Source organism: Emiliania huxleyi (genome assembly GCF_000372725.1).
Source record: "Emiliania huxleyi CCMP1516 unplaced genomic scaffold EMIHUscaffold_1, whole genome shotgun sequence".
In the NCBI taxonomy this organism is placed as follows: Eukaryota; Haptophyta; order Isochrysidales; family Noelaerhabdaceae; genus Emiliania; species Emiliania huxleyi.
In genome coordinates this window covers 932,567-1,060,084 of record NW_005202428.1, presented here as the reverse complement: position 1 = coordinate 1,060,084, position 127,518 = coordinate 932,567, and the positions used below count along the sequence as shown (strand labels likewise).

The following is a 127,518-nucleotide window of genomic DNA, read 5'->3' as shown; positions in this document are numbered from 1 at the left end:
GACTCGCGCCACTTCGGTGTGCGGCCGTAGCCGAGATCAGCCGAGATCAGCCGAGATCAGCCGAGATCAGGCGCCGGACGGAGGTGGTGCGCGTCGGGCGAGCTGCCGGCAAGAGTGAAAGGCAGAGGTCTCTGCTCGAGTGCACTGCATCGCACCTCCAGCCTCCCCGGCGACAGGCCTCTGGCTCGAGGACAGCCTGGACACGGGCCGCGCGGAGGAGACCTGCTCCACGTACGACCTATCGCACAGCCTCGCCTCCTCGGCCGGCTTCGCCGTCGACCACGTCGAGGTGTGGGCCGTCTGCGAGGGCGCGCGCAACCCGTGGCTGGCGGCCGGCGGGGAGGAGGAGGGCGGCGGCGCCACTTCCGACGCGCACAAGGTGACGCGCCGCCAGAGAGCGCGCGGGCAGGTCTCCCCGGGCGGTGCCGGTGAGACGTCCACTGCTCGCCACCGTAGGAGACACGCGAGTTCCTGGCGCTCGCGGGGCGCGAGGTGAACCGCGCTCAGGCGCTCGAGCCATTCCGCGAGGAGGAGGAGGAGGGGCGGCCAAGGGCGCCGGAGAAGTGGATCTCGCCGGACCAGTGACCGCGCGGCAAACGGCAGCGGGCTGCGCGATACACACTTTGATTGATACTCTTTAGGTGCCAGCAGATTACACTATACTCTACTTTTTTGGGATTGGCAGAGACCAGAGTATGAGTAAATTGACCCGCCGCCCGCGGCTCGGGCGCCTCGGAGCTCTCGTCTGAAAGTTGTTTTAATGGATAATGGTTAATGCGCACACTTTTCACACATCTAACCAATACCATGCATCTGACGGATTATAAGACCAAACTCTCCAAAAAGGGGCTCTCACCTCGCTATACGCTAAGCCTAAGTGGGTTGCGCATGCGGTCGTGTTCAGTACTCCTGCGCAACGAGCGTGTGCAGTCCCAGCAAGAACTCGTCCACGGTGTCATGCTCGGCGCAGAGCTGCTCGACCTGGGCGGGAGTAAAGACGTTTGGGGTGAACATCATGCCCAGTTTCAAACGCTGCGACTCGCTCATGTCGCCAAAGTAGTGCTCCACCATCTTCTCCGCCTCGGGCAGCAGCAGGTAGCCGAGCAGCATCTTCTTGTTGATGCGGCCGGGCCGGATGAGCGCCGGGTCGAGCTTTTCCGGATGGTTGGTCGTCATGATGACGATGCGGTTGGGGCTGTCCACCACGCCGTCGAGCACGTTAAGCAGCCCGGCGAGGTCGAGCCTGGCAGGCGAGGGCGGCTGGTCAGGGCGGTGGAGCGCGCGTTTCACCGCGCCTGCAGACCCCACGCGGCCGCGCATCCGAAGCCCCGCGAGTGTGGATACCGTGGCCATGCTTCCGCGTGTTCGCGCACGGCGGTCTGAAGGGCGTGATGAGCGACGCGTTCTCTGTCTAGGAAGGTCGCGCGCCGGTCCTCCTCCTCCAGCAGCGACTTGAGTCGGTCCTCCTTCTTGGGCGGCCCCTCCTCCATCACCGTCACCACCTCCTCCACCTCCTCCACCGCGCCGGTCTCCGCGCTCTCCACGGCCTCGGCGCCGTCCGCGCCGTCCGCCTCCTTCTCCGCCTCCTTCTCCGCCTCCCTCCTCCCGCTCGGCTGCCTCGACAGCCCGCGCGCGGGGAGCAGCGGCGCGAGCCACTGCGGGGCCCCCGCCTCCAACGGCGAGGCCGCTCCAGGCGACGCCACCGCCGTCGCCTGCCTGCTCGGCATCGTCCCCGCCGCGGTTGATGCGTTGGTCGCATTGCGCACGACCGTCCGGGTGACCGTCCGAGTGGCCGCTGCGGCAGGCGCCCGCCGGTGCACCACCTTGCTCGCGGCGTCCACGTCCTCCATCACAAAGATCACCTTTGCAAACTCGAGCGATTGCGGAAAGTCGGCCGAGTCGTCGTCGCCGCTCTTTGCGGTGTTGACGACGTTGGCGGCTTGGTCAAACATGATGTCGGTCAGCTCTTGGTTCGTCTTGATCTTGGAGAGCGGCACGCTCACAATGTGCCGCCCTGAGGATGGGGCGAGAGGAGAGTGGCGAGGAGCGGAGAGGGGAGTGGGCGACAGGCGAGGAGGGGGCGAGGAGAGAGGAGCGGAGGGTGCGCCGCGAGGGGCGCACCCGTGTAGTGCGCGATCGCTTTGATGAGCGAGGTCTTGCCCGTGCCGGGCGGGCCGTACAGGAGCAGGCCGAGCTTGTGCGGGAAGCCGGGAACGGCGAACTTGCCCGTCTTCTTCATGAAGTGGTCGAGCAGATCTTGCGGCGGCCGGACAAGGCGCGCGGTGAGCGTGATGGCGGCGGCGGCTGTGATGGTGGCAGTGGCGGCGGCTGTGATGGTGGCAGTGGCGGCGGCTGTGATGGTGGCAGTGGCGGCGGCTGTGATGGTGGCAGTGGCGGCGGCTGTGATGGTGGCGGTGGGGGTGGCTGTGATGGTTGGGTGGCGGTGGCTGTAGGCGTCGGTGGCGGTGTCAGTGGCGGTGGCGGCGGTATCCCGTCGGGCACGCGCACAGAGAAGGTTCGGCTTCTCCGGGAAGAACAGACTTGAGAACGTCTTTTCGTCCGAGAGGGCGTAGCGCTTGTACAGACGCTTCGTGGCGCCGGGCGGAGGTTCGCCGTCGCCGCCGGCAGCCTTAGGGCGCACCATGATGAAGAAGTACCGCGTCTCGTCCTTTTTCTGCTCCACGTTGACGCGGTACCACTCAAAAGCGCGGCTAATAAATGCGTTGATCGCCTCCTCCGCCCGAGGGCCCGAGGCGGAGAGGATGATGGTGGACGTCTCCGTCGTGCAGCTCTTCTCGCCGCCGCCGTCCACCTGCAGCTGCTTGAGCAGCTTGACTCCACCACCGACCTCGACCTCGACGTCCTCGGGCGGCAGCGTGGACGGCTCGAGCCGCTTGAGGCTCTCGCCGCCGTAGTCGGAGCAGTCCGAGTCGTCGTCCGAGTCGCCGGCGCGCCTCCCGCCCGTCTCCTTGAGGTTGGCCAGCGTGACGATCGCCTTCTTGTGCTTTCCCGGGTCGTGCTTGGACAGGTAGAGCATTATCGCCTTCTGGAGGAGGTGATCGCTCGTCTGCGCGCCAAAGCTGTAGCCCCAGTTGTTGACGCGGCGCTTGTGCTCGATGACGCGCTCGACCCGATCGCGGTGACGCCAGTCGTGCTGCAGCCTGCGACCGAGCGGAGGACGTCACGCCAAGAGAGCGCGGCGTGAGCGGGCAGTAGAGGGAAGGCTGCGCCTGCGGACGAGCGGGAGCGTCTCGCGAAACACACTTCCAATGCCACCGAATATAATAGGCACGATCATGCAGAGAATCATGTCGAGGACAATGTTGCCCGTTCGGAGAGCATTCATAAAGCCAACTTGCGTCGTCATCGCGTCAAGAGGTCCGTCGTCCGCCATACCTCCAGCAGCGAGGGGGGTCCGGTCCCGGACACACGCGGTTTTTCTTTTCCACTAAGAGCGAGGAAACTTCCTGTTGTCTGTTGTTTGTTGTGCCCTTGTTTGTTCTTCTGGTGCCTTGGAGTGCTGGGGGGGGCGACAGGGAGGATGTGGCCCTGAGTTATGTGTACGCCTACTCAGGGTGTGTGGCAGCCAGCTGGCTGTGTGTCTTGTGAGCCTGTTTGTGTCTGTGTGTCGCTCGTGCGTGTCGTCATCATCTGTCTAGCGTCCACCCATACCGCGTTGGTGTCCAGTCCGAGCCTGGCTGTTCTTCACCTTTCTACCTACCTACCTACGAGGAAAGAGAGAGAGAGAGAGAGAGAGAGAGAGAGAGAGAGAGACAGCGACAGAGAGAGAGAGAGAGAGAGAGATGAGAGAGAGCCGCGTGCGCGTGCCGCGATCGAGGCCCAGGCTGCCCCAGGCGCCAGAGCCCAGAGAGAGCGCAGCTGAGGGTTGAGAGACAGAGAGAGAGTTGTGGCTGGTGCGGCTTTTTGTGGGCACGGACTGTATTAGTATGCACGCGGGTGTTAGAATAGTAGTGTCAATCCCCGGGAGGCTGGCGGGAGGCTGGGGCTAACCTCCTCCCCCCCGCTGCTCTCTCCTCTGTGCGCGAGTAGCCCGCGCCAGCCGTCGCGCACTATCAACGACAAGCTCCGCCCGGGCTTGCCGCTCTTGCCAGATCCGCATCCGCTCGCCCTGCCGCATTTGCCGACCCAGCGCCCCATGCCGTCGCGCGAACTCGCCTGCGACGTCGCGCTTGGCGAGCCTCGCCCCCCGCTGCGCCCGCTCCTCTCTTATGCGCTCCCACCGCCGCCGAGTCTCCTCCTCCTCCTCCTGGCGCTGCACCGCGCACGCAAGAGCGAGGTGGCGTCGCTCCGACCTGCGCTGAACCATCAACTCCTCGCGCACGGCCAGGGCATCCTCACCACGCCTCTCCAGGGCCCGCCTTTCGGCCGCACGCGTCTCCGCCGTCCGCTGCCTCTGCTGCTCAAGGTGATCGTTGCGCACGATTTGCAGCGCCACAGCCTGCGCCTCTGAGGGCTGAATCTGCGCTGGCTTACGCTGGAGCGCACGCAGCGCATGAACCACTGCTCGGTTCGCCGCGGCGTCGCGAGCCCTAGCGTTGTGCGCGCTCCGCAGAGCCTGCTCCTCGTCTGCCCGCTGCTGCGCCGCCGCGCGCTGTGCCCAGAGGATCTCCTCCCGCTGCTGCTGCGCTTGCATCGTCTTTTGATGACACGCATCGGGCACCTCTATGCTCACTGCCGGGGGCAAGCCGCAGACGCCGAGCGCCTGCTCCTGCATCAGCATCGCCAACGCCATCTGCTCGACGGCGAGGTTCAGCGGCGGCTGCTGCGGCGGGGCAGAAGGCAGCAACAGCGCCGCCGTGGGCACCATCGTAGACGCGTCGCGAGCCCTGCCGATGGCGAGCTGCAACGCCTGCAAGTGGCTATTCGGCTCTTCGCCCCTCGCGTCGGCTGTTCTTCGCTTCTCGCGTAGTGCGAGCCTGTTGCGCCATCCGGCTGCGATAAGTGATGCGGCCATGTCCCATGCGCGCTCTGTGGCCAGCCCATCGTCTGGAGGCGTGAGCACAGGCGCAAGCATGGGCTCTGCTCTCTCGATGCATGCATCGCTGGCCAGTGCCATCGCCATACCCAGCGGGACTGGCGACACCGGAGCTTCAACCTCCTCGCGCCGTCCTCGCGTGTCCTCGCCTCCGCATGCCGCTCTCTTGGCGGAGCGCAGAGGGTGGACCAGAGCGATGGCAGTGCGGCGGCGGACGTGGCCCTGAACAGTGAGCACCGGCGATGAGCGTGCGTGAGAGCCCGCTAGACTGGCGAGCTCGGCGATGAGAGCCCTCTCGAAAACCGCCACCAGTTCCTCCGACTGCACTTGGGGCTCCTCCATGACCGGAAAGTGAAGCCTGGGCGAGCCTCGCCAAAAGCGCGACTCGGGCCCAAAGCTCACGCCCTCGATGATCTCGTCGTCGGCGACGATACGCTCGTCGAGGCAGCGCAGGGCGATCGTATTCACAAGAAAGTGCCGGTACGCCGGGTGCGAGCACAGCGGGTTGTCAAAGAGTGTGAGCCGCTCGATGGCTGGCAGGGCGGCGAGGGCTTGACATGCCTTGAGCGAGGCGAGCTGGTTGCTGTGCAGATAGAGCACGCGGAGGTTGGCGAGCGCAGCCCATTCAGAGCGGCCCGGGAGGACTCTCAGGGCGTTGTGGGAGAGATCGAGCTTCACCAGCCGCGTACAGCCGAGCAGCCCAGGAGGCTCAAGTCGTGAGAGGATGTTTCCACTCAACACCGCGTGCCGCAAGGCTGGGCAGGCGCGGAGGAGACTGACATCCTGCAGCGCCCGCCCGCGTAGGTCAATCGCGCCTGCCGCTGCAAGCTCCTCCCCACCCGTTCCCTCAAGCGCGGTGAAGGTGTCGAGTTCGCGCATTCTCTTGCGAAACGTCGGAGTTGGGGACGTCCGTGTCACAATAACTTGGCGCCGGCACGGAGGCAGCCTCCGAGAGTGGCTCTCACTTCGGCAACTCGATCTCGACCGCCGCCACACTGGGAGCACCCACAGTATGCTACTCATCTGGGCTACGTTCGCTCGACCCGCGCCTCGCGCCGAGCCCACGCAGCACCCGTCCACGCCCGAGGCCCGGCACGCCTCTCACCTGTTTCGGAGGCGGCCACCGTCACCTCCCAGAGTCAAGCGCCTGGTGGTCGACAAGGTGCCTGGCAGTTTCCCTGCCCCCGCCTTTCTGTACACCTTTGGGTCCGCCCAGTACGTGTGCTACTATGACGCCGCGCACTGGTTGACGGTAGCGAAGCGGACTCTCGACACGCAGGTGGATCTACGCTCGAGCCACAGGTGGATCTACGCTCGACTCCCCACACAAATCGCCTGGGACTCGCACAACAGCATCACTCTGGCGGTGGACCGGAACGGCCACGTTCACCTCTCTGGCAATATGCACTGCGTGATGCTGATCTACTTCCGCAGCCGCGAGCCAGGGAACATCAGCACCTTTGAGCGTCTGCCCATGACTGGTAAAGAGGAGAGCGTCGTCAGCTACCCAAACTTCATGAAGGGACGCGATGGGGCGCTCCTGTTCAACTACCGCCATGGGCACCCAGGAAGGGGCATCATCGTCGTAAACAGGTACCACTCGAGGACGCGGACTTGGTCGCGGATGATGGCGCGGCCCTTACTCGATGGTGAAGGCAGACGCAGCGCCTACAATTCACAACCCCGGCGCGGGCCTGACGGTCGCTTCCACATGGTATGGCTGTGGAGGGATCGGGCAAGCTGCGACACCAACCACGACCTCTCGTACGCGCGCAGCCCGGACCTGGTGCACTGGGAGACCGCCACCGGCGAGTCCGTCTCGCTCCCCCTGCGCCTGTCCAACCGCTCGCTCGTCGTCGATCCGGTCCCCACGCGGTCTGGCCTGATCAACGGCGGCACACCGCTCAGTTTCGACACGTACGGTCGGCCTGTGATTGCCTACCACAAGCATGATGCCAACAGGAGCATGCAGATCTACGTTGCCCGCTTGGAGGAAGGGATATGGGTGCGCAGGCAACTCACAGGCTGGGACCAGGAGGTGCTCTTCCGGGGAGTCGGCTCAATGGGGTTTGTCGGCATTGCAATCTCGAAACTTACGAGGGTCGCGCCCGGGGTCCTGGCCTTGAGCTATCGCCACAAGCACTACGGGTCAGGGCGGATCACGCTCGACGAGCGGACGCTCGCGCCCCTCCCAAATGACCGCGTGAGCTTCCCGTGCCTCCCAAGGCAGCTGGACACGATCCGAAGCGACTTTGTAGGGGCAAATCACGCAGCATACAAGGGCATGTCGAAGCGCTGGACGGTGGACCGTGGCGAGCCAAATCCTGCGGCGCGCGTGCAGTACGTCCTACAGCACGAGACGCTCGGCACCAACAAGGACAAGCAGCCCGCGAAGCTGGCGCCAGATAGCGAACTAGAGCTGCTCGAGCTGCGCGGCGTGCCGGTGCAGTTCGATGGCGAAGCCGAGTTTGCCGTATGGGGCCTGCCCGAAAGCGGAAGGATTGACAACTGCACCGTGTGCGGCTCCTGTGACGCTGCCACACCCACGGTGGTCCGGGGCGAGGCCGAGGGAGGGAGAGGCGGAGGACGACGAGGTGGGGTGTTGGCGTTGGGCAGCAAACGTCGTTAGGACTAGCGCCGGCGTCGGAAGTTTTTTGTGGGAGGCATACGTGTTCACTGAGGCCGTTGATTTACCTAAACGATCTGCCGGCGGTTTGGCGCCCGCCGGTCCTCATCTAATCATAGCGCCACCCAGTCTCGTGTGCCCATCACGATGGCAATGGCTGCGCGTCTCCTCGAGCCCAAGAACCTGACCGAGGCCGACATCCACGCCCGGCAGGCCTCCATCCCCTCGACCAAGACGAGGAGCCGCCGCCCCTCATACCTGTCAGCGGAGGACTTGCCGGGAACCGGCGACACGAGCCCAAATCAGGTTTTATACAGCGGGCTCCCGCCAATTCTAGCCACCGCCGACTCACCAGCGCCCGCCGGCTCACCCCGTTGACCTCTTGCCGAGCCCCGTGTCCCCCCTTTCGCAGTACAAGGGCGTGGTCAACATGCTCGCCTCAGAGCACTCAGAGGAGGCGGCGCCAATGCAGGCTCCTTCATCCCTACCACCGTTTCCGCGTCCCCCGCCGCTCCACCGCCCCCCCCCCCCTCCCTATAGGAGCCTCCTGAGCAGCCGCCCCGCCCGCCGAGCGCCGGCGAGGCTGACCCGGACGCGCGCAAGGCCGCATCGGCAAAGGCGAAGCCAATCCGCTGGGAGCCGTACGTCGAGCGCCCCGAGGAGGCGTACCCCGTTTCGGAGCCGGCAACCCCGGCCACCGCGCCAGAGCCGAGGACGGAGGCGGTGGGCGACGCAGTGATCCGCGCAATGCTCGACCAGCTGCGTGAGGAGCGCGAGAGGGTCAAGCGCCTCGAGGCAAAGCTGGCCGACGCCACGGCCAAGGCGCAGGAGATGGAGCTTCGCGCGGTCCGCGCAGAGGCGCGGCTCGAGGCCAATGGCGCCCTCACCCAGTGAGTGACTCGGGAGAGAGTGGCGGGGCGGCATTGACACTCTCAAGCCGGCGCATGAGAGTGCAGCGCTCTAGTTGCACAGCATGAGAAGTGTGGGCCAACTGGCCGACCCCCGCCCGGCCCACGCACAGCATCATGGCACGGCGAACGGGCGCCGGGCCGAGGCTGCCAGCTAGCACCGCATGCCGCCCCTCGCACTGGGTCGTTGGTACTGTTCTTAACTCGCAAACACGGTGTGTGTCGTGGCCCCTTCCTGGTACTACTCTTCGCGCCACCGGGGCGCTCTCTCGATACTCGAATCTCGATTCTCGCTCGAGTTTGTAGTACTTTTCATGGCTTGGCTCAAGCCTCAAGCTTGTACTCAGAGCTTGTAGCCACATGTTCTGGCTACTCCGCTGATCAGCTCGTCTGTGCTGATCTCGTTGTCGTTCGCTCGATCTGCGATTTTTAGTTTTAATATATCTCATTCTCAGCACGTGCCGCACGAGCGCTTCGAACGCACACGTGGATGGGGAGCGGGGAGGCGTGCGGCGGGGGGGCGCTGAAATAAGCGCATACACCCGGCCATCCACTCATAGCTCTCTTCAAGACGAGTCTCCGTCACTTGTGGCGAACCGGCCCGCTCCCCCACGCCGCGTGCCACGGCGGCAGCGCGCAACTCCACGACGACAGCGCGCAAGCGCGAGAATCAGGCCGCCTTCTCCCAGCCTCCCTCGTCCTTGCTCATCGCCTTGCTGAGCGTGTCGACCAGCTGGTCCTCGACGCTCTCGACGGAGCCGTCCGCGCGCGTCTTTGGCGAGAAGGAGAGCTCCCACGCCTTGAGGTCTGGAAACTTCGCAAAAAACTCCTTCCACGCGGCCTCCGCCTCCTTGGGGTTGTACTTTCGGCCGGGGTCGCTGCTCTCGGGCAGCTCCACCTTCTGCACGTGCAGCCGCCGCTCCGCCGTCCGGTACAGCAGGTTGCTCGCCTGCCCTTCCTCGCATGTGTCGGTGCTGATCTCGGAGTCGCCGCGCAGCAAGCAAGGCCACCTGGGCACATCCCCTCAGACGTCAGGGCCGTGGCGAGGCGGTCTCGTGGGGGCTCGTCGTGCCGCGAGTGGCGGCGCGGCGTAGGCGTGCGCGAGCGGAGCCCCCGAGGTGTCACACACAGCGGCGGTGGGTGGGTGCGAGACGGCCTGGCGGGCGACGAGGCGGGGTGTCTCGGACGTGTCTCGGAAGTGTCTCGGAAGTGTCTGCACCACTGTAGCCGGTCGAGCGCGAGCTTCGGCACGCTCACCACGAGGCGGTGGTTATCCTGCAGCTGCCACATCGCCTCGTCGGCGCGCACCCGCGCGTAAAACTCGCCGCTCACCAGCGGCGCCTCGCCGCGCACGCCGCAGCTCACAGTGCCGCTCGTCACGCGGCAGGCGACGTCCCGCTTTGCCGTGCCGGGCGGCAGCTCGAGCGCGAAGGTGAGCTCGCCCAGCTCCTGCGTCCAGCGGTATCGGTCGCACACCGCGCCGTTGCGGATCACCTCCTCCCCCTTTGCCGCCTCCGCCTGCTCTGCCCGCTTGACCGACCGAAGCACGGCGAGCTGCTGCTGCGCTGCGACTATGTGGTGCGCCTCGGCGTCGTCATCGTCAATCTCGACGATCCTCGGCTCCTCCGCCGAGAGCACCTCCTCCTTGTGCCGCCGAAGCGCGTCACGCAGCTTGCCGCGCTCCTCCATGCCCAGGCCCGCCCGCTTCGCAGCCGCCATGGCCGCCGCCTCGCTGCGCACGAGGACGGGCACCGAGAGGGAGGCGTCGAGCAGGCTGCCGAGCGACTCCTGCGTCATGCTGGCGGCGGTGCAGAGCTGACGCAGCTCAAATATCTCGCGCGCATCGAGCATTTCCGGCCCTGCAAAGAGCGCGAGCAGAGAGCTCGCGGATCCGACCACAGAGGCAGCCGACAGGGCAAAAGAATTTAAGCCCAGCCTGCTAGCTCCCGGTCGGCTGCCGGCCGTTGGTGAGTGTGATCTGTGATCTGCGAGGGTCCGCCCCCGCACGACGCATACAAAAAAATGTATCCTGAGGCGGTGCCCGGTGCCGAAAACCTGTCGGACCTTAAGACAGCATTGTAGATCCTGGGCGAGGGTGATGGAGTCTCCGTCGGGTCAGGGCTAGAGGCGGGGGAGACCCAACCCGATCTCTCCGGCGTCCCGGACAGGGGACAGCCACTTCATAACCAGTTCATAACGTACGAGACACCTCACCGTACAGAAAAATCACAATATTCCACGGTCAGCGGAGACTCCTGACTCGCGGAACACAAACAGGGACGTCGACGCGTGTGGGTGTACATTCTCCCCGCGTCACTGACGTCATCGGGGAGCCTGGGGGCACTTCCTCTTGGTGTGGCCCTCCATACGGCAGATGCTGCACTTCCTCTTCTCGGCCGTGCTCGTCCCCGCCGCGCCGCTGCTGCCCCGGCCCGCGCCGCGCCCGCCAGCCCCGCGCCCCTCGCCTCGGCCGCCACGATCCCCCTGCGCCCCGCCTCGCCCCTTGCCACCGCCAGCAGCCGGCCCGCCCCGGCCGCCGCCACCGCCGCCATTCGGCGGAGCGAAGCCCTGGGTGGCCTGCGGACAGTTGCGCGCCCAGTGACCACTCTGCCCGCACCGGAAGCAGTCGCCACCGCCGCCGCCAGAGGGCAACGCGTTGCCACCACCTCCCCCTCCGCCGCCCTTGCCGCCGCCGCCCTTGCCGCCGCCGCCGTGTCCACCGCCGAACCCGCTGCCGTAGCCGCTATTCCCACCACCACCGTAGCCGCCACCGCCACCCCCTCCCCCTCCCCCTCCGCCACCGTAGCCACGGCCATTGCCACCCCCGCCACCGCCACCGCCACCGCCGGCGCCAAAGCCTCGACCGCTGCCGCCGCCGCCGCCGCCCCTTCCCCCGCCGCCTTTCCTCCGCCCGCGGGCGTTATCGACGCCAAGCATCGACTGAAACATCCCCACCGCAGCGGCCGTGTCCGCAGCATCCTCGACGTCGATGCACTGCAAGCTTGCGGGGGCGGTGGAGCTGCCAGCAGAGCCGCCGCCACCGCCACCGCCGCCGCCACCGCCGCCACCGCCACCGCCGCCGCCACCGCCGCCGCCGCCGCCGCCGCCGCCGCCGCCGCCGCCCCGAGGATCACGGGAGCAGAGCAGTGCCACCCTGCGCCGCCCGTCCGCCGTGTCGTTGCAGTCTCGCAGGATCTCTGCCAGGTTTGGCTCGGAGCAAAAGCAGCATGCGTCGTACGGGTGCATGCGAAGCCGCGGCTCGAGTGACGCGCGATTGAAGGTGAAGGAGAGGAGCGAGTGGCTGCAGCCGGCGCACGGCTGGGCAGAGAGGCGCTGGAGGGTGGTCCCGCCGGGCAGGTAGAGCTTCATGTCGCAGCCCTCGCCGGAGTTGGAGCACTCGAGCAACGTCCCGTTCATGGCCTTCGGGGCCTTGAAGAGCAGCTCGCCGCGCTGGCAGCTCGGGCAAGGCCGGAGCACCTTCGAGCCTGAGGCGAGCGGGCAGTCGGCGAGGCAGGCGAAGCAGCGGAGGCCGTCCACGGCCTTGCCGCCCGTCGCCTCTGCGGGCGGGTCCTTGAAGCACTTTGGGCAGATCTGGTGCGTCTTGCCCGTCGCGGTGTTGGTCACGCTCAGGACCTGGAACTGGTCGAGCGGGCAGCGGTGGCCATGCGAGGCGAGGTCGCCGCCAGGCACATCATAGTGCTCGCGGCAGCGCGCGCAGTGCAGCACGCGATACGGCTGCCCCCCCCCGCCTCCGCCTCCGCCTCCGCCGCCGCCCTGCGGCCGCACTCGCAGGTCCATCAGGCCTTGGCACTTGCCACATGAAGGGCGCGAGCCGTCCGACAGCCGCTGCGGCGCCCAGCTCGAGGCGTCAGGCCGCGCCAGGATGGCAGCGGCGGCGGCGTGGAGGCAGCGGCTGTTGACGCTGGCGTGCCGGTAGAGCCCTCTCATCATGTCGACCTGTTCACACCGAGCCGCGTGAAGAGACGCCGACCCAGGGCTGGTGCAGCGCCTCGCTCTTGCGCGCCGTCTTGTCGACGCACTCCTGCCTCGTCATCTGCCCGGAGCAGACCTTTCCCTACGGCATGCGCGGGGGCACGTCATACGCCGCACGCGTCGCGGCCGCGCCGCGCGAGCTCCGCCGAGGCGGCGGGCGCCATGTCGCGCTCCATCTCGGCCCTCAGGTGGGGGACGCCGAGGTCGAAGGCTTGCGGCATCCGCGTGTAGCTGTCGAGCAGGATCCTCGAGAGCGGCAGCGGGTGGAAGGTGTTGTTTGGCACGCGCTTCTCGACGTAGCCGCGGTCGAGCGTCTTCTTGATGTGCTGCGCGATCGTCGCGTCCGTGCCGATGCCCTGCTCGTCCATCATGCCAATGAGCTCCGCCTGCCGCCGTGCGGGGCGCGGCCGGTAAGGCGGGACACGAGGCGGCCAAAGCTTCGCTCCGCCTTGGACGGAGCGCGCGCCTCGGAGAGCGGCGAGGGCGGGGAGGTGTGCCCCTCGTGGAGGTGGAGCGCTGTCGGCTCAAACTGCTCCCCGAGGTAGTAGCTCGGGATCTTCCTCGCGCTCCACCGCTCCCACTTCCACACCTGGAGGCCACGTCGCAGACACGTTGCGGACATGTCGCGGACGTGTCGTGCGTGTGCGACGCACACGGCGGTGCGAGGGGAGTGGGTCTAGAGGAAGTGTCTCGGGAGTGTCTCGGAAAGTGTCGGGCGCTCCTTGAGGTAGTTGAGCTCGCGCACCATCAGGCCGCGCGAGCTGAACTGCTCGCCGGCCATCTCGATGTCGACGGTCGTCTCGAAGCCGAGCGCGTCGCACGCGCAGCAGGCGAGGAAGCGGCGCGTCACCAGCTCGTACACCCGCGCCTCGTCGCCTTGCAGCGGCGCGCCAGACTTGAGCGGATGGATCGGCGGGTGCGCCTGTGCCGGCGGCAGGAAGGGGTAGAGGCTCGGCGTCAGCGCTCTAGGCCGCATTCGAAGGATCGGAGGGAGGAGGAGACGGAGAAGCGGGAGGCGCGGCAAGCCGAGGCGGCGGCCGAGGCGGCGGCCGAGGCGGCAGTCAGGAGGGCGGCGAAGGAGGAGAGGGAGGTCGAAGGGGCGGTGGGCGCGCCTGGTCATCGTGCCCGCCGTCGCGCGGCCACTGGAAGCCTCCCGCCTGCAGCTCGCGCGCGAAGCCTCCCCACTCGGGGTGGCCCGCCTGCTCGTTGATGAGGGCCGCGAGGTCGAACCCATCCTGCGGGCGGCGCGGCTGCCGTGGTGGGAGGGTGGGAGACTGTGCGGCGGCGGCCGTGTCGCCGGCGCGTGGCGGGAGGCGTCGCAGCAGACGCCACGGGTGCGCCGTGAGGAGACACGGGCGGGAAGAGCTTGTTGCCCGGTGGGGCGCGAGGCGCGTGCTACGGTGGTGCCGCGCGCCTTGAACTTGTCCGTCTCCGTCCGCGGGTAGGAGAGGAAGCCCTGCTGGTAGAGCTTCTCGGCAATGTCCATCGTGCGGTCGGAGGAGATGCGGAGGAGGTTGGACGACAGCTGGAGGGTGAGAGGCAGCAGGAAGGAGAGGAGAGGCAGGTGGCGGGATCAGAGGCAGCAGGGGGGAGAGAGAGGCAGGTGGCTGGGTGAGAGGCAGCAGGGGGGAGAGAGAGGCAGGTGGCGGGATGAGAGGCAGCAGGGGGGAGAGAGGGGCAGGTGGCGGGGTGGGAGGCAGCAGGAAGGAGAAGAGAGGCAAGTGGCGGGAGGAGAGGCAGCAGGGAGGAGAGAGAGAGGCAAAAGGGCAGCGTCGCAGAGTCGCTGTTCCTTGTGTCGCGTCCTCTTGAGAGTCCCAAGAGTGTCGGAAGTGTCTCGGAAAGTGCCGCTGCGCCTTTTGCAGCTCGACGGTGTGCAGCGGCGTCGGCCGCCACTTCCTCTTCTCGTGGCCGTCCACCTGTGGGCGGGCGGAGGCGAGCCCCGACACGTCGGGCGGCGGCGGCGACAGGGGCGGTGGCAGGGGGCGGTGGCGAGGACCGGGGTTGGGCAGCGTGTGTGTGTGTGTGTGTGTGTGCGCGCGTGTGTGTGTGTGTGCGTGTGTGCGTGTGCGCGCGCGCGTGCGTACGCGCGGAGGGGGGGCGCACCTTTGTCACTGTCGCGAGGCGCCGCTCGACGCAGATCTCGTAGAGCATCACCTGTGAGTGAGAGGAGGGCGGTGCGGCGCTGGGGAAGCATCTCTCTCTGGACCATCCCTCGGCCATCCCTCGGCCATCTCTCAGCCATCTCTTGCCCATCTCTCAGCCATCTCTCGGCCATCTCTTGACCATCTCTCGGCGAGCACCGCCGCTGGCCGGTCAAAGAGCCGGTTCCGCTTCCACTTGAAGACCGCGGTGACCATCTCGTCGCCCGGCGCGCCGCCCGGCGCCCTGCCCGGCGCCGCGGGCGGCTCGGCCTCGCTCCCCAGCGGCGCGCCGAGCGCCTTGCGGTGCTCCACCTCGATCGCGTAGAAGGCCTCGCGCACAAAAGCGTCGATGCGCGCCTACGGCACGAAGGCGAAAGTATTCGAGAGCATCGCACACGGCCGAATGCGGCCGAATGCGCGCGCCCGCTCGAGAGTGCTAGAGAGTGCTAGCCAGAGGACACACGGGTCGGTGTTCCGCATCTGGGGTGACGCGCCGCGCGCTGCACCACGAACCACATCGTCGGGAACTGGCACGGACCGTAGCTGAGCAAGCCGTCGAGCCCCTCGTACTGGTCCTGACCACGCACGTGGTGCGGCGTGAAGGGAGGGGCGCGAGGAGGAGTCCGGTTGCTCGCCGTGCTGCGCTCCTGCAGCGTGAGCGTCTGGAAGCGCGTGAAGGCTGCGCCGAGCCGCAGGTCGATCTCCGACCGCGCGCTCACCGCGTCCGCGAGGCGCTGGTCGGGAGGGACCAGGTTGGCGAGCGCCTGTGTCGAGGGGGGGGAAGGGGGGAAGGGGGGGGGGGAGTCAGGCGGCTTTGTATCGACGGCCTCCGCCCGGCCCTCAGCGGCGCGGCGACGGCGGCGCGGAAACAAGAGGATGCCAGGGCGAGGCGGTGCACACTGGCTCTCTCGGCTGCATCTCGGCTGCATCTCGGCTGCATCTCGGCTGGGTCTCGGCTGGGTCTCGGCTGGGTCTCGGCTGGGGCGGGGCGGCGCGCGTGGAAGATGTCGCGCGGGATGAGCGCCGAGAAGCGCGCCCGCCGGATCTGCAGGACATGTCGCGGACGTGTCGCGGACGTGTCGTGGTGGGCGTGTGTGTGCGCGAGGGGAGTGCGTCGAGAGGCGGCGAGCCGCAAGGCAGCGAGCTGTAGAGCAAAGCAGTGGGTGCCTCCGTGTGGGTGCCTCCGTGTGGGTGCCTCCGTGTGCCCCGTCGCCAACGCGGACGGACGGACGGACAGAAAGTGATGCTCCTCCGCAGCAGCCGCAAGGCTGGGCGGCAAAGGCCGGCTGTGGCTGGTGAAGCTGGTGTGGCCGGGGTGGCGGACCTGCAGGCGCGGGTTTGCCCTCTTGCACACGTCGACCACCTCGAACCCGATCGCCTGAAGGCACCGCACCGGCGCCGAGGCGTGAGCAGGCGGCGCCTCGCCCTCTCCGCGCCGCGCCGCTCTCCGCAGCGCGCCTCGCCCTCCCGGTCGCAGTCGAGCCACAAGTGCAGCTCGTGGCAGCCGCGTGCAGCCTGTGACGGCGGCGGCGGCGGCGGCGGTAAGGATGGCGGCGAGGGCGGTGGCCGTGAGGGCGGCGGCGAAGGCAGCGGCGGCGACGGCGAGGGCGGCGGCGGTGGCTCCGAGGTCGGCGCCGAGGGTGGCGGCGGTGGCTCCGAGGTCGGCGCCGAGGGTGGCGATGGCGGCGGCCGCGAGGGCGGTGGCGGGCCTGCTCCAAGTTGCGCTCGATGTCGCGCTTGTCGTCGGGGACGCGCTGGCGGATCGGTGCGTCGAAGAGCTCGATAAGGTCGCACCGCTTCCACTTTGCGTGCCTCTCGTCGCAAAACTCGAGCTCCATCAGGTGGCCCGTCACCTGAACAGGGAAGGTGGCGCGCCGCGGTCGGAGAGTCTGCTCTTGCGGCGGCTGCCGAACTGAGCAGCCCACCGACGTGACAATCATCTGGCACTGCGAGCCGCGATAGGGCGTGCTGAACTCGAAAAGCCTGTTGTACTGCGACGGGCCCTGCTGGGTGCGGTAGCTCTGCGCGGGCGAGGGAAGGCAACCGGTGGTTAGTGTGTGCGCCGAAGCAGCGCAGCCGCTGCCTCCGCTGCGGCTGGCGTGCCTGCTGCGAAAGAATGTTGGCGATTTCCTTTGCGACTGAGGGCTTCTCCGCGACAGCGAGGACCTTCATGCACTCGAGGGGTCGGTACGACGGGTCGCCCAGGCGGGGCAACAGGGACAAAGAAACCTAGTCGCGCTTCCCTCGGTGGAACTCGTAACGCACGTCCCTGCCCCGCTACATTCCCCCTTCGTTCGGCATGCCTCCCAGGTCCAGGCGCTCGTCCGCCTTCAAGGCCGAACTCAGCCGCCTGCTCTCCCTCAACGCGTCCCTCGCTGGCCCCAACGCCGCTAGCTTGCACCACTTCCACCCCGGCACGACGGTGAGGCTCATGTTTGACAAGGGCTGCAGCAAGTTTGTCGGCAACCGGCTTCACCAGGACTCGAACCCCGCCCACCGTCCGCAGTGGTTCGACACCGGCGCTGACCCCCCACACTCGCGTCGCAGTTTTTAAACAATGCCGTCTTTGCGCTCGCCAACCGGCTGCCTCTCTCGCGGCTGAGCGATGCGCTGCACTATGGCTGCGAGGGCACGCTGCGGCCGACGGCGAGGCCCTCACCGCCATCATCGCCCTCACTCCCACTCTCGCCCACACCCACAGCCCGCGGGTCGGCTTGCACCACCGCCAAATCTTTGATCCCTCGGGCGCTAACATGCCATCGGCCCGCCTATAGGCGTGGCTGCTTGGCATTCCTGCGGTGCCGCAGGCCTCCGTCGCCGAGGCGCTCACACTCGCAAAGAAGCCGAAATCTGCCCTGCCAGACAGGCCCGTCGCCTACCCCGCTTGTCGCCCGCACGAGCGTAAAAACTGCACCACCTTCAACTTTGAGGGTTGCGTCCTCTCAAACCACGAGGGCTCGGGTTGCACCCGGCTCGACGCGCGGGAGAGGGCCGCTCCGCTCGTGCTGGCCAGCTGCGGTGGCGTGCCCCGTTCCGGGCGGTCCTCCGCGTCGTGTGCGCGCTTCCACTCCCAGGAGGCAGCGGCGATGCGCTTCTCGCCGTCCGCCGACCCGGGGCTCTTTCGTCGCGGTGTCCACTTCCTCTACGGCAAGCTCTTTCGCGCCATGTTTGAGTTTCGCGCACCACGCCACGGGAAGGCGCTGCACCTGCAAAGCTGTGAGTGGGGGAGCGCCGCGCAGGCGCAGGGCGTGCGGGTCTCCGTGCACTTGCGCCACCAGTCGACGGCGATGCTCGGGTCGGAGTACCTCCCCGCGGTCCTGGCCGCTGTGCAGGCGCTCGTGCGCGGGAGAAGGTGCACGGTGCTGCTAGCATCGGATCGGAGGGCCTCTTACGGCGTCTACTCCGCGGCACTGGTCCGGATCGGGTGCGAGACGATGGGCAACCCGAGGCCGTCCGAGCGGCGGGTCCGCACGTACTTTGCGGAGCACGGGCCTGACGACGGCCCCACGGCGTTGAGCGACCTCGAGCTCCTCTCACACGGCCACCACCTTGTCGGACACTTTGGCGCTCCCTCTCACGGCCGGTGGCGGGCTCCGCTCCGCGCGCGACACGCCCCACCGTGCGACCCGTAGGCTCAACTTACTCGCTGATGGTTGGCGCCCTCATCGCCGCGCGCGCCAGCGAGGGCGCCGAGCCGCCCCTCGCGATCTTCTACCTTCCGACACACGCGCCGACACGCGACGCCATCACCGCTCCTCTGCCGCTTGTGACGGGACCGGACAAGGCGTGGCACATGTCAATGCAGCGGTACCCGGTCGCGCGGCTCATCGGCGGGCGGCGGGGCGGCTCGGTGGAGGTGCTGGCAGAGAGCGACGTCGAGAGCTGGCGGACGGGCGCGGAGGTGGAGAGGCAGGTGAGGGCGCAAGGGGGGACCATCTACGACCCGCGAGTGGACAATATGAGCGTGTGCGGTTATTAGGGTGTGGAGGGTGTGGTACTGTGGAGAGTGGACGTACTCCTACGCGCTTGACAACGAATTTCCCGTAAGGCACATGAAGGTTGAAGGGCAAAAGCTGCAGAAAAGAGCCAGAAGTGTCACCTGCGTCATAGTACCGCGGAGCGTCCGGCGCTACCCGGAAACAGTGGTGCGGCAGAAAAATAAATAAGCGTACTAAGGCACTGCGCGTGCGTCCCATCGTATGGACCGTCGCTTGAGCTGCTCGTTGGGCATGCGCTGGGTGGCGCGCGTGGATGAGACTGGCGAAGTGTGCAATCGTCTTGAGGCGGAAACCAAGCAGGCAGTGCACTCGCTGGAATCCCGCGTCCAGGCTTCCATGGATGCGGCGGAAGCCACTGTGCAGGCGCCCAGCAACGCATGTCGGACCTGTCAAAGAGCTCGAGACGCAGAATTCCGAGCTGGTAAATCTGGTGCGACAGCTACAGCTACAGGTGCAGCAGCTGCAGGCGCAGCCCGCAGTCGTCTCCTGTGGTCAGGCTCGTAAGCAAGGCCATCCGTCCTTGAAAGAGATGCGGGCAATGGGGGTCACAATTGCTGAGGCTAAGTGCGGCGGATACGAAAGTGCAGAGGCTGGTGCGGCAGGCTACACAGCGCTGAAGCTGAGCGGTATGACATGCGTAGATGCAAAGGCTGCGGGCTATGTGGATGGGCTCAAGGCTGCGGGGTACTCGCTGCACGAGGCGAGAGTGGCAGGCTATTCGCCAACTGAGCTGCGGCGCGCTGGATATACCTGTGCTGAGTTCAAGGCGGCTGATTTGACGTGCCATGAGGCGGAAGCAGCGGGCTTCTCGTCGCGCGAGGGGGCGGATGCGGGCTATTGTTGCTGCGGCAGTGGAGGTTGCTACTTCCACGAATGGCATAGCACCTTCACTCGCCGTTGTAGAAAAGCGCTGCAGCAGAGCACTGATCCAGCCCCGGCACCGGCCGGAGGCTTTCTCGCGCCGGCAGCTGCAACGCCCGCCTCGGTGAAAGACTCCATCGCGGAGGAGGGGCGCGTGGCGTTCGAGAAGTTATTTAAGAGTGCGAACTTGCACGAGACCGCGACTACTCCTTCGCCGTCTCACCGAGGAAGGCACTGCAGTTGCGAGACAGGTTTGGTGTGCCTGGCCAGAGCCCTAACAATCACCCCTCACCGCTCGGTCCGCCGCCCCATAGCTCACACCCTACTCGACCTGACCCGCTCCCCACAGGCTATAAGCGGCGGCACCTCGCTGAGCAACAACACTGTTAACCAGATGGCCTCAGTGGCTAAGGAGGCCATCAAGGCCAACACCGCGGTGGCTACCTCGTTTTTTAGGGAGGTGGCCTCGGTGACTAAGGTGGCGATCGACGCCAACCGCGAGATCGCATGGAATACTGGTGGGCTTGTGGGCGGCCCGATTTTGTCGCCTCTCACGGATGGGCCGGCCCGCAGCCCGGATACGTTTTGAAGACAGGCTCACACAACCAAAGGCATCCCGGATGCATCTTACCGGTAACCCGCATATCCCCCCACGCGACCCAAGATCATGCACCCCCCACGACAGCCGGCAGGACTCACTGTGAGAGACCGTTATTGTGTGAGGACGAGGAGGGATACTCTAATCACGCACCAGTCTCGACTGCCAGTCAGCCCGTCGCCCTCTCAGTGGTTACGGTGCACACAGCAGCTCACGCAGAGACGTGTACGGCTTTAAATATTAAAACAAGCTTGCAGTTCCAAGACGCAAGAGCTAGCTGTAAGCTGAGTCCTGACTGAGTGTGCTGATATGTGATACGGATATAAGCTGAACAGACAAAACGCTCAAATCGAATGCCCTCAACCCTCATTCCTCAAACACAACAAGAACAACCGCCGCGCGGTTCACAGCTTCAAGCTCAACAAAATGCTCAAAATGCTCTCACAAAATACACAGAAAAGCTTCAGCGCGGCGCTCCGCGCCTGACTGACTCCTCTCACATCTATTGCAGCTTGGCATGAGCAGAGTCCCCCGCGTGAGCGGCGTCGCCCCACCCCACGTGGTGCCCTTCCCTGCGCGACACAGCGAACACCTCGCGAGTGCGCGTATCCCCACCGACCTCTCGCTCTCTAAGTTGGCGCCGGGCGGACAGCGCGTGGAGAGCAAACCTCAGGGGCTGCCTCCCGCCGCCGCCGCCGCCGCCGCCGCCGCCGCCGCCGCCGCCGCGAGCTTTAAGCGCTCAGAGCCGCAGCCTCGGAGCCGCACGGGCCCCGAGAGGCTCAGACCTCGTCCGCCCCCTCAGGCAAGCCGAGTTCGGTGCAGATGGCGTCGATCCGCTCCTCCAGCTTGGTCCCGGGCCCCTTCTCGGTGCCGAGCGCCTCCTCGACAACCTGAGAGCGCGAGGTTCGCGAGAGTTGATGCGAGATTCGCCGAGATTCGTCGAGCTCTTGCCCCCTCGCAGACACCTGCACGTCTTGGTCGAGCGACTCGGACGCCGCCCACGCGATGCCTGGGGGGGGAGAGAGTCCACGGTGAGAGGGGCACACGCCGCCTCGAGCGACTCGAGCGCGGCTCGACGGGTGCGCCGAGCGAGTACATCGCATGGTCGAGCCGCTCGCGGGGCAGGTAGGCGCCTGGAGCGGGAGATAGGGCGGGGTCGGGCCGAGAGTGCAGCCTCGAGAGAGCCGCTCGCGGGGCAGGTAGGCGCCGTCGTACGCCGAGCCGTCCCCCTTCTCCTCGCCGAGATGCACCTCGGGCGCACGTCACACAGACACGAACGGTGAGCTGAAGGAGAGCGCTGGGCGGCCCTCGCTGCCGCGCGAAGCGCACCTCGAACATCGCCTCGAAGAGCCCATCGACACGCGCGAGCAGGCCGATCTCCTACGCCGAGATCTGGTCGAGGTGCAGCCGAGGTACGGAGATCACCCCCCCTTGCGGAGAGAGAGAGGCGGATCTCTCTCCTTGTCGACGACGAGCTCGGCAGCCTACGACAGAGAGCCGAGTGGTGCCTTTGTCTGTATCAGGAGAGAGTGCACCACAGTGAGAGGGGGGCTCAACGTCGGTGGGACTCGGGAGTAGCGAGCACTGAGCGGCATCTCTCGCGACTCTCGATGCGGGGGCGAGCTCGGGTGCTGCTCGGGTGTGTGCGCCTGCTCGACTGCCTCAACCTTGGCGAAGAGCGGCGTCCCCGCAGGCACCTCCATCTCCAGCGCGACGAGCATCCGGTCCAGCTTCTCGCCTGCTCTCGGTGCAGGAGACTCTCAGCAGACCACGGAGGCGAAGCCGCCGCCAGCATGCGGCGCGGCTGCTCGCCCGCGCTCAGCTCTCTACTTGTGCCTTCGAGCCGGCGCGTCCCGACGACCTGCGGCAGATGCCCGCGACTTGTCAGGGACGTGTCGTGGACACCCCTGCACCCGACGCCGCTCCCCACACCGTCGCAGACTCTCCGAATCCGCCCGACGAGTCGAGCAGTGACGCGCCGGAGTCGAGCGTCGGCGGCGAGGCTGCCCGCATCCTCCCCCCCACGTCCGAGCGCGTGGAGGGCTGCGCCTTCCGACTCGCAGCCGCCAGCTTGCGAAGCAGCGCCGCCTGGCACCGGTGCAGGCACCGGTGAGTGGGGGCTGATCAGCGATCGCCGCGGCTACAGCCCGCTCGCTGCAGCGAGAAAGCGCCGCCTTGGAGAGAGTCCCATCGTGCAGCAAGTGCGCCGGGTTGTCGGAGGTCGCCTAAGGAACGGGTGGGGCCAAACTCATTCCAGTGGAGAGAGTGGCGGTGCGAGCACCGCGTCTTCGGAGAGCTGGCGCTACCCCGTCAGCCCCGAGCAGCCTGCGTCCGGAGACGCGCCTCTGAATGACGACGGACTCTCCTGCGGGGAAAGTTCCGAGAAGGTTCCGAGAAGGTTCCGAGACGGTTCCGAGACGGTTCCGAGACGGGGTTGGTGGCAGAGGGGGGCGCAGAGAGGGGTGGGAGGGGGGGCGTGTGCGGGAGCGGACCGGTACCTGCGTCCGACTCCTCCGCCGCACTCAGCCGGTAGCCGCCGCGGCCGGGCAACTCGGGCGAGGGGGCAATGTGGGCCGCGCTCTTGCGGCGGCAATGCTGGCAGCAGCAGATTAGGAGGAGGCACAGGCAGGCGGCGAGGGCGACGGCCCCCGCGGCGAGGAGCGGGGCGAGGACGACTACCGGACCAACCTGAGGGGGGGAGGAGGGGGCGGGGGGGGCAAGGTGGGCGGTAGAGGGCGGCGGCGGTGGGCCAGAAGGTGGGTCGGAGGTGTGTGACGTGCAGTGGGAGGAGGTTCAGGCAGGAGCGGCGTAGGTGGAGGCACAACGGAGGAGCTTGGAGGCGGAGGCAAGGGTGGCGGGAGTGAGGGCGCGTGGAGGCGAGGAGGCGAGAGAGTGGGCGGCGGTGGGTGGCGATGCTGCGGCCTCGAGCTGGTCCGGAAGGGGGACGCCGGCGCTTCGCTGCAACTTGTCGCGCAACAATTTGTCGACCGTGGCGAGCCAGCTGTCCGTCGACGGCGCTGATGGCGCCGGAGCTACGGGCAGCGGAGGGCCGCCGTGCCAAGGCGGCGCCGGAGGCACCGGCTCCGGGAACGGCGGCAGCGGTGGCGGCAGCGGTGGCGGCGGCGGCAGCGGCGGCGGCAGCGGCGGAAGAGTCGGCGCCGGCGAAGGCGGCAGCGAGGGCTTCGGCGACGCGGGTGGCGGCGGCGAAAGATCCACCGGAGAGCACGCAGAACATTCGCTCACGTACTCCTCCGCACCGATTTTGCGGCAGGCCTCGCGCGCTTCGACGCCGCCGTTGTTGATGAGCCATGTGATGCGGCCGCCGCACGTGCTGCTGGGCGGTGTGTACGCGGAGTATGTGCAGCCCGGCGCGAAGGAGGAGCAGGGGTTCATTTGTTTGATCTCTCGTCCTCAGAGCAGCAGTCCAAGGCGCAGCTGTGAGCGCTGTCAGAGCGGTGTTTCGACACCGATAGACTCCCTTCGTCGAGGAGAACGCTGAGTCAAAATCCGCTGTTCACACTTCACAGGTAAGTGTAAGCGGAGCAGCTGAGTAGATAGATACAGCGAATCCTTTGTGTTCACACCTGACAGGGGTGGTGGGTAAGGGGGGGTTTAGTCTCACCTTCAAGGATGTGAGAGGAGAGGGAGTACCCGGAGAATCCCCGGCTGCGGAAACGTAGTGTCGCTTCTCTACAAGAGGTGCGATACTGCGGGGGAGTGTAAGGTGGCTAGAAGGGCTTCCAGTCGGACCTTCAAGACATGCGCTTTTGGCTCTTCGGACAGTAGGGTTGGGGATTTGTTCTACTCTCTCGACCCTCTTAAAAAAAGAAAGAAAACGGCCAACCCAAGGGAGGAATGGGGAGGGACGGCACGCCGCCACCACACAGGGATTTTAAGGAGAGGGGTGAGGTGCACTAGCCGTCGCCCACCCTTGGGCGTCCGCCTCTTCCTATCTCTCTTCGCAGTCTCTCTCCGATTCTCGCTGCGACCTTCGTGCCACCTCGCGGTCGCCCCCTTCTCGTCGTGCTCTCCCTTGTCGCTTCTTCCTCTGTCGCGTCGCTCTCCTCTGTCTCGTTCTGCGACGCCGCCGCCGCCTGCCGGTCCCTTGTTCTCGCGGCTTCTTTCGCCTTTCGGCGCAGCTCCGCCCTCCTAGCTGCATATCCTGGCCCCTCGAGTCTATCGAGCTCTCCTCGCGCAAGGACGAGTCTTCTGACGCCCACTGCGATCATTTGCCACCCAGTCATATCATTGCTCAGGTCCACTCTCTCTTCGAACACTTGTGCCTTCACGGATGAAGCCGGCGCTGGGGTCCCCTTCGGGTGCATCGTGACGGCTGACAACGGTATTTCCACTGGTTCGTCCTCCTCGGAGTCGTCTTCCCCCGTTTCCCTCCGCTCGGCTCTACGTTCGGTACGTTCGGTGTGGCTCACCCTCCATGCCGTGAACAGGCGCTTTATCCACCCTATATTCTTCTCTCGTTCCTCTGCCCGTGCCTTGGTCTTGTCGTTGTTTCGCATCCATGAGAGAGATTTTTAGCAATACCAAACAACTCTAACACTCACACGTAATTTGGGGCCTGGAGCCCTGTTCACGCGCGCGCGAGACGTGCAGACAGGGTTGCCAGGTGAGAGCGAATGGCGCGGTTTTTTCATCCATGTGAGTATGGCGATCGAGGCTGCCTTCCCCACTACCTGTAGTTCACTCGTCACCTCTCCCGCGAGCTCCCTTCTCTTTCTTTCGGGTATGGGGTCCGTGAGTGCGGGCAGCGTGCATGCAATCACGGGCGCTATTTTGTCGTACTCCTCTTCGGCGAGCGCTCCGAATCTAGACCCCATTGCCTTTAAGGAGGCTGCCCTCGCTCGTCTCAGGAATGTGACGGTGTCTTTTGAGTCCGGCGCCTCCCGTTCAACTCTTGCTGTCGCCCTCGCCGTGTTTACCCGAGGAAAAGAGCTGTTCAGTCTTTCCAGCTGTGCTCAGCGTCTGGCTCGTCCGCACGCCGAGCCAACCTGCAGCTCCTCGAAAATGCTGATCACAGTCTCCACGGCGCTGGCCGGTGCCTGCCTGCTCGTCTGCCTCGCCCTGTGTGTGCGCAGCCGTATGGTTCGGGCAGCGCCCGTCCGACCACAGCTGCACGAGGCCGTGCTTGCGGCCATCTGTAAACTCCGCGAGACCGACGAGGGTCCGTACGCGCAGATGGCCGCCGAGGAGGATGCAACGCGGGCCAAGGCGCGCGCGGCGGCGCTGCGAGTGTGGTGGGCTGCTGAGGCTGTTGGTCTCGTAGTTCATGCCCATCTCATATCGTGTCCGGGGAAAATATCAGTATCAGATTCGTTGCCTCCGTGTGCGCGCACTCCGAGACTGCCCGCTCGCCCCCCAACTGGTTCAGGAGCTCGCAAACGCCTCGGAGGATCTCGAGGCGGCTGCAGCGGCAAGGACGGAGACAGAGGCGGTGGCAGCGGAGGAGGCGTCAGTGGCGCGGCTGTCGCTGGCGCGGCTGTCGCTGCGCGACGCTGTGCTGCAGGCAGAAGCAGTTGCTCCCTTAACGGCCACCGCTCGAATCGCCCCTGACTTGGAGGAGCGCGAGTAGGCGGACGACAATGTCGCCGCAGCCGAGGAGCGACTCGCTCAAGCCAGCCTCGAGGAGGGCCCCGGCTCGTGCCGAGCTCGAGGCGAGATTGCCCGAGATCACTCGAGACCGCACGAGATTAGGCGAGCCGGCGAGCCGGCGAGCTTGAGACGGCCACGGCGGAGCACGAGGCGGAGCAGAAGGCGGCGCTTCGCACTGCGATAGAGCGACGGGCGGCGGTCGGGGCGGCGCTAGCTACCAGGGAGCGTGAGGCGGCGGCGGCAGAGGCGGCGGTTGCCGAGGCGGCGAGGGTGGCGGCGGCGGAGGAGGCGGAGCGGGTTAGGACCGGGACGGTGGCCGAGGCGGTGGCGAGGGCGGTGGCGAGGGCGGCGGCAGTGGAGCAGGCATCGTGCAGTGTTGCGGAGGCGGAGGCGGAGGTGGCGGCGGCAGATGCAGCGCGAGCGGCGGATGCCATGGAGGCGGCGAGGGCAGAAGAGGCGGCGGCGAGGGCGGGGCTCGGCATGGCCGAGGGCGAAGGTGATGTGGCCAAGGCGGAGGCGCGTCTCGCAGAGTCGCAGCAGGCCGCCAGCCGGCTGAAGACGTGGTTTCAACTCGCGAGCCAGCGCAAGGCGGCGGCCGGCGAGGACCTGGAGGCGGCGGCCCGCGCTTGCAGCGAGCTCGAGGCGACGGTTGCGGAGGCGGCAGCTGTCAAGGCGGCTGCCACGGCCAGGGCTGCGACAGCAGTGGCGGCGGAGGAGGCTGCACGGACGGCGGCCGATCTGGCCAGAGCCGAGTTGGCAGCAGCTGCAGCGGAGATGGAGGTGGCAGAGGAGGCGCGGGCTAGCCTTGAGGCGAGGGTGGAGGTTGCGGCGGCGGGTGCGGCGGTGGCGAGGGCGGCGCCGCAGGGCGGCATCGCCTACCGGATGGCGCCTCCAGAGGATATCGCAGCCGGGACGCCGCTTCTCGAGAAAGTGCACGCCGCCGACCGGAGCCTGGCCGACGCACAGCGCGATGTGGCTGCAGCGGAGGCGCGCCTCGCCGAGTCGGAGCAAGCCGCCAAGGAGCTGAAGGCGGCGCTCGCGGTTGCGGAGCGCGAGGCGGCTGAGGTGGCTGCTGCCGCCGCCAAGGCGGAAGCGGCGGCAGCCAAGGCGGAAGCCGAGCGTTTGGCAGCTGAAAAGGCGGCGGCAGTGGAGGCGGCGAGAGTGGCGGCGGAGGAGGCGGCGGCGGAGGAGGCGGCAAGAGCGGCGGCGGAGGAGGCTGAGGCGGCAGAGGCAGAGGCGGCGCGGGTGGCTATGGGCCAACGGATGGCGGCTGCTGCGTTGAAGCAAGCTGCAGCTCGCGCTGCGGCTGCGGTGGCAAAGAAGGAGGCCGAAGAGGCGGCCGAGGCAGAGGCGGCGCGGGTGGCTATGGGCCAACGGATGGCGGCTGCTGCGTCGAGGGCGGCTGCGGCGCGAGTGGCGGCTGCAGCGGCAAGGACGGAGACAGAGGCGGAGGAGGAGGCGGAGGAGGAAGCGGAGGCGGAGGCGGAGGCGGAGGCGGAGACGGCGCGGGTGGCGGAGGCGGCGCGGGTGGCGGCTGCTGCGCGGGTGGCGGCTGCTGCGCGGGTGGCGGCGGCGGCGGCGAAGACTGCGGCGGTGGCGGCGGCGGCGAAGACTGCGGCGGAGGCGGAGGCGGAGGCGGAGGCGGAGGCGGAGGCGGTGGTAGAGCGTCTACGACAGCTCGATGGCGAGGCGCCGCCGACGCGCAGACGGCTGAGCGATGTGCTATTGGGGGTGGGTCCGCGGCTGAAGTCTACTCGCACTTCGCTCGGCGCCGATTTAATTGATGCCGGCTCCGCTGCTGCCGCCTCCGCTGCTGCTGGCGAGGTAGTTGTTACCTCGTCGCCACCGCGCGGGGCCAGTTTCGACGTGGAGGGAGTTGCGGCCGAGTGCTACACCCCGTTTGACGCGAAGTCCGAGGCGGCCGCTGTGACGGGGAACGAGGTGGCGCCCCGGCGACGGAGCGGCCCGCGCTCGACAACGACCGCCCGTCGGACCAGCGACGCGCGATCTGGCGACGGCGCTAACGGCGCGGATGTCTCGAGCTTGCGGGACCTGGTGCGGGACGCCAAAGTTGCTGCCAATGTCGGAGGCCGCAGGGCCAGCGTCGGGAGTACTCCTCCCCCAAAGCGCGATCTGGATATGCTGCGAGAGCTGGGGCTGCTGTAGATAATGCCGAGGTTCATGCGGAGAAAGTTAATTAGAGAGTTTAAAGTCCCGCCTCCCCAGCCTCCCGGGCGCAGTCCACACACCACAGACCGGGAGAGACCGCAGAGTTCCAGAGAACGCCGCAGTGTAACAGAGGCCAACACGTGCGTACACATAGACAGACCGCGTAAATCGATCAGTCCGCAAGGAGGGATCATCATGTGCAAGCAGCTCCGCGACCATCCGTTGGCCAGATCTTGGTGCGCTGTACTCCTTCACACGAGGCGCATTTCGAGCATCAACGTTTAAAGGCTTAGCAGGAACGCCGTGCAGCAGCATGCCGTGCACCCAGCCGACGAATGGGAAACAAGTGCTGAGGAGGCATCCCGCTTTTGCGCATGACACGTCCTCCACGTGCTGGCGCTCCATGACCGGGGCCCGAGGAACGGTGCCGACAACTGCCGACGGGACCTGGTAAGCCTCCTCGCACGAGCGCGATGGCTGCTGCTGTGCAGAGTAGGGGAGCTGGCGCTTGCTCGGCTGGGTGTCCATAGCGTGGTGCGAAACGCTTCAAGGACTTCAAGGCGGTCGGATGTTCCGATTAGACGTCCAGGACGCATTCAGGGACGCTAGCGCTACTTTTCTTTTTCGCACTATGTTTGTTTGTTACAAACATTACACCAAGAGTCTTTGAGAGAGAGAGAGAGAGAGATTTAGCAATAGTTGTTGAGCCTTGCTTGTGTGAGCGGTCTTGCTTGCTTGCTTTGCCAACAACAAACCTACTCCCTTGATATGTGGTAAACCAAGTACCGTATTCGGTACTATGAACTGTGCGATTTCGGGCCCGGGGTTGTGCGCTTACCAACTCTGAGAAAGGACGAAAAAAACCGAAACACCGCTCAGATAGCCTGCGAACTCGTCGACCCGTGGCCAAGGAGGAAACGGCCCGATGGCGGAGCGGCCCAAGTCCAGACCGCCACCCAGGGCGTTCATACAGCAGAAGCGCGCGGAGACTGGCTACCACCCAGGCAGCCCGGTGCCGCAGCTCTACGATCCGATCCCCGCATCGAATGACGGCGAACATTCTGCTGCGCGTGACATCGGCGAACATTCTGCTGCGCGTGGCAGCGTTGACCTCGGCTCCATCGAAATCACCGGCCCATGCACCCTGTTGACATCGTTGCTCTCTAAGCTTGCGCCGCCAGGCAATCTCACATATTCTCTCACCTGAGCGCCGAGTGTGGGGATGTCACCTGACCTCACAAATGTAGGCGTCCCGTTTGGCGGCACACTGACCTTTGCTGGAGGAGTCAAGTATGTCGGAGGCGACATGCACCCTATCACCACACGCATTCCCTTTTCTCCTCGAATACCCTTGCTCCTTTCCATAGGCCTCAAGACGAAGCGCTGTTTTGGCAGCCCTGTGCGTGATGGGCCTGGCGTCATGCTCTTTCCGCCACTCGGCTCTGGCGATAAGCTCGAGGGGGAGTGGGTCGACGGGCAGCCTGGTAGCTTTGCGATGGCGGCCAAACTGACGTGGCTGTGGGCGAAGAACGGGCCATCGCTTGCGACGCGCGACGTGGGTGCCGTCGGCCTCGGAGGGGAGGAAGTGCCAGCTAAAGTAAGGTGATTGGGGCCCCCGGAGATTCCGGTAGCAGGCGGTGCCGCGGGGATGCCGGGGTGAGCCCACTGTCGGCGTCACACCTGTGTACGTTAAAGAAACAGAACCTCGATGTCTTCTCTCATTCGTGTGTCGCTCTTCGACAAAGAGCGACACACGAATCTCCGGGGTCCGCTCTCACACCTCAGAGAACTCACGAAACGCGCAAAAACTCGCAAAAAAGCTCGCTACACACACTTCCACAAAACGCTCAATAATCGGAGTGCGTCTGCAGCGCGTTGAGGCGCGCATAGAGGCCGGCCGCCGCAACCAGAGCCTCGTGTGTCCCCCGCTCGACGACGCGGCCGCGCTCGAGCACAACGATCTCGTCGGCCGCTCGCACCGTCGCGAGACGGTGCGCCACCTACTACTCATTACAAACTGCTTCGAGGCATCCCGAGAAGCTCGCCGTCGGACGGCGGTGCGCCACCGTCAGCACCGCGCGGCCGCGCGCGAGCAGGGCGAGCGCGTCATGCACCTGATCGCGGATAACCTCGGGTATTCTCGGGTCGGTCACAACAACAGGTTGGCGGGCGCGTCGCGCACCGCGCGCTCCGACTCCGCGTCGAGGCTCGCCGTCGCCTGAGCGCGAGGTGTAGATCTCGGACCATCTCGGAGAGTCTCCGACTCTGACTCGAGGCGCGCGGGGGGGGGGGGGGGGTGATTAGTCGAGACTCGCCTCGTCGAGCAGCAGCACCGAGGGCGCGCGGAGGTACGCGCGCGCGAGCGCTATGCGCTGCCGCTGCCCGCCCGATAGGCCGCCGCCCCGCTCGCCGATTGCCGCACCGTAGCCGCCCGCCGTTGAGATGAAGCCGTGCGCGTTGGCGGCGACCGCCGCGCGCCGCACCTAATCTCGAGTCATCTCGGCTCACCCCGGCTCGCCTCTGCTCGGCGCGGCCAGTCGCCGCGCCTCGCGCTCGAGTAGCTCGGCGCTCCACTCGCCCTCGGGCGGCGCCCGCCGCGCGCCAAAGGCAATGTTGTCGTGGAAGGTGCCGCGGAAGAGGGTTGGCTCCTAGTGTGGCTCCTAGTGCGTGAGCTTGGTGCATGAGGGTCGGCTCACGGGTGGAGGAATGCCGTCGTGGCGGGGTGCAGCAGAGGGAGGGCCGGGCTCCGGCTCGGCGCGAGGTGGGTGGAGAGGAGGGGAGAGGAGGACGCGGCGGGAGGCAGGTAGGGGAGTGGGGTCGGCTCCTGCGCGACGACGCGAACGCAAGCTCTAACCTCGGGTCATCTCGGGCCGTCTCGGGCCATCTCGGGCGAGGTACGTCTCGGGTAAGCTCCTGCGCGACGACACCCACGTGCTCGCGGAGCCACCTGCGGAGACATTGAGTCACAATTGTCTCCGCTCAGCACTGCAGTGGCACTGCAGTGGCACTACAGTGGAAGCAAGGGCGGGCGGAGCCACGTGCTCGGGTGTATCTCGGCTGTATCTCGGCGATGGCTCAGATCATTCAAGGGTGGGGCAGAGCCAACCGGTTTGGAAGCCGCTCGAGGCGAACGCCGCCGATGGTGATGCAACCGGCGGTTGGCTGGTAGAAGCGCAGCAGCAAGCTCAGCGCGCTGCTCTTGCCTCCGCCGCTTGGCCCGACCAGCGCCGTCATCTTGTCGGCCGCGAGCGAGAGTGTGAGCGAGTCGAGGGCTGGCTGCTTCGCCGCCTGCGGGACGTCTCCGAGACGGCTCAGGGGCGGCTCCAGCAAGACGCGACGACGCGAGCTGCTTCGCCGCCGGGTAGCAGAAGCCAACCACCTCGAGCTCCACGTGCGACGCAGCGGCGCCCTCCGGCGCGGCGCAGCTGCTCCCCGCCTCGGCCGCTGCCTCTGCCGCAGCGCGCGCCTCGCCCTCGTCCAGCAGCGACAGCGCCTACCCTCGGGGAGATCTCGGCTGACCTCGCGCAAACCTCGGGCGCGCCTCGCCCTCGTCCAGCAGCGAGAGCGCGTGCGAGGCGCTCGCGGCACTCGCCGCCGCGCGAGCCCACCCGTTGGCCGCCTGCACACGCGCTCCTTTTCTAGGCGCGTGTATTTCTTTTTCTAGGATGCACCCCACCCGCCGGCCGCCTGCAGCCGAGGTGCAGCCGAGGTGCTGCCGAGGTGCCGCCGAGATCGAGCCGCCGCCCGGTGTCGTGGGCTGCGTCCGAGGCGGCGTAGCCAGTGGCGACGCCGTACACCGCGAAGGAGGAGACGCTTCCCGCGCTGAGGGCGCCGGAGAGGACCTGCCTCGAGATCAGCTTCGATCAGCTTTGTATCTCGTCTCTCGGCTGCATCTCGTCTCTGCGCTGCATCTCATCTGTCGGCTGCATCTCGCCTCTCGGCTGCATCTCGCCTCTCGGCTGCATCTCATCTGTCGGCTGCATCTCATCTTTCGGCCGCCTGCCGGCCGGCTTCCCGCACCACGCCGAGCGTGGCGACGCCGCCGAGGAGGAGGTTGCCTGGTTCACAGCTGGAGGCGTGAAGAGACGCTGTTCACAGCACGAGCGACGCGTGCCGACGCCGCCGAGGAGGCGGTGGAGTCGGTGCGTTGAAGTTGGTGGAGTCGGTGGCGGGGTGGTGGCGGCGGTGGCGGCGGTGGTGGCGGCGGTGGTGGCGGCGGCGGCGGCGGTGGCGGCGGCGGTGGTGGCGGCGGCGGTGGGTGTGGCGGTGGCGGGTGGTGGCGGTGGCGGTGGCGGTGGCGGTGGCGGTGGCGGCGGCGGCGGCGGGTGGTGGCGGTGGCGGTGGCGATGGCGGCGGCGGCGGCGGCGGCGGCGGCGGCGGTGGCGGCGGCGGCGGCGGCGGTGGCGGTGGCGGTGGCGGTGGCGGTGGCGGTGGCGGTGGGTGGCAGAGACGGAGGTGGCGATGGTGGAAGGAGGAGGTTGCGTCCAAGGTAGTGCAGCGCAATCTCGAACCAGCTAACTCTCATACGAGTAGGGTCCTCCCTCGGCTGCCTCCGTTCCATAGCTTGTGCAACGCCATCTCGCGCATCGAGAGCGTGTAGTACGCCTGCACTCTTGCGCCAGCCTCGGGTCACCTCGGGCCCACCTCGGGCACATCTCGGGTCATCGAGAGCGGTACGCTCCTCCGCCTCCGCGGCGTACTTTGCGCCGACCGCAGCCTCACCACCGAACGCCTTGAGCAGGCGACCCGAGATGACCCGAGATGACCCGAGATGACCCGAGATGACCCGAGATGACCCGAGATTACCAAAGACTGGGCGGGGCTGCGCTGTCTAAGCAGTCTCGCCGCCGAGCGCCTTGATGCAGCGAGCAGCAGAGAGCGCCTCGGCCGCCACCGACGTCGCCGCGCTCGCCTGGCGCTGCTGCTCCTGAGCAAGCGCGCGCACCTGGTGCGGCAGGAGCGAGCGCCTCGAGTGCAGTGGTGGTGGTGTGGCAGGGCTGAAGGCGGGGCACACACGCCCGCGTGCCAACCGCCGCCGCGAGGAGCCCGAGCAGCGGCGCGATGCCGAAGGCGAGGAGGGTCAGCCTACACGCGCCGCCTCCGGACCGTCTCCGACGCGTCCTGCGGAGGAGGACGCCATGTCCTGGCGAGGGAGAGTCTGCCGCGGAGAGATGGAGGCCATGTAGACCGAGGCGACCAGGCACGAGGCGACGCTGCGAGCGACCTGCGGTAGGTGGTGCGTGACGCACAGCCGCACCGCGTCCGACCCCGCCGTCAGCGAGGAGAGGAGGTGACCGGTCGGCTGCTCCTCGAGGCTCTGCACGCTGCAGGTCAGCTGGCAGAGGAAGAGGCGCGACCGCACCTCGACCACCGCTCGCTCGCCGGCGCTCTTGAGCAGGTACTCGCCCGCGTGTTTGCACGCCGACATCCCCGCGATCAGACCCATGAGCCGCAGCAGCGCGCGGTCGACTCTGGAGCCAACCTCATCGCCAGCAGCGTTCGTGTAGATATCCAGCAGAGCGCCAGCGACGGAGGGCACACCAAGCTCGGCCAGCGTGGCGAAGAGGAGGAGAAGGCTGCCAGCGAGGATGGTGGGTAGCTGCGGCGCAACGTAGCTGAGCAGGCGTCGCATTATAACACAAAGAGCGAAAAGACGAGAGGGCCGGCTCGCTCGCTTGCGCCGCACCGGGGTAGTGCCCACGGAAAAAGAATTTCGGAGCGCTCCAAGTGCTCCAAGTGCTCCAACGGTGCATTGCGCACGACACTGGGCACGGGACTCTGGCGTATTAAAATCCCTGTGTGGTGGTGGCGTGCCGTCCTCCCATCCCTCCCTTGGCTTGTCTGTTTTCTTTCTTTTTTTTACGGGACTGGCGCGCACTGGCACTATCACAGGAAAAGAAGAAATCAAGCAGGCTTTCTTTCTTTCATTCTGCCTCACGTCAGGATCAACACTCAGTCCACGACCGCGTCTCGACGGATCTCGACGCGATCCAAGACGCATCACAGCCACAGGTCACGGCCCGCCGGCAGCGCCGTCGCGCCGTCGCACGCTCGCACCGCCTTCTCAGAGAGCCTCTTGAGGCGCCCGCAGCGCAGGCGCACCGCGCCACATCGCGCGCTCTTAGCGCCCGTTCGGGAGGACGCAGCTTAGAATGCCAGACACGAGGTCTGAGATCCCGATGGAATCCCCGAGGAAGTCCCCGATCAGCGCAAGGACGCAAGTCGGCATGCCGACCGAGCAAGAGATGATGGCACCCAAGTCCCCAGCATACACCGCGTCGAGGAGGCTCTCGATCCCAGTCGGCACGATGGGCTCCGTCTCACCATAGGGACACTCGCCAACCGGGGCGCCGGGCGGCAAGATAGGGTCGAGGATCGGGCGGTCCACAATGCACAAGCGCAAGTCGCCGATGAAACCCGGGATACCGACGACCGGGCCGGCCTCGAGGTACTTTTGCACCGCGCGCAGGATGCAGGCTGTGAAGCCTTCTTCGCTTGTGGCACCGTTCACGGCGTAGTAGATGATGCACTTGATGTCGAGCGTCCGGACGGCCTCGAGGATGGCCTCGACGGTATCCTCAATCGTGCCAATGGGATGGGGGCAGAGGTCGCTGATGGGTGGCGAGGGGGAGGGAGACGGAGATGGCGAGGGGGTCGGAATGGGAGCGTCGATGCAGTACGGCTGGGCGTATCCGCTGAAGAGGAAGTTGCGGCCCCAGAAGCCGTCTGAGGAGGGGCCCACCTTGTAGGTGAACTCGAAGCCCTCGCTCGCAACAAAGCTGAAGCAGGCGAACTTGGGGACGGTCCTGCACATTGGGTCGGGCGGTGAATACAGGGCATGTCACTCAACGGGGAAAGGGTATTTGGCTCGGCCCTCACCAACGGTATGGCTGGCCCTGCAGCCTCTCTGGAAACGCGGTGTCGGGGTACACGCCCGCAGCAGGGGCTGTTGAGCCGCCAGCGCAGGTGCTCGTGTCCTGGACTCCGATCGGGGGGCGGTCCTGCTTGTCTGGGGCGGGGGACAGCCCGTTGGCTGGGCATTGGTCGTACAGGGAGCAGTCGATCAATACGCTCGAGATGTTCTTGGGGTTGTCGACCCCCGTGCCCTCCATCTTTGCCTTGATCTCAATACAGTGCCGGTCTGGATTCGTTGGGTCAGCGGCGTCCGATGCGACGTCGAGGTAGTTTTCCGTGTCGATGTTGGGGCACAAGCCCTGCAGCATCGCCCGTCCCTCCAACGCCCGTGGCGACTTGCCGTGGGCGAACCAGTCAACGATGCCGCAAGCGTGGAACTCCTCCTTGAGCGTCTCATCCACTCCATTGTCAAAGTCAAAGACGCATACGTTGCCCTCGCCGCCGAGAGGTTGGGGAGTGTTGGTGCCCAGCCTGTGGAGACAGCACGGCTGTCACGCGCACGCCAATGTCGTGTGGAGGGGACCCGCGGCGAGAATACAGCGTATCCGCGCATGCCAGGCGCTGAGCTGCATATCTACTGCGCCTGGCCTGTACGCGTGCAGCGCAAAGGTTGTCTCTGTGTTTGCAGCCATGCTGACGCTCGCGAAGCCGTGTCCCTGTGGTGAATCACGGAGGGGCTGGCGTCGGTTATAGGGTGTTGATTCTTTTCGCCGAGTCGCTTGCTACTACTACGGGGGACTGGTGAGCGGCAGGGATGACAAAACGAAAGGTGAGGGGCGTGTCCATGCCGTTGGGTCGCGGCCGCGGCCGTTGGAGTCCGAGGCCCACGGCTTGTACGAGGAGGAGTTGGTGAGAGCGACGTCAAAAGGAGTGCCCTGCATTCCTTCGATGGTGCCGTCAAAGAAAAGGCCGCCGCCCTGGAAGCGAATCTCTGGCGACGGTGCTCCGAAGCCGTACGGCCCCGCTGTGTAAGCTGCGGTCTCACGACAATCGCATCCGCAGCCGCAAGGCCTCTCCGCCGCAGAGTTGCCACAAGTCGACGAGGCGGAGTCCGAGTGCGGCCCAACGGTGCACTTCACGTCGGGGCCCCCGGGGTAGCCTCCGAGGTTGTTATAGCCGACGTCTGCGCTTGAAAAGTTGAAGAGCACACCGTAGGGTATCTTACCCGGCGGGCAGTAGGGAGAGCTTGGAGGCGGCGGCGGCTCGACGACCGGGTGCGAAGAAAAACCCTGCGCAGAAACGTGTTGGGAGCGGTTATGCTGTCGCAGAGTGAGCTGCGTCAGGGGCATGCGCGCGGCGCAAGCGATACCAACGCGAGCGCGCCGATCGCGAGCATGATGGGAGTTGGTCCTGGGCCCGTCGCCGGGTCGCAACTTCGGAGTGCCCACGTTTGATCAGAAAACGACGAGTTGGACCAACGGTATTTTGCGCTCAATCTCGGGCGGCCGACCTTTCTTTTCACTCTGCGCACTTCCACTACTCCACACGAAGTATACGGGGGATACCCGATACCCGACGCCACGACACGGCACCACACACGGCACACGGGGGGCACAAAAGGCGGTACCTTAAGGCATATGTACAACATGTGCCACCTTCGTACATACAGACATGTCCGGCGAGCCCAGCAGGCAGGCGCAGGTCAATAGGAGAACAGAAGGGGGGGGGGGGGGGGCATGAGCGCTCAGAGAAGCACCGGCGCCGCGACGAACTTGCTGAGGCGCGGCTCATATGGCCCGCTGAGCCCGCCAAATGGTGGCCGCTGCTCGCCGGGCGACAGCAGCTCGTGCGGCAGCATCTCGCGGCTGACTCGAGACGGGCTGACGGCGGCGGGGCGCGGGAGGAGAGTGAACAGGACCGCGCCGACGACGAGTGCCCCTTCGATCGCCATCACGACCGAGCCGAGGAGGATCCCGTGACCCTGCGGCTTCTCTGGCACAGGCCGCATGTTTCCGGGCTCGACGGTGCTGTCCTTGGCGATGCCAGCCATGTAGTGGTTGATGCGGCCAGCAGAGTCCCAAGCCGCGCCCTGGTCCGGCGGCATCGGGGGCGTCGGGGGCGGCGGCCGTGGCGGCGGCGGCCGGGGTGGCGGCGGATGCGGCGGCGGAGGCGAGGGCGGCGGCGGAGGAGGAGGAGGCGGCGGCGGCGGTGGCGGCGGCGAGGGTGGCGCTGGCGGAGCCGCGGGGTCAAAGTGGGCAAAGGAGGAGAGCGGGTCGACTGCCTGAGACACCAACCCGGTGGTGAAGCCAGTCGTACCCCAGAAGGCACCTCCGGCGACGCCAAAGGCCGAGCCGATGAGTCCCGGCGAGGCGGGCGGCGCGGGTGGTGGCGGCGGAGCCGGTGGCGGCGGCGGCGGAGACGGTGGCGGCGGTCGCGGCGGCGGCGGCGAGGGTGGCGGCGGCGGCGGCGGCGAGGGCGGAGGAGGCGGGGGAGGTGATGGCGGCGGCGGCGGCGGCGGTGGCGGCGGCGGCGGCAAGGGCGGCGTAGGCGGCGATGCCGGGTAGGAGCTGGTGGTGAAGGAGTGGAGCGGGTCGACTGCTCGAGAAACCAACCCGGTGGTGAAGCCGGTCGTGCCCCAGAAGGCTCCGCCGGCGACGCCAAAGGCCGAGCTGATGAGTCCTGGTGCGGCGGGCTCGAGCTGCTGCGGCTCCGCGACCACCTCACGCCCAAGCTTTGTCGAATGGCCAAGGGAGGTGGCCGGGACCGCGGCGACGGTCGGCGCCATGAAGAAAGGAGAGGAAGTAGCGCGGCGCAAGAGCGCGGCAAGGAATATCGTTGGATACGACGCCGATGCAACGCCAAGTGTTTTCTTTTTCTCTTCTTTGTAATGTAGATTGTTTGGGGGGTATGGTCCCATTGGGTTTGTCAGCTGGCGGGGGGTATGGTCTCGAGGTGGGTGGCAACCATACCCCACCCCGCAAAAGTCCGAACCCAGCCACTGGTTGCCAACGCGACAGGTAGGTGGCTACCTGTGCTACACGGACAGCCCGCCAGATCAAGCGACGATGGAGCAGGTCAAGCGGCTGTGTCGCTCGTGGGCGGATTGGGACTGCGAGGAGTCAAAGGAGAACGTGTGCAAACGGCAACGCTCGGATGCGCCAACCAACGACGGAGGGCTTCAGAGTATGAGCGTCTCCCTGCCGGAGCCGCCAGCCGAGGATACGATGGAGGTGCAGCGGCCGCAGGGCTGGCTACCTCCGGCGGTGCGGCATCGATTCGACGCCTGCCTGCGGCAGCTCAGCAGATAGCGGTATGCTCGCGCGCCGTGCGCGTGTTTGATTTATGGCGTTACCTCAGCCTCGTGTGCTGTGCGTCATGCTGCCCGACGCAGCGACGCTGCTTCACCTTTCCCTCCTCCCATTCCGTGCGGATCGGGGTGTATGCGCACAGAATGCTGCCCTGGTGCCGAGGAGATTCCATGCGTGCGCCCAACCGGATCGGGGTGTACTAACTACGTCCTCGAACGTCCCCAGAAGCTCATGTCACCGTATGAGTAAAAAAAAACACGGTATGTACACGGAAGTATTGCTGCGGTTGTGCTGGAGGAGAGAGAGGGGCCGGCCAGCGCGGCCACGCCAGAGGGGTGGGGAATCGCCAGGGGCGCGGCGCGCAGGCCCCCCCCCAGGCTCTGCGGCCCGGCAGGCGCCAGGGGGGTGCGGGTGCGTGGGGTGGCGCTCGAGGCTGAGTCCACGGTCAGGGTGCCGAGCTATTGTGTAAACGCTCCGTAGAGAGCCACCAGCCGGAGAGTGGCTCAGCCGACAGCCCCAGGCCCGGCGGGCCCCAGGTCCCACAACCTCTGAGACCGCCTAAGCACCTAAGCGGCCTAAGCGGGGGGGCGCTTAGGGGGCTTAGGTGCTTAGGTCGCCCTCGCGAGCGTAGCTACGTGCTGACATTATCATACGAGTGATCCTGAGTACCCACATGATGTGCCTGCCTATCGCTAAGCACGGGATTGCGGCCTCACAACGCTCACGATCCGGTTGAGCCCTCGAATATCACACGCATGCACGTGGGGTGCCGGGACGGCTACATTTCAGCGTCGCACGCATCCGCCAGCGCTGCGAACTCCTTGTCCATCTGATTTTTGTACGTTTGCATCGCTGACTTGACCTCCTCCGCATCTACATGGTCCAGGAGATCGCCATCAAAGACCCAAGCTACAGAGTGGAAGCCGCGGTCGTCGGGACCACTGCCAAACCTGCCAGAGACAAGGTACTCCAAGCGCTCGTCGTCTTCATCGACAGGGTTCCTCAGCGCCACCGCAGTCATCTGGCTCGGGTCACAGTAGCGCATGCCGAGCACCTCTTCAATCTCCAGCAAGGCTGCATCCGTTGTGCGTTGACCTGGCAACCTTATCGCTGGCGAGTGGTGGCAGACGGCCGACCGCCCGCATGCACTTGCGTCGATGGCAAGCCTTCTCGGTGTGATCGGAGTTCCAGTTCCACCCGGCAGCACAAGTGGTCTTGCCGCATTTATCGCATCTATCCGCCCGCCGCGGTGCCGGCTTAGAAGGCTGAAGCGAAGCGCGGAACGCCCAAATTTGAGCGTTTCGAGCGGTTGTTCATGGCGCAAGGGGTACGCAAAAAAACTAACTTCTGAGCGTCGAAGTTACTTCGAAAAGTAAGCTGTTACTTCGAGAGAGCTCGCGGAGAGCTTTTACATGGTGTGTTTAACGTCGTGTGGCTCCCAGGGGTTGCCCGTTTACACGGTGGGGGCCCGGGGCTGGCACCCTGACCGTGGACTCAGCCTCGATCACTCGATCGTTTACACATTACACGCCGCCCGCGCGAGCTCTACTCCTCCGCCGCACATCGTGCATACACCAGCAGAAAGTTGTTTGCGGGCATGGCGATCCGCTTGAGCAGCGCGACGCCCGCCTTGTCCGCGAGGGCGCCGAGGTCTCGCTCGATATCCCGGTACCCCCAGGACGGGTCGCGCGCACGCAGCGAGCGGTCAAAGTCGGCGTTGCTCTCGGAGGTGTGCTCGCCTCCGGTGGTGAAGGGCCCGTAGACGCACAAGCGGCCACCGTCTGCCAAGACGCGCGCCGCGCCTACGGGTGTCGTCGATGTGTCAACGCGTCGCGGGCGTGCCCTGAAACCCACCGCGGGCGCCGCGCCAGTAAACAGACCCTCGGTCACCACCCACGGAGAGATGTGGCACATATTGGCGACGATCACCGCATCAAAGCTCTTTGGCTCGAGCTTAGCCCAGTCGCTGACGCTGGCGCAGTCGTGGGCGAACGGCGCCTCCACGTTGTCGAGGCCCTCGGCCCAAGCCGCAACGGAGCCAAACGCATCGGTCGTGAGGTCGGATGGGCAGAAGCGGACGCCGGGCAGCGCCGCGGCGAAGTGGGCGACGTGCTGTCCCGTGCCGCTGGCGACCTCGAGCGCCCGCCCGGAAGAAGGCAGAATCGTCAGATACTCGCTGAGGATCGCGGCCTTGTTTCGATCGCATGAGGGCGACAGCATCTTTGCCGGGTTCTGCGCGTCCACCGCACCCGCGTTTGGGTCCATCGTGCGGCTCGTATAGCCGCCTGGAGGCATGCTCAGCGCGCGAGAAGATCGAGTGAGAGCCAATAAGGTCACGGCCCTCAGCATGCACCCTGTTCCAATAAATAAATAACGCAGAGGCCCTCAGCGGAGCTGGGAAGAGGACCGCCGCAAGCGGCGTGGCATGGAGCGGTTGTGCATCCCTCCGGGGGCCCCTCTGCGCCGGGGAGGCGTTGTTGGAGGCTAGGACGCAAGCGTCCGTCGCCCTTTTCAAACTCGGGGCCCACTCCGGTCTCCGCTACGCTCCGACCCGAATTTGGAGGGCCTGAAAGTTTAAGGTGTTGCTGCGCAAAAGGGGTCGGACACCGGGCGCAGCTCATGCTAAGAGCTAGAAGAGGAGATAGAGAGAACAACCACCCTGTCCCGTTATTGCGTACACCAACACCACAAAACGCTCTCTCTCTCCTGTCCTCACTCAGGGGGGTCACAACTACCAAGTCCCTCGACTAGCTGCCACAGGGCGCCGCTGCCACAGGGCGCAGCTGGAGACGCTCCCCCTCAATCGGCATCCACCCCCACCCGCTCCAGCCCCACTTCTGCTGCCGAGAGAGCTGAATCGAAGCAAGCGAGCCATTGCATCTTGGCGTGCTCCTGGAGCGCGGCTTTCTGCGGCCACGAGCACGGCGGAGTCGGCGTCGTAGCGCGCATCGTTCCCGCTCATCGCCCATTCCTCCCGTGACGTGTGTCGGCCGCGATTCGATGTCGCCACCTTCATCGCCAACGAGGACTCCCTCGACTGCAGGGGGGCTCCGGCGCGGGGAGGGACTCCGCCTGCTGCGCTGGCCGACTGCGCCCTCCTCCTCCATGGGCTCGATCCGATTCCGCAGCGGCGGTGCTGCGCGGGAGGCGGCCGCGGGCACGCTGGGCTCGATCAGCGGCTTTCCCCCCAGGTAGCGCGAAAGCACGGATTTGGCGGATTCTTGGCTTCAATTTTACGAATGTCTTGGCACCAGCTGAAGGCTTGCATCCCACATCGCCCACTTCGTGCACGGTATTCGGATTTCGGCTATTTGCTCGTGTGGGGGTATATTGCAGATTTGTCAATGGTACCGCGTCTGCGACGCGGGCGCCTTGCGGGCAGAGCGGTTACTGGACCGTGTTCAACGACGTTGAACATTGTTCAACGTCGTTGAACACTACTTAGGATTGGCCGTAGCTCCTCTCCACGAGCGATTGAGAAGACGTACCACGTGTCGATTCTGTATAGAATTGCAAGGCGCACACGCTGGTCCAGGCGGGGAGTCGTCGATCCGACTCGTTCCGACGTGAAGTCGCCGTGAAGGATTGGCAAACAGGGCATTTTGCCCAAGATTTGCCCTCCCGCGCGATCTTCTCGCGTCGGCAAGCGCGCGGGCCAGGATGGGCGAGCCGGTCCCGCCACGCTGGGCGGGCCAGCGGCTGGCACGCGCCGGCCACTCCGGCGGCGCGGCGGCCTCATCGCGCTCGTCGTCTGCGAGGCCACCGCTCGGCGTCGCCGCGTCCGACGGCGATGGCGCTTGGCTGTGAGGTGGGATGGCGGCATGGTGCGCGCGGACGTGGGGGTGGTGCGGGATGCGCGTGCCAGCAAGCATAGTTTCACCTCCCCAACCCCGCAGGCGCGCCGACGTGCTGCCCGAGCGCGTTTGGAGGCAGCAGCAGCTCCTCGCGAGGCGCCTTCGGAGGGGTGCCACACCCCTTTCCCAGCCGCGCGCGAGTTGAGCTCCGATTTGCGCTCTTTTTCGCACACGCCCGACGCTAGTAGGTGAGGATCGACCATCCTCCGCAAGCAGGGCTTCGTCGGGCGCGTCTTCGTCGAGCGGTGGTGCATCTCCCATGCTCCCACCAGCGCCCTCCTCGCAGCCCGCCCGCGGCCGACACCGACGCCCTCACGGGCTCACCCTAGTCGTAGGTGCGGGTTTTTTGCGTGCCCTCCGTCGATACGGGGCGCTGGGCGATGGCTGGGCTTGTCGCCGGGCGAGCTGGCCCCTCAGTCGGCCGCGGAGCGGAGATGCGAAATCGAGGCGGCGCGGCCCCTGCGCGCAGCCTATCCGGCCGGCGCGCGCATGGTTCCGTAGCCCGTCTAGTGCCTCACTGACCACTCCAGCGCTACGGTCTACGTGGCCGGTGTGGTACTGGGGCTGGGCAGCCTTGGGGCCGGCGGAGACCGCCGTCTAGCGGTCGCACTAGTCGGATATCGTTGTTCAACCTGTTTGTTCAACGGTTGTTCAACCATACTTTGAGCCTTAATTATTAATTCGGGTTTGGGTCTCTGAGGTCGATACTAGCGTCTATAACTTGCCACAAGCATGCTTTACAAAAGTCAAGCGGAGCTGGACTCGCAGAACGGCCGTCCGCGCGCGCTGTGAACAGCGCCGTGGTTGAACACTGTTCAACGTCGTTGAACACGTGACGGTCCAGTAACCGAGAGCCCTTAGGACACCCTTTATATCTTGCGCGGTCAAAAAAACGGCTTTTGGCCCTGGATGTGCGGTTGATGACTGCACTCCAAGTGCTCCAAGTGCTTTCTGGTAAAAAGGGAAAAGGTCCCCGCCCGTGCGATCTTTGTGCTGAGGGAGGGTGTAGAGGATGTAGAGTGTAGAGCGCTGTAGAGCTGTAGAGATGTAGAGCGCTCTGGAGCGCTGTAGAGCTGTAGAGCTCTACATCCGCCGCGTGACGAGGCGCCTGCGTTGTAGAGCGATGTAGAGGCGCTCTACAACGTGAAATCTCTACAACAAACTCTACATCATAAGCGGCGAACGAGGCACGGTCGCTCTCCGACATGAGGCGCGTTGCACTTGCCAGTGCTGCCCTGGCCTTCTGTCTGCCCGCCCAATGGGTGGCAGGTGCCTCTGCTGCTATGGCATGCCTCACGGCTGCGACTGGCCGGCGCCTCGGCGCGTCAGCTCGGCTCGGCGTAGCGATAGTGGCCAGCGCAACTCGCCTGGACTCAACGCTCAGCCAGGAGCTCCCGCACGCGCTGGCGCGAGTCATGGCGCATGCAACGCGTCTGAATGCTCGCCTCGCCTCGCGCAAATGCGACCGTCCTCGCAGCCGACAGTCCACCGCCTGCTAAAGAAGCACAGCGACGAATGCGGCACCGGCGACACATGGCAGGCTGGTCATGACGCAGTTATAGGGTGTTGTGTGCCGTCAGAGGGACTCTCTGTGTGTCAGGGATAGTCAGGGCTGTCCATCAGAGCTTCACTAAGCTCGGAGACACCCCATTAGCGCGGCTCGACCTCTTTGAGTCACTGCCTTCCCGGCGGTTTGGCTGTAGAGCCTCTACAACAAACTCTACAACAAAATCGCGCTCTACATCGCTCTACAACGCAGGCGCCTCGTCACGCGGCGGATGTAGAGCTCTACAGCTCTACAGCGCTCTACATCTCTACAGCTCTACAGCGCTCTACACTCTACATCCTCTACACCCTCCCTCAGTCTTTGTGCAGGGTTCTTTGTGGGTGTGGTCGGCGGCTAGCCGGGGTCGTCCTCCCGATGGGGGACTAAAGCCGTAGCACTAGCCGCGTCTTCCGCATGGTCCCTCGCGCCTCGGGTCCCTGCTGCTCCTAAACCTAATCTCTTCGTACCCTCCTGCTGATCCAGGCGAGTCAAGTCCGTCGTTTTCTTTTTTCGGAAACGTTAACAAAGCTACCGTCCGAAAGCGCCGCGCGGCGGCCGGTGTCAATGTCAGCCAGTCACGCATGTGTGCGCGATACTTTGTTATGGTCCACCCCGGTCAGAGAGAGGGCAGGCGCCCCGCGCCGCCTCTCTATCTATCTTTTTACCACCACCAAACACACACGGGGGCTGGGGACGTGCACGGGCCAAGCGGCGCGCTGCCAGGCGGCCTCCTAATCCGAGCTGCCGTCCGAGTCGTGCCACAAGATCCCTCTACCACAGGATCGGGGCGACGGCGGCAGCAAGCGGTTCGTCTGCTGCCGCCGCCGCTGCTGCGCGTGCGGCGCCGGCGCCGAGGCCCGCTCCCAACAGTGATAGCAAGCGAGCAGGCAGGCGGCGAGGACGGCGCCGGCGGTGAGGTAGTAGGCATCGGTCGCGGTGAGGTTCGGCGCGGTGAGGTACGGCGCGATGCCGATCACGGCGCTGCTGCCGGCCGCCGACTCGACGGTGCCGGGGCTGCTGCAAGGCCGACCCGGCTCCGGGCGGCAGAAGGTCCCGTGCAAGTACTCTGCCACCGCGCCAAGCTCCCAGCGCCGGCCGCCCGCGGTATACCGCGGCCGGCACTGCGGGCAGGCGGCCGGCGTTGGCCTGGCGGGGCGCAGCCAGGGGGTGTGAGGTGGTGTCGGGGCTAGTACGGACGGGAGGGGACTGGGCGCTCTCCTGCGCGACACTGCTGCGAGCAACTGTCTAGAGGGTGTCTAGGGAAGAAAAAAGGGAGGCGCGCCACTGCTGCTTGGGCAGGCCCAGCCGTAGCACCTGGCTCGAGAGATCGTCAGAGATCCTCCAGATCGCCCGAGATCGCCCGAGATCAACAGAGGCCAGCCGAAGTCAGCCGAGAACGTCCGAGGTCGGCCGAGCTAAGCCGAGATCGTCCGAGATCGCCCGAGATCGGCGAAGTTGGCCGCGGCACCTCGCTCGCCGCCGACGCGTTGAGGCGCGCGTTGAGGCGGTTGTGCGCCTAGTGCATGATTTGAGCGGTGGGGTGGGGGTGTGGTCTCGGGCAGTGCATCGGAGCATCGCGTGAACAACAGGGCTGCGAAGACAACTACACGTGTGTTCTGACTGCAAGGAAGACGAGGCTCCGTGCTCCGCATCTAAGCTATGAGCCCTCCACAGCCAGAGCCGTGCCCCGCTCGCCGTGCGCACGCCATCGAGCGGGTCGGCCTAGAGAATGAACGAAACAAGTAAGGCCTGCTCATGCCAACACCCGCTGAGCGAACCGTTGGGGAATGTCTGCGGGACGTCGCCTGCTGCAGGTGTCTGTGGGCAGTTGTGTCGTGGGCTCGCACCTCGAGGTTGCTCATCGCAAGGAAATGGCGCGCGCAGCCCTGGCAGCCGAAGAAGAAGCGGACGTAGCTTCGGATCGCACGCAGCGCGGCGACCCCCTGCGCGTCTGTGCGCGCCTGCAGTTGGAGAGGAGGGCAAGTCTCGGGTGCTCTCGGGTGCTCTCGGGTGCTCTCGGGTGCTCGGTCCCGCCTGCGCGAGGAGGGTGTGGAAGAGCAACCACAATCCGCACGGGTACCCGCGAGCGTCCGCGCTCGCGCCACGACACGCAGCCCACGCAATCCCCCCAGCGGGCCCGCCTAGACTCAGTCCATCCATGAGGGACGACTTCATCACGCCGCCCACGCGGCCGCTACAGGCGCGGCCACGCCTGTCGGCAGCAGCGGCGCCTCGATCTCGCCGAGCAGCTCCTCCCACCGCTCCGGGCTGATTGCCCTCTCGTGTGCGCACATTGCCTCAAGCCTGCGGTCGGGTCGAGGTCGAGCGGTCAATACACCGAGAGCGTGATCTCGTGCACTCTATCCGGAGCATCCCGCGAGTCCACAGCTGCGACTGCAGTGCCGACTTCACGCTGCGACTGCGTGTGGTCTCTAGCTCCACATAGCAGCCAGGTCTTCTACTCCGCATCTAGGGACTCGAGCCTGCCCATCTGCTGCCTGTTGGGCTCCGCCGGCAGCAGAGCGCTCAGAGTCGCTAGCCACTCGCGCAGCGCGCCTTTGGGGAGGCTCCGAGAGACGCTTCGGAAGGGCGTCGCTGCATGAACACTGGAAGAGACGCTCGGGAGGCGACAGCACAGCCGGGAGTCAGCCTTGCTCGTGTGTCTGTGTGCTCCAGTGTGTGTCGCCTGTGTGCTGCCCGCGTCCCATCCCAAACGCGCTCGTGTCCCGACTCTGTGTGCTTCGCCTCTTCCCCATCTGGCTGTCTACCGCACCTCTCCGCGCCTCGTCCTGCTCGCCGATGGCGACGCCGACCACCTCGCGCTGCAGCCCGTACACAACCGCCGATGTCACGTCCTGCAGCGGCACCGGCCGCGAGAACGCCTCTGGCGGCATAGGAAACGGCTCCTGAGAGGGCGAGGGCGGAGGACTGATCAGTAGTGGCGGCGGCCACTCCGCGAGGCGACGGCGGGCTACCGGACACGTCCAGAACGCACAGCTGTGTGTGGACTGTGTGAGGCTGCGGCGCTGTGTATGTCGGCAGAGCGACTCGGCCGGCGACAATGCGCAGCGTGTGTATGCGCGCGCGCGCGTGCGCGCGTGCGTGCGTCCGTCCGTCCTCGGCGCTACGAGGTGTGTGGGACGGACTATGAGGTGTATGCGACGGACTGACAGAACAAACACCGCCGCTCGCGAGTCGGAGCCGCTCGGCAAACGGACGGTGGCGCAACTGCCGCCGCCGCCGCCGCCGCCGCCGCCGCCGCCGCCGCCGCCGCCGCCCAAGGCGGCGAGATCGCGCGACGCCTTGAGGAGCGCTGCTCCCGAGAGGGGCGTGGCCGGAGGCGCCTTGAGAAGCTGCAGAGAGCCTGAGGGTGTGAAGACTGGGGGTGGGGAAACAGAGCATGTGCGGGGATTCGGCGCATCACGGTAATGCGAGGGCGGCTCAAGCGATGCCCAGGGCGTGCATACGGCGGAATGCAGCTGCGCACGTGCTCGAGCGCTGGTTGGAGTACGCGGATCAGTGTTCAGCATCTGAATGGCGGGCCCGAGGCAGCGGCAGCGCGGGCCGCGGCGGCGTTCGCCGCCGCCAACACGTCATCGAGGACCTCGACGGCGGACTCGCAGCCGTGCCCGCAGGTGGCGAGCTCCTCGCCCGTTGGAGGCGCACCAGCCGTGAAGACGCGGACGCTCGGGAAGCCGCTCACACCCATCTCTCTGCAGAGGACGTAGTCGGCGACGCAGTCGACAGCGCCAAAGGTGAGCGCCGGCCGAGCGGCGCACGCGCCCGCCGCCGCGGCCTTCCACACCGGCGCAAACGCCTGGCACAGCAGCGGTAAGTCATGGCTCGGTACTCTGTTGAGGCGGCACGGCGCAGACTCTCCTCCTTCGGCACCTGGCAGTGGCCGCACCATCCGGCAAAGAACTCGATGGCAAAGACCGTGTGCGGCTGCGCCTGCACCTGCGTGAAGTCGCGAACGAGCTGTACGTAGGCGTCGCCGGTATACAGTGCCACGACGCAGGCGGCGAGCGCGAGCATTATTCTGTGACAACCCTCGAGGCGTCGGCCCCCAGGAGTTGTTGGCACGGCCGCTTTACGGACGGTTTTCTCATCCATCCTAGCGAAGGCCCGAGACTGCGCCGGCCTCATGAGGCGCATCGTCGCTGCGGGGCACGAGCTATGCAACCACATGCCGCACGATCCTCGGCGAGCCCGCCTTCGCCGCCGATCTTCGCGCCGCGGAGGAAGCCCTCCCTCGCGCCGTACCAACCGCAACTGCCGCCGCCGTCAGCAAGGACGTGGTTCCGCCCGCCGATGGGCGCCATGTCGTGCGCGATGGCGCGCGTGCTGCAGCGGGAAGGGTACTCACCCCTCCTCGGCGACGTCTTTAGGTTTAGCAACGACGTCTTTGTGGGGGGCGGAAGGCGGGGGACGCAGGCTGGCGCCGCGACGGTGGCGTGGCATGTGGAGTACTGTGCACGGCGCACCAAGCCGGGGTCGGTGGTCATCTTTCACGTGCCGCGGGCGCGTGATCGCCTCAGCGTGGTGCCCATCACGACGGGTTTCCTCGAGTGGTGCGAGAGCCGAGGCCTTTCCTGCGTCACCGCCTCGGAACTGGCGGCGTCGCACGTTGGAGCAAACAACGTGCTGCCGTAGCATGGCAAGGGGAGGGGAACTCTGCCAAGACACATGTTGATGAGGGGTGGCAGAACCTCGAGGGCAGACTCCCAGCCCACGCCGGGGATTTTTTATATTGTTTTGTCCTCGCAAAATTCTTTCCTCGCACGAGTCGCTTAGGCGGCTCCCGTGGTGTACCTGTGTTGGTGGCGCATTGGTGCCAGTTCGCGCCAGTCCCGTGCCCCAGAAAGAAACAAAGAAAGAAAACAGATATCCCATGCCCTGCGAACGCGCACCCCCGGGGCTAGGGCTCTCTTGCCCGCAACCCGATGCCAATCATCCGGCCCGCTGGGTGCGCTTCTGAGCTCCCCGGCCCTGGATGTGCGGTTAATGACTGCACTCCAAGTGCTCCAAGTGCTCCCAAGGGAGGGAGGGGTCCCGTGCCCCGTGTTGTGAGCCCCGCACTTGGAGCACTTTTAGTGCAGTCGGTAGCCGCACGCCCAGGACCGGGGAGCTAAGAAGCTCGCCCAGTTAGCCAGACGATTGGGATCGGGTTACGGGCTAGAAGAAAGAGAAAGCGGATACAAAACAAGAACACAACGCACTCTCTCACATTACAAGGGACATTCTGCAACGTGCAGTGAGGAGTTCAGGCCGGGGCCCGAGCCCCTAGGGCGACAAGACATGCGCATAGGGCGGTGAAGCGCGGTGGGCAAGAAAGAAAACGGAGAACCCAAGGGGGGGATGGGAGGACGGCACGCCGCCACCACACAGGGATTTTAAGCAAGGGAGGGATGGGAGGACGGCACGCCGCCACCACACAGGGATTTTAAACGGGCTAGAGAGCTTCGTCGGCCGAGTTGTTTCTTTTTTCTCCTCAGCGCGAGTTCGCGGAAGTCGTGCCTGGCCGCTGGTGCGACCTCTTCTTCCGCGCAAGTGCGAGGCACGCTCGTGCAGACCTCTTCTTCAAGAAGAGGTGCGAGGACAAGGACCTCGCTCGTGCATGTCGTCGTCGTCCCAAACGCCCGAGCCGTCTTACCGAGTGGCGGCTCGCTTTTTCGTGAGCGGCCTCCCTATCGCCCTAGTCGACGGTGCTAAGCTCACCGTGACGGCGCTGACGGTGATGCAGATCGGGCACGCAGCTTCGTCCGCAACACCTCTCGCCGCTGCGACCCTCGGCGTGCTCACGTTCAACGTGGCTGGCAACATGATCCTCACAGCACCGCTGTCTGCCATGGACACCATCGCGCCGCAGAATTTCGGAGCCGGCAACGCTGTGGGGGTCGGACTCACTGCCCTGCGAGCAGTTATCACCGCGCCTGCCTTCCTCTTGCCGACTGTGCCGCTCTGGATCTTCGCCAGAGAGATTCTCACTGCCCTCGGCCAGCCGCCCGACGTTGCGGCCCTCGCGCAGACCAACATGCTCATGCTGCTTCCCAGCCTTGCCCCCTGGCTCGTCTTTGAGGTATCGCGCAAGTTTGTGTACGCGCAAGACGTGCAGTGGCCACCGCTGCCGGCTGCGGTCATCGGCCTGGCCACCCACCCGGTGTGGCTTGAGATGACGAGAGGATTCGGGCCCTCCGGGCCCATGCTCGCACCGCTTTTCACATTCTCGGTCATGGCTGCTGTCCTCGTTGCCCTCATCCGGTGGCGGGTGCCGCGTGCCGCCGCCGCCTGGCCGCGTGCGGAGGGGCGAGCGGCCCTGTTCGGCGACCGAAAGGCGTGGAGGCACTTCCTGGCCACCTCTGCCGCCTCCCTCTTCTCGCTCACCGAGTGGCTCTTCTGGGAGGCCGTCTGCTTTCGCGTCGGCGCGCTGGGAACGATCCCGCTCTCAGCCTATTCTGTCGGCTACAGCCTCGAGCCGTGCCTCTTCATGCTCGCCATCGGTCTCTCGACGGCGCTGACCAACGCGGTGGGCGGCCACCTCGGCGCCGGCCGTGTCGCGGCGGCGCGGCGCACCACGGCGATTGGCGTCGGCGTCGGGATCGCCACCGTGTGCGGCTACTCGCTCTTCGCCTTTCTCGCCGGCGGCTCGCTGCGGCGTCTCTTCTCCCGCGACGCAGAGGTCCTGGCCGCGGCGGCAGAGATGTGGCCGTCGTGGTCCATGTTTCTGCTGATCAGCGGCACCTTTGCGCTGCTGCTCGGCCTCGCCAAGGGGTTGGGGCAGCAGCGGCAAATGGCCGTCTTCGTCGTGTGCGTGCTCTGGCCGGTGGGGTGTCCTCTGGTGTGGCTCGCCACCTGCCCCGCCCGCGTCTGGCAGATGCTCGCTTTCACCTACATGTTGCTCTCGGTGGCGATGGGACTTTGCGCGGCGTGCACCGACTGGCACAAGCTCTCTGCGACTGCCATAGCGCACAGCCAAGGCAGTGGCGGGGCCGCATCGTGCGCGCCGGCTCACACGCCCACGCGTTGCGAAGGGGGGCTGGCGGCGGTGGACGGAGCCAAGGCAAGCGGCGCCACGCTGGTCGGCCTCGATCTCGAGGACTCTCGGACCCCGGCTCCCATCCCACTGCCACTCCCAGTTGCCGTCGCCGCGGTCTAAATACTCAATCTCAAACCGAACAATCAACCGCTGTTTCGTGTTATAATACTACATGCACTCTCTCTCATCGCTCGTCCAGCCTCGAGCTCATCCAGCTCCAGCAGGCTGCGCCGCCAGTGCGGAAAGCCGATCTCTTTCACTCGTCACAGCTCACATCACACCGGCCTAATGCGTAATGGTATAAATAATGCCGCGTCGTCCGTCGAGTGGGCCGACTCGAATCACCTCGAGGGCGGTCATATCGGTCTCAGGTCTTCAGTCCCGATAAAACTTGGTCGACCGTGTGCAGCCTCGCCGCCGACGCTGCACTGGAGGAGCGGGAACGCAGTGGCCGCCGGTGCGTTGAGCATGGCTCGCAGGCACGGCCGCGACGAGAGGGCGGTGTCGAGCTCGTTGTACGAGCGAGGCTCGAGCGCGAATGTGAGGTTATCGGCCGTCACCTTAGTCAGCCTCGCCGCAGCCAGCTCATGCCCGGGTCGAGGCGCGCCCGCCGCCTGCGCCGGCGGCGGAGGCAGCAAGCCGAGCGCGCGATGCAGCGCCGCCAGTGCTGCGCCAGCGTCGGCCTGGAGGTGCTCGTACAGCAGCACGTGCACGCTGCCCGAAGCGCCCGTCGCGGCGGAGAGGACCTGCTGCGTAACCTGTGCGCGCTTGTAGACCTGGCGGAGCACGCGGCTCGCCGAGAGCCGCAGCGCGGAGAGCGGCGCGCGCGCGGCGCACGCGGCGTTGGCATTCCAACCGCAGCCAGCCCTCCGGAGCGCCGAGCCGTGCAGGACCGACACGGCCCACTTGACGAGGTTTGAGCGAAGGAATGCGACTACAAGCGTGTCAGGCCACGCGCGCAGCACCCTATCGTACGGCAGCGCTGGACGATGATGTGTCGGGTCGACACTGAAGCCGAGGATTGCACGTGGCCACGGGCACGAAGCCGGGCCAGCACCGGCGGAGCAGTTAGCCTGACGTGGGCGGTCGAGCAGCTGCTGCAGGCGTTGCGTCGGCCGCGCGAGGCACGATGAAAGGTGCTGAAGCTTGGCCTCGACAGGCTGTGCTGCTGCGGCCGGTCCGGAGAGCGCCTCCTCCGTGATCCAGGCGTGGTGTGGAGCCGCGTGGACCAAGAGCCGGGTGAACCAGGTGGAGCCGGACCGGTCGGCCTTCATGATGACGAGGCGCTTCATCGCCGTGTGTTGCTCAGCTCGACTCGGTCGTCATGGGCGATTGGCGCCCCACCCGTCGGGCGCGAGTCCCCCACGGCCCCGGGATATCCGACGTGTGTTCCGTCTCGGCGGGCGCTTTGGGCGCCAGGCTCTCCCGCTTCTCATTTTTTATTTTTATTGAGTTCATTGATGAAGGGACGTGCGCCCCGGTCGGATAGGAACAGTATATCATGGAGACCCTTCCCACCAGCGCCGAGGATCTTCATTCCGGCAGCGTCCGTTTGGAGAACCTCCCTGACACCAGCGCCGAGGATCTTCATTCCGGCAGCGTCCGTTTGGAGAACCTCCCCGACACAAGCGCTGATGCTGACCTTCATTCCGGCAGCGTCCATTTATCCGAGAGTCGGAGCAAATGGGTGGAGGTCCGAACCGCCATCAGGAAGCGGGAGTGGGACTCCTTTTGGGAGTTCCCGCTCGACACTCCTCTCGGAACACCGGCCGCCTCAGAGGCGGGCTCACCGCAACCCATACGCAAAGACGGTGTGCCGGCTCCAAGCGCCCCTGAAGAGAAGAATGCTTCAAACAAGCCTGAGCCGAAAAAGGGTACCGCCACAACCCACATCTCTGGCCTTCGCGCACTGCTGTCATACTGGATCGTGGTCGACCACATGACCAGTTCGTGGAGGCCGACACCGACTGAGACTCCCCAGGAGGGCCTTTTCACGCTCATACTTGGCCGTGCCATTGTGCCCGTCCAGTTTTTCATCGTTCTTTCGGGCTTCATCACCCACCATGCGTATCGGAAGGTCAAGTATTACGACGGGCACCAGATTGTTTGGAGCCAGGTCGCGCGCTACAATTTCAAGCGATTCGGTGGCATCATAGGAGCGTACTACCTCACCTACTCTCTCATTCTAATTGTCATCATTATAAGCCAGAAGTGGGCGCTTGAGCAACCGGGAGCGATCGTGTCCGTGGTCCTGAGCGTCTTCCTGCTGCAGTCGTGGTATCCGCTCGAATGCACCGTGCCGAACGGCTCCGCGTGGACGATGTCGACGCTTGCCTTTGCGTGGGTGCTCTTCCCACCCATTCAGCACTTTCTAAAGAAGAGCGGGAGTGGTCGTCGCGCTTTTCTCCTCTTCCTCCTCGCGTCCATCGTCACCGTCGCCCCTTGCGCGCTCTACGTGATCATCGAGGGGCCGGTGGTCAGCCACCACGCCTATGACTTCCTGTACAAATTCCCGCCCATCAGGCTCGCCGATTTCGTCCTTGGCATGACCGCAGCGGAGCTCCTCGCGCAGACAGGCGACGCAGGCTTCGTCAAGAGACACAAGCTCAAGATTGCAGTCGCTGGCGACTTGCTCGCTTTGGCCATCGTCGCTACCGTGGCTCTTGCGTTCGTGCCTCCGGAAGGGCGCTGGCCTGGCTTCGAGCAATGGGCGAGGTACGAGGAGGAAGGTAGCAGGTATGAGGTCTTCTGGATCAGCGCCGCCGGCCCCTTCTTCTCCCTGTTTCTCTGGACCTCGTGCGCTGCCGGCGGCGGCATCGCCCACGCGTGCCGTCACCCGGCCCTCTCCGCCATCGGCGACCTCGGCTTCCAGGTTTACCTCTCGCACAATGGCTTTGTGCTGTCATTCTTTACGATTCTGCATGCTGCGACCGATGCGCTGATGGCAGACGAGGGCATCCCGAGCGACTATGAAGCGTACACGCCGGGCGCCTCCATGGCGGCTCTACTCACCATCTACTTGGTCGCCGCTGTCATTAAGGGGTTCGTCGACGACCCCGTCCGACGCAGGGTGCACGGGTGGGTGGACCGGCGCTTCCCTGCGAAGCGTGCCTCGCCCAAGGTTGCGGCTCTCGAAACTATCGCCACGCCTCCGCCTTCAGCCCCGCCAAAGCCTGCCCGCGGTGGCGACGAGACGAAAAGGAAAACGCGGGTCTCGGCGGACATCGAGAAGTCGAGGAGTGGCGTGTAGCACTTGGAGCACTTGGAGCTATGTTAAGTTATTCAAAACGGCTTGGAACGAAAACACACCGAAAAGGTCACTGCAAAGGTATTCGTACCCTCTTGACTGGCCCTCTACTAGTACACATATCAATCATCCCGCACCGCCGTAGCGTGAGGTGCAGTCACGGACTTCGCGGCGTGAGAAGGCCCGGTCGACGCAGCGTGCGAGTGCCGGGTTGCTCTGGGCCGTGTCGGCAGCCCTCTGCCGGTCGGCGTCGCCACCGCCGAGCGAGCCGCTCCACAGAGAAAACGCAGCCACGAGCACAGCCACTCCGCCAATCACCTGCACGTCACCAGAGTCCCACCAGGCCAGCTCTTCGTCGCCGGAATCCGCAGACACGCGCCGCGCAAACGCAGCGCGGAGATCGCTGTCGTCTTCATCGAGGCGGACGGCTGGGGCCCGCAGCGAGCCGGCGCGGGGTGTCAGCAGCGGAGGCGTAAAGGCGAGGTGGGCGAGGGTGTGGAGACAGAGCATCAGATTAGGTGGCTCGGTGACCGTGCACGGCGAGCGCCTGCTCAGACGCGGTGTTTTATTTGCCTAGAAATCTCCTCCCGGGTGGCACGCCGCCACCACACAGGGATTTTAAGGAGAGGGGTGTGGTGCGCTAGCCGTCGCCCGCCCTTGGGCGTCCGCCTCTTCCTATCTCTCTTCGCAGTCTCTCGCCGATTCTCGCTGCAACCTTCATGCCACCTCGCGGTCTCCCCCTTCTCGTCGTGCTCTCCCTTGTCGCTTCTTCCTCTGTCGCGTCGCTCTCCTCTGCCTCGTTCTGCGACGCCGCCGCCGCCTGCCGTGCCCAGTGTTGTGCACTTGGAGCACTTGGAGTGCAGTCGGCAACCTCACATCCAGGGCCGGTGAGCTGAGAAGCGCATCCAGCGGGCCGGATGATCGGCATCGGGCTACGGGCTAGAGCGAGGGAGTTTTGTTGAAATTCTTTTACTGTGAGGACGGCTTCTATTAGAAGCCGTCGTCCGCGCTTTGCCTGTTGTGTGAATCGTGCAGAAAGAAAGAAAGAAAACAGACTAGAAAACAGACAACCCAAGGGAGGGATGGGAGGACGGCACGCCGCCACCACACAGGGATTTTAAGGAGAGGTGTGTGGTGCGCTAGCCGTCGCCCACCCTAGGGAGTCTGCCTCTTCCTATCTCTCTTGTGAATCGTGCGTGTGCGAGAGTTTGCGCCTGTAATTTCTTTTGAGCTTAGCCTTCGGTGTAATGAAACAACGCAAGGCGGACATGGCATATCGCTCTCGGGCCCACAGACATCCCGCACACTCGCCGCACACCCGCCGCCCCCGCGCGCGCCCCACCCCGGCCGGGAGAGAGGGGAGTGACAGTTTTGGGATAAAGAAAGAAAGAAAACAGACAACCCAAGGGAGGGATGGGGAGGACGGCACGCCGCCACCACACAGGGATTTTAAGGAGAGGTGTGTGGTGCGCTATCCGTCGCCCACCCTAGGGAGTCAGTTTTGGGATGAGCAAGCCCGAGTGACTTGATAATTTCTTTTACGGTGTTTCGGCCAGATTTGCAAAAGCTCGATGGCCACAGTCTCGCCCGCCGAGCGGCGCGCGCTCGAGAGGAAGGAGGACTGGTCGCAGAAAATCATCGACTTATCCTCCGATCTCGCCCGGTGCATCACGGAGGCTGACCTGCCTCCCCTCAACCTCGTCTCGCCGCTCGGACGCAAGGCGTCCGAGGAGGTCGCTGAGCTGGAGGATCTCCACCGAATCCTGCAAGCCGAGGGCATTCCAGGCCTCCGCGCCGCGCTGAAGGCCCGCGAGCTTGAGCGCAAGGGAGCTTGAGCCGCATCGTGATGTTCAGGAGCGTGATCATTGCAAACCGTGCGCTAGTTTCCGCATGCAGTGCCAGCGGTGGAGAGGTGAGTTGGTAGGTCCCCGTGAGATGATTATTTGATGAGGTTGCAAGGAACTTAGTCGTTGCCGGTTGGGCGGCGCGTTCCGGCGTCGGCGTGCGGGGAGGACGCGCCGCGCGCACCGCCGGCAGGCCGGAGATAAAGCCCCGTCCGTATGGGCCTTTTGATGGGGTGCGGGCCCGGGGGGCCCGCGGGCGGCGGCGCGGGGGCGGCCGACCCATTCCCAGCCTGTGGCGAGTTGGGGCACAAACCAGTCTGGCAGGTGTTGAAGACTTGAAGTTGCCTGTGGAGGTTTTCCATTCGCATTCTCCAGTGTTTTTTGGGCAGTGCCGGGGCCTCCCGGCTCCCGCCGCGGCCGGTGGGCGGTGGCAACTAGACTCGCGCGACGCCTCCTACAGGATGCATCACATCGTGGCGCACGCGCAGGCGCAGCCGGTGCGGCTCGCGCCTGAGCTGCTGAGCTGCGCGCTACACGAGCTCGGCCGGCGCACGCGCAGCGAGCGAGGTGCCTCGCAGGAGCTGGCAGTGAGCCGAGCGGGCGCGCGGCAGAGGTGCTGAGAGAGAGAGAGAGAGAGGAGAGAGAGAGAGAGGGAGAGAGAGAGGGAGAGAGAGAGAGAGAGAGAGAGAGAGAGAGAGAGAGAGAGAGAGAGAGAGAGAGAGAGAGAGAGAGAGAGAGAGAGAGAGAGAGAGCTAGTCAATTATGATTGTGTGCAAGAAACAATGGTCCTCGGGTTACCCTCACCGGGCAAAATTCAGTGAGGTCGAACTCGTGCGTCCTCGGCCATGCCTGGTCAGAATCGAGTCGCGCCCAGCTCGACGGATGCGGTCCGACAAGGAGCCCATCAGAAAGCGCGGCCGAGTGGCCGTCGCTCTCGTGTGCGTCGCGCTGCTAGCCGTCGGAATCGCCGTGCCTCTTGGCGTCTTCCTGCGCCCATCCTCCTCATGCGAAGATTATACGGGGCCGCTCGACGAGAACACCATCGCTGTCTTTGGCTCAAGCGTCTCGAATGGCTTCATGTGCAGCGGCAACTGCTCCGGCCGGGCACGCTCCTCGTTGAGCAGCCAGGAGGCGGACCTCGGTGGCTGCTACCAGAGCCGCCTACGCGTGTGGCAGCGCGAGCACAGCGGCCGCTCCGTCTTCAACAACGCCAATAATGGTGACTCGACGGCGAAGCTGCTCAGGCGCTTCTGTCAAGTCCTCTCCTCGCGCGCCCGCTACGTGCTCTTCGGCCTCTCGCTGTCGAACGAGGCCAAGCGCATGGGCGCGTCGGAGGTCACGCGCGAGGTTTTCGATGCGTACCACGACGGGCTGGTCCAGCTCGCCGACCGCACGCGAACAGCCGGAGGCTATCCAGTCATCGGAAGCTGCTACCCGCGCTCTTCCGGCGGCGGCGGAGAGGTCACAGGCATTGCCATGGGCGGCGGCGTTGGCCTCCTCACGGCGGTGGTCATCGCGTTCTTCATGTGGCTTGTCCTGCGGCGGCAGGGCCTCCGCCGCCCCCGGGGCGCCGCCGCGGCCTCCGGGATCGGCGTCGGGATCGGGGTGGGGCTGGCGGTCGGCTTTGCCGCTGCCGCGGCCGCAGCGTACAAGGAGTACACAGCGGATGAGTACGCGCTGATCCGCGAGATGAACGTGCTGACGCAGACGTCGGAGGCGCTCGGCCAGCCGCCGGGCGTCAACTACCTCGGCGCGCTCGACGACGGCCACGGTCGCATTGTGGAAGGCTTCTTTGCCGACGGCGGCCATCCCAACGACGCCGGCTCGACCGAGATGTGGCTCGCCATCGTACCGTCGCTGTTTGATGCCATCAACGCGGGAAAGCCGTCTCGCGTCGCGCGCCAGGATGCGTCGGGCAGCACGGGCTTCGTGAGCGAGGGATCGGAGCGCCGCGTGGCCTTCACGGTGCCTGCGGACCAACCGATGCACTCGTTCACATTCGCCTTTGCGTTTCGGTGCTCCACCGACTGCATTGGCGCCAGCGTCGCTTCGGTCTCACAAGCACCGGTCGCCCCGCAATCGGCGCGGGCGGCCGTGTCGGCGCCACATCCGCTTCCGGTCGCCCCGCCGTCCGATCTGAAGATCGGCATCGACGCGTCGGGTCAATTGTCCACCACAGACGAGCGGAGTGGCATTGTCGCTGCCGCAGGGCCGAGCCTCACCGACGGCGACTGGCACTACGTGGCGGTCTCCCACTACTACGCGAACGCGAGCACCAACTACTACGTCGACGGCCAGATCGTGCTGCAGACGCTTGAGCGGCGCGTGCCATCCGACTTCGTGCTCGCTTGCTCAAGCAGCGCCGCACTCTCGTGCGAGTACCGCGACATGCTCATCTACCGCTCCGCCAGCAACGGCGACGAGGTCGCCTTCCTTGCCGACGACACAAGGCCGACAGTGCTGCAGGCGAGCCTGGAGGTCTACGCGCCGCTCACCAACTCCTCCCACCTCGCGGCCAATCTCGCACAGAGCCTGTCGGAGGTGATTCTGGATGGGTAGCCGCGCGAGGAGCGAGCCGAGGACTGCGGTGCCGGTGTCGCCGCAGATGGAACCACACGCCGCTCGCCGGGGAACCCCGGGAAAAGGTTCTGCTTCTGGGTCTTCTCCCGCTCACATCTGAGCCGCAGTACGCCGTGACGGCCGTACGTTGTCTGTGCATACTGTATGGTAGACTTTTCTGGAGCGTTAACGTTCGTTCTTAGAGATCCACGTTGCGCGCCGCCTCGCACATCGGGTAAGAGTTGTTTATTCTTGAACGGGACCGACACACAACGACAATGCGGCCGGCCGGCATCACAGCCCGTTCATCTCCCGGTCCAGCTGCGCCATGAAGCGCTGATTCTCTCGGATGGTGGCCAGGCGCTGCCGCTCATACTCGGAGAGGAGCAGCCCGTTCTTGTCGCGCAGCGGCAACCCCTCCTCGTCGAGCTCCTGCACGGCTCGCGACGCATCGGCGGCGCGGCCGCCTCCACCTGCGCCTCCGCGCCCGCCGCCGCCGCCTCCTCCGCCTCCGCCTCCGCCTTCCCTGCCCCGAGCGGCTGCCTCGGCGAGCCGCGCCATAGCGGCGGCGTGGCGGGCCTCGGCCCCCGTCCGAGACCGGTCACGCGGCGGCGGTGGGGGCTGCGGCGGCGGTGGGGGCTGTGGCGCGGCGCGGGTTGGCCGCGGTGCGTTCCCCTCCTCGCCCTCGACGTCGGACGACGCCCCGACGCGCGACCGCTTGGGCCGCGGCGAGCGCTCCTCGCGAGCGTACCAAACGTCCCAAGCGAGCGCCGCGTCCTCTGCCCCGGCGGCATCGGCGGCGAGCAAGCCCCGCCGCCGCTTCGCGATTGGCTCGAACTTGCCCGGGGGATGCGCGGGGCGCTCACGATGCGAGGCGCCCTCTGCGAGCCCCGCCCCCGCCCCACCACCCGCCTCCCCCTTCTCCACCGCGCCACTCCCCTCTGCCGCCGCCTCCCCCCCCTTCTCCCCCCCCTCCACCGTCTCCTTGTCATCCTCCGCCACCTCCATCACCTCCCCCCACTCTCCCTCCCCCTCCCCCTCCCCCTCCCCCTCCCCCTCCTCCTCCTCCTCCTCCTTCTCTGCCGCCGCCCGGGTCCGCGCCAGGTCAAGCGCCGCCTCAGCCGCGGTGCGCCACCGTTGCAGCAAACGGCCTCGGAAGCAACCAGCGAAGAAGTCGTCGCCGTCTGCGGACTTACGCTTGACGTTGACATACCCCGTCTGCGATGTGCCCGGCCTCCCACCCGAGCCGCCGAACGCGGTTTTGACGAGCTTGCCGGGGTGCACCAGCGCCGCTTGCGTGCCCGACGCGACCAGCTCGAGGCCTTCGGCGCGCGCGGTCGCCTCCACCTCCTCGCGGCTCGGCGGCGGCGCCTCAATGCCACGCTGCTGCCGCTGCTCGAGCTCCACCTCGCGCGCGCACGTGGCCCTCCCGACGTAGCGCGCAAAGACAAGGGCCGCGTGCTCACGGGTGCGCGTGTATGCCAGGATGCGTTGCGCGCCAAAGACCTTGACGCGCACCTCCCAGCAGCGCACCTGTGGACGTGAGCACAACGGGCCTCTCCTCACCGGCGGCACGCGTGAACAAGGTCTGTGAACCTCGAGGCGCGGCGCGCAGCGAACCTGGCCCAGCGCCGAGTACTGCGGGTAGACGCACCGGAATCCACTCGCCGCCTCGCCGCGCACGAGGGCGAGTCCCTCCGCCTCTGCCGCCGCCAGCGCCTCCTCGGCCGAGAGCGAGCCTTCCCGCTGCAGCTCCAGCAACGGCCGCATGTTGCCCGCCGGCAGCTCCGCCGACTCGTGCTCACCCGCAGAGAGGCGTCGCCGCAGCCGCTGCACCGCCTCGCGCTGCCGCCTCGCCGACCCCGCCACGCGCTCCTTGGCGGCCGCCCCCGCCGCCGCCTCGCCCGCCTGCTCGCACTCGTTGCAGTACCAGTCCTCGTCGGGTGGCGCGGACAGCGCCGGGCGCAGGCAGTAGAGGTGGAAGCCTGCGGCATGAAGACACCAGAGTCAGCGTGAACAGTGTGCCGTACAGCGTGAGAGCCGTGTGAATACGCGGGCCACGAATACAGACGAATACAGACGAATGCAGCCGAATGCAGCCGAATACAGACGAACACGTGTCTAGCTGAATATGGGAAACAGGATTCCGCATCTTAGAGTGGAAACCGCGGTCGCAGCCGTGGCCCGCGCCGTCGCCACAGAGCAGCATCGCGCCCTCGTCGTCTACACGGCCGCAGACCTCGCAGAAAGCCGCGTCGCTCTCGTCGCCGCTGTCGCCGCCGCTCTCGACGTCGCCGTCGGTGGCGCTGTCGCCGCCGCCGCCGTCGGTGGCGCCGGCACTGCCGTCGTCGGTGGCGTCGCCGTCGCTGTTGCTGACATCGCCAGCCACGCCACCGGCGGCAGCGGCAGCGGCGAGCGGCACCGCACGTGGGCGCGCCTTAGCCGCGCGCCACCTCGTCCCCGCGCGCACGAACAGGCGGAGCGAGACGGCGCCATCCGGCCGCGGCCGGAGGCTCGCTCGCACCGGCCGCGCGGCTTTGGCGGCGCGCCTGGCGGCCTCCTTCGCCTCCCTCTCTCGCTCGCGCGCCGCCTCACGCCTCTCCCGCGCCGCTTCGCTCGCCGCCCGCCGCTCGATGCGGCGAACAAGCGACTCGACCACCCGCGCAACCTGAGATCGAGATGCAGCCGAGATATAGCCGAGATACAGCAGAGAGACAGCCGAGAGACCACCCGCGCAGCCTGCCGCCCCTCGCTCCTCTCCGCTCGCAGCTTGGCCGTCTCTGCGCCGCTCGACGAGCAGCCGAGCTGCGCCTCCGAGCGGCGCTCGTGCGAGAGGCCCTTGCTCGTCGCTGCCCCGTCCCGCTTGCACATCGACGCAAAGTGCTGCTGCACCCCGGCGCAGGTGCGGCCGTTGGCAAGCGCCGCCGCAATCTCCGTCCAAGTCCTGTCCTCCCGGACGAGCCGCTGCAGCTGCTTCTCCTCCTCCGAGCTCCAAGGCGTCCACGGCCCCCGCACTGCGCGCTTGGTGCCGCCCTGCACGTCGCACGCCGCCGGCGCGGCGTCCACGCCCGATGTGCTCATCGCGGCCTTCCGCACGCGGCCGCCGGCTTCGCTGTCCGCGCTGCAGGCCTCGTCGCCCTCCCCATCGGCCTCCGACTTGGCCGCCTTGGCGGCCTTGGCGGCCTTTGCCCAGTTGGAGATCAGCGAGGCGCCGCCTGGCTCCTCGTCGGAGGAAGCCTCGAGGTAAGACACGGGCCGCTCGCGCTGCCGCACGGGGCGCTGCAGGGCCGCGGGGAGCTGCGAGTCGGACCGAGGCGGCGGGACAGGAGGAGCCCACACCGCGTCGCCCCCCTGCGCAGGTACACAGACGTGTCCCTTCTTTGGCTGGCCACAGACGCGGCACCGGTAGTCGCGGCAGGGCGGCGGCGGCGGCGGTGGCTCGGAGGACGACCGCCGGCGCCACGCCTCCAGCCTCCATGCCTCGAGCTTGGCTGCGTCGTAGTACTTTCGAGGCTTGCGGCTGCCGGCCGAGATGCTGACGCACGCCTCGGGGTGGCACTCGGCGAAGGATCGGATGGCAGAGGGACTCCGCAGGCAGCTGAGGCGCCTGCGCGCCTCGCTATTGTCAATGTGGCCCTCCGGTGCCAAACCTGGCCCCTCGCCAACGGCACTGCCGCCGCCCGCAGCACTGCCGCTGGCCGCACTGCCGCTGGCCGCACTGCTGCTGGCCGCACTGCTGCTGGCCGCTGCACTGCCTCCGCCCATGCTGCCTCCGCCCGCCACACTGCCGCCGCCGCAGCCGCCGCTGCCGCCAGTCCCGCCGCCGCCGCCGCCGCCAATCCCGCCGCTCCGCCCGCCTCGCTCGGTTCCGTCACCACCCTGCCGGCCGCCGCCTGGACGCTCAAGCTCAGGGGCGCAGCCGGCCACCCCGGCCGCCACCGCCTCCACCACCCGCGGCTGCGCCACCCCGCCGGCTGCGCGGGCGTACGCCACCGCCGCCCCCACCGCCGTGTTGAAAGTGCCCAAGTACACCTGCCTTCCGTCCACCCTTTTCAGCGCTTCGAAGCGGCCAGCCTTCCATGTGCTCTTGCGCACCCCCTTGTAGCCGCTGCTGCCGCTGCTTGACATGTGCAAGCGTAAGCCCTCTGCCTCCACCACAAGAGCCGGAACTGGCGCGGCCTCGTCGCCCGCCGCCGCCGCCGCAAGCGCCGTGTCCCCCTCCCGCAGCTCCTCCCTCGGCTGCTGGACCCGAGGAGGAGGAGGGGCGGCAGCCGCGGGTCCGCCCGACCCCTCTTGAGCCGCGGGTCCGCCCGACCCCTCTTGAGCCGCGGGTCCGCCCGACCCCTCTTGAGCCGCGGGTCCGCCCGACCCCTCTTGAGCCGCGGGTCCGCCCGACCCCTCTTGAGCCGCGGGTCCGCCCGACCCCTCTTGAGCCGCGGGTCCGCCCGACCCCTCCTCCGCCGCGGGCCCGTCTGGAGCCACCCCGGCCGCCACCGCCTCCACCACCCGCGGCTGCGCCACCCCGCCGGCTGCGCGCGCGTACGCCACCGCCGCCCCCACCGCCGTGTTGAAAGTGCCCAAGAACACCTGCCTTCCGTCCACCCTTTTCTGCGCTTCGAAGCGGCCAGCCTTGCTCTTGCGCACCCCCTTGTAGCCGCTGCTGCCGCTGCTTGACATGTGCAAGCGTAAGCCCTCTGCCTCCACCACAAGAGCCGGAACTGGCGCGGCCTCGTCGCCCGCCGCCGCCGCCGCAAGCGCCGTGTCCCCCTCCCGCAGCTCCTCCCTCGGCTGCTGGACCCGAGGAGGAGGAGAGGCGGCAGCCGCGGGTCCGCCCGACCCCTCCTGAGCCGCGGGTCCGCCCGACCCCTCCTCCGCCTCGGGGCCGTCTGGAGCCTGCCCCCCCTGCGGCTGCGCCTCGCGCCGACCGCTCGCGGCGGCCTCCGAACCAACGTGGCGGCGCGTGCTCGTGGCCGCTGTTGACTGCCGGGCCGGCTGGCGGCCCTGCGCCACTGCGTCAGCCGATGCGCCACCAGGCTTTGGCGGCGGCGGGAGTGGCGGCGGCGCCGGCGGCTGCGGCAGAACAGGCGGCGGCGCCGCCGCCTCCATCAACGGTTGAGACTGCGCCTGCCTCCTGAGGCGTCGCTCATGCCCTGCCGAGAGATGCTCGGTCGGCACTTCCGCCGTGCTCTCGGCGGCAGTCGCCTGCCCGACGGCGGCGCACGGGGGTTCGGGCAGTGACGACGGCGGACTCGCCGCTGTCGCAGCGAGAGCGCCGCCGTCAGCGTCCCTCTTGCGCCTCTTTTGGCACGGGACCTGCGCTCTCGGAGGCTTGCGCTCCCGCGCCTGCGGCGCCGGGCATGTCTCTGCAGGCGCTGGGCACGGCACCGGCGGCGCGACTGTGGTAGCTGGCGCTGGAGTTTTCCTCGCCTTTCGCCACGCGCGGAGAATGAGAGGGCACGATGCCAGAGTCTGCTCGAGCTCCCACGTGCAGTCCTCCTCGGGCCAGCCCTTCCACTTGACGAGGTACTCGGTGGTCGGGAGCTTCCCGCGGCGCTCGCGCTCGTCGCGGATGGCCTCCACGACGTAGTCAACCTCCTCCATCTCCGCGACATGGCAGGCGCCCCGGTGGCCAGCAGCCAGGACGCACCCGTCCGTGCGAGCGCAGCAGCCGACGAACGCCCGACGCTTCGCCATGGAACTCGAGACAAGGGCTCGAGCTGATGAGCGCCTGCGAGGCTCGCGAGGCCAACCTGCCTTCGGGTGGCCAGGACCTGGCGAAGAGGGGTAAGAATTCGACGGGACAACTGGGAGACTACAACACGGCGAGGCGCGCCCGGGGTTTCCTTTTGTGAAAATTCTCTTCACTCTTGTTCGGCGGGCGACGGGCGCGCGGCTGGCGTCGTGGGTGCGCATGGGGGGAGGCGGCGCAGGCGGCAGGCGCACGCGCGGGTGAGGGTCGGGCGGGGGGCGGAGCCGGGTGCGGCTTCAGGGTTTGTCCGGTGAGGGGGGCGGGGCAGGGCGGAGCGGGGTGGTTTGGGTCGGGTCGGGGTGGGGCCGGGTTTGCTCGGGTCGGGGTGGGGCGCGAGCTTCGAGGTGGGCGGCCCCTGGCGCGGGGCGGGGGCCGCCCATCGCGAAAGGGGCGGCGCCAAGGCGCGCACACCTTTTGAACGCGGCTCGATGGGGAGAACGACACACGCCGCACCACACAGGGATTGCCAGTCCCCCCCCCCCCCCCCTGCTTGAGCACTTGAGCACTGGATAGGGTCGATTCCGCGTGGTACGGGACCCCTCGATCGTCTCGCCCTCCCTCGCTGGTGTGCTCATTGGGGGGGGTCATAACGCAAACACGGTACAGGATCGAGGTGCACGCTGCCGAAGCAGTGTCGTCCCCCCTCTCCCCGACGGTGATGGCGGTGTGACCGATCGAGCTACAAGAGGAGCTTGTTCAGCAGGATCCGGGTTGCCTGTGCACTGCCTCACTGGGCCTGAGATCACTCGACGCTTCCCGTCACCGTCTCGGCTGGAGACTTGTTCTATTATCTCTCCTACTCCGTTGATTTAATCACCACAGAGGTCCGCTGCTCTTGCCACCTGGAGGATGCTTAGAGCTCGCGCTCGAGTGCATTGCAGAGCCCGTCTTGGACTCGTCTGATAAAAAGAAATCTCGGCGCCGACTGCCGGCCGTTGGTGAGTGTCTCTCGGGGAGCCAGGTCTCGGCGATGCGCCCCGCGAGCGCGCGGCCTGCCCTCACCACCTATTCGCAACAACACCGCGTCACAGGGCTCAGAAAAGAAAAAAAACAGACACGCCAAACGAGGGATGGGACGAGGACAGGGTCCCCACAGGGCTCATACGCAGCCCCGGGCGACTTTCGTTTTTCTCCGAGGCGCTCGGCGGGCACTCCCACCGTCGCACCCTCTACATGTCGGTCCCATTCCTCGTATTACTGTGCTCCGGCCTCGTAGCGGCAAAGCCGCAGCCCTTTGTCCCCGCCGGTTGCCAGCACTGGTGCGGCACTCGCGCTCCCCTCCGCTCCGATTGCAACAAGGGCGAGTGCGCCGGGTGTGCCGCCTGCACCGTCATGGATGCTCCCACTTGCACCTCAGACATCCCGGGTGACTTTGGTAACGCGCGCTGTCTGACGTGGTGCGCCGTTCAGTGGGGCGTCTCCTCGCCCGATTGCAGCCGCTGCGCGTGCCGTGGCTGCGAGCGGTGCGCCGGCTGGTCGGCGGCTGCTGACGCCGGCCCGCCGGCATGCACGCCAAAAATCAAGGGTGATAGCGACACGCCACAGTGCAAATCGAACTGCGCGGCGTGGCGCGCATACGAGGACTGCCAGCTCTGTCGCTGCTCAACGTGCAAGTTCTGCCCCCCGCCGCCACCACCCACGCCTTGGCTACCACCCGGGCCGAGCCCGCCGCCCTCTCCCTCGCCGCCTCCAGAGCCGCCTCCTCCGCCGCCGCCGCCTCGGCCGCCACCGTCTCCTGGCCCTTCGACGCCGCCGCCGCCGCCGCTACCGCCGCCGCAAATGCCTCCGCCCGTGCCGCCCCCACCGCCCTTTCCGCCGGCCCTGTCTGCCGCTGAGCTTCGGTGCTACATCCTCCGCTACCCGGACCTCCTCGGGGGCTTCTGTAAGGCGAGGGCCGCTCCCACCGAGCCAAGCGCCACCGCCACAGCCCTGCCTTCCCAACACCACCCCATTTTCAACCCTCGCCCTGTCCTCTCGGCGTCCAGGGGGCCCTTTCGCTCTGCGACTGGCCGCGCGTCCAGCGGCACTACGACCACGCCGGGCGGAGGGAGGGCCGCAACGCCGAGTGCCTCTCGCAAGCTAGCCCGCAGCCTCTCGCCGCCACGGCCGCCGCGCTGCCGCCGCCTCCGCCGCAGTTGTGGCGCCCGCCCGCACCGCCGACCATGCTGGCGGGCGTGGCTTGGACGGACGCAGCGGCGGTCCTCGCTATGGTGGCCATGGCCTGCTGGATCGTCGCCCTCCGGTGTCCACCGTCGGCACCGCCGCGTAGCAGCGTCTATTCCGACGACGAGAGCAGCAGCGGCAGCAGCGACGGCGAAGAGGAGGACGACCAGGCGGAGGGGCCCCATCGCAGGGTGGCAGCCGACGGCGTGCTCGCGGCGGCCAAGGAGCCGCCCGCGGGGCGCACGGCATCTGCGTTTGACTCGCCAGCCTTCAACTACACGATGGACGCAGAGGACGACATCACATGACAGACTTGACGCCACAAGAGACTTTCTTAGCCGTGGACCGCGGTGATCGGGCTAGCCCCCGTATAGGCGGCCCTGTAAGCTGTATGGTGACTGGTCCTATATAAAGAAAACTGAAAAAAGCGCGTGTGTGGAGTGTGGCGGGTTTCCGCGTTGCCGTTGGAGCGTTCGGTTGGACAAGCGGTCTGAAGGTACGAGTAAAAGGGTGGGTTTAAACCGTTAGTATACACGTGTGCGCAGTTCAGAGTTCTTGTGTGATTACAATGCGCCCCCCGGCCCCCGCGCCCGCGGGCGCGCGACGCACCGCGACGACCGCGAACTCCGCTCCGCTCTGGGTTGTGGGGGTACGGCCCCCTCTGCGCTCTGTCCAAGAGAAATAAATAATCTTTGAAGCGTTCAAACTTACTGAACAGTCACGGACAAGCTGAGGCTGGCAGGGGAACGGGAATTGCACGGGGTCACAGCGGCTGGGGCCTGGGGGTCCGCGGTGCAGACGGTGCGTGTGTGGAGAGTTTTTTATGCATGTGGTACCGCAGCGGCTCGCCCGGCGAGCCGGGCATGGCATTGTGCGGTTGCAGGAGAAGAACGGAGCGCCGCGCACCCATGGCTTCGCTCACGGGCGGAGGATGGTGGCGCCCTTCTGCTGCGGCGGCGGCTGCTGCCCATGCTGTGCGTACGGCTGCTGCGCGTACTCCTGCTGCGAGGTGCGTGCCGGCGCCGCCGGCTTGGAGCAGCAGCAGAGGTAGCAGCAGCCAAGGAAGGTGAGCCTACGTCGTGCACACGAGGGCTGTGAATACAGTGAACGCAGCCGAATGAAGCCGAGTACAGTTGACTACGAGGGTTCGAGTCGGGGGGTCCGTATCTAGCATCTGGGGCGGCGAGCCCGAAGAAAACTGCAAAGCCAAAGGAGACCCACTTGCCGACGAAGAAGTAGGCGTCGACAAAGTCAGCGAACTCCTCGTAGCACGCGCAGAAGACGCCCTTGGGCGTGTTGAGCTTGCCGAGCGTGCTGCTGCGCGCCTCGGGCGCCCACCACGAGGAGGAGGTGTAGCACTCGAGGAAGTCTGCGGGACGTGTCAGCGGACGTGTCAGCGGACCAGCGGACGTGTCAGCGAACGTGTCGGTGGACGTGTCGCGATAGCGGCGGTGGCGCGAGCAGTGTGGAGGCAGATGCAGGTAATGGTGGGGAAGGGCGGCGAGGAAGGAAGTGTCTGAAGTGTGTCTCAGACCTGTGTTGTCCTCGTCAAAGTTCTCGTCGTTGAAGGCCGCCTCGAGGCACTGGTCGTTGATGGACTCGGCGACGTCGTCGAAGTCGCTGTTGGTGCAGCGCAGCTCGTATGGCGGCTTGTCAGCATCGACTTGAGATTCATCTGTGTATGTCACGCTGTCGCTGTTGTAGACGGAAGCACCACACTCTTCCCAGATCTCCTCGACGCCCTCCTTCAGCGACTCGGACGCCTCGCGCTGCCAGTCCGTCACATTGACGAATTTGGACTCCTTGGCGAGGTGCAGCGCGTCCGAGTACCGGAAGAGGACGACCGTGCTCGCGACGGTGGTGCAGCAGAGAAGGAGGCAAAACAGCATGTAAATCGAGATCGAGCACTTGTTCTTCTTCCTGCAGAAGGCCAGGTAGCCGAAGAGCGCGACGAAGAGGATGAGGGCGCCGACGCCAATCGTGACTCCCGCATACCAATCGGGCACAATAATCTTTGCCCAGGGGAGGGTGAGCGCGAGGACGCCGAGCGTGACGATTCCGGCGCCAAGGAGGGTGTAGAAGAGGGCAGAGATGAGTAGCAGGCTTAGGCTGGAGCAGCGAAAGAGGTCAGCGCAGCAGCCCATATGAGCTAAAGGCGGAGCAGCCGAGGAAGGCGAGGCGAGGAAGGCGAGCGGGTGCAAGCTAAGGAGGGCTCGGCGGCCGCGTCCTCAAATAAAAAAATGGCGAGCTGGTGCACGACACTAGGCAAATAAAAGAATGTTTATTGCTTACTATCCCGCAGCACTACCGCGAGGTGGTAATGCAGTACTAGGGTTAAGGTTCTTCGGGCCAGTTTGGGGGGGCAAACCCTGCCCGCCCCCTAGCGCCCCAGGTAAGGCCCAGGTGTGGCCTAGGGCATCAGAAGGGACCAAGAGGAGTCCAGTCTGAGCCATAGAGCCCATTTCTTTGCCCCCGAAGGTCGCGTTCAAATGCCCGGAACGGACGTTACAGTGGTGTCCGGCCGGCGCGATCACCGAGCTGTGACGCTCAGGGAAGCCTGATGAGGTGCTGGTTTCTTTGCCCAGGCCTGGCCTTCCCCCCAGGCTGGATCAGCTGAGCAAGGTTTGGGGAGAATCCTATAGAAGGATCTTCAGATATTTTGACCGATGACCAAAAGTCCCCACAGTCGCGGTCGTGGGATCACTTACTTGTCCTTGGAGCACTTGGAGTGCAGTCATTAACCTCACATCCAGGGCCGGGGAGCTAAGAAGCGCACCCAGCGGGCCGGATGATCGATATCGGGTTGCGGGCAAGAGAGCCCTAGCCCTGCGGGGTGCGCGTTCGCAGGGAAAGGGCCGTAGAGAGAAAGAAAAGAAAACAGAGAACACGTGTTTGTTAGGACCCCCCCCGATGAACACACCAGTGAGGGAGGGCAGACGATCGAGGGGTCCCGTACCATGCGGAATCGACCCTATCCAGTGCTCAAGTGCTCAAGAGAACACAAGGGAGGGATGGGAGGACGACGGCACGCCGCCACCACACAGGGATTTTAAGGAGAGGAGTGTGGTGCTAGCGCTCTCCCTCCTGTCGCTTCCTCCTCTGTCGCGTCGCTCTCCTCTGCCTCATCCTGCGACGGCGCCGCCTGAGGGAGGGAGGGTGTAGAGGATGTAGAGTGTAGAGCGCTGTAGAGCTGTAGAGATGTAGAGCGCTGGAGAGCGCTGTAGAGCTGTAGAGCTCTACATCCGCCGCGGGACGAAGCGCCTCCGTTGTAGAGCGATGTAGAGGCGCTCTACAACGTGAAATCTCTACAACAAACTCTACATCATAAGCGGCGAACGAGGCACGGTCGCTCTCCGACATGAGGCGCGTTGCACTTGCCAGTGCTGCCCTGGCCTTCTGTCTGCCCGCCCAATGGGTAGGAGGTGCCTCTGCTGCTGTGGCATGCCTCACGGCTGCGACTGGCCGGCGCCTCGGCGCGTCAGCTCGGCTCGGCGTAGCGATAGTGGCCAGCGCAACTCGCCTGGACTCAACGCTCAGCCAGGAGCTCCAGCACGCGCTGGCGCGAGTCATGGCGCATGCAACGCGTCTGAATGCTCGCCTCTCCTCGCGCAAATGCGACCGTCCTCGCAGCCGACAGTCCACCGCCTGCTAAAGAAGCACAGCGACGAATGCGGCACCGGCGACACATGGCAGGCTGGTCATGACGCAGTTATAGGGTGTTGTGTGCCGTCGGAGTGACTCTCTGTGTGTCAGGGATAGTCAGGGCTGTCCATCAGAGCTCCAGTAAGCTCGGAGACACCCCATTAGCGCGGCTCGACCTCTTTGAGTCACTGCCTTCCCGGTGGTTTGGCTGTAGAGCCTCTACAACAAACTCTACAGCAAAATCGCGCTCTACATCGCTCTACAACGGAGGCGCTTCGTCCCGCGGCGGATGTAGAGCTCTACAGCTCTACAGCGCTCCAGAGCGCTCTACATCTCTACAGCTCTACAGCGCTCTACACTCTACATCCTCTACACCCTCCCTCAGGGCGCCGCCGCCTGCCGATCCCTCCTGTCCTCTCTCTTCTCTCGCTGCTTCTCTCGCCTTTCGTCGCAACTCTGTGCTCCTCGCGGCATATTTTGGCCCCTCGAGTTTATCGAGCTCTCCTCGCGCAAGGACGACTCTTCTGACGCCCACTGCGATCATTTGCCGCCAAGTCATATCGTTGCTCAGGTCCACTCTCTCTTCGAACACTTGTACCTCCACGGATGATGCTGGCGCTGGGTTCCCCTTCGGGTGCATCGTGACAGCTGTCGCCACCCTAACCCTTGGCCTCGGAAATTTTTTGAGAAGCCATGTTCCTCTTCTTCGAGACACCGCGGCTAGCGCTGCCCGTCGGAGCCCGCCTCGTCTCCAGTCCTGTCGCCGCCGCTGCCGGCCCTCCAGGGTGCCCGAAACCAAAATTCTTGCGATACTCGACTCGCACTTGGCCGACACTCGGCGACGATACACCGCGGCTCGACGACTCGGTCGTCGACGACTCGACGACCGACGACGCGCCCGCGGCGTCCCGACTGCGACACACATGCCGTATCAGCGAGTTCTAATCTTCGCCTGGGGCACGCGCGGGGACGTGCAGCCGCCGCTCGCGCTGGCGCTCAGGCTCAAGCAGCTCGGCAAGGACACCACCATGTTTGTGACACCGCCGAGCGACGGCATGGTGCGTCAGGCGGGCATCGAGTGCGTTGCCGCGAGCGAGGATGTGTCTGGCATGCTCGAGGCCTTGGCCACAGTCGACCTCTCGGATCTCAGCTTTTGGAACCTAATCAAGACGGTCAAGACGTTCAAGGCCTACCAAGCCACGCCCGAGTTCAAAGCCGCCCAAGCCGCCGACACAAAGGCCGGATACGAGCTGGCCGTCTCCTTCAAGCCGGATGTCATCCTGCACGCCGGGTTCGAGTTCGCGTTCTGGGCCTCGGTCGGCGAGGCGCTCGGTGTCCCGGTTTTGCGTTATGACCTGCAGCCAAACCATCCCACGTCGGAGATCAGCTTCTTCAAGAAAGAGGTGAGTCCCGAGACACCATTGACACTTCCGAGACGAGACCTGAAGACACTACCCGGACACTTGTACAACGACCCGGCTGCCCACTCCTCGCCAGGACGGCGCCCTGCCAAAGTGCCTGAACAAGCTGGCGTTCCAGGCCTTCAACAGCCAAGGGATCGCAAAGGCGCAGCGGCCGCGGGCGCTCGAGCTGCGGGCGATCGCCGGGCTCAGCGCCACCGCCCACCGCGACGGCTCGCCCCTGGTGCTGCCTCCCGACCTGCCGCAGATGTGCGCCATGTCGCCCTCTTTTGTGCCTCAGCCGACCGACTGGCCGCCGCTCAAGGAGATGGTCGGCTACTGGATGATGCCGCCCTCCACCGGCTACCAGCCGCCGCAGCAGCTCACCGCCTTCTTGGCGGCGGGCGCACCGCCCGTCTATATTGGCTTTGGGTCGATGAAGGGCAGTCATCTTTTGCAGCAGAGGCGCCCCGTATGGGCACGTGGGTGACCCGTCCCGTGCCCCGCAGGCAACCCCGAGTTTTGCAAGAAGCTCTCGACGATGGCGATCGCCGCGCTCGCGCACGCCAAGATGCGTGGCATCCTGCTGGGCGGCTGGGCGGGGCTCACGGCGGCCGTCCTCGACTCATCCACCGACGACGGTAGCCGGCTCGCCGAATACGCGGCGGCGAACGTGCTCGAGCTCCCCTCCTGCCCGCACGACTGGCTCTTCCCGCGCTGCGCGGCGGTGGTCCACCACGGCGGAGCGGGCACCACGTCCGTGGGGCTGCGCGCAGGCAAGCCCACCATCATCTGCGCGGTGATGAGTGACCAGCCCTGGCACGGCTCTCTCGTCGCCAAAAAGAAGCTCGGGCTGTACGCGGGGATGATGTCCAAGGTGACGGGTAGCTCGCTTGGCGAGCTGCTCACGCAGGTGGTGGCCGACCAGACCATCGCCGAGAACGTCGCCAAGATGGGGAAGGCGCTCGCCGCAGAGGACGGAGCCCTCCACGCGCACGAGTTCATCGAGCGCGCCATCGACACCTTTCAGTACCCGTGGCCATTGAGTCGACCGGGGCCGGCGCCTTAAGCGTAAATAGGCGCAGGAACGCAACATGGAGGCGGGCGACTCGCGCATTCCACCAGAGACCAGTCCATAGTCCACTCTTGAGACGTAAATTCAAAACAATGTGCGCGAGGTGACTGTCGTCACGGCTCTTTCTCTAAATTAGAGTCTCTCTATTCTCAGAGAGAGCTCTCTCGCGCGCAACACGCACACATTCACATACGTGCGGCCCGGCGCACGCCCACGCGGCCGCACGCCGCATGACGCTTCGTCCTTTTCGATCTCGCTTTCGATTGGTGCATGGTGGCTGAACAAGATCTCGGAGATCCGTCAGGGCGTCAAATTTCTTAAGTGATTTGTAGAGAGCATTTTGCGCATCTTTTCTCCGGAATTTAATATGTCCACAAGTTTCCGAGACCTCGCAAGCGGGCAGTTATTCACAGCTGGGCGGTGTGGTCTGGGCCGGGCAGAGCAGTGTGGGTTTCACACCCGGGGCAGGTAGGGGATTGCACACACGCTGTCGGACCTTTTGCGTCTGTGTGCGTCATCCGTCAACTTTCACTTCCAGTACATGAGCCTTGCGTCGCCGAGGCCGATGAGCGGGCAGATGAAGTTCCAGATGTCGAAGGTGAGCTTCATGCCCTGGCCGGCGAGGAAGCCGAGCAGCTGCGACGCAGGAAGGGCGAGGGTGGCGCAGCTGAGGTGGGGGGCAGGAGGGCGCATCCCCCACGTCCTAGTCAGAGACGGCGGCCGCGCCTTGGGAATGCCGAACATGAAGGGAATCTCGACGCCGCCGGGGAGGGTGAACTCTGGGAGGGAGGGGAGCGAGAGCGAGACGCCGAGCAGCTGGCCCACCAGGTACGCGGCCGCGAGCAGGCCCGGTCCGAAGAGTGGCAGCAGATAAGCCTTCTCCCAGATCGCCGCCAGGGCCTGCGGAGGTGCCGAGTGCGGATGTGCCGGTCTCGCTGTTTCTCTCCGATAGCGCTACATCTAGATAGAGACCAGACCTCATTGTCCTCAAAGCCGAACGGGTCAAAAGCAAAGCGCGACTGCGCAGTCTGGCTGGCGCCGAGCGTCATATACGTCTGCTCCTTTCCATAGTCGTTGATACCCTTGATGAAGACCCAGTCTCGGCGCCCCTTTGCCTCCGAGAGCACTGGCGATGGGGCACGGATGGCAGGGGCGGCGCGAAGGCCCGGCTGCACGACGAATGCGGCGCCGAACAGCTGGGAGGCGAAAAGGAGCGACATGGAGAGAGATGCTTCGATGCGCAGCTGGCACCGGATGGGAACCACCCAAAACAAAGGCGAGACCTCCAGGCATCGATGTTCCGAGAAATCTCGTCCGCACTGGTAGAGCTCTACATGTAATACCGTCGTCAGCTGTCACGATAAACCCGAAGGCGGAAGGGAACTAGCTACTAGGTAGGGAACCCACCCCAGTGGCAGTGCCAACACCAACCGTTGAGGTACAAACAAGTGATCGGAACGAGAGTGGATCTGAGCAACGACATGACTTGGAGGCAAATGATCGGAGTGGGAGTCAGAATGTATGTGGTCCTTGGACCTCGCGAGGAAGGCTGGCTCCTGAGTGAGCCCTGCCCCCTGGGCCTGGCCTCGACACCTCGACACCACACCAAACCCTCGACACCAACTCGACAACACTCTCTCTCTCTCTCTCTCTCTCCCAACTCGCGACACCTCGACACCCCATGCCAACTCGACCAACTCGACACCCCTCGTGGCCTCGACATCCCTCGACACCTCTCGACACACGACACCCCTCGACACCGCTCGACACCGCTCGAACCACTCGACACCGCTTGACACCGCTCATATCCAGCCCGGTGGCCTGCCAGCGGCTCTCTTCTGGCTTTCTGACTTGGCACTTGCAAAACTTTATACTCCCCCACTTGGAAGAGGTGCTGCCTCGTGCACGGCTTCGTCGTCGCCTCGCGCAGCTCGGCCATCGTCCGCCGGCTCGCCTCGGCGCTCGCCCTCTCGCTCGCCGCCCGCTGCGCCGCCTCACTCTGCCCGTGCGACGCCCTCTCCCGCGCCGCCTCGTGGCCCGCCGCCCGGCCGGCGGCTCCTGCCGCGTCCTTCATCCCGCCGCCGCCGCCGTCGTACAGCGACATCACCTGCTTGGTCACCAGCCGCCAGTACTGCCTCGCGTCGCCCGGCATCGCCGGCCAGATCTCGCGCCACACGTGGTTCTTCATGTGCTGCAACGCGACATAGACCGTGTTCTCGCCGCGCCCCGTGCGCACCGTCGGCTCCTCGTCCCGCGCGTCGCCCCGCTCGGTCGCGTGCCACCGGCTCGCCCTCGGCGCGGTGATTCGCGTCGTCGCCAGCCACTTGCCGAAGCGGATCGTCCACCGCATCGTCGGGTGCAGACCGAGGGCCGTCCGCTGCATCGGCACGCTCTTCCCCGCCGCGGCCTGCGTCGCGAGGAACTCGCGCAGCCGCAGGCGCACGACCCGAAGCTGCGCCGACAGCGCCGGCCCGTGGGGCGCTAGCATCGGCCGCTCATCGCCACGCGCCGCCGCCTCCTGCTGCTCGTCATCCTCCGCCTCGAGGGCGTCCGCCAGCGCGCTGCGCCGCACGCCCCGGCGCACAGGAGGCGGCGCCGGCCGCACCTCGGCCGCCTCGGCGTCGCCCGCGGCACGGGCGCCATGCTCGCCGTCCACGCGGTCCATCGCCACATCCCCATCCCCATCCCCGCCTGCGCCCGCGCCGGCCTGCTCTGGGACGGCGCGCCACCGCTCGTCGTCCAGCATGTGCCACCACCGCCGATCCGAGTAGCCGTCGTACTCGACCTCGTGCACGATCCGTCCGTCCCTGTCCTCCTCCCGCGCCATGACGGTCGCAGGATACCACCGCTCGCTGTCGCAGAAGATCTCGAGGCGCGATCCGGTGGGCAGGACAGTGTGGCCGTCGAGCGCCGCCCTGGCATCCTCGCGCTGTCGCTTCCGCCGCATCGCCTTCGTCTCCTTGCTGCGCAGCAGGGTGTAGTTCGGGCCCACCTCCGCCACGCTGTCCAGCACGTGGACGGCGCTCGCCATCTCGACCGCGTCGTCCTCCGGCGGACGCTCCGCGTCGCCCGCGGCCGCTTCCCGAGCGCGCTCGTCGCGCATCCGCTCGTGGTGGGCCTGCCGACGCGCCACGCCGGCGCCCGTGTGCCTCGCCGCCGCGTCCGGCGACGGCATCGATGCTGTCCAGTCAAAGCCTGACTGAAAATCGCAGCAACGAGCGTGACTCCACGACCGCCGAAAAGTCGAGCGCCCTGCCCAAATCTCGAACACATCTCGAACCGTCTCACATTGTACATACATAAAAAATCCTAACACCGACTGATATGGACCGGGACATTGATGGCTCGGACACCACCCTAGGCCACGTACTCAAGGTAGCCCCACAGGAAGGCACCAAATGTGAAGGCGAAGACGAAGACGAGCCCGGCCTCCTCCGCCTGCGACACGTGGGGGAGGAGCAGCATGTGGCCTCGGTGGGAGAACGAGGGTGTAAAGCGGAGGTCGCGACGGAGGCGGCGGAGGCGACGGAGGCCAAGGCGGAGGATGCGGAGGAGCGCCGACGGCGATCTCTCACGGTGCAGTCTCCCGTCCGACTAGGCGCCTGCCAGTTTCGAGGGTCGAGCGGAAAGCCGCCAACAGCCGCACGTAAGTCGCCGAGCGAGCCGCCGCGCACGTCTCCGCCGAGCCGAATCGGCAAACCCTCCTTCCCCTTTGTCGCGCCGCTCTGCCCGGGCAGCTTTGGTTCCGGCTTGCGCTGAAACGCGGCGAAGGCCTCCGAGAGCGAGCCCTTCTCATCCTGCACGGCAGAGACGGTGTGATGCGGTCATGAGCGCGGCATACGCGAGCTGGCGCATGCGCGGCGCGGATGGAGAGAGCAAGTGACACAGCGGAGGTGCGCATATGTGGCCTCGGCGAGAGTGATGCGGCGGTGCCGACGGCCGGGCTGCTCGAGCGACATGGGCGAATTGAGCCAGGTCCGCTGCAATGCGGTCGTCGTGCACGACAGCAGGGCTAGCGCCAGCGGCAGCATGACGAGAGAGGTCGCGAGCAGCTGCTGAGTTGCCAGCGCAGGCCAGCGAAAGCGACAGCACCAGCCTGTGCACACCGATAAAAGAATTTTAGCGGGATCGCCGGGGCCAACAATCACGATGGAGACCGCAAACCCCCGCCAAAATCACCCCTCACAACGCACAGACTCCCACGGAGGCGGCCCGTCACATGTACGTCCATCCCGAGGTGGACCCTCGGCAGGCGGCCTTTTTCTGGCTCGCCTCGTACTCTGCCACGAGCTCCTCCGTCATCTCGGACGAGGCGGCGGCCGCCGCCTGCGCCTCCGCGCGCGCGTCCACCTTCGCCTGGATGTTTTTGGCGTGGTTGAAGATGCCTCCCGTCTGCTCGGCGCACACGTAGCAGCGCCGCGTCTGCTTGAAGTGGCCGAGGGCGCACTTCTCGCAAAAGTAGTGCTCGCACTTGGTCACGACGGGGCGCGAGCCCTTGTGCCACGGCTCGCGGCAGAGGAGGCACGCAAAGGGCCTGGCACGCGCGAGTCGGGTCGCGGTGAGCATGGAGGAGGGCCGCTCGCAGCACTGCGGGGGTGTGTGGTGCCGGCGCGGGGCCGGGCGAGGGAGCGCGCGCACAGGCCATCGTCGGCCGCCGGCGCCGCCTCGGCCTCCCCCATCGCCACGAGAGCCTCGTCGTGCGCCTGTTCCAACGGGGAGGCGGTGCAGACACCTCTCAGCCATCTCTCGCCGTGCGCGTGCCGGGAGAGAGGGCAGGGCCGCGGGTCACGGGCCGCGTCCCGCGGGCCATGGGGTGGGAGGGCGGCGGCGTGGCGGAGCGTGGGGAGGGAGGGGGGGCGGCTGGCCTTCTTCTTTTGCGACTCCTCCCAGTCCCGCTCGAGCTGCCAGCCAGACTTGTAATCGGAGCGGTCGTGCAAGAACTTGCACGCGTCTCCGTACCCGCAGTAGCCCGTGTCGCGGAAGTCCTTGCAGATGTCCGGCTTGTAGTCCATCACCGCAGTCGCGCGGTAATGCACGGGCGCGCGCGCGGGGCCAGCGCCAGACATCACCTGGCTGGTGAAGTCCTCCGCCTTGTTGGTGTACTGGCGGTACGCCTTCTGCCCGCGGTACACTGCCGCGCCGTCCGCCGTCCGGTCGCCGCCGTCCTCCCACTGCTTTTGCGCCGTCTCGTAGAGCGCCTGCGCGTCGCGGTCGCGCGGGACGTCCTGCTCGCTCGACGCGGTCGCCTTGTTGTCGTACGTAGAGATGCGCGCGTCCGACGGCTGCACGCCCACCGCCAGCAGATCGATAGCCGCCGCCGCCTTGCGCGCGCTCGCCGTGCCCTGCACGAGCGGATTCGCCTTGGCCGCTTTGGCAACGCGGATGACCGCCGAGCCCTCGGGCTCCGGCCCGGCGTCGGCCGAAGACGAGGCGGCGCCACCACCACGCGGGCGGACGTTCTTGTTGCGCTCGCGCTTCTTGAAGACTGGCGCCGCAGCCGGAGCGGCAGGAGCCGGCGGAGGCTCCATGAGGCAAGTCGAGAGCGCGTTCAGAGGAGGCTTCTCGCAGAAAAAAATCCGCCCTGCTGATGGAGTCAGGACAAAAACACCGCAACGTCCAACGAAAAGGCCCATCCCCAGCAGAGTCTCGAGCGAACAGCTGGTGTAGAACGGCAACAAGCTCGAAAACAGCCAAAATCAGCCTGCGAGAGAGGCACTGCGCGCCGCTGACCTCATGTTGGGATGTGTGCCGACACCAATACTGATCTAATACCTGGAAACCCTTGTTCAAAGCCGACCCTAAGCGCCATCCTTCCTGCTCTCACCTGATGCTGCTTCCCCGCGCCGCCCTCCTTGGCCCCCCTGGGCGTGGATTTTCTACTCCCAGTGGGGGGCCTGGGCCCCCGGGCCCCCTCTTATTTTCTGTTTTCTGTTTTTCAAAACGCCCGCCCGCCCGCCACCCCGAGGCGGCTCGGCCCCCCACAGACCCAGAGATCAAAAACGCTACGTTCACCTTGTCGTAGCCGGAGAGGATGTTGACCTTTAGCTATTGGAGAAACCACTCGGCCAACTTGTACCGAATGCCAAAGTTTCATTTTACCACAGCCATGGCTAAGATCTGAACTTAGATCAGTCAAAGTCCATGCACCATGGTAAATAAATAAAACGGTCAAACTCTGAGCGAGATGGGATTTAGGGTCATGTGTCCCCGCCCTGCACAATCTTGGTGTGAGGGATCTTCAATCCGTCCCCCCTCACCCCTCGTCACAACCCGACACAGAAGAGCGGCAAATTGGGGCTGCGGCTGCGGCTGCGGCTACGAGAGGGGCCGGGGTGATACATCTTACATGGTTGCGTTACGCAGCCACTCCACCCCGCCCCTCCCACGTCCCAGTGAGTGTGCATCGTTCTTTGTCATTGTTTGTGCATGTGTGCACATCGGCGTTGCAAAATATCGGCAGCGGAAATGTTGTTGTGTTTGTTAGCGGCCTACAGCCCCACACCGGCCTTTTTAGCGGCAGCAGCGGCGGGGGCCGGGCGCGTCTCTGCTGGGACAGGTCTGGGAGCGGCGTGAGCGCGTGAGCGTCTGAGAGAGACACTCTGGACACTTAGAGAGCCAGCAGCTGTGGCGGCGTCGGCGCCCGCGCCCCGCGGGTGAGGCGGGGTGCTGTAGCCCTAGTGCGGACGGTTTTTTGCGGTATCTTGAAGTATCTCTCCAATATCTCTGACCGTATCTCCCCGTATCTCCTTGCATCTCCTCGCATCTCCCCGTATCTCCCCGTATCTCCCCGTATCTGCCCGTATCCGCCCAGATCTCGTATCTCCTGGTATCTCCCGGTATCTCCCGGTGTCTCCCGGTATCTCCCGGTATCTCCCGCCATATCCCGCCATATCCCGCCATATCCCGCCGCGGATACCGCGAAAAAAACCGTCCACACCAGGGATTGCTGTCAGGGCCTCAGCGCGAATTACACGTGAGTGAGTGTGAGTGAGCGAGCGCCCCCGCCGCGGCCTGCTCGCTGCTAGGCTCGCTGCCGCGGGTGCCGGCGCCCGGCGGGCGCGCTGCCGGCGCGTGCGCGTGTGCCCCGGCACACGCCTCACGCGCCCTCCGGCCGCTGTGGCAAACGCAAAGCGCTCTGGCCGCGCGGGACAACCGTGCGTCCGCGGACTCTCCGGTGTGTCGACCGCCGAGCGCGCGGGAAGGCGGGGTAGACTCTCTACACCGTCTACGCTTGCTCTGCCACATCGGCACATGCTGCGCGGGTGGCGGGGTAGGTGCGCGAGCCGGGATGATCCGCGAAGGCCGAAGAGAGGGCCTTTATCTCTCTCAACGACAACCACACGTGGCTCTCACTCAAGTGTAGTTCGCTCTCTCCAACGCCCGTCTCCACTACACACGCGCAGCCAGCACACAGCTGCAGCACAGTTCACATGGCATGATAGGGTTCCGAAGCAGTCGTTGACAGACTCCAAGTTGCCTGTTCGACACGCGCACACGGCGCATGCACCTCCATACTGTGATCCTAGCCGTCGCCCACCAGCGACGACGCCGCTTGCAACACGTCGGCGATCTCGAGGTCGTGGTCGTGCATGAACTGCTTGAGGAGCGTGGCGGTCGGTGCCCCCTTCTTTTGCGCCTTCACCTGCCGCCAGAGGGGGTGGCAGAGAAGAGTCAGTCGGTGATGGACATGTAGCACAGAGAGAGAGAGGGGGGGGAGGGCTTCGCGGGGCTTCGGCGCGCGCCTTGTCCTTCTTCTTCTTCTTCTTCTTCTTCTTGGAGAGCCCCTCCTCCGCCGCCGCCGCCATGTCCGACGCCTCCGCCCCCGCCGCTTCCGCGTCGTCCTTTGCCCGTCGGACCGCTGCTGCCTTCTCCGCCGCGGCCTTGCGCGCAGCCTCCGCCTCCTCCCTCGCCTCGGCCGCCGCTCGCTCCGCCGCCGCCGCCTCCGCCGCTGCCGCAGCCTCCGCCCGCTCCGCCGCCTGCTCCGCCGCCGCCGCCGCCGCCTCCGCCGCCGCCGCCTTCTCTGCCGCCGCAGCCTCCAGCCGGAATCGGATGTCCTCGGGCTCTTGTTGGACCGGAGCCTCTTGGACAGAAGGCGAGCTCTGCGACCTCCGCTGGCGGCGGCTGTCTGCATTGGCGTCGTCCGCGCTGGCGCCGATGCCCTGCCACCTGCCGCCGCGGTGCAGCGCGGGGCGCGCCGCCTCGTGGATCCCCGCTCCGCTCAGCATCACGTCGAAGGACACCGGCTTTGCCCGCGGCTCGGTCGGGCGGGGCTCGTCGCGTGGGAGAGTGAGCGGCCGCTCGACGGCAGCGGGCGCCGAGCGCACGGTCCCGGTGCTCGCCGACGGGCTAGCCCGTCGGCGCACGGCCCAGCCGCGGCCCCGCGAGGCCTCGGCGTCGCGCGGCCCGCTCCGGAAGCGCTCGCTCGACATGTCCAGTGGCGACATGGAGACGCCGGACGTCTCGAGCGGCGCCGGTGGAGGGCGTCGACGACTGGGCACCTCGGTCTGCGCCGACGGCCGGCGGCGCCGCCTCTCCTCCGCATCCCCATAGGTGTTTTCTGCCAAGATGGCTGGCCGCGCGGCGTCAAAGATATCCGCGCCACAGAGAAAGTCGGTGCTGAGCGAGCGAGCGGGTTCCTGCATGACCGCGATGCGCGGCTGGCGCGGCCGCGGGTGCAGGCGCGGGCTCACTGCCACCGCCATGAGCGGGCTCACTGCGACCGCCATGAGCGCCATCATTTTGGGCGCCGTCCTTCGATTAGGCTCGATCAGCAGAGATCTCGATAAAGAAATGTACGGGAACTCTCAAAGTTCCTGCGGAGAGAGATAGGAAGTGGTAGACGCCCGAGGGTGGGCGACGGCTAGCACCACACTCCTCTCCTTAAAATCCCTGTGTGGTGGCGGCGTGCCGTCCTCCCATCCCTCCCTTGGGAAGTCTGTTTTCTTTCTTTTCTCAAAGTTCCTGCGGTGAACGCCATTTCAAAAGGTTGCTCTTGGCGTCCTCTCTCTCTCTCTCTCTCTCTCTCTCTCTCTCTCTCTCTCTCTCTCTCTCTCTCTCTCTCTCTCTCTCTCTCTCTCTCTCTCTCTCTCTCTCTCTCTCTCTCTCTCTCCCCCCCTTGAGCACTTGAGCACTGGATAGGGCCGATTCCGCGTGGTACGGGACCCCTCGATCGTCTCGCCCTCCCTCACTGGTGTGTTCATCGGGGGGGGGTCATAACAAACACGGTACAGGATCGAGGTGCACGCTGCCGAAGCAGTGTCGTCCCCCCTCTCCCCGACGGCGATGGCGGTGTGACCGATCGAGCTACAAGAGGAGCTTGGTCAGCAGGATCCGGGATAGTCAGATGCACTACCTCACTGGGCCTGAGACCATCGTACGACAGCATCCCGTCACCGTCTCGGATTTATGTGGGGTCGAACCACTCCGGGATGGGCAAGCCCATCAATTTTCGTTTCGTCAACTCGTACAGAGCCGCGCTCTCGAGGCGAGACGAGGTGGCCTCCATCCGAGCCGCGCGCGACGACAACATCTACTACACCTTGCGCGGCGGCAAGATCTCTGAGTTCTACCCCAAGGGCGTCAGCCTCCCCACTTCTGAGTCTCTTCCAACACCGGAGTCAGTCATCGATGGCACTTGCAAATCAGGAAGCCCGTACGCGCGGGCGCTTGCTGCCATCGAGACTATCTGGAACTGGTTCGATCTGCAGAAGGAGTGGCGCGCCCTCGACGACTACACGGCAGCCAACTGGCAGCCAGGCGACACCAAAATTAGGTGCCCTGTAGGCTTGGCTGCAAAGGGGATTTTTGTTGTGCCGACTTCGATCTTCGTGTGTGCTCCGCTTCTGAGAGAGAGATTTTTAGCAATACCAAACAACTCTAACACTCACACGTAATTTGGGGCCTGGAGCCCTGTTCACGCGCGCGCGAGTTTTTGTGTCCGCTTCTGAGAGAGAGATTTTGAGACATGAGAGAGAGAGAGACAGACAGAGAGAGAGAGAGAGAGAGAGAGAGAGAGAGAGAGCCGAGATAGAAAGAGAGAGATTTTGAGTGAGACGGTTTAGAGAGAGAGAGAGAGAGAGAGAGAGAGAGAGAGAGAGAGAGAGAGAGAGAGAGAGAGAGAGAGAGAGAGAGAGAGGGAGGGAGGGAGTACTTGGAGCACTTGGAGTGCAGTCATTAACCTCACATCCAGGGCCGGGGAGTACAATTCTTTCTAATTTTATTTCGCCTCGAGCTGTGCTTAAAAGTTAAATATCTCTCTACAACCTCCAATCCCCGTCCTTGCTTGCGTCCCCCCATCGCATGCCGGTGTGTCCAGTCGCTGGCCAGCCTCTTCTAAACCAACACTCCCGTTTCCCAAGAAAAGAAAAGTCCAAGCCTTCCTCGATTTCCGCGAGCGGCGTCTCACAAAAAGCCTAGCCGTCCCGGCGCAAGAAAAGCCTTGCCGCCGAGCTGTCATTCCTTCTGCAGGCCGCGTGCAGCGACGCGCGAGTCCTGGCGGCGCAGCCGCCCCGCCGTGCGGACCATGGCCAACCAGCCCGTCGACGCGCCCGACGACGTGACCTCAGCCGGTAAGTGTCGAGAGCGCCCCCCGGCCAAAAGTCGACGATCCTCGCTCGCCGCCTCGCCCCTTCCGGCGGCGCGGCGGCGCCCGCGACGGGCGGCTCGCCCCACGGCGCACCCCGCCGCCGTAGGTACTCGAGGTGCTCGCCCTCCAACGACGCCGCGGGGGCGGAGGGCCGCGACCCGCTGGGCCGGCTGCCGCCCCCGCGCCTGCCGCCCCCGCGCCGCCCCCGCGCCGCCGTCGGCGGCGTCCAGCGCAAGCGCCGCCGCCGCGTCGCGCGCCGCGCGGGCAGCCTCGACGGACCAGAAGCCGTGCTCGTCGTACCCGGCGTCCCACACGCCCAGCGAAGGGCTGAGTGCCGTCGCGAGACCTCGGCACGCCTGCGCACGCCTGCGCACGCGGCAGAGCGACAGCAGCACCACCCTCGTCGGGCGCCCACGAAGCGTACTCGCGGGTCGCCGCTCCGTCGACCGAAGGCCGAGACACTTGCTCCGACGCCACCCCGCCCCCGCCCCGCCGGTCCGGCACCGATATCTCGGAGGACGACCTAAGGAAGAGCGTGGCGGCGCGTCGCCGGGGGACGGCGCGCTCGTGCTCTCGCCGCGAGATCGAGGGAGGGGGGGGGGGGGGCTGCGCCGCGGAAGAGCTCCGGGGCGAGGGGTGCGTGTGCACCCCCGGCGGAAGAGCGCGCGGGTGAGGGAGGGGGGGGTGCGCGCGCGCCGTCCTGCAGCGTCGCCGGCCGCAGGCCAAGGAGCTCGGCTCCTCGAGAGCACCGACGGACGACGATCGGCTCCTCAGCAGTGGGACGCCGAGCTGGAGGCTCGGCCCGGAGCTCGCGCGGGCACGTGGAGCTTTCCGCTCGGGCCAGCAGGAAACGGGCGCCCCGCACAGCGACGCCCGCCGTAGAGTGCCGAGAGCTCGGCTCGACGCGAGCGCCGAGGAAAAGCGATCGGCTCCGCAGCAGTGGGAAACCGAGCTGGAGGCTCGGGCGGGAGCTCGCGCGAGCACATAGCGAGGTGCGTGCGCGGCGGCGTGACACAGGTGAGCGGGCAGCTGGCGCACATTTCGACTGTGGGAGCTGCCAGGAGTTTGCTCTCTCCGTTCACACCCCTTTGCAGAATACGTCTACGCGAGTCCATCCGCTACGTCTCAACTGCGCAGCCTTACGCGGGGCGGTGGCTCGACACAAAACTCGACGGCAGCAATGCCACATGCATTCCAGACGACATATTCATCGGCGAGCTTCAGCGCCGAAACGGCCTTCACCTCTCGCAGTGCCGCTCGACTGTCACGCGGGCACTCGAGCTTGGGGACACAGTCGGTGGTGCAAAGGACTACCATGGCGACTGGTTCCTCAACAACGCCGCCCGGCGGCGCCCACACGACGGCGTACTTCGCGCCTGGTACGATTGTGTCCACGCCGTCTCCGTCTCCCGGCCCGTTATGGGAGATGCCGAAAAACCAGAACTCACCAAACAGTTCAACGAGGGCTACAAGACCGACCTGGCTGAACCGGGCGAGGCTCCCGGGGGCAAAGACGAGATCAGTGAGGTCAAACTTTGGACCCCCCTCCGGGGTGGCTTGCCCGTTGGGGTCGGCCGCGCCGACACCGGAGGCAACCCCGGCTCCGTTGGAGACAAGTTCGCCTTCGGCAACACCGAAGAGCGCGCCCGCCTTGCAAACATGGGCTGCAAGCAACGCGGGTTCCGTGGTCAACGGGCGTTCGACCACACCACCGGCCAAGGCTACGTCAAGTCACAGCGTGGCCACTACCATGATGGGATCTTCACCAAACGCAACAAGTTCAACCTGCTTCTCCACGAGACATTCGGCGGCGGCTTCTCGCCGCCAGCAGTTGCAAAGATCAACCGCCTTGCGCGCAAGGCTCAACGCTCGGGCGTTGACCGCACCGCGTACCCTCCCCACTCCCGCCTCTCATTTGTGTCACACCACGCGGAACGCATCTCCATCGCTTCGGTGAAGGGGGTGAACCGTGCCATCCTCGATCGCCGTGCAAAGCTCGCTTCCGAGCTCTCACGCCGCGCGTAGGGCCCTTAGGGGCCTAGAGAACACAACCCCCTCTCTCTTTTCTCCCAGTAAGCTATAAGTACGTACGTACACTGGAAAAAAGCTTGACCAATAACTGGAAAATCGTCGCAACGACGGGGTGTGTTGCGTCCGTCCACTGATTGCTGCTGACTGGGTGGCGTGTGTTGTTCGCCACGCAAGCAAGCGGGCTCGGCGCTGTGCGGAGGGCAGGAAGGGCAGCAAGCGTGGGTGCCCTCGGCGACGCCCCGCCCATGTGCCGCTCGGGCGTGCAGGGGCCCACGGCGGCGGCAGCGGCGGCGGCCGCCGCGTGGGTGGCGTCGGCATGGAGGAGCAGCAGCAAGTGGCCTCTGGAGAGGAAGCGGTTGGTTGCAATGGTGGCGACCGCAGCGGTCCTCCTCGCGTGCACCCAGCGCCTCATTCAGCGAGGCTTTGGCAACGAGGACAACGACTGCAGCCTCGAGCTGAGGGCGAGTCGGCCATAGATGAGCCTCGCGGGAGATATGTACGCACCGGCCGGCCATACGCTGAGAGACACCGCCGCCCACCGCGCGTCCCCGCATCGCAGGAAATTCTCGAGCTGCGCCGCGCTCTGGACTGGTACCGAAGCGCCTTTCTCAACCTCCTTCTGCTGTTCGCGGGGATGTGCATCTGCGCTACGTGGTGGCTGCTGAACGGAAGCCAGCGGGCCGCGACGCAGCGGCCCGAGGCCCAGGCCAGCCCAACCGAAGCCGACGTGCAGCGAGAAAAGACCCTGGCCCTCTTTGGCATCTCGCCGCCCCAAAAGCGAAGTAGGCCAGGGTAAGACGATTGTGCATGGAGATGATGCCGTGTGCGGCTTTGCGCCACAACCTGCTCACCTTCGCGCGGGCGTGTGCTGTGGGTGCGCACGGCTGAACGACCCGGAGCGGACACGACATAGCTCGAGGCTGGCTCAGACCACATCCCGAACGCTGCTGCCAGTGGCCACGAGAGCGGCGCCAGCCACACACGCGTCCAAGCAACTCTAGCCCCGCCGCGCTTTCACTCATCGTCTCTCGCGCAGTCGCTGCTCATCATCCATTCGCCGCCGACAGTGCAAGGAACATGAACGGATTACGAATGATACGACGACGAGGGAGAGATGAGCACAGCTGCGCCTCGCGGACCCGGAAGGGCACGCCATTTGTGTTTGTGTCCAACCCAGGGGAGACTGTGTCTGACCGCTCAAGTGCTCAAGTGTGTTAAAATGCCGAGCCGCAGCGGCTGGGCATCGCGCGTTCACCTTTTTTAGTTGTTTTTGTTGCGTTTCTTCTACGCGAAGAATTGGCAAGGCCTAGGGCAACCAGCAACGTATCTCAGTCGTTCTTCTTCCGGCCTCCGCAACGTGAATTTGAGTTTTGAGAGCTTGTAGCCTGTGCGGCGAGGGCGGTCGCTCGAGTGCACGGAGCTAAGTGCCTCGCCGCCCTCGCAGGAGTCGCTCAGGCGGCTCCCGTGGTGTGTGTTGGTGCAGTCCGCGGCGGGCCGCACTTGGAGCACTTGGAGTGCCGCGTTTCTCGTCTTTTTGGCAAGTGTGTCACTCGCTTGCGTGACTCGGGGCGCAGCAGCAGCAGCATGTCCATAGTGTTACCGCTAGAGCACCACCACAGCTCTCATCCGCGGCAGCTGCGAGAGGCGCGCCTACGATTAGACCGACGGGCTGCCGCTTTGCACAACGCGACCGAGGGCAGCGAGCAGCGCCGGCTGTCTGACTCCAGCACGGACACGTTGCCTAATAACGCCGTGCTGCCGCTCTCCGGCGACCTCGTGGGCTCGGGCTACTACGCCGTCGTCCTGCACATTGGGACGCCGCCGCGGCCCTTCTCGCTGATAGTCGACACCGGCTCCTCCGTCACAGCGATCGTGTGCGCCGGGTGCGACCGTTGCGGCAGGCATGCCAACGCACGGTTCGACCCCGAGTCGTCGCACACGTTCGCGCGCGTGCCGTGCTCGGAGGCGCCACAGTGCACCTCGTGCCAGAAGCACACCTGCTCCTACTCCGTGTCGTACCAAGAAGGCTCCTCCTACTCCGGCTTCCTCGGGCGGGACCTCCTCCATTTCCCGCTGCCTGCACTGAGCCCTAACGAGCGGCTAGAGCGCGATGGCGGACGGCGTGGCCGCGCGCTGGCGCGGGCGGCGCCGCAGCCGCGCTGCGCCTCCTTCAGCTTCGCCTTTGCCTGCTCCACGGCCGAGACAGGCCTCTTCCGCTCGCAGCAGGCGGACGGCATCATGGGCCTCGCCTCCTCGCTCTCGCACGGCACCGCGACGGCGCGGCGGGCCGACGGCTGGTCAGCGGCCGGGCGGCGCCGCGACGCCAAGGGACAGAAGGCGCGCTCCGGGGGCGCGGCCCAGCGTGCGGTCCGTGGCGAGGGGCGCGGTTTGGACGGTCGGCGCCTGCTCGACCAGCTACGGCGCGGCGACCGGGCGGAGGTTGGCCGGGCGGACGGGATCAGCGCGACGCAGCGCGACGTCGATGGCGTTTTCGAGCCAGACCGCACGCTGCCGACGGTGCTGGAGGAGCTCGTCTCGCAGCGGCGCGTGGCCAACGTCTTTGCGCTCTGCATGTGCGGCCGGAGAGGCACTCTCACTCTCGGGCCTCCGCGGTCCGACCCGCGCCGCGCAACTTCTTGGACGGCGGCCAAGGGGGACTCCTTCTACGGCGTGCAGCTGCAGCGCATCCAGCTGGGCGCCACGGCTCTCGCGCCCAAGGAGCCGCCCGCAGCGACAATCGTCGACTCTGGGACAACATTCATGTACTTGCACTCGGCCGCCTTCCTGCCCCTGCTCGCAGCCATGCGCGCGCGCCGCTGTGTCACGCTCAAGCCCGCCGCGGCGCCCTCGGACGAGTTTTGCGTCCGGCTGCCGTTCGGCGGCTCCTTGGCGCTGCTCGACCGCTGCTACGACAACGTCACCGTCGTTCTCCCCGGCGCGACGCTCTCGATGCCGCCCTCCGCCTACTTTTACGCTGCCGAGGATGCGGGCCAATACTGCATGGGAGTCTTCAACAACTACGAGCGGGCGCTCGTCCTCGGCGCGCCTCTCGCCACCCACCCCCACCCACGCCCCCCGCCCCACCCACCCCGCCCCCACCCCGCCCCCACCCTTCACCCCGCCCTCTCCCGCAGGCGCAATCAACATGATGTACCGCGAGGTTCGCTGGCCACTCGAGCAGCACTCGAGATGACACCTACTCCGCTGTATGTATTCCTCTGTACTCGCTGTACGCATAGCCCTCGTACTCACGCGGTGCTCTCAATACACGGCTCAATACCCCCCCCCCCCCCTCTTTGGTGCACGCATCACGCAGGTCATCTTCGACCGCCTCAACCGCCGCATCGGCTTCCGTGCTGCGGACTGCACCCTCGACGCGGCCTCGGGGCAGGAGGCTGCCGCTCTCGGGGCGTCGCTCCCGCCACAACTGCGCATCAACGCGTCGGCAGCGGCGGCGGCGGCGGCGGCGGCAACGGCGGTCGCGGCGGCGGAGATGGCGCGAGCGTGCGCTGCGCCTCAGCGTGGCGTCGTGCAGGCGGCCCTGGCTGTGCTCGTGCGCTTGCGCGAGGGCACCGCTCGCTCGTCGGGGTGGGTCGTTGGGGCGTGGGGCGGCGGGACGGAGTGGCTGCTGCTCGCCAGCTGCCTGCTCTCCGGCGCACTCCTCTCCGTCGCGCTCCTCGAGGGGTGGCGGTGCGTCTGCATGCGTTTGCGCGCGGTACCAATTTGATGCGAATGCACGCGGAGGATCTGGAGTTGTGAACAGCACCGGAGCGATGTATTTGATGACGCAAGCAGGAGGAGCGAGGTATTTATGTATTGGTAAGGCAGATAAATGCCGCAAGAAGACACGCAAAAACGAGAAAAACAAAAAGAGATTTTTAGCGTATGGCCCGCGCGCGAGACGGACGCTCCCCACACACACGCTCGGTCCTCATCTATGAACTCTGCCCCATCGTTGTGTGGTTGCAGTATCTGTACTCCTCGGCGCGAATGCTGCAGAAATTTTTCAAAGAAAAAAGTTGGGCGAATCCAGCGGGTCGTCCGTCTTATACGATCGTGTTAGGCTCTTAGCCGTGTATCCGGGGGTGGATTGGAGTGGTCGCATCGAGTGTTGCACGTTCCGGCTCGCATCGAGCCGGCTGTGGGCTGGCCGCGGTGCGATATGATCACGCTCAGCTGCATCGGCTTCGCAACGGGCTACGGCGTCGGCGCAAATCATGAGAACTGCGAGTACGAGTTCGACCAGCCCGTCTGTAACGACAAGGGCAATGTCTATATTCGAAAGAGTCAGTGGGATGAAGACGAAGGAATCTGGACGGCTTCGGAGGCCAAGATGTATCGCCGCAAGTCCGACTACTGCAACGAAAACTCTGGCCATACAGGCAGCGAGCTGTCGGGGTGTGTCTGGGCGCCCCTCCCCGAGTACACCTATCAAGCGAAATGCAATTGGGTAAAGAAGAACGAATTCTCGTGCTAGCGCTCCCACGCCGCTTCTACTGCAGCCACACATCACGGGCTCGCACCGCCCGCTGGCCCGATGCCAAATTCGAGGCCACCTCGGCTCTACCCACCGCCGCGCCGCCACTGCTTGGCTAAGGCTAGAGCCGCAGAGCCACTTCTAGAGCGCCACACATAGAGAGTTGTGAGTTTGTTGCCCCAGCGCCCAGACTGCGGCAGTGGGCCCCCAGGACTGTAACCCCAGGCGTGTTAGTGTCAGAAATCTGGAGCCATGTGACTTAGCCATTTCGTTCGGCACACTCCACACACATATCAGCGCCGGTCATCAGCCAGGCCACGACCTGCAGGTAGCGCGCCACCTGCCCTCACGGTGGCCTAAGACGTGTTGGCCACGTCGACCGCCGCGGAGAGCGAGCAATCCGCCTCGAGGCCAACATACGCGCAGACCCCCGAGTCGAGACACCACCAGAGAGGTGTCACGTGTCAGGTGAGCTGTGTGGCCCACAGAGCTCCGCGCGCTGCGCCGTCCTTGTGCGTAACCGCTTCCCGGCACGCTGCCACGTGTAAACATCCTTAGTGTTCAATATGTTCAATACCAATCTTAGTGTTCAAGAGCACAGTTCCTTACTACTCCTCTACTCTCGCACGCCCCGACAGTCACGTGCACGCCAAAAGCAGTGAGAAAAGCGGTGGCCTCTTCTCCCGGTGCCTTCTCGCCTACCTCAGATCTCGTCAGGCAGGTCAAAGGAATACCCCTCGTCAAATAGCGCGCCCAGCTTACTTTCCCTCTCCTGCTCGGCCGCGTCCGCCACCTTGCCCGGAGCAGCGGACGCGGCGAGCGCAATCGCAGAGAGCAGCTGCTGCGCTTTCCGCATCTGCGGCGAGCGCTCGTGCACGCCGGCCTGCGTCGCGTCGCGGATCGCGAGCTTAAGCAAGCTGACCGCCGCCTCCGGCGGCACGCCGCCCGCCTCGTCCAGCACCGCCGTCAGCCGCTCCTCGGCTAAACCGACCGGGTTGATGTTCTTGCGCGAGTCCTCGAGGTCCTGACGAGTGAGGGTGCCGCCGCCCACGGCGCCAAACATCTCAATCTTGTCCACGTCGGTTGCGAGGTTCGACGCCCGCCGCGGCGTTGCCGTGCCATTCACCGGACTCGGCGCGGCTGCATCAGCGCCCTGCCTTTTGGTCTTTGCGTCCTGCTGCCGCCGCCACTCCATCTCCGACAGGCAGCGGACTGGCGGCGTGCAGCGAGAGGGCGCGCGCACGACCGCCGGCCGCGCGGCGGGCTGCAGCATCATCGGGAAAGCAGAGAGCAAAATCATTGCCGTCTCGGTGTGGGGGGGTGCGATGCAAAGATAGGCACGCCAGAGCAATTTCTTTTTCACGCGCGTAAATTCTTTTTCAGCCGAAAAAGAGGACTTAGCAATCAAATGGCACGGACAGAGACGTTAGTTTTGGCGTGTCCCTTTAATTTATTTAGCAGTAACTTAGTTTTAACATACTACTCACGCACCACGTGCAACATTATTGGGCTTTTGCGCGGCAGGTTGGGGTTGTTCTCCGGGTCTCGATTGTCCGCTCTTTTCGACATGGTTGCGATGGTGCTTGAACCACACGTACGCGCCCAGCGACGATCCGTTGCTGACCGAGACCTCCAGCGCCCCGCTGCACACGATCGCATCGAAGAGTGCTACTTGCTGCGGGTACGGGAGCGTCGCTTTCAGCTCCTGAAATTCTGAGCCGTACACAAATCGCCGCGAGGGCTCGTGCTTCGAGAGAAAGGTTTGTGCAATCTTGATGTTGTCTGTGCACACATACACGGGCGCCCCATCAGCAGGCAACGTCTTGACGAAACTGAGCCCGCGCGCGAGGGTGGCGGCGCGTCTTGGGATGAAGGGCGACCGCTCCTGCTCCCACTCGGATCCCGAGAGGCGCAGCTGCACGCAATGGTAGCCGCCGCTCCAGGAGCGTATTCGCCTCATTGCTTCGGCAGCGGCGGAGTGGATGGGCGCTGTGGGCTTGAACCCCGGAAAGAACGCCCCGTCGCGGGTGGTGAAAGGGAGGGTGCCAAACTGTAGCACGTCAACATAGGACGTAGGGTTGACCAAGCAGCACATGCTGCGAACCGCGATGTACTGGCTCGTTGGCCGATTGGCGGGGTCAGTCGCCTCAAAGTACGGGTAGCACTGCCTGCTCCACTCTGGCTCCGCCCTGCAGAGCGCGTACTGCGCGCGTGGCGGGACTCGTCTCGCGGCCGAGTAGTTGAACACCTTCTGCGGGAACGACCACCTCGTGTTGCACCTGTGCGACCACGCCAGCGACAGCTTCGTCAGCCTGGGGAGAAGCGCAAGGGCCTCGTCATGTGCAATAGTCGCCACCCCGAGCTTGCCCGTCTCGATCAACGATTCGAGCGGAATGTGCGGACTCCCCGCGAAATCCACTGTCGGGGTGTTGGCCAGCTCCGCGGTGCAGGTCCGGGGCGCCGTCGGCGCATCTCTCCATGCGGCAAAGATTGGCATCGAGGTGGACAGCACGGGTGGCAGGATCAGGGTCCTTCCCGCAGTACGCGCCATTTGGACTGCCGTCTTGAGCTGAAAGAGCTGGTTGAACGTGCCCCCGTTTGGCTGATACGAAAGATACTGCTTGGTCCTTGCGGACCCGCTCTGCTGCGTGGTCGCGTCTCCTCGAACGGGGTCCACCACTTGGGCTGGCAGCTCCGGCCGCACTAGCAGTTGAGCCCTTTGAGTTGGAGATAGCAAGGCGCTTCGCGGCGGAGACGTCGGCGGAGGCGGCAGAGGAGGCGTGTGCAGAGGCGGCGGGTGGTGTCGACGAGACGTCGTTGCTGGCGGTGGTGGAGGCGGCGGAGGCGGCGGAGGCGAGGAAGGTGGCAGCGGCGGCGGAGGCGGAAGAGGCGGCGGCGGTGGAAGAGGAGGTGAGGAGGGTGGCGGCGGCGGCGGAGGTGGCGGAGGCGGCGGTGGGAGAGGAGGTGAGGAGGGCGGCGGCGGCGGCGGCGGCGGCGGACGCGGCGGAGGAAGAGGAGGTGAGGAGGGTGGTGGAGGCAGCAGCGGCGGCGGAGGCGGCGGCGGAGGCAGAGGAGGTGAGGAGGGTGGCGGCGGCGGCGGAGGCGGAGGAGGCGGCTGCTTTGGTTGACCTGCAAGTCGCGGCGGCTCAAGGCGCGCGCCTCTACTGGGCGGCGGCTCGAGGCGAGGACCTCCAGCCGCATCTGAAAGGGGGTTCGCCTGTGAACTGGCAGATGCCGGCCGAGTCGGCCATGGAGCGGGCGCGCACGCCGCTCTTCATCGCGAGCAAGAAGGGCCGTGCGGACGCCGTGAGGCAGCTGCTGCAGGCGGGCGCGTCTGTGGACACGCGACCCACCGCGTCGGGCCGCCGCCCGTGCGACGCGCTCGCCGCTGCCGCCGCCGCCGGGCACGCGAAGTGCGTGAAGTTGCTGCTCGACGCAGGTGCGGACCCGGGCGACACGCTGCGAGTCCTGCGGACCAAGCGCGGGTTCCGCCTCTCGCAGCGAGCGCTTCGGGCCGCTATCGAGGCGGCCGCTGCCTCCGCTTCTGACGCGGTCAAGAGCCCGGCCACGGCACCGCAGCTGCAGGCCCCAGTACAGCCGCAGCCGCAGCCACAGTCCCCGCAGCAGTCCCACTTCTTTGCGACGATACCTCCCGATGCGGTACTCGGGCAGCAGCTGACGATCGCAGCGCCAAACGGCACGTCCATCTGGTTCCGAGCTCTGCCTGCCGAGTGCATGCCCGGCTCGCAGGTGCAGATCGCGCATGACCCGGCCTCCGCCCCGGGCACCGTTCAGCTCGTCCCTGACCCGGCCGTGGTTCACTCCCTGCGGGCGATGGGCTATCCGACCTCGCACGCCGTGCGCGCAGCGCTGCACGAGTTCGGCACAGAGGCGTGTGTGGCTTGGATCTTCCGTGAGCTCAAGCCGCAGCCGCTCCGGTCGAGCGGGGCGTCGGCGTCTTCATCGACTCTCTCCATTCCGCCCCTCGAGGTGAGGACGCTAGGCCGCGCTATCGATCACACCGGCACCCACCTCACGAGCCGGTTTTAGGCGTCCAAGATGGAGTCCGAGCCGGAGCGGGCGGCGCTGCCAGCCCCCGCCGCGGGGTCCCCGGCGACGACGGCACCGCAGCCACGTCCGCCGACCGCGCCGCCGCCGCCGGCCGCCCCTGTCAGCAGTGCACCATGAATTGTGTGTTCGGGAGAATCTTTGCGACGCATCTCATCGTCTCGCTGCCTCGTCGCCGCGCGGAGGAGTTGCTAATAGTTTTTTATTTTATTAAATTTTTTATATATTATTAAATAAATAAAAATAAAAAAAAATTGCAGAGTGTCGCGCGCTTGGCAATGATCTCGTTCTGGCTCGCGTCTTCCACGGCGTCGGCCGCCTTCTTGCCGTCGGCGTCGCCGACTGTGCCGCTCGAGCTGTCGCGCCAGCAGAGCCGTCCGCTCTTGCGAATGGCCGCTTCGGACGAACCGGCGCCGCGGGTGCGCGTCGAGCTCGTGGCTCAACGCTCTGCTGTCGGCAGCCTCACCGCGCCGCAGCAGCAGCAGGAGTCGGAGACCGCGGTGGGGGTGCCGCCCCCGAGCGCCGCGGTGCCCGAGCCGCCGAGCCTCGCGCAGCGCGCTCGCACGCCCTTCATCGGCCTCACGGTCCTCGCGACGGCGGCTGCGGTCGGCATCCAGTCCAAGCGGCTGTACAAGCAGAAGGTGGAGCAGCTGCTGGCCGACTTTGCCGCGACGATGATGGCGTACCTGGGCAACGACGCCGAGATGGCCGCCACCGTCCGCTCCTTCCGCCAGCAGCTGGGGCCGGGCTCCTTTCGCGAGCGCATGTTCACAAAGTTTGTGACGGCGCTCGTCAACGACAAGCCGCTCGGTGTGCCGGCGATTCAGCAGCTCAAGAAGACGATCGAGCTGATGAAGCTGGGCGAGGAGGTGACCGCCGCCGGCTTCGCCGACGCCGCCGTCGAGCTCTCCAAGAAGCCTGCCATGCTCGGCGCCACCGCCCGCCCCGCCCACCCTTCGGCCCGTCCGCTCTGACGCCCTACCCGCCAGAGGCCAGTCCTGGTCCGCCACCGCGCCGCCGCCGCCGCTGCGCAGGAAAGCTGACCTTCCTCGCGGAGCGGGCTGCCCCTGCCGCCGCGCGCTCGGCGGAGCTGCGCGCCAAGTTCCCGAACTGGGACGCCGACACGGTCGGCACACTGCAGGTCACCTTGGGGGGAGAAAGAGGTCAGAACGAGGTCACCCTTGGAGAAGGTCACCCTCGGGAGAAGCCGCGCCGTGCCACGCCCGCTTGCCTGATGGCGGCCAGAGTCGTGCTAGCCACCTCCGAGCCACTCCCTTGCGACCTCTGCCTCCGCCGACGCCCTCACCAGCTGCCTCTCCGTGACCCCCACCTCACGCCCCCGCCTGGCCCGTCTGCGCAGCGAGCGATGCTCGAGAATCTGTACCGCGAGATGTGCCACCCGCTCGCCGACGGCGCGCGCCCCCCGGGGAGAGAGAGAGGGAGAGGGGGAGGGGGAGGGGGAGGGGCGGGGAGGAGGCAAGATGCATCGTCGGCCGCCTCTCCGCTCTGATCTCCATCACCCTCCCTCCCCGCCCCATCCTCCCATCACCCTCCCTGCCGCCTTCACCTCCACCGGCGAGATAGATGTACACGGAGCCGTCTTCCGCTGCTCCCCCCTCACCCGCGCGTGCACCCCCGGCTCGGGCGCAGGGTCCGAGCCCCCCGCCGGCGGGGACGTGCTCCTCCTCTCGCCCGCCGACTGCGCGCGGCTGATGAGCGAGACGCAGGCGCCGCGACTATAGCCGAGACTAGCGGAGACTAGCGGAGACTAGCCGGGACTCGCCCAAGTTAGCTGATGCGCAAGACGCAGGCGCTGGAAGGAAGAACCCCTGCCTCCTCCTCCCTCCTCCTGCTAGTTGACGCTTCATCGATGTGAGACACGTACAACTCTCGAGACACTCTCGAGACACTCTCGAGGCACTTCCGAGCACACTCCCTCCCTCCGCCGGGCGCAGGCCGCGAAGAAGGAGGCGATTCGTGTCGCGGCGGAGGAGGAGGAGGAGCGGCAGCGCAAGGCGCTCCTCGAGGTGACCTCGAGATCAGCCGAGATTAGCCGAGATCAGCCGAGATCAGCAGACGGGCGCTCCTCGAGTGACCAGGATCCGCACCGCCCGCCGACACCTCTCATCGCCACGCATACCCTCCCCCACCCTCACCGCCACCCTCACCGCCACCATCTCCGCCACCATCTCCGCCACCATCTCCGCCACCATCTCCGCCACCCTCACCGCCGCCGTCGCCGCCGCCGCCGCCGCCGCCCTCCTAGAACTGGCTGCCTCCGCCGCCTTCCCCGCCCGCCTCTCCACCCTCGCCGCCGCCCCTGCCGGAGCCTCGGCCGGGACGTGCTAGTTCACGATGCACAGCCCCGACTCCTCTCGCCTCTGATCGGTGCGCATAGGACGCGGTCAAGGGGTCGGAGCCGGGGGGCCGCCCCGGCGAATGAGAGACGGGCGAAGCGACTTCGGCCGACGCGAGGCACCGGTCCCCGTGGGCGGTACTGCGGGCAGCACAGGCGCCGCATCCGCGTCGAGGTGGCCGTCGGTCGGGGGCGGGATGGGGCGCGATCTCTCCCTGGACGACGGGACGGGGCGCAAGATGCTTGCCTCGGGGGCGAGGGCGGCAGGAGGGGAAGGGGTGGGGGCCGGGGGACCCGTGCACCTGAGAGGCGTTGCGTTCGGACTCCAGCCCCCAGGGCCCCAGGAGCGCGTCGGTGTGTGACGAGGACGCGCGACACTCTCTGTCGTCAGTGTTTGGCCGCGACCGCCGGCGACGCCGCGCCGCCGCGGTGGGTTCCTGCGGATTTTGTTAAACCCACTCCCGCTCAAGTCCCGGCTCAGGATAGCGCGCCCCGCGCCCTGTGCAGGCGCCCCGGCGCGCTCCCCACACCCTGCTCTCAACTTTTATACCCCACACCTCGAGGCTCACATAACCGCGGCGCCGGCGGCCGGCGGGCGGCGCGTCGCAACACCACGGGGGGCTCTAGTGGAAGTAGTATACTTTCCTAGGGATCGCACTCCGTCACGCTCTGGTGAGTCACACTCTGTCACTGTGGGACCAGCCCCTTGGCGCTCAGCAGCCGCTTGTGCCTCTGCGCGTGCGCACTCTGCTGCGCGAGAACCTTCGCCTCTTCGAGCGTCAGGCGCCGCTCGCCCGCGGCGTTGTTGAGGCTCAGGCTGATGAGCGAGGGCAGCGCCCCCGGCGCCTCCAGCGCGTTTCCGAGCGCCCGCCGGCCCTCCGCCCCGACGCGGTTGCCAGAGAGGTCGAGCACTTTGAGGCGACGCATGCTGCCGCCGCGGAGCGCCGCCGCCAGCGCGCACACGCCGCCGTCCGAGATCCGATTCTGAGGGAGGCCGAGGTACGTGAGCCGCTCAAGCTGCTTTCTGCGCGCAAGCGAGGCGAGCGCCGCCGCGTCTGCATCGCTGAGGCTCCTCTGCCCCCACACCAGCCGCGTAGCCACGAGCAACGCCGCGCAGGTGGAGCCCGCCTTGGCGCAAAGGCTCCGCACGCCGCGGTTCTCGGCCTGCAGCGCCGCGAGTGGCGCTCGCAGCCGCTCTCGTAGGGCGCGGCAGCACGAGGCAAGCCTGCCGGCGCCTCTTGGGTCGAGAGGACACAGCACCGCGGCGCACAGTGCACCAAACGTGTCGTCGTCCAGCTCCAGAAGCCATGGCTCGTTAGGGCGGAGGATGACTCTCGGATTCTTCCTGGCCACGGGCTGCGATTGCAGAGCAGCTCGCCGTGCCGCCAACCGCGCCAACTCGGCGGCAGCAGCCTGCGCTGCGAGCGCCGGAGCGTCTCGCGCGCTCACGGCAGGAGCCTTGCGAGAGCTCCTGCGGCCGAGCATTTGTAACTACTGCCCGGCGGCAAAGTAAAAACAATTAACCAAACTGGACACGACACGGGCTAGGATAAATTCTCCGTTCTCGCATGGGTCGCCCCGTGGTGTACCTGTGTTGGTGCCTAGGTTCCTTGGTGCCAGTGCGCGCCAGAAAGAAAGAAAAAGAAACCGGCACGCCAGAAATAAATAAATAAAAGGGGCACGCCAAATGAGGGGTGGGAGAAGGACAGGGTCCCCACCTGCACGAGCAGGATCTTGTAAGGACGATCCGGCCGATAAGAATTCTTTCCCGGGGTGCGACCCTTGTCGGTCTGGTCGCACACAAAACACGGATATGTCCTCCGGTCTTTGCCTCCTCGACGAGCTCGACGAGGTCCTGGCGGCGAGCAGCACAGCCCCTGCACCTCGAGCAGCTCCGGCCGCGCCAGCAGCGGCACCGCCGGCGCTGCCGCCGCCCGCCGCCATCGAGCGCGTGGCCATCGTGCAGGCGCAGACGCGGCTCGACTCGTCGGGCGCCCGCTTCGGTTCCTTCACCGTCCGCGCCCTCCTGGACGGCGGTGGCGCGCTTGAGACGGAGCGGCGCTACTCGGACTTTGTCGCGCTTCACAGCGAACTCGCCACGGCCCTCGCGCTCGACGACGCCTTCCCGGTCGCCGCGTCGGCGCTGCCCTTCAGCCTGCTCTCCGCCCGGGCGGAGCTGCTGCGCCGGCACGAGCTGCAGCAGTACCTACGCGACGTGACCGCGCGTGCGGCCGGCTCACCGGCGCCGGCGCCGCTCCTCGCCTTTCTGCAGCCGCCGCCCTTCACCGCGACGGCCACTCCTGCGGCCGAGTGCGTCGCTGCGCTGCCGACCGCGGGCAGCCGCACGGCTCTCGCCATCCTGCGCGCCCACCTCTCCAATGGTGCGCTGCAGCGCGCCGCCGCGGAGCGCATCGCATCCCTCTCAGAGGGAGGAGAGGCGACCAGCGCGCAGGCGGAGCTCGTGGTCGCTGGCGCGGCCGAGGCGCTCACCGCTGCGCTTAGGCGGGCGGTGCAGCCGGCGGGCGGCCTGCGAGCCACCCTCTCGGGGCCGCCCACTGGCCACGAGGCTGCCGCCGCCGCCTGCCGCGCCCTGTGCGCGTTGAGCTGTGGTGCTCCCGCCCGCCGTGCGCCAGCCAGCGTCTCCCTAGGTAGCCTTGCCCGCACCGCCACCGGGACCTCCCTTAGGCTGCCAGCCATGGCACGGCGCGGCGCGAGAGGCGCTCGAGCGGTGCGGCGCGCTGCAGCGCCTCTGCGACGCGATGGCGCACGCGCCGTCAGGTCGAGACCTTTCCGTGACCTTTCCGCGACACGTCCATGACACGTCCATGACATGCGCCACAGGCGCACGCGCCGTCCGCCCCGCTGATCGCCGCCGCGGCCGCCACGGTCGCCGCTCTGACCGCTGCCTCGCGCGAGCCCGCCGGCGTCGCGTCTCACTTTGCCTTCACCGCGGCCGGCTTCGTCGTGGCGGGCGCACGCGCCTAGATGCGGAATCAGATCAGTGTGTTCCGACGAGCGCTCGAGAGGACACGCACTCCGCTGTATTCGTCGTCTCATAACCCTTGTACTCACGCGACGCCCTCGATACTTGGGTGTATTCATACCTCAGGCATGCTCGACCACCCGAGCACACTCCGGCTGCAGCTCGCTTGCTGCGGTGCCGTGCACGCCCTCGCCCGCCGCTCGCCCGCTCTCGGTGAGACCCTCGCCACCGCCGGCGCCGCCGCTGCATGCGTCGGCGCGATGAACCGGTTCCGCTCTGCGGGCGCTTCCTCGTCGAGGCTGCAGGCTGCCGCGTGCGCCGCCCTCGGCGCTCTGCTCCCGCATGCGGCGGCGATGCGGCAGCTGGAGGAGGGCGGCGGCCTCCGCTTGCTGCTGCGGGCGGTGGCCGAGCACGGCTCTGACTCGCCCGCCGACGCCGCCGTGAGCATGTGCGGCTGGCGCGCAGTGCTCGCTCTGCTCGGCGCGCCGGGAACGGCGTCCGCCGCGGACGCCGCCGCGGACGCCGCCTCGCCCTCGCCGCTGATCCACTCGCTGACGCCGACCCTCGCGCAAGCCGAGCTCCTGCCCCTCCTCTGGCTCTCCTTGCGCGTCCACCGGTCGCAGCCCGCCGTGCTGTGCGCGTGTGCGGCCGCCCTCTCCGCCCTGGCGTGCGAGGACGCACGCCGCGCCAAACTGGGGCGCACCGACCTCTTCTGCAGCGCCGAGCGAAGAGGCGCGCTGCAGGCGATCGAGGCGGTCGAGGTGCTCTTGCCAGGCGTGCGGGACGCAACCCTTGCCCGCACGCTCTGCCGCGCGAGCGACGCCCTCGTCGCCGTCGCCGGCTCGCGAGGCTGGCTCGCCCCTGCGGAGCTGGCTGCGCTGCACGCCTCCCTGCGGGCCGCCGGCGCCGCAACTGTGATCGAGTATAGCGACGAGCATCGCCGCGCGTTGAGGCGACTCGAATGCGCGCAAGAGTTGGCGGCGGCGGCGGCGGCAAGGAAAAGGGGGGCACGACCGTCGGTGGTTGGCCAGCCTCCGCAGCCTGTGCAAACGTAAGTTTAGCTAAGGGCCTCGTGAGGGTGTGCTGAGTGTTCCCTGTGTGTGTTGCGAGCTCAGAGTGTTTCCGCATTCCACGGTCTACGTACGTGCGTGTAATGTGATCCCCTTCGAGCTTCGTCGCGCAGCGGGGACCACACCCACAAAGAACCCTGCACAAACATCGCAAGGGCGGGGACCTGTTCCTTTTTACCCATCTCACAGTAGAGGTGTCCGTTTTATTTATTTATTTAGCGGGGACCGCGGCGGCGTGGTGAGCAGTGAGAGCAACAGAGCAGCCGGTGTGCGGTGAGCGGTGTCGGCCGGTGTCCCCCACACACACTGCCACTTAAGAGTTGAGAATGAGTCTGAAAACAAACTCCGAATCGTTACGTATGTGTATGCTGCACGCTCCACGCTGCACCACACACACACACCATGAAGCACATCCCGATTCCCGTGGATCCCGACGAGGCAGAGATAGATTTTCTAGCTGGGCGAGTGCAACGCCGAGCGCCGAGCGGGGGACGCGGCGCGCGGCGGGGGGGGAGCGCGCGGCCGACGCTGCGACGCGCGTCGCTGGGAGCTCTCGCTCCTCTCCCGGCTCGGCATCAGCCACCACGATGGAGACTACTGTGGCAGTGAACATGTCTCCTCATCCAATCGCCTGCTGGAGAAGCCTGCTCAGCCGCTCCTTCTCCTCCCTCTCCTCTGCTAGCTCCTGCTGCAACCTCTGCACCTGCGCCGTGGCGCTCCTCTGGCCCTCAACTTCTTCTCTCAACGTGTGTGCTTCCGCCTGCAACGCAGCCACGGTCTCCTCCGCCGCCTCAAGCAGCTGCGTCTTCTCGTAGAGCTGGTCATTCATCTCCGAGATCTCCTCATCCTTCGCCGACTGAAGGTCGTCCAGCTCATCCCTCGCACGAATCAGCTGCAGTGCCTCCGACTCTTGCTTCCTGCGCAGCTCCTCGGCGCTCGCGGCGGCTTGCTTTGCATGCTCCGCCACGGCCTCTGCGCGCACAAGCCGCTCCTGCAGATCCGACTTGGCGGCGGTGGCGTGGCTCAGCTGCGCCTTGGCCGCACGGAGGTCCGCCGTCGCTGCTCGCGCCGGCGCCGCTCCGTCCTTTTGCAGACTGAGCAGCAGCGAACTTCGTTGCTCCCTCGTCGGCGGCCTGGAGCTGTCGGTGTTGGCGTCGTCGTGCGTTCTCCCGCCAATCTCGTAGTCCTCCTCCTAAGCACCGATTTCTTAGCTCGGAGATTTCTTTCCCAAAGGGTAGTCCGAGAGCGTCCCAGCGTGCCCACGCAGTTGTGCGGGCGGTCAAGCGCGGTGAACAACTGGCAGCAGACGGCCCGTTGTCTCGTCCGCCCACCCCCTCGACGCCCGCAGCGTGTGGGAGCACTTGGACCACTTGGACCACCGCGCTATTTCTCGTTAGTGCCAGTGCGCGCCAGTCCCGTGCCCGCACTTGGAGCACTTGGAGTGCAGTCAGTATAACCGCACACCCCGCCACAGCGGGCCGGGGACTGAGAAGCGCACCCAGCGGGCCGGATGATTGGCATCGGGTTACGGGCTAGAGAGCCCTAGCCCTGGGGGGTGCGCGTTCGCAGGGAAGGGGCCATAAACTAAACACGGGTCTCCGAGGGTTGGCCCCGCGTACCGGGTTTCCCCTTAAATTAACACTGCGTCTGCGATACACACAACACAGGCACACCCGCAGCACCAACAGGTGCAGCAACCCCAGCCCAACGAGTCGCCCGAGGGGTGGACCAGGGTTGGGAAGGGCGGCATGCCGGACAGGTTCACCATGAGGAACCATGGCCGCAAGCCGCCGGGCAAGGCGGTCAAGCGCAAGCCTGACCGCCAGCCCGCACCCAAGGGAGGTGGACCCCCATCCCCCTCTCCCAAGGTGAACAAGAACAGGCTGAGCGCGCTGGGCGCTGGCCCTTCTGGCACCAGCGGGAGGCACGAGCGCGCACCGCCGCGCTCCCCCTCCCCCTCCTCGCCGCCTGCCAAATCACCGCGGCCGTCTGCGCCTGCTTCCGAGTATGACTCCGAGCTCGACCAATACTTTTCCGACGCCGAGGCGCGGGATAGGGTGGCAGGGGTTGTACACGACGCAGTGCAGCAGGCTGTGATGCAATACGGCTATGACGACGAGCTCTTCCAGGATTGGAGGGACGGCAAGATAGGCGAAAAGGACTTGCCGGAGGAGGTGATGGCTATGACTTTAATCCTTTGCGAGAGGTGGCGAGCGGAGCAAGAGCGGTGTAGGCGCGTCCACGCGGCGCAGCGGCTCTCCCGCGACCCCGGCCCCTCTCGTAGCCGCAGCCGTAGCCGCAGCCCCAACTCTTGCCGCTCTTCCATGTCGGGTTTGTGACGAGGGGTGAGGGGACACGGATTGAAGATCCCTCACAAAGATCGTGCAGGGCGGGGACACATGTCCCTAAATCCCATCTCGTCTCAGAGTTTGACCGTTTTATTTATTTATTATTTACAACTGCACACGCGCCTCTACTCAGAGCTAGTGAACACAACACTGCACGCCACTCACCGCGTTAATAAAACCGCCACTCACCGCCACTCGCAGGATGGGCGCCGGAGAAAGAAAGAATTCTTAAAATACAAGCCTCTCTCACAGCACACTGGCACGACAAGGGCGCGGACTGGCGCGGACTGCACGAAAGAAAGAAAAAAGAACACCGTGGGCCATGTTCCTCTTCTTCGAGACACCGCTGACGCTTTCGCCGCGGCTAGCGCTGCCCGTCGGAGCCCGCCTCGTCTCCAGTCCTGTCGCCGCCGCTGCCGGCCCTCCAGTCGTCGATGCGGCTCTCACCGAGCCCACGGCCGAGGACGGCTACCGCAGCCGCGCCGACCTGAAGCGCGGCATCGCCTCGTTCTACGATGGGAGCTCCGCGCTGTGGGAGCGCGTGTGGGGCGAGCACATGCACCACGGCTACTATCCCGCCGGGTCCAAGCGGAAGGACCACGTCCAGGCGCAGAGCGACATGATTGACGAGGTGCTCCTGTGGGCGCGAGGCGGCGGAGAGGCGGTGCCGCGCCGTGTGCTCGACGTCGGCTGCGGCGTCGGGGGCTCGACGCGCCACATCGCCCGCGCGTTCGGGTGCGACGGCGTCGGCATCACGCTGTCGCCGTACCAGGCGAAGCGCGCCAACGAGCTCTCCGCCGCCGCCGGACTCGGCGACCAGCTCTCCTTTCAGGTGGCAGACGCGCTCGAGATGCCGTTCCCGGACGAGTCGTTCGACCTTGTCTGGTCGCTCGAGTCGGGGGAGCACATGCCCGACAAGGAGAAGTTCGTCTCAGAGCTCACCCGCGTCCTCCGCCCGGGTGTCCTCTTCCTCGTCGCTTGGACGCTGGCCGGAAACTGTCCCCAGACATGGCCGGACATTTCCCGCAGGCGGCCGGCTGATCCTTGTCGCTTGGACGCACAGAGACCTGGTCGCGGGCGAGGCGCGTGCTCGCCCGAGATAGAGATCGCACCAGATCGCACCAGATCGCACCAGATCGCACCAGATCACCAAGACGCGGCACAGGCTCGGACGGCGCCGACGAGCGCACCCCAGCCTCACACTCCCCCGAGCATCGCACTGCCCGAGCCGCGCGGGTGAGTAGTCCGCACCTGCGCAGGCGGAGCTCCGCCCCGAGGAGCAGAGACTGCTTCGCCGCATCTCGAGGGCCTACTACCTCCCTCGCTGGTGCTCTGTCGCGGACTACACGCGGCTGCTCACCGCAAAGGGGATGGGCGGCATGCGGCGCGACGACTGGACGAGCAACGTCGCCCGCTTCTGGCCCGCGGTGATCGCCTCCTCCTTCCGGCCAAAGTCGATCCTCGGCCCGTCCCGCTAGATGCGGAACGCAGCTCCGTGTATTCCGGGGAGGGGGGCACTCGAGGCGCTCTTCCCCTCGAGCCGGGTGTCCACCGCACCTGCACCTGCACCCGTACCTCCCGCCCTCGAGCTCTCGCCGGAATGCGGTGCACGGGCTGCCCTCACGCCCTCCGCTCGGCCTCCAGGCCTCTTCCGCTCGGGCTGGTCCACCCTGCGCGGCGCGCTGGTGATGCCCCTCATGATCCGCGGCCAGAAGAAGGGCACCATCCGCTTCGGCCTCGTCACGGCCTGCAAGCCGATCGCGCCCGGCGCGGCTTCCGCTGGCGGGGCCACGGCCGCCGTGCCGCGCGCCCCACCCCCCCGCGCCGCAACCTCGCTCGCCGCTGCGGCAGCCGAGGCCAAGGCGGCAGCGGCGGCGGCTCGGGCCGCGGCGCCGCCGCCGCCGCCGGCCGCGCCGCCGCCGCCCCCGACTGCGAGCGTCGCCTCGCGGCTCGCTCGCATTGGCGCAAAACAGGCGCGCGTGCGAGAGGTGGAGATGCCTCCGCCCGCGGGCTTCGAGTGGGGAGGCACCTACTGAAAGTCGCTCGCTGACCGCGATGGTGGTGGCGGCAGCCGCTCCGCCGAGTCGACTCCGTCCGGCTTCTGCTGCTCTGATCTTTCTGGACGAGAAAGTCCGAGGGATCCTGCCGCAGCGCGAGTCCGGCTCTCGCGACCGCGCGCTTGTTCTTGGTGTGTGCGCAACGTCACCACGACCCTCCCGCACCTCTTTGTGCCCGTCCCCTCTAGACTGGACGCGCCTCGCGCGCCGGCTGCCGATTACAGCCGTTGTTGTGTTAATTGGTGGTAGAGCCGTAGATCCCGTGGCAAGGAACCCAGCACACGCCACACCCACACCGAATGACGTCGACGAGGATACCATACGCGCGCGTGTTAGGACGCTTACGCTTGGGGGTGTTAGCTGTTACATGTAACATCTAACAATTGAGCGTGTTAAAAAAAGAGAGCGTGCCGCGCCGCCGATCCCCTGGTTAGCTGGTTTGGGCTTTTTGTTCTCTTGAATTTTCTTTGTTTCTTTCAGAATTTTATGACGAAACTCTCTCACACGTCGACGTTTGAGGGCCCTTGACGAGCCGGTGGACGCCCCCCCCCCACTCACAGCTAGACTCACGGGGAGCGGAGTACGAGCCGTCGACCGAGAGCAGTGGACCCCGCTTACTGCAAGGGAGCAAAACAGAAAATCGCTGCGCCAGTTTCACACACTCAGGATGCTCTCGCTGTGTGATCAGGATGCGTGTGGAATCAAACATCCGTGCCGAGACTTCGTAACCCCATTGCGTGTGATGTTCTTCAATCGACTTGACCGTGGCTTTGTTTTTCTTTTTGAGCGATTCCCCCGCGTTGACGATCGTGGATGGAGAAAGCTCGAATGCGTTCGTCAAGCCCTAAATGCGGCGAGCGTGATACCCGGGTCGATCATGGTCGTGTCAACGACCAGCAGGTTGGCTTCGCCCACCTCCGTAGCACGCGTCCGCGCCGCCTTCCAGAGAGGATCTCGGTTCTCGCGGACCCCCTTCCCGAACCCGCCGAACGATTCGAACAGCAGCAGCTGCACTTTTCAACGTCCTCTTGTCTTCCATGGCGCGTAGCGAAAGCGATAGTCCCCGCTGTAGCCAAAAGAAAGAAAGAAAACAGACAACTCCTCAAGGGACGCCCCAGCAGACCTGCTCCTGCACCCCACTCCCTCCCTCCAGACACATCGATCCCCCGCCCGCGCCGCGCTGAATGAGGCAGCGCTCGCACAAGAAATGTTGAGTCTCAGCGGCCGTGGCCTCTCGGCAGGGGCAGCTCTCTATGAGCGCTCCTGGGCCACATCCGCCGCCATCCTGGCTGCAACCGCCCTGGCCATCGACGCGGCCGCAGCGGCACCCCTCGCCTCCGCAGCAGCCGCCGCCTCCTCGAGCGCTGTCTCGCTCCCCTCCAGCGCCGACCCGGTCCCGCTCAGTGCCGCCGCCGCCGCCTCCCGCGCGGCCTTGATTTTCTCAAACGCAGCCTCGGCCTCTTCATGCACCGCCCTGGCCTCCGCATGCGCCGCCCTGGCCTCCGCCCTCGCCACCTCGGCAGCTGCCAGCGCCGCCACGGCAGCCACCTCCTCCGCCTTGTCCGCCTCGGCCTCCTCCTCCGCCTCGTCCGCCTCAGCGTCCAAGCGCACAGCCTGCGCCACCTCTGCCGACGCCGCCGCCTGGCTCTCCGCCGTGATGCTGAACCGCATCCTCTCCTCGTGACACTTCTCGAGAAGCCTGATCATTCTCTCCTCCTCGGCCTTCTTTGCGGCCTCGGCTGCCTCCGACGGCGCCTCGGCACCCTCTGCCGGCGCCTCGGACTCCTGCGACGGCCCCGCCCCGCCCGCCCCTCCGCCCTTCTTCTTCTTCTTGCCCTTCTTGCCCTTGGCGCGCTTCTCCGCCTCGACCTCCGCCAGCAGCTCCTCGGCGTGCCGCGCCGCCTTCTTCTCCGCCGCCGCCCTCTCCGCCTCCCTCTCCGCCGCACCCGCAGCCCACGCCGCCTCCTTCGCCGCCTTCTCGGCCGCCGCCTTGGCCGCCGCACGCTCCTCGAGGACGCGCACGCACTCGGCGTGGCCCTTCTCCTTGGCACATTGCAGCGCGGTCTTGCCCTGCTTAGAGCACAGCGTCGCATCTGCGCCCGCCCGCAGCAGCTGACACACCACCGCGGGTTGTCCAAACAAGGCGGCAAACATCAGAGCGGTGTCGCCGTCTTTGTCCCGCAGGTTGATCTCTGCGCCGAGCCGGATCAAAATGTCGACCACCCCCTCGCGGCCCACGCCGTTCATCAGCGCAGTGCAGCCGTTCACGCAGTCTCCCTGATTAATCTCCGCGCCGTGCCGCAATGCCAGCTCGACCAGCTTCTCGTGGCCGTTCAAGGCGGCGATAATCAGCAGCGTCATGCCGCTCGCACGAGAGCCGCAAGCAAAGGTGTACTCGTATCTCGCGTCGACCCACCCGCCGCCGTCGAGCCACGCCAGCACCGCCGCCTCTTCGCCTCGCTCAGCCGCTAGCACGACCTCCTCTGGCACCGCCTCGCTGCCCGGCGCGGTCTCTGCGCCGCCCTCGCCGCTCGAAGCGGAGGCCGCAGCACTGGCGCCCGCCTCCGCCTCGCCTGCGGGTGCGCCGCCCGCCCCTGCGCCACCCGCCTCGGCCGACGGCGCCTTGCTGCGAGCTGCCGTCACCTCGCCGAGATACGTCCTGAAAGCCTCGACGCACTCGCTGTGGCCCTTCTCCTTGGCGATCTGCACCGCCGTCTCACCGTACACGTCGCGCAGCTTCATGTCTGCGCCCGCCCGCAGCAAGCGGAGCACCACGGTGGGATGGCCGTGATAAGCAGCGAAAATCAGGGCGGTGTCGCCGTCTTTGTCCCGCAGGTTGATCTCTGCGCCGAGCCGGACCAGCGTGGCGACAATCCGCTCGTGGCCCTTGTAGGCGGCGTCCATCAGCGCAGTGCAGCCGTTGTTGTTCTTCTGATCGATCTCCGCGCCGTGCCGCAGTGCCAGCTCGACCAGCTTCTTGTGGCCGTTGGCGGCGGCAAGGCTCAGCGCGGTGCCACCGTTGCTGTGCTGCAACGAGACATCTGCGCCGCGCCGCAGAAGCGCCTCGGCCAGCTCCGCGTGGCCATGGGCCATTGCGATCATCAGCAGCGTCATGCCGCTCTCACGAGGGCCGTCCTCAAAGGTGTACTCGAACGTCGCGTCGACCCACCCGCCGCCGTCGAGCCACGCCAGCACCGCTCCCGCTTGGCCATCCTTGGCGGCCTTCTCAATGCTTGCAGGGACGTCGCCGCCGCGCTCCGTCGACGGAGGAGGCGGCGTGCGGGGCGCGGCGCTGAGGCGGGCTGGCGAGGCCATTATGTGGCGGAAAGAAAAACAAAAAACCAAAGGAATTTTACGACAAAACTCCCTCGCACGACACTGGGCACGGGACTGGCGCGCACTGGCACTAACACAGGTACACCGGGAAAAGAATTTCGATGGTAAAGAAAATGCGCTGCGACAAGTGGGTCTTCAAGTGCTCCTTCCTTGGCCTGCATATACTTTTCCGGAAAACAAAAAGGAAAACAGAGGGTCCCCAGCACTTTGCGTTTCCGGAAATTTCCAGGGAAAACAGAGGGTGTTTGGTGCTCCATTCTGGAAACTCGCGAGTTTCCCTGAGTCTGAGAGCTGGCTGGTCTGGGGCAAAATCTGAGGCAAAATTGAGGAAATCGGCACGATACCCAGCCAGGCGGTCGCAGGGTATTTTCCAGGTATACCCGGGGTTTTCCAGGTATACCCGCAAAATACCCGGTATTTCGCCGGCCCCAAACCAGCCTCAGACTCGGCTCAGAGCCCGGAAAATTTGATGGTTTCCCCGGGAAAATAGAGAGGAAACGAGAGGGTGCTGTACAGTTCCGGACGGGCATTAAGAACGCACAGGTTCTTCGCCCAGCCTCAGGTTCTTAGCTAAGTCGGCGGTCCGTCGGGGGCCGAGCCTCAGGTTCTTAACCGGGTGGATGGTTTTTTAAACCGTTTCGGCTTCGATTAAAAATCAATAAATGGGTCTTAAAACAGTTTGGAAGTTTGGAACAGTAAGTTCGCGCATGGCGTGACAAGAGAGTCATTCGCTGCCGTGAGCTGCCCCTGCGGCTGCGGCCGCGGGGGCAGGGGCGCCGGCTGCAGGCGTTGGCCCAGCCTCAGGTTCTTAGGGAGTTCTTAGGGATCCGGCCGAAATATGAGCCTCAGGTTCTTAACGTTAGAGGTTCTTAATGCCCGTCCGGAACTGTAGAGAAAAAAGGAAAGGGAAAGAGACGGGGTGCGAGAGGAAAAGTATATTCAGCCTAAAGTGCTCCTCGCACAAAAAACACGAAGGGGACCCCAGCGCCGGCATCATCCGTGGAGGCACAAGTGTTCGAAGAGAGAGTGGACCTGAGCAACGACATGACTGGGTGGCAAATGATCGCAGTGGGCGTCAGAAGACTTGTCCTTGCTCGAGGAGAGCTCGATAGACTCGAGGGGCCAAGATTTGCCGCGAGGAGGGCGGAGTTGCGCCGAAAGGCGAAAGAAGCCGCGAGAACAAGGGAACGGCAGGCGGCGGCGGCGTCGCAGGACGAGGCAGAGGAGAGCGACGCGACAGAGGAAGAAGCGCACAGCATCAGCAATTCCAATTGAATACCCAATCACTACCCCGGATCCTGCTGAACAAGCTCCTCTTGTAGCTCGATCGGTCACACCGCCATCGCCGTCGGGGAGAGGGGGGACGACACTGCTTTGGCAGCGTGCACCTCGATCCTGTACCGTGTTTGTTATGACCCCCCCCCAATGAACACACCAGTGAGGGAGGGCGAGACGATCGAGGGGTCCCATACCGTGCGGAATCGACCCTATCCAGTGCTCAAGTGCTCAATACCCAATGTCGCCGCCGCACGCCGCCCCTTTCTCGCCGCGTAACTTGCGCCGCTTTTGAAAACTTTTATTTTGTTATATTAAACCCTTTTTTCACCACCCGAGATCCCAAATCTCAGCCCTGCGATTATGACCTGCCCTGCCCTGCCCTGCCCTCCCCTGCCGTACTGCCCTGCCCGCACTGCCGCACAACACTGCCTCGCCCGATCCCCTACCTGCCCCGGGTGTGAAACCCACACTGCCCTGCCCGGCCCAACCCACACTGCCCTGCTGTGAATAACCGGCCGCTTGCGAGGTCTCGGAGAAACTTAGGGGAGGCGTATATCTAGGTCGATACACACCCATCAAGTGGCGTCCGACTCCGAGTATGAGGCCGTAGAGGCGCTCATGCGAGGAGAGGCGACCTCGCCTGTGCCATCGAGAGCGAGGAGGTCGGCATGGATGTCGAAGGTTGAGAGCGACATGGCCAGGGCATCCAGATCCTGCGCGGGAGGAGGAGACCGCGCCGTAAGGATGCCCGCAGTGCCGGAGGCCTCATGTGTGCGGAGGCGTGGCGAAGTGCAAGAGGCGGTGCGTTCGAGCGGCGTCGCGCCAGTTCGAGATGAGCGAGGTCGGTGATGGGAGAGAACTGCGGCAATACGTAAGAATGCGCGTGCGACGCGCGGCGCTGCCGCTGCGCGGCCGGCTTCTGCTCGTCGCAGGAGACGGCTCTCTTACGAAGCGCCAGCATCGCGGGAATCTCTGTCAATGAAGACACGCATTAGGCACCCCAAAAAGAATGCAGATGGCTGAACGTGCGACTGACTCCGACGCCCTGGTGCGAATTCTTCCCGCCACTGAGCGAGCCACAACATACCTAAATACACGGCCCCTGGCGAATAGAGGCCCCGCCCGTCCAGGGTACCCTCTCCGAGGACCCATTGGCCTCGCCCGCCTCCAGCGCGGCGGCGAGGGCCGCACCCGTCTCCGGCTCCGTCTTCTCTCCGCCGTAGATGTAGGCCGAGTCGAGCGCGCGGTAGCCGAGCCGCAGCGCGGTCCTGCGCCTCCCCGCACCCTGCGCACAGCACCCCCCCGTTCGCGGAGAGCACCCCGTCCTCTTCATGCAGCCCCCGACTGTCCCGTCCATAAGCGTGCCGGAGGTAGAAGGTCGACAGCACCCCCATGCGGGCCGCCGTCTCCACCGAATCGGCCCTGGGCCCCCGAGGACCCCTCGGCTTGCCCTTGTCGGAGCGCGGCTTCCTCTTGCTGGTGGCCTCGAGTTGCGCCGCTACGGCTAGGATCCCCTTCCTCAGCAGATCGCCGTGACAGGACTCAATCCTACCCGCGCATAGGAGCACAAGATCCGTGCCGTCTCGAACCTTCTGTGCCAGTTCGCGAAGTGCCGCCGACCGCGTCCTCCAGAGTCGATCGGCCTTGTCGTCCAGGAACGCGTCGGCGGTTTCAAGGACGCGACCCTCGCTGGAGCGCATCTCCCTCGCCGGCGTGGCCCGGTCGACTCCGTGCCGCGTCGCGGCAGCGCGCGCCGAGGCAGCATCTCCCCGGCCCTCCCCCCACATTGCATACGCCGCCCGGAGTGCCTCCGTGGCGCAGGTGCACCCTCCATGGTGCCCCCTGCGATCAAAGCACGTGCGCTCCCTGGCCCTTCCAGTCGTGAAGGGCGTCGCGAGCTCGGGGTGCCTGCCGGCTCTACTGAGATCCACCCGAAGGTGCCCTGCGGGAGTCCTGCCTCCCTGGCCGACGACTCTAACACGCCCGAGGGCGAGGTTCGGGGAGGGGCCGCCCCCTCCAGCCCCGCCGCCTTCCGGACCCCCTGCGCCGCGACTTTGTCCGTCGCCCTCCTTCGTCTCGCCCGCCTCGTCAGGCGCAGGGAGGGCCGCTCTCCGCCTCGCCCTCCTCGTCCAGGTCCATACTCGAGAAGCTGCCTTGCGAGTCGGGCTGCCCAGACAGGGTGTCCTGCGAGAGCTTGCCTCCTCCACCCCGTCCACGTCCATGCTCGAGAAGCTCTCCTGCGAGTCAGGCTCTTCGAGCAGGGAATCCTGCGAGCACCCTCGCCCGCCTCGCCCCCGGGCCGGGCTCTGCTCCTGCTGTGCTCCAAGAGACGGCAGACACCTGCGCGAGCACGTCCAGAGGTGAGAGCGTGCGTGTGCCTCTGCTCGCCAGGACTGCACTCGCCTTGAAGGCCGCATTAGCCTCTTGCCGATGTGGCTCGCGGTAACGGCTCTGCACCCGCCCCGAGGCTCGACTCCTGTAGCGCTCACCGGCTCGGTTGCGCCGTGCGTCCACTTCGTCAACCCGCTTGAGGTTGACGGCTTCGCAGAGCCTGGCGGCTGGGGAACCACTTCAGCGGCCGAGAAGCCAATCCTGTACTTTTTTCCGGGGATGGATGGCTCCCTGCAGACGCCATTCATGCAGTTCTGCGAGCTGAGCACCACCTTCGAGCTCGCATGCATGCGGCACAACGAGGGCCTCGCCTCGCGTGCCAGCTTCGAGGAGGTGGCGGACTCATGCGCAGTCGCTGTCGCCACGTCGGCAGCGGGCGGCCGGCAGGTCCTGCTCGTGGGCGAGTCGTTTGGCGCAACGCTCGCCCTCGCCGTCGCTGACAAACTCTCCCGCGTCCTTCTCCCCGGCCAGCAACGCGGAGGTGTGCGTGGAGTCGTACTGGTCAACCCGGCAACCTCGTACCGCCGCTCGACGCTCGCAAAGATTGGGCCTCTGTGCGCATCACTCGCCGGCCCTCTCCTCGCGCCGCTGTACGCGCTGTCGCTCGTCGCTGTCGCCGCCCTCGTGCTCACGCCCGCGTACCAGGCGCCCTCCTTCCTCTCCACGGTCGCCGCGCAAAAGGCGACGGAGCTCAACAACAACCCGTACCGCGAAGCCTTTGTCGGCCGCGTCGCGATGGGAGCGACGCTCGGGCTGAGCGGGCCGCGGCTCGACATCGGGCCCCTCCTCGCGATCCAGGTCTTCTCGCCCGAGGAGCTCGGCTTCCGGCTGAGTCGGTGGCTGGAGTACGGCGCCGGCCTGCTCGAGGCGGCGCTGCGACTCACCGCTCGTGATGCGAAGTGCGGCCACACTGCTTGCCATCAGGCGCCGACCTGCTCGAGAGACGGAGCGTCGTCAAGGAGCTGCGGCTGCCGATGCTCGCCGTGGTGGGCGACCTCGACCGCCTGCTGCCGAGCGTAGACGAGGCCGCCCGCTTGCGCGAGGCGTGCGACCCTGCCTTCTGGCGCGGCTTGCTCACGGGGCACCTCCAGGACACCGCCGAGACACGGGCGAGACACTCGCGAGGCGGGCCCCTCGTAGGCGCGGCACCGTGACGGTGCAGGGCGCGGGCCACGCGTCCACGCTGGGCAACCGCGTCGACCTCCTCGCCGAGATTCATTAATTAATTACGCAATTAGACGAGATTAATTAATTACTCAGGCAACCGCGTCGATCTCCTCGACGAGATCCGCAACGCGTTCGCCGCCGACTTCGAGCCTCCCCTCTCGCCTCGCGTCGACCTGGTGGGGCTGCCGACACCGCACAGTGGCCCGCATAGTGGCGACCGCCGTTCTTCCGCGTAACAGTTGCTTGCACGTACCAGGTGGGGCGGGGCGAGAGCCCGGGCGACGGCGGCGACGGGTGGGAGCGCGGGCTGCTCGACCGCACGTATCCGGCGCTCGACCCGGCAGACTACACGGAGCTGAACCGAGGGGGCAGCAGGTACCCTTTCCCCGAGGAGGGAGAGGGAGAGGGAGAGGGAGAGGGAGAGGGAGAGGGAGAGGCTCCGCCGAGGGCGCAGCAGCCGCGCGTGTCAGGCCCGCAGATGTCGGCCAGTGTCGAGCCGAGGACGGCCACTGTCGACGCGCTGATTTCTCTGCTCGCCGACCGCCGACCCGCAAGCGCGAGGGCCCCGGCAGAGAGGGCCGCGATCCGCGAGCTACTCTGCGCGCTCGAGGAGGCGGGCGAGGGCGTCCCGTACTTGGACGCGGCGGGGGACGCGCCGCTCTGTGGCAACTACGAGCTGGCCTATTTCGACCGTTCGATCGACGGCAAGCGCGGCTCGGGCGGAGAAGAGCCGACGCGGCCGTTTGGCTCGAGAGCGCTCGGTGCGCTCTTCTCGCTCCGCTTCTCCTTCCAGCACCTCGTCGCGCCCGACGCAGCCATCAACTACGTCGGCTTCACCTGCTGCGGCATCCCCGCCTCGGTCTTCACGGCAGGCGCCGTCGAGCGCCTCGACCGCACGGCGGTGGAGGCGCTCCGGCGGCAGCACGGCACGCCGCTCCGGTTCGACACGGCCGTCCGGATCGATTTCGGCACGCCGCGCCTCTCCATCGGCCGCGGCGGCTGGGCGCGCACCTTCGAGTTGCCCGCCGGGCAGAGCCCCCCGGTAAGCCTCTGCACCACGTACGTCGACGAGCGCTTGCGGCTCGCGCGGGCTGCTGGAGGGGGGAGGCTCGTCTTCACGCGGGGCGGCCTCGCCGACGAGCCTCTGGCGGACAGCTGGAGGGCAGTCGCCGACCTGACACCCGTCCGCCCGAGGTCGGTGGCGGCGGTTGCGCTGGGCATCCTCGCCTCACTCGCCGCAGCGGTGCCGCCGCTCCGCCGCCCTCTGCAGCTCGCGGCGCTGGTGGGCGGGGCGGGCGCAGCCGTGAGAGTGGCGGAGAGCAGACGGAGAGCGCGGCGCGGGTGGGCGGCGATGGGGAGGAGAGAGCCGGTGGGCGGGGGTGATTGAGGGCTGATGGGGTAATGGCCTACGACATGCGACTCGCCGTGACAAAGTACACAACTCCCTGCCCTCTCAGGCTCTCAGTCGCATCTCTCTATCATATCGTCTCGCCTCTCTGCTGCGTGCGCTGTTGGTGCTGCACTGCCCGCCGACACTCTCTTCGAACGTCCTCGACCTCGTCCCGCAGAAAGAAAGAAAACAGACAACCCAAGGGAGGGATGGTCTCGCGCAGACAATGCGCCAGCCCGCACTTGGAGCACTTGGAGTGCAGTCGGTAACCTCACATCCAGGGCCGGTGAGCTGAGAAGCGCATCCAGCGGGCCGGATGATCGGCATCGGGCTACGGGCTAGAGAGCCCTGACCCCTAGCTAGGGGGGGGCGCGCATTCGCAGGGCAAGGGCCTTAAAGTAAACACGGGTCTCCGAGGGTTGGTTCTGCGCTTTGGGTGTCCCCTAGCGGCGGAACGCCCCCTCTACTCGGAGCTAGTAAACACCAGACACTAGACACGAGCATGACGTACACTCTCACCCGACATCGCCACTCAGGGCTCCTCCGCCCGATCTCCCCACCTCCCATCCGAGGGGGCTCCCCTCTCCTCCCGGCCCTCCCTCCTGTTCGATTTCCGATGGTCCGGCGTCGGCTGCGGAGCCCGCCTTCCCCTCTTATACTTCTTCGACCGCGGCCTCGCCGCCGTCTCGTCTTCGGGGGCTATTCTTGTTGCCCCCGCCTCCGGCGATCCCGTGCCCGACTCCTCGGGTGAGGGCGGCGGCATTCGATCGCCACGCCGCCCCTCCCCGGGGGGTGGGGCCAGCTCTCTTCGGTCGAGGACTCGCGCCCGCCCCCGCGGTCTCTCTATCGTCCTCGGCTCGTCCGTCCGTCCCGACTCTACTCGCAGAGGCCGCGTCAGCTCGTCTCTCGCCTCCTCCGACAGCTGACCCCAGGCCCCCCCCGGGGCCCTCCGGTCTCGGCCCTCCGGCTCGCCGGCGGGTTCGTTATTGTGTTGCGGCAACTCCCCCCTCCCAGCTCCTTCTCCCGGGTACGCCAGCCTCCGGCGGGGCGGTTCCGGATCTCCCAGGTTATTCCGAGCGGGTCCACACGGTGGCGGCCCCGCCGGCGGCGGGGGTGGAGGCGGTGGCAGGGGCGGCGGGTATGGTGGCGGCCCTTGCGGTCCAAACGCCTGGTGTGGAGCCGCTGGGGCGGCCCCACGACTCTGCAGCCGTCCCAGTGGTGGGGGCGGAAGTGGCAGTGTGGGTGGCGGAAACGATGGCAGCACTGGCGACTGCACCGCTTGGTGTGGAACCTCAGGGGCGGCTCCTCGACCCAGCGGTCGCTCCAGCGGCGGGGGCGGGTACAGTGGTGGTGGCGGCGGGCCTGGTGGCGGTACCGGCCGCCGCAACTCCTGAGGCGGGGCCTCGGAGGCGGCCCCCTGCCCCTGCGGTCGTTCTAGCCGGGGTTCCACGCGTCGGCCGTCCACCCCGCTCGTGGGGGGGGGCCTTGCGCCGCCGCGAGCGCCGCGCCGTGGCCTCGTTCTCTGGAGAGCCCCAGCACCACCCCTCGCGGCCACTCGCGCCGTTGCAGCAGCTCCGACCCCGCCACTCCGGCTCCCGAGCGCGCGGCGAGCAAGAGGAAGAGCACGCGCATGGGCCAAATCCGTTACCGGACTCTCTGCCCGCGAATTTCTTTTGGAATTCAGAAAAAACGAAGCGCCGTCGCGCCACTGCCGCTTCTCGCTTCTTCCCCTCGTCGCGCATCGGCTCGTCGCGCGTCGGCATGGAGCGCGCCGACTACCTCCCACCGGAGAGGCTGCGCGAGCTGGCGACGGCGATCGACCCGGCGATCAGGCTCGAGCCCGACGCCGAGCAGGTGCTGCAGGACGTCGCGGACGACTTCGTCGAGAACGTGTGCCGCCCCGCTCTCACCAGACCCGCCCGCCCTCGGCGTCGCATATGGCATAATAGCGCCGACAGGTCTCGTCCTGACGCTTCTCGGCTGGCGCAGGTTGCTGCGTTCGCCTGCCAGCTCGCGTCTCACCGCGGGTCACGCACTCTCGAGACACAAGACGTGCAGCTGGCTCTCGAGAAGCTGTGCGGGCCGCCGCGCTGATGACGATGCTGCCGCTCGCGCGGCGCTCACGGCGCGGCGCCGATCATTAGGTGGGACATACGGCTGCCCGGGATCGGCGAATCGTCCGCAGAGCTGCGCCTGGTGCGGCGCCCGTTGCTGAGGAGTGGACGCTGCCACGACCGTGTTCACCCCCCCCCCCCGCCCGCCAGATCCAGCGGAGGCCGCAGGCGCACTCGGACGCGTACAAGCAGCGCATGCAGCTGGTGCGGAAGAGCCAGTCCAAAGTGTGAAAGTCTGCGGAACTCGCGTGTGGCGCGCTGACGCCTGGATGTACTTGCAAGATCCGGTTATGTTTTATTGCGCGCGGCCGGTCCGTGCGCGCGCCAGTCCGACGGCCCGCGCGGCGCCGGGGCTCTCTCTCGTCGCGCGCTCGGCAGAGCGCAGTGCGCAGAGGCACCCAGCCCGGAGCGCGGAACGGCCTGCTCTTGAGCTTGTGAGAGTATGTGAGAGCTGACGCAGAGAGAGTTGATCGAGTGACACACTACTTTTTACTAGCTGACTGTTGTGTGCCGCCCGCAGCGCGCAGGGGTGGCAGAGCCAACCTTCGGGAGAGTTGTTATAGCGATTGCTATCGTGTCTGTTCACACTTCTTGCCATAAAGTAAAATACCTTAACATCAAACATGCGGGGCGGGGCCAACTCTCTCTCTTTCTCTTAGCCGGCTAAAAAAAAAGCGGGGCGACGCCCACCGACGGGCCGGGGCCAACGAAGACTGGCCGAACGAAGAGGCGGCCAGGCGCACAGGATGCCTCTCCCACTCCTCCCAAAGATCATCACCTATACCTTTGCCACAGCGCACGCCGCCACCGGCCTCGCCGCCCTCCTCGGCGAGGTTGACCTGCTGCAGGGAGTGCTCCTCGACACGGCCAAGGCACGAGCATGTAGCTGCATAGCACCCGAGCCTCGACTTCTACAATCATGCAGACCCCAGCACGAAGCGCGGCCTCATCGCTGATGTGGCATTCGCATTGCGTTGCCAGCGCCAATCCTCCCCACCCTCCAGTTCAAGGCCCTCAGCCCCCTGACGGACGAGTCCTTGGCCGCCTTCCTTCGCGGCCCAAAAGCAAACGGTCGAGGCACGGCGCCCAATGTCAGGGCCTGGGGCGCGCGGCAGTTCGCCGTCGGTGCGGTTTTTGGCTTCGCAGCAATTTCCGGCGAGGTTGCGGCCTACCAAGCGGCGCTCGTCGCCTTGCTTGCTCGGTGCGCCGTCCGCTACTCCCGCGACCCTGCCGCGCGTGCTCGATACTGTACCCTGGGCTGCGTGGCCTCCTGTGCGACTTCAGGTGCGGTGGCGATGTGCTCCAGAACCTGCTCGATGGGTGTTGGCTCCCGGAATCCCCCTGTCTTCTCTCTGGTTCTCTCTTTTGACTTTCCCAGATCTCTGGTCTCAGGTGCATGTGGAAGGTGGCGCTCTTCCTGGGAGTCGAGGGGGTGGCGGGGGCGCTCATGTACGTCAGCGCGAATTAAGGACGACTCGGTGAGAGTGGCCAGCGCTGCGCGCGTTGTGCGTTGTGCGCGCGATCGTGGATTTTTCTCTCTCTCTCTCAGTTGTATCTGGCTCTACGTGCGAAACGTGGCTCTTATACATCGTTACGAACATAGAGAAGAGAACATACTCGAGGTGGTTTGCGATGTGAGGAGCTGCGACTCCGAATTGTTCAGTTCTTAGGCAGACGAACAAATTCTCTCATTTCCAGTAACGCCCCGAAAATTCTTTTGATTGTGGTGTACCTGTGTGTTAGTGCCCCAGTGCGCGCAGTCCCGTGCCCACAGTGTCGTGCGAGGGAGTTCGTTGTAAAATTCTTTTGATTATCCTCGCAGGAGTCGCTTAGGCGGCTCCCGTGGTGTACCTGTGTTAGTGCCAGTCAGTGCGCGCCAGTCCCGTGCCCAGTGTCGTGCGAGGGAGTTTTACAACTCAAGTCCTCTGGAGAGCATTTTTTCAAAAGCCCCAATGGGGTCGCAGTCGATCGAGGGGACAGGGACGTGTCCAACGATCGCCGCCACGATTCCCCTCACCGATTCGAGGCGGCGTTGCTGGCTCTGTGCTGGCGATGCACAGGTTGCTCCTCTACGCTCTCACTGCCATGAACGGCGGTCTCTTCTCGACCGACCCAGTGGTGCAAGTGGACTCATTTCACCTCTTCCCGATGCTCTGCGACGCAGCCTCATGGCCATGCACTCAACCCGTCCTTCGAAGCACAGCGCCAGCCCGTGGCGACCAAGAGATGGATGCCTTCGTGCTGCTGTGCCACGTTCGAGACGGCATCTCGTTGCGAAAGGTGCAGTGGCCGTTTGAATCCGCCGTTTGAAACGAAGCAAAAATGCAATCAAGTGTCGATGGAAGAATGTTCTCAAGAAGCTCGACGCTCTCGACGACCTCTGACTGATCTGTGGATCCTGCGACGAGGCGGAGACGCAGCTGGACAGCACCGAGATCAGCCTGCAGCCGTGGGTCGAGGATGCTCTCGTGCAGCTGCACGCGAAAAAACGTGCCGATGAACTCAGCTTTCACTCCGTGGACAATCGAGGAGGACCGCCTTCTGCTGCACTCGTACCAGAGTGGCGCGAAGATCAACGAGATACGCGTTGGTGTCCGCAGCTACAAATCAATCAAGCAAGCACCAGTGCTACGCCGACTTCAGAACGTCACGCCACAAGAGCCGCTGTGCGACCCCGAGGCGCCGTATCAGTACTTGCAGCACGACATCTGGACGTCGATCGACTCGACCCTCGCTCTACCGCCGTGCGCGCAGATCGACTGGATACGCGGCGTCGCAAAGGAAGGTGCCTCCCTTACCCTGTTCGCCTTCACGCGCGCGTGATCAAACTCTGAGACGAGATGGGGATTTGGGGACATGTGTATGTGTCCCCGCCCTGAGTGAGAGCTGGGAGAGTGTATGTAATCTGCCGGCCGGCAGATTAAGGTTCTTTTCGGGCCAGTTTTCGGGGGGCAAACCCTGCCCGCCCCCTAGAGCCCCAGGTAAGGCCCAGGTGTGGCCTAGGGCACCAGAAGGGACCAAGAGGATTCCAGTCTGAGCCACAGACCTGCATGTCTTTGCCCCATGAAGGTCGCGTTCAATGTCTCTCTCTCTCAATGTCTGTGTGTCTCTCTCAATGTCGTCGAAGCATCGCGATGCTCGTCGCGGTCCACGGGCTCGTGCTCCTCTACTTTTTGCCGGTGATCGGACGCTGGCTCCGGTGGAGACGGAGCCGCTGGATTGGGGAGGTGCATGCGAAATTAAGGCTGGTCAGGCGCACCCTCACCCCCTGGAGGAGGACAGTCGTCCCGGTGAGCGTCTAAGGTAAAAGAAAAAGAGGCGCCGAAAGTGCTCCACGCGCCATCCGCCAAACGAGAGAGAGGGATGGGAGAGAAGGCGTGTGGGTGCGCAGGGCTCCTCTTTGCGCTTCTCGTTCTACTCCCTACTATCATCTTGCAGCGCGGCGCCGGTCACGCTCTCCCACGTAGAAGCAGCGGCGGGGCGCTCATATGTTTAGATGACCGCGACCTCCCCCATCATCTCGGAACCTCCGAGCGGCGCTTCGATCGCATCCTCCCAGACGCCGATGGAGTGCCGAGTCGAGGATCGTTTCGAGGGTGATGCGGCTGAGCCCCGGAGCAACGCCGGCCCGCTCGTGAAGGATCGCTTGAGCGCTGACGGCTTATGGGGCAGGTAACGGGACAGCCGCACAGGCGCGGAAAGCTCGCGAGCAGCTGAAGCCGGCGCCTCGATGTGGTAAGCGGTTGCCTTGATGTGAGCGATGCCAGACATCACCAACCCACTTGCAGACGCCGGCGTGCTGGCCAACACGCGCCGCCGCTTGACTGATTCTTCACTTTGCACTCTGGCTGCAGAGTCCCGCGTGCGCTTTGCCCCAATGTTGAAGCAGCCAGCCAAAGCTAGCAACATGGCAAAGGAGATAGAGAGTAAGCCAACCGCAGAGGCCTGGCCGTCGTAGCCATTGTTTGGCTGCCACTCACAGCTGCACCGCATGTTGCTCTGACAGCCCTCCTCCTCGCCGGGCATGCAGAGTATGACGTCAGAAAAAGCAGCGAAGAGCGCGGAGCCAAGGAGCGGGCCCACACACCAGCCGAACGAGTACAACGCTGAGTTCATAGCTGCGAGACGCGATTCCAGATAGGGGTCGTCGGGCACGTTCAACACCATGGCCGGATACATGCTTAACATTCCTAATCCATTTCCGACTGACTTCAGGATCATGGCAACATACACAGCCTCGACGGAATTTGGCGCAGCGAGGGTCCAAGAGCCCGGCATCCTGAGCACTGCAGATCCCAGCGGAGCCAGGAGCAGGAAAGCGAGACCGACGACGAGGAAGCCAATCGCTGTAACGAAGCTCAAAAGCCGATAGCTCCCGCTGATGTGATTGACCAGGAAAGCTAGAGGCAACGACACCGCCGATCCGAACAACGATGAGGCGGTGAACGTGCTCGACACTTGGGTGGCGCTGAAGACAAGGGGCACTGCCGAGAGGCGCAGATCGAGCGTCGAGTCCAGGGTGCCTACGACGCTCGCGCTCACCAGCGTGCAGAGCAGACCCAGCACGATCGGGAGTGTGAACAATCGTGGGCGTTGCCCGCCACGTTCCTGAGGCTCCGGGGGCGATTCTGACGGTGTGGAAAGAACTCCGCTCGGCATGTAGAGTGGCACAGTCGCACAAAGGAGCGCGGGCATGAACATCGCGACGATGGAGGGCAGGCGGAACTGCCAAGCGGGGTCCTCCGGTAGGTCATGAAATCCACCTCCCAGGATGGGACCGATGGCCGAACCTAAAATCGAGGAGACTCGGAGTGAGTGTGAATTCAGCGTGTCGCACTAAAGCGTCCGGCAGCACCGACTCCGCATGCGATAGTCGCCCCCGCCATCGCCAACGGCAGGTTCGTCTTGAAATTCGCCGTAATCAGGATGTAGCATGTCGTCTCGGGCAGTCCCGCAGCCAGTCCAGCAAAGAACGAGGAGGAGAAGAAGAGCGCCACTCGGGCGCCTTTCTCAGTCGAGACGTCAGGCACGAAGCCAAACATTGCAACGAAAGGCGCCATCGCAGCCAGGCTGAACATGCACGCCCGGCGAGGGCCCAGTCGCCATACTATCTTCGGAGCCAGCTGAGAGGAGATGCTCATTCCGAGTGGATACGCCGCTAATATCATCCCGGTCTCTATGTCCTCAAGCCCGTTCTCTGAGGCAAAGGACGGGAAGAAGCCGACCGGAAAGGCGTTGGTCGCGTACTGACAGGCAACGATGAACAAGCAGCCGGTGTAGAGAATCAGTTGCCGCACCGCCAGCCGCATCGCCAGCAGGACACAAGGCCAGCAGGATGCCACGCCGCCAGTAGGACAGCCGCACCGTAGCCTCAGAGACACAGGTCGCAGCACTTTTGGGGGTACCCGGTACGCGGCGCAGCCTGGTTTCAACAATATACGCCACAGAGAAGTTTGTTCGAGATATCGCCAGCGGCCGGTTATTCACACCTCGGCAGTGTGGTCTGGGCCGGGCAGGGCAGTGTGGGTTGGTTTCACACCCGGGGCAGGTAGGGGGTCGGGCAGGGCAGTTGTGCGGCAGGTCATAATTGCAGGGCTGAGATTTTGGATCTCAGGTGGTGAAAAAAAGGGGAGACAATTGCTGTGAACATGGAATTTAGATAACAATCTCAATGAGATGTGTGAAGAGGACGGCCGATCGACGAAACACATGCGCGAGCTCGCAGGCCTCTGGGGGGGCGCGGGGGCTCCCGGAGGCACCGTGCGCCGCGCCGCAGTGCGGAAACGGGGCCCCGGCTCTATTACTGTAGTCTCTATTAGCACCGACTTACACGGTTGATTAGAGAGGGCAGATTTGGAGAGATCTCGAGGAGTACACACAGATAGACCCTCCAAGCATGAGAAACCTCCAACGGTCGGTTGGCCCTCCAACGGTCGGTGAACCTCCAACAAAAAAGAAAAACTGCGCGGCAAGACATGTCTCACCTCGGAGTCTCGGCCTCGCCAGCACGACAAGATGCGGCCACTCCTCGCCCTACTCTGCGCCCAAGCTTCGGCCGCTGCGCTGCACCCCTCGCCACGCCCACACGCCGCTCGGTGCTGCCACCGCGCTCGTGTCGCCGCCACCGCCGCAGCCGCTCCCGAGACTTGTGAGGTGCTCGAGGCAAACCTGCTTCGGCTTTGCGCCTTGACGGATCGCGGCCAGCGCGCGTCGCCGGAGCAGGAGTCAGAGCTTCGCGCGGCGATCGCGGCGCTCGAGGCGGTCGCGCCGCCGGCCGACGCCCTCGACATCAACGGAGAGTGGAGGCTGCTGGCAGCGTGCGGCGAAACTGCCTACCGCTCCTCGCCCTTCTTCTGGGCCTTTCGCCAGGCGAAGCAGGGAGAGAGCATGCTTCTAGGAACCCTCCATGCACCTTCTATGACCTTTCCGGCAGGCGACCGCCCGCTGGACGAGTCCGGTCGGGCTGAAGGGCGCGGCTGCTGGCGGGCCGCTCGCCTCCGCGGTGCTCGCCGTGACGGACAACATTCCGTTCTACGACATCGGGTCGGTGGTGCAGCGGATCGGCGGCGTCTGCTCCGAGGTCCGCGCCCCCTGCCGAGAAGAGCGTCGAACCCTGTCCGCACCTTCTCCGAACCTTCCGGCAGGAGCGGGGCTGCCCCGTGCCCGAGAAGGACGCAGACGGCTCAAGCGACGGCGCGAGCAGCGAGGCGGAGCCCTCGGACGGGACCTCGGCGCCGATCCCCGACGGCGCGGGCACGCTCGAGTCGCAGGTCGAGCTGTTCATTCACAGCGGGCGCACACATCAGCGTGGAATAACCGATTCAATGACACCGCAGGTCGAGCTCATCGTCGGCCGCAACTTTGGCTTGCCGGAGGCGAAGTCGCTGATGACGACCACCGCGAGCGTGCGGCCGCTCCCTCCCTCGGGCAGCATTCTAGAGGCGGCGCCTGCTGCGGGCCGAGCGCACTATAAGCGGCGGTGGTCCCATCGACAGTGAGCGGCTCGTCTGCAGGTGGAGCTGCGGGTCGAGCGCACGTCGGCCGAGCAGAGCAGCATCGAGGCGCCGCTGCACGGCGGGTCATCCATGCTTCGCACAGGGAGGGATGGGCGACGAGTTGCGATTAGGCGCTCCTGCCCGGCTTTGGCGACGCGTTTCGCTTCCCGTCGGGCGACGCGCTCGACGCCCTCTCGCCGCGCTCCTCGACGGTCGTGCTGCAGACCACCTACCTGTCCAGCTCGCTGCGCATCTCGCGGCCTCGGCTCGACCTGTCGGCGGCGCCGGCGCCGGCCGACGAGGCCCGCTCCGCCTTTGTCTACGCGCGAGCGTGAGCGCGGCGCGGCGGCGGCGCGCGCGAGCGGGGGTGCCGTGCCCCTGTCACCGTGGAGACCTCCGCCGCTTGTACGACGCCGGCGGACGCTCTCATGACTCATCCGCCGGGGACGGCTGGAAACCGGCCAAAAGCCGCCTGTGCGCTGTGGGAGCGCTGCATGTCGTGTCGTGTGTGTGTGTGTGGCATGTTCCATGACGACTTCCCGACGATTCTTTCTCTCTTCTCTCTCCACACACCACAGACCACACCGCACACGAACGACACCCTTCTCCTCTTCGCTCACCGGCGCTTACCCCGGGGTTGTACCGATTTTCTCGGCCTGCTTCAAGCACGGTGCAAGCTTCCGATTCTTTCGTGCCAGTGGCAGTGTGCGCGGCCGCGCCAGTCGCACCGTGGTGCGTGGTCCGTGCCTAGGGGTAAAGGGTAAAGAAAGAAAGAAAGAAAGAAAACACCGCACCCAAGGGAGGGATGGGAGGACGGCGCGCCGCCACCAACACAGGTTGTAATCTTTCGGGCCGAATTTAAATTCTTTTTTGAGCTTAGCCTTCGATGCCAAAATCAATTCTTTTTTTGAGCTGACTGGCCGACAAATTGGCGGCTCCAAGCATGCTGCCGCCGATGGATGGCGACGCAATCTTGTACAGTGCAAAGAAGCCCTACAAGATGATCGGCGCCTACATGATGGGGGAGGTGCGGCAGCGCTGCTGTGCTGTGGCGCCGCTCGCTGCTCACCTCACGCCCGCCCGCCCGGCCAAAGGTGATTGGCGAGGGCACGCAGGGAAAGGTGCGCGAGGCGTTGCACTCCGAGACGTTGCAGCGCGTCGCCATCAAGATCATCGCGCTGCGCTCGGTCCGCCGCACGCGTCTCGGTGAAGAGGCGCTCAAGGAGGAGATCAAGATCCACCGCAAGCTCAAGCACCGGCACGTAGTCGAGCTGCTCGGCGAGTTCCGGAGGCCGGAGAAGGACAAGTGGTACATCGTCCTCGAGCTCGTGCCCGGCACGTCACTGCAGGACCTCGCCGACGAGGGCAGGGAGGCACTCTCGGGAGCCGTCTTTGAATCTTCTCTGAACCGTCTCTGAACCTCGCTGCAGGACCTCGCCGACGCGTACCAGGAGCACGCGCTTCCCGAGCCGCTCGCCCGCCACTTCTTCGCCCAGCTCCTCTCGGCCCTCGAGCGCCGCACACTCGCGCAGGCGTGTGGGCTCATCTCAGCGAGTGCCACAGCCGCTGTTAGGCCCTCGAGTACTGCCACTCGCGCGGCGTGGTGCACCGCGACATCAAGCCGCAAAACGCGCTGGTCTCTTCGGCGGGGGTGCTCAAGCTCTGCGATTTCGGCGCCGCGGGAAGAGCCCTCTCGTGACCGACCCTCGCGCAGGGGCTGAGAGCCCCCCTCGCGATGTCGACCAGGTGTGGCGGTCGAGCTCTCTCCGTACGGTTCCGACGCCTGCTCAAAGACGCGCGGCTCGCCCGCCTCCCAGCCGGCCGAGGCTGCACTCGGCCGCACTTTTGCGGCGAACTCCCAAACAGGCGCGGCTCGCCGGCCTTCCAGCCGCCCGAAGTTGCGAACGGCTCCCGCTCCTTCTCGGGCTTCAAGGTGGTCTGCGGAGGTATGGCGAGATGTGGGGAGATGTCGCTATGTGGGGAGATGTCGCTCCCGCTCCTTCTCGGGCTTCAAGGTGACGCAGTCGCCAGTGAGCCCACTCTTGCCAGTCAGCCCACTCATGTCGGTCCGCCCTTCATCACACCTCGCCGCACATCAGCAGCTCGTTCGCCACATGTGCGATCTCGGGCAATCTCGGGCAATCTCGGGCCATCTCGCCGCGTCCAGGTGGACATGTGGGCAGCCGGCGTCTCGCTCTACCTCCTCGCCACAGGGCGCCTCCCCCTCCCCCCCCTCCTCCCTCCCCCTCCCGGCGGGCTCCTCCTCCCCCACCTCAAGCGCTTCCCTGACGCGTGCGGGTCGAGGGCCCCCTCAGGCGGGTCCCCTTCGAGGGCTCCTCCCTCATCCAGCTCTTCGAGCGCATCGCCGTCGGCTCGTACGCCGAGACACCACAGCTCGCCGCGCGGCCGCAGCTGCAGAGCCTGCTGCGCAGCTTGCTCTGCGTGGCGCAGCAAGAACGGCTCGGAGTCGAGGAGGCGCGAGCTTCACCCGCAGAGCAGCCGCAGAGACGAGAGTAGCCGAGAGTAGCCGAGAGTAGCCGAGAGTAGCCGAGAGCAGCCGAGGCCTCCCACGGCAGCTGTCTCCTTTTTGCAGGATGGCCCGCGAAGCTGTCTCACTCTCCGCCGGCTCCTCCCCAGGCTCTCGCCCACCCGTGGCTCTCGCCGGTGAGCTCTGGTGCGGCCGGAGCTGCAGGGGCGGGCGGCTCCGCCTGGGGCGAGACAGAGCACTCCCTCCTCCTCTCCCTCTCTGCCCGCGGCGCTCGCCCCGTCTCTGTCCTCCGTGCCATCGCCCAAAAGTGAGTCGCCGAGATCTAGCCGAGATGTGCACTTGAGACGCACCCGAGGTGCCCCCGAGATTTGTGAGAGCTTCTCGTCTCTGTTCCCCTTCTTCACCTGCTCCCCCTCCCCCAGCCCGCCTCCTCCGTCACCGCCTGCGCTCTCGCCTCCACCCCTCCCCCCCCCCCCACCCCCCTTCCCCCACCCCGCCGCCGTCACCGACAGGTACGGCGAGGAGTTTGTGGAGCCCGCGGCGGCGGCTCCGCCGCCGGCGAACCAGCCCCACGAGTACCGCCCGCCCGACGCCGGCGATGCGCTGGCAGGAGCGGCCGGCGAAGCGGGGGCAGACCCGCCGCCCGGCGCAGGCGGGGAGGGGGGGCGGCATCCGGCCAGCCGGATCCGCTTCGGGGAGGGCGAGAGAGGGCCGGGGAGGGGCGCCGCTGGCGAGCCGAGCTCGCCGAGCAACTGCTCTGGCGTGGCTGCCGGCGAGGCGCTCGCGCCGGCGGGCCACGTGCGGGGCGGCGCGGGGCCGGCGGCGGCGTGGGCGAGGCCGCAGAGGGTGGAGCGCTCCTACGGGTCGACTGGCCAGTCGACGAGGGACTCGCTGGAGGAGAGGCAAAAGGATTGCACGTTGTGTTGAGAGAGATTCGTGCACGTGGAGAGGTGCTGAAGAGAAGTAACTAGTAAGGATACGCTTTTTTATCGGAGCATGGCGAAGCCGAGCGCAACATACGTGTCATACTATGATACATAATTATCCTCATACCTTTTTACCCATCTCTCGATGCGATATGTCGATCTCCACGAAGCACGATCCTAATTCCTATCCAGTAGACTGTAGACGAGCAGTGTTATAAGCCGTACTGTAGCCAGTACGGCGGCTTAAGAGCGAATGCGATCCTAAATTGTAAAAACTAAATTCTTGTCCATACACCGACTTCATACACGTATATGCGGATTTTGCGGAGCGGCAGCGCATTTTCGATAGAAGTCCGCCGTTTGATCACACACGCAAAAAGACTTTTACAACAAACTCGCTCACATACACAACACTATAGACACGGAAGTGAAGTCGTGGATGACACTCAACGCAGACGCCAGTGTCTAAAGGGACTGGCACTCCCGCGCCGAGGACTCCTTCCGGTGCTGTGCGCTGTGACGATCCCCTCGATCTGCCGCTTTAAGAACTGAGAGTCCTCGCTGCTCCCGCCACTGCTGTCCAAGAAGCGAGCGAAGAAGCGCCGCCGGACGCGTTGTTGAAGAGCCGAGTCGAGCCGAGCGAGCACAACGCACAAAAGAACAATCAACCCGAATCCCAGCCCGGTCGCAAAGGAAGTCAGATGGAGCTGTGTCGGCGCCACCGCGTCGTTGGCTTGCCCATTGGTGTCTACCAGCACCGAGGGTGGAAATGAGGGAGCGAGGGGGGCAGGCAACACCCTCCCCCCCCTCCCTCGCAGCACGGTTTGGCTTAGACTCGAGGGTGTCGGCGCAGAAGGCGGCGGGGGTGCCAGGAGCGCTGAAGGTGATGGGCTTGGGGCGCGTGGAGAGGCTGGCATCGTCGACGGCGGCGGCGGTGGCAGGCTCGGGGAAGGCGGTGTTGGTGGCGGCGGTGAGGGCGGTGGCGGTGAGCGCGGTGGCGTGTGCGGTGATGGCGGTGGCGGCGGCGGCGGCGGTGCTAGCGGCGGTGGCGGTGGCGGTGACGGAGGCGGCAGCGGCGGTGAGGTCGGGGGCGGTGACGGAGGCGGCAGCGGCGGCGACGATGGAGGGGGCGGTGGCGGTGGCGGTGACGGCGGATCGAAGCCCCAAAAAATCATTCTCAACTTGTCGTGCTTGCGAGCATTGACCGGCGGTGGCAGGCTCGGGGAAGGCGGTGTTGGTGGCGGCGGTGAGGGCGGTGGCGGTGAGGGCGGTGGCGTGTGCGG

At 66.0% G+C, this 127,518-nt stretch overlaps 40 protein-coding genes across 40 annotated transcripts in view; 21 read left to right on the top strand and 19 right to left on the bottom strand.

Moving 5' to 3' along the window:
- The window catches only part of EMIHUDRAFT_194125 (hypothetical protein), a gene marked incomplete at both ends in the record, with an annotated part of 1,886 nt that extends 1,301 nt beyond the window's left edge, over positions 1 to 585 (top strand). The window contains 3 exons of the mRNA XM_005794065.1: positions 1 to 16; positions 177 to 379; positions 457 to 585. The exon at positions 1 to 16 is cut by the window's left edge and continues 105 nt beyond it. Coding sequence (XP_005794122.1) covers positions 1 to 16; positions 177 to 379; positions 457 to 585 — 348 coding nt within the window. The remainder of the gene's footprint in view (positions 17 to 176; positions 380 to 456) is intronic.
- A 177-nt stretch (positions 586 to 762) lies between these two features.
- On the bottom strand, positions 763 to 3,420 carry EMIHUDRAFT_431771 (AAA+-type ATPase). Its single transcript, XM_005794064.1, has 5 exons — positions 3,231 to 3,420; positions 2,509 to 3,161; positions 2,122 to 2,256; positions 1,429 to 2,014; positions 763 to 1,243 (listed from the first exon to the last, which is right to left on the bottom strand). The coding sequence occupies exons 1-5, from the start codon at positions 3,392 to 3,394 to the stop codon at positions 901 to 903; spliced, it is 1,881 nt and encodes a 626-aa protein (XP_005794121.1). The 5' UTR covers positions 3,395 to 3,420; the 3' UTR covers positions 763 to 900.
- Positions 3,421 to 6,008: 2,588 nt separating this feature from the next.
- On the top strand, positions 6,009 to 8,516 carry EMIHUDRAFT_194123 (hypothetical protein; the record flags this gene model as incomplete). Its single annotated transcript, XM_005794063.1, has 3 exons — positions 6,009 to 7,544; positions 7,752 to 7,928; positions 8,163 to 8,516. The coding sequence occupies 3 exons, from the start codon at positions 6,009 to 6,011 to the stop codon at positions 8,514 to 8,516; spliced, it is 2,067 nt and encodes a 688-aa protein (XP_005794120.1).
- Positions 8,517 to 9,200: 684 nt separating this feature from the next.
- Positions 9,201 to 10,381, bottom strand: EMIHUDRAFT_194122 (hypothetical protein; the record flags this gene model as incomplete). Its single annotated transcript, XM_005794062.1, has 2 exons — positions 9,201 to 9,540; positions 9,750 to 10,381. The coding sequence occupies 2 exons, from the start codon at positions 10,379 to 10,381 to the stop codon at positions 9,201 to 9,203; spliced, it is 972 nt and encodes a 323-aa protein (XP_005794119.1).
- A 1,069-nt stretch (positions 10,382 to 11,450) lies between these two features.
- Positions 11,451 to 16,836, bottom strand: EMIHUDRAFT_194121 (hypothetical protein; the record flags this gene model as incomplete). Its single annotated transcript, XM_005794061.1, has 17 exons — positions 11,451 to 11,509; positions 11,665 to 12,229; positions 12,317 to 12,487; positions 12,522 to 12,605; positions 12,634 to 12,909; positions 12,948 to 13,112; positions 13,269 to 13,488; positions 13,667 to 13,758; positions 13,923 to 13,979; positions 14,392 to 14,439; positions 14,627 to 14,677; positions 14,977 to 15,021; positions 15,171 to 15,428; positions 15,989 to 16,042; positions 16,416 to 16,517; positions 16,590 to 16,685; positions 16,804 to 16,836. 17 exons carry the CDS (start codon positions 16,834 to 16,836, stop codon positions 11,451 to 11,453), a joined length of 2,376 nt encoding a protein of 791 aa, XP_005794118.1.
- Positions 16,837 to 16,963: 127 nt separating this feature from the next.
- On the top strand, positions 16,964 to 18,643 carry EMIHUDRAFT_194120 (hypothetical protein; the record flags this gene model as incomplete). Its single annotated transcript, XM_005794060.1, has 3 exons — positions 16,964 to 17,086; positions 17,439 to 18,247; positions 18,346 to 18,643. 3 exons carry the CDS (start codon positions 16,964 to 16,966, stop codon positions 18,641 to 18,643), a joined length of 1,230 nt encoding a protein of 409 aa, XP_005794117.1.
- Positions 18,644 to 20,547: 1,904 nt separating this feature from the next.
- On the bottom strand, positions 20,548 to 23,514 carry EMIHUDRAFT_447431 (hypothetical protein; the record flags this gene model as incomplete). The annotated part of the gene is made up of 14 exons (XM_005794059.1): positions 20,548 to 21,011; positions 21,087 to 21,130; positions 21,207 to 21,254; positions 21,329 to 21,371; positions 21,451 to 21,501; positions 21,582 to 21,605; positions 21,771 to 21,859; positions 21,934 to 21,982; positions 22,054 to 22,209; positions 22,266 to 22,346; positions 22,428 to 22,486; positions 22,620 to 22,671; positions 23,068 to 23,153; positions 23,355 to 23,514. 14 exons carry the CDS (start codon positions 23,512 to 23,514, stop codon positions 20,901 to 20,903), a joined length of 1,053 nt encoding a protein of 350 aa, XP_005794116.1. The 3' UTR covers positions 20,548 to 20,900.
- A 1,629-nt stretch (positions 23,515 to 25,143) lies between these two features.
- EMIHUDRAFT_94920 (hypothetical protein) lies at positions 25,144 to 27,894 on the top strand (the record flags this gene model as incomplete). Its single annotated transcript, XM_005794058.1, has 3 exons — positions 25,144 to 25,368; positions 25,508 to 25,633; positions 25,831 to 27,894. 3 exons carry the CDS (start codon positions 25,144 to 25,146, stop codon positions 27,892 to 27,894), a joined length of 2,415 nt encoding a protein of 804 aa, XP_005794115.1.
- A 912-nt stretch (positions 27,895 to 28,806) lies between these two features.
- On the top strand, positions 28,807 to 29,553 carry EMIHUDRAFT_431769 (hypothetical protein; the record flags this gene model as incomplete). Its single annotated transcript, XM_005794057.1, has 4 exons — positions 28,807 to 29,078; positions 29,145 to 29,198; positions 29,265 to 29,494; positions 29,532 to 29,553. Coding segments are annotated over exons 1-4 (561 nt in total), but the record flags the coding sequence as incomplete, so codon positions are not given.
- A 191-nt stretch (positions 29,554 to 29,744) lies between these two features.
- Positions 29,745 to 33,529, bottom strand: EMIHUDRAFT_94919 (hypothetical protein; the record flags this gene model as incomplete). The annotated part of the gene is made up of 9 exons (XM_005794056.1): positions 29,745 to 29,897; positions 29,964 to 30,011; positions 30,080 to 30,115; positions 30,231 to 30,380; positions 30,796 to 30,844; positions 31,004 to 31,185; positions 31,277 to 31,390; positions 31,918 to 31,955; positions 33,004 to 33,529. 9 exons carry the CDS (start codon positions 33,527 to 33,529, stop codon positions 29,745 to 29,747), a joined length of 1,296 nt encoding a protein of 431 aa, XP_005794113.1.
- Positions 33,530 to 36,252: 2,723 nt separating this feature from the next.
- EMIHUDRAFT_431767 (hypothetical protein) lies at positions 36,253 to 37,587 on the bottom strand. Its single transcript, XM_005794055.1, has one exon. It carries the CDS (start codon positions 37,535 to 37,537, stop codon positions 36,497 to 36,499), a length of 1,041 nt encoding a protein of 346 aa, XP_005794112.1. The 5' UTR covers positions 37,538 to 37,587; the 3' UTR covers positions 36,253 to 36,496.
- Positions 37,588 to 37,602: 15 nt separating this feature from the next.
- On the top strand, positions 37,603 to 38,060 carry EMIHUDRAFT_194110 (hypothetical protein; the record flags this gene model as incomplete). The annotated part of the gene is made up of 2 exons (XM_005794054.1): positions 37,603 to 37,614; positions 37,770 to 38,060. 2 exons carry the CDS (start codon positions 37,603 to 37,605, stop codon positions 38,058 to 38,060), a joined length of 303 nt encoding a protein of 100 aa, XP_005794111.1.
- Positions 38,061 to 39,560: 1,500 nt separating this feature from the next.
- EMIHUDRAFT_420229 (hypothetical protein) lies at positions 39,561 to 40,280 on the bottom strand (the record flags this gene model as incomplete). The annotated part of the gene is made up of 2 exons (XM_005794053.1): positions 39,561 to 39,862; positions 39,941 to 40,280. The coding sequence occupies 2 exons, from the start codon at positions 40,278 to 40,280 to the stop codon at positions 39,606 to 39,608; spliced, it is 597 nt and encodes a 198-aa protein (XP_005794110.1). The 3' UTR covers positions 39,561 to 39,605.
- Positions 40,281 to 41,720: 1,440 nt separating this feature from the next.
- Positions 41,721 to 42,515, top strand: EMIHUDRAFT_194107 (hypothetical protein; the record flags this gene model as incomplete). The annotated part of the gene is made up of 4 exons (XM_005794052.1): positions 41,721 to 41,863; positions 41,957 to 42,024; positions 42,108 to 42,162; positions 42,425 to 42,515. The coding sequence occupies 4 exons, from the start codon at positions 41,721 to 41,723 to the stop codon at positions 42,513 to 42,515; spliced, it is 357 nt and encodes a 118-aa protein (XP_005794109.1).
- Positions 42,516 to 44,191: 1,676 nt separating this feature from the next.
- On the bottom strand, positions 44,192 to 47,495 carry EMIHUDRAFT_194106 (hypothetical protein; the record flags this gene model as incomplete). The annotated part of the gene is made up of 8 exons (XM_005794051.1): positions 44,192 to 44,606; positions 45,133 to 45,182; positions 45,308 to 45,421; positions 45,659 to 45,764; positions 45,938 to 46,016; positions 46,234 to 46,366; positions 47,065 to 47,173; positions 47,266 to 47,495. The coding sequence occupies 8 exons, from the start codon at positions 47,493 to 47,495 to the stop codon at positions 44,192 to 44,194; spliced, it is 1,236 nt and encodes a 411-aa protein (XP_005794108.1).
- Positions 47,496 to 49,197: 1,702 nt separating this feature from the next.
- Positions 49,198 to 50,616, top strand: EMIHUDRAFT_94915 (hypothetical protein; the record flags this gene model as incomplete). Its single annotated transcript, XM_005794050.1, has 1 exon — positions 49,198 to 50,616. The coding sequence occupies one exon, from the start codon at positions 49,198 to 49,200 to the stop codon at positions 50,614 to 50,616; it is 1,419 nt and encodes a 472-aa protein (XP_005794107.1).
- A 1,204-nt stretch (positions 50,617 to 51,820) lies between these two features.
- On the top strand, positions 51,821 to 53,746 carry EMIHUDRAFT_194102 (hypothetical protein; the record flags this gene model as incomplete). The annotated part of the gene is made up of 2 exons (XM_005794049.1): positions 51,821 to 51,966; positions 52,207 to 53,746. 2 exons carry the CDS (start codon positions 51,821 to 51,823, stop codon positions 53,744 to 53,746), a joined length of 1,686 nt encoding a protein of 561 aa, XP_005794106.1.
- Positions 53,747 to 55,300: 1,554 nt separating this feature from the next.
- EMIHUDRAFT_431765 (hypothetical protein) lies at positions 55,301 to 55,953 on the top strand. The gene has a single exon (XM_005794048.1). It carries the CDS (start codon positions 55,315 to 55,317, stop codon positions 55,576 to 55,578), a length of 264 nt encoding a protein of 87 aa, XP_005794105.1. The 5' UTR covers positions 55,301 to 55,314; the 3' UTR covers positions 55,579 to 55,953.
- Positions 55,954 to 56,469: 516 nt separating this feature from the next.
- EMIHUDRAFT_194099 (hypothetical protein) lies at positions 56,470 to 58,146 on the top strand (the record flags this gene model as incomplete). Its single annotated transcript, XM_005794047.1, has 2 exons — positions 56,470 to 57,120; positions 57,241 to 58,146. The coding sequence occupies 2 exons, from the start codon at positions 56,470 to 56,472 to the stop codon at positions 58,144 to 58,146; spliced, it is 1,557 nt and encodes a 518-aa protein (XP_005794104.1).
- Positions 58,147 to 58,377: 231 nt separating this feature from the next.
- EMIHUDRAFT_431763 (hypothetical protein) lies at positions 58,378 to 59,164 on the bottom strand. The gene has a single exon (XM_005794046.1). It carries the CDS (start codon positions 59,152 to 59,154, stop codon positions 58,441 to 58,443), a length of 714 nt encoding a protein of 237 aa, XP_005794103.1. The 5' UTR covers positions 59,155 to 59,164; the 3' UTR covers positions 58,378 to 58,440.
- Positions 59,165 to 63,251: 4,087 nt separating this feature from the next.
- EMIHUDRAFT_194097 (hypothetical protein) lies at positions 63,252 to 63,840 on the bottom strand (the record flags this gene model as incomplete). The annotated part of the gene is made up of 2 exons (XM_005794045.1): positions 63,252 to 63,296; positions 63,532 to 63,840. The coding sequence occupies 2 exons, from the start codon at positions 63,838 to 63,840 to the stop codon at positions 63,252 to 63,254; spliced, it is 354 nt and encodes a 117-aa protein (XP_005794102.1).
- Positions 63,841 to 65,068: 1,228 nt separating this feature from the next.
- On the top strand, positions 65,069 to 66,366 carry EMIHUDRAFT_94911 (hypothetical protein; the record flags this gene model as incomplete). The annotated part of the gene is made up of 2 exons (XM_005794044.1): positions 65,069 to 65,686; positions 65,881 to 66,366. The coding sequence occupies 2 exons, from the start codon at positions 65,069 to 65,071 to the stop codon at positions 66,364 to 66,366; spliced, it is 1,104 nt and encodes a 367-aa protein (XP_005794101.1).
- Positions 66,367 to 66,734: 368 nt separating this feature from the next.
- On the bottom strand, positions 66,735 to 68,299 carry EMIHUDRAFT_460956 (hypothetical protein). Its single transcript, XM_005794043.1, has 3 exons — positions 67,593 to 68,299; positions 67,247 to 67,427; positions 66,735 to 67,130 (listed from the first exon to the last, which is right to left on the bottom strand). The coding sequence occupies exons 1-3, from the start codon at positions 68,200 to 68,202 to the stop codon at positions 66,977 to 66,979; spliced, it is 945 nt and encodes a 314-aa protein (XP_005794100.1). The 5' UTR covers positions 68,203 to 68,299; the 3' UTR covers positions 66,735 to 66,976.
- Positions 68,300 to 70,623: 2,324 nt separating this feature from the next.
- On the top strand, positions 70,624 to 72,169 carry EMIHUDRAFT_94909 (hypothetical protein; the record flags this gene model as incomplete). Its single annotated transcript, XM_005794042.1, has 3 exons — positions 70,624 to 71,103; positions 71,198 to 71,546; positions 71,610 to 72,169. The coding sequence occupies 3 exons, from the start codon at positions 70,624 to 70,626 to the stop codon at positions 72,167 to 72,169; spliced, it is 1,389 nt and encodes a 462-aa protein (XP_005794099.1).
- Positions 72,170 to 73,977: 1,808 nt separating this feature from the next.
- EMIHUDRAFT_194092 (hypothetical protein) lies at positions 73,978 to 75,350 on the bottom strand (the record flags this gene model as incomplete). The annotated part of the gene is made up of 3 exons (XM_005794041.1): positions 73,978 to 73,996; positions 74,083 to 74,174; positions 74,283 to 75,350. The coding sequence occupies 3 exons, from the start codon at positions 75,348 to 75,350 to the stop codon at positions 73,978 to 73,980; spliced, it is 1,179 nt and encodes a 392-aa protein (XP_005794098.1).
- Positions 75,351 to 75,532: 182 nt separating this feature from the next.
- On the bottom strand, positions 75,533 to 77,703 carry EMIHUDRAFT_194091 (hypothetical protein; the record flags this gene model as incomplete). The annotated part of the gene is made up of 6 exons (XM_005794040.1): positions 75,533 to 75,613; positions 75,751 to 75,972; positions 76,133 to 76,271; positions 76,419 to 76,709; positions 76,814 to 76,909; positions 77,057 to 77,703. 6 exons carry the CDS (start codon positions 77,701 to 77,703, stop codon positions 75,533 to 75,535), a joined length of 1,476 nt encoding a protein of 491 aa, XP_005794097.1.
- Positions 77,704 to 79,482: 1,779 nt separating this feature from the next.
- On the bottom strand, positions 79,483 to 80,913 carry EMIHUDRAFT_460955 (hypothetical protein; the record flags this gene model as incomplete). Its single annotated transcript, XM_005794039.1, has 2 exons — positions 79,483 to 79,817; positions 80,032 to 80,913. 2 exons carry the CDS (start codon positions 80,911 to 80,913, stop codon positions 79,698 to 79,700), a joined length of 1,002 nt encoding a protein of 333 aa, XP_005794096.1. The 3' UTR covers positions 79,483 to 79,697.
- A 1,484-nt stretch (positions 80,914 to 82,397) lies between these two features.
- On the bottom strand, positions 82,398 to 83,818 carry EMIHUDRAFT_431757 (hypothetical protein; the record flags this gene model as incomplete). The annotated part of the gene is made up of 2 exons (XM_005794038.1): positions 82,398 to 83,283; positions 83,457 to 83,818. Coding segments are annotated over 2 exons (1,058 nt in total), but the record flags the coding sequence as incomplete, so codon positions are not given.
- Positions 83,819 to 86,579: 2,761 nt separating this feature from the next.
- EMIHUDRAFT_47679 (hypothetical protein) lies at positions 86,580 to 86,855 on the top strand (the record flags this gene model as incomplete). Its single annotated transcript, XM_005794037.1, has 1 exon — positions 86,580 to 86,855. A coding segment is annotated over one exon (276 nt), but the record flags the coding sequence as incomplete, so codon positions are not given.
- Positions 86,856 to 94,697: 7,842 nt separating this feature from the next.
- On the top strand, positions 94,698 to 95,779 carry EMIHUDRAFT_349179 (hypothetical protein; the record flags this gene model as incomplete). Its single annotated transcript, XM_005794036.1, has 4 exons — positions 94,698 to 94,728; positions 94,921 to 94,922; positions 95,292 to 95,363; positions 95,735 to 95,779. Coding segments are annotated over 4 exons (150 nt in total), but the record flags the coding sequence as incomplete, so codon positions are not given.
- Positions 95,780 to 96,379: 600 nt separating this feature from the next.
- Positions 96,380 to 97,177, bottom strand: EMIHUDRAFT_94903 (hypothetical protein; the record flags this gene model as incomplete). The annotated part of the gene is made up of 1 exon (XM_005794035.1): positions 96,380 to 97,177. The coding sequence occupies one exon, from the start codon at positions 97,175 to 97,177 to the stop codon at positions 96,380 to 96,382; it is 798 nt and encodes a 265-aa protein (XP_005794092.1).
- Positions 97,178 to 102,415: 5,238 nt separating this feature from the next.
- Positions 102,416 to 104,129, top strand: EMIHUDRAFT_60986 (hypothetical protein; the record flags this gene model as incomplete). The annotated part of the gene is made up of 4 exons (XM_005794034.1): positions 102,416 to 103,052; positions 103,123 to 103,163; positions 103,338 to 103,520; positions 103,683 to 104,129. The coding sequence occupies 4 exons, from the start codon at positions 102,416 to 102,418 to the stop codon at positions 104,127 to 104,129; spliced, it is 1,308 nt and encodes a 435-aa protein (XP_005794091.1).
- A 1,272-nt stretch (positions 104,130 to 105,401) lies between these two features.
- Positions 105,402 to 105,857, bottom strand: EMIHUDRAFT_94900 (hypothetical protein; the record flags this gene model as incomplete). Its single annotated transcript, XM_005794033.1, has 1 exon — positions 105,402 to 105,857. One exon carries the CDS (start codon positions 105,855 to 105,857, stop codon positions 105,402 to 105,404), a length of 456 nt encoding a protein of 151 aa, XP_005794090.1.
- A 3,482-nt stretch (positions 105,858 to 109,339) lies between these two features.
- Positions 109,340 to 110,464, bottom strand: EMIHUDRAFT_194077 (hypothetical protein; the record flags this gene model as incomplete). The annotated part of the gene is made up of 3 exons (XM_005794032.1): positions 109,340 to 109,477; positions 109,900 to 110,049; positions 110,153 to 110,464. The coding sequence occupies 3 exons, from the start codon at positions 110,462 to 110,464 to the stop codon at positions 109,340 to 109,342; spliced, it is 600 nt and encodes a 199-aa protein (XP_005794089.1).
- Positions 110,465 to 111,194: 730 nt separating this feature from the next.
- On the top strand, positions 111,195 to 113,709 carry EMIHUDRAFT_194076 (hypothetical protein; the record flags this gene model as incomplete). The annotated part of the gene is made up of 6 exons (XM_005794031.1): positions 111,195 to 112,044; positions 112,080 to 112,200; positions 112,296 to 112,350; positions 112,442 to 112,498; positions 112,579 to 112,697; positions 112,884 to 113,709. 6 exons carry the CDS (start codon positions 111,195 to 111,197, stop codon positions 113,707 to 113,709), a joined length of 2,028 nt encoding a protein of 675 aa, XP_005794088.1.
- Positions 113,710 to 115,473: 1,764 nt separating this feature from the next.
- EMIHUDRAFT_194075 (hypothetical protein) lies at positions 115,474 to 116,057 on the top strand (the record flags this gene model as incomplete). Its single annotated transcript, XM_005794030.1, has 4 exons — positions 115,474 to 115,602; positions 115,702 to 115,787; positions 115,857 to 115,908; positions 115,977 to 116,057. The coding sequence occupies 4 exons, from the start codon at positions 115,474 to 115,476 to the stop codon at positions 116,055 to 116,057; spliced, it is 348 nt and encodes a 115-aa protein (XP_005794087.1).
- A 484-nt stretch (positions 116,058 to 116,541) lies between these two features.
- EMIHUDRAFT_420223 (hypothetical protein) lies at positions 116,542 to 117,429 on the top strand. Its single transcript, XM_005794029.1, has 4 exons — positions 116,542 to 116,698; positions 116,831 to 117,027; positions 117,111 to 117,146; positions 117,219 to 117,429. The coding sequence occupies exons 1-4, from the start codon at positions 116,573 to 116,575 to the stop codon at positions 117,292 to 117,294; spliced, it is 435 nt and encodes a 144-aa protein (XP_005794086.1). The 5' UTR covers positions 116,542 to 116,572; the 3' UTR covers positions 117,295 to 117,429.
- A 1,889-nt stretch (positions 117,430 to 119,318) lies between these two features.
- EMIHUDRAFT_194070 (hypothetical protein) lies at positions 119,319 to 121,135 on the bottom strand (the record flags this gene model as incomplete). Its single annotated transcript, XM_005794028.1, has 3 exons — positions 119,319 to 120,349; positions 120,506 to 120,616; positions 120,682 to 121,135. The coding sequence occupies 3 exons, from the start codon at positions 121,133 to 121,135 to the stop codon at positions 119,319 to 119,321; spliced, it is 1,596 nt and encodes a 531-aa protein (XP_005794085.1).
- Positions 121,136 to 121,818: 683 nt separating this feature from the next.
- Positions 121,819 to 122,976, top strand: EMIHUDRAFT_447420 (hypothetical protein; the record flags this gene model as incomplete). Its single annotated transcript, XM_005794027.1, has 6 exons — positions 121,819 to 122,195; positions 122,260 to 122,406; positions 122,471 to 122,596; positions 122,663 to 122,767; positions 122,840 to 122,887; positions 122,953 to 122,976. Coding segments are annotated over exons 1-6 (804 nt in total), but the record flags the coding sequence as incomplete, so codon positions are not given.
- Positions 122,977 to 123,764: 788 nt separating this feature from the next.
- EMIHUDRAFT_194068 (hypothetical protein) lies at positions 123,765 to 125,620 on the top strand (the record flags this gene model as incomplete). The annotated part of the gene is made up of 7 exons (XM_005794026.1): positions 123,765 to 123,848; positions 123,916 to 124,209; positions 124,395 to 124,516; positions 124,688 to 124,754; positions 124,837 to 124,887; positions 125,126 to 125,263; positions 125,459 to 125,620. 7 exons carry the CDS (start codon positions 123,765 to 123,767, stop codon positions 125,618 to 125,620), a joined length of 918 nt encoding a protein of 305 aa, XP_005794083.1.
- Positions 125,621 to 127,518: the final 1,898 nt, after the last annotated feature.

Coding starts and splice junctions, on each gene's coding strand:
- EMIHUDRAFT_431771 (XM_005794064.1), bottom strand. CDS start 3,394: ATGGCGGACGACGGACCTCTTGACGCGATGACGACGCAAGTTGGCTTT. Junction 3,162..3,230: donor ACGCTCCCGCTCGTCCGCAG/GCGCAGCCTTCC, acceptor GCTCGGTCGCAG/GCTGCAGCACGACTGGCGTC. Junction 2,257..2,508: donor GGAGAAGCCGAACCTTCTCT/GTGCGCGTGCCC, acceptor GGCCGCCGCAAG/ATCTGCTCGACCACTTCATG.
- EMIHUDRAFT_431767 (XM_005794055.1), bottom strand. CDS start 37,537: ATGGCGCCGACCGTCGCCGCGGTCCCGGCCACCTCCCTTGGCCATTCG.
- EMIHUDRAFT_431765 (XM_005794048.1), top strand. CDS start 55,315: ATGGCCACAGTCTCGCCCGCCGAGCGGCGCGCGCTCGAGAGGAAGGAG.
- EMIHUDRAFT_431763 (XM_005794046.1), bottom strand. CDS start 59,154: ATGGAGGTGGCGGAGGATGACAAGGAGACGGTGGAGGGGGGGGAGAAG.
- EMIHUDRAFT_460956 (XM_005794043.1), bottom strand. CDS start 68,202: ATGGGCTGCTGCGCTGACCTCTTTCGCTGCTCCAGCCTAAGCCTGCTA. Junction 67,428..67,592: donor CTTTGACGAGGACAACACAG/GTCTGAGACACA, acceptor CACGTCCCGCAG/ACTTCCTCGAGTGCTACACC. Junction 67,131..67,246: donor GGCTTTGCAGTTTTCTTCGG/GCTCGCCGCCCC, acceptor TGCACGACGTAG/GCTCACCTTCCTTGGCTGCT.
- EMIHUDRAFT_420223 (XM_005794029.1), top strand. CDS start 116,573: ATGCCTCTCCCACTCCTCCCAAAGATCATCACCTATACCTTTGCCACA. Junction 116,699..116,830: donor TGCTCCTCGACACGGCCAAG/GCACGAGCATGT, acceptor CCCACCCTCCAG/TTCAAGGCCCTCAGCCCCCT. Junction 117,147..117,218: donor CTCCAGAACCTGCTCGATGG/GTGTTGGCTCCC, acceptor CTCTGGTCTCAG/GTGCATGTGGAAGGTGGCGC.